This window comes from Falco punctatus (assembly GCF_963210335.1).
Source record: "Falco punctatus genome assembly, chromosome: 4".
NCBI lineage: Eukaryota > Metazoa > Chordata > Aves > Falconiformes > Falconidae > Falco > Falco punctatus.
Window position 1 is genome coordinate 106879041 of NC_137583.1, and position 144179 is coordinate 107023219.

The window sequence follows — 144179 nt, forward strand, 5'->3', positions numbered from 1 at the left end:
CCTCTAGCAGAAAACTCTGTTATTGTCATGAATATCTTAAGTGTAATCGTTTTTCTTTTAATTAACATTCTAAAGAGAAGAGGAAGTTGGAAATCCAGATAAATCTGTTATGAGTCAATTAAGAAGCCATGATTAGCATATGCAATCAAGATGGGTGCAGCAAGATTTCATGGAAGAGTTCATGAGGAAGCAACCAGGATGTACCATTTGCATGGGCAACCTCCTTGGTTTGTGTTCTTCTCAACCTCAGTATTGTTGACTTGACTCAGTGCATGAATATTTCCAAGCAGTAGCAAACCACGATTTCATTTTCCTGCTTGCATGGATACAACTTACCATAACATGCGGTTTTAAAAAAGACAAATCATATGAACTATGACAAGCAGTAGTGTTCCTTTTCTTTCTTCTGCAGATACCCTTTTTAATAACATCTCTTTCTAAACCCCTTTTGTTAAAATCTCATCAGTAGATACTGCAGACTGTCCTACTCTTCCTTGATCAGGTAGATGATATGGAGTACCCCTCAAGGACTGAAGTGGGATACTTCACACATAGGTCACCTGAGTCATGGAAGCTTTTATCAGGGTGTGACTGATTAGTGGAACATAATACAAGGAGTTGATGAACTCACATCAGTTACTATCGGATGAGCCTTTATACTCTTAAAACCAATACCAAATTTCAAGGGAATGCAGCTTTTTTTTTTTTTTTTTTTTTTGGTAGTAAAAAAAATACTGAGCTTTATGGGTACAAAGCCTGAAATCTTTAACATTTTTGAGCCTTCTTAATTTTTTGAACTATTTTATTCTATTATATTCTAAACTCAGGTCACCATGGAGAATCTTGCAAGTCCACTATCCATGGTGTACCTTTTCTGCAAATAAACCGTAGGCATGAGTTTCCTGGGGTGAAAAGCTAGTGTTTTCTGTTTTCCTAACTTCATATTTGACAGGAGAAGAACTGAAGGCTTTTAGAATATGTTACTCAATGGAAATAAAAATAATTTAATATATACCTGTGATCTCAGTTGTCCTGAAAAAAGCTGTCCATGGCGCTGCAGAACAATACAAATTTAGCACAGCTGCTGAAGGACAGTCCCTACTGAAATAATTTCCAACATATGGCATGATTTTTCTTAGATCTACAGATTGAGGGAGTTTGATGAAAACTGAACAATCATTCATAAATCCTAAGCCTCAGTTACCATGGTTCATGGGAAGCCGTACACCTAATGCCAGTTAAAAAGATCATTTGTTTTGTTATGGCTAGATCAAGTGTCGAGAACATGAAGAAATAAAAACCCCTGAATTTCAGCCACCAAAGATAATGCTGTGTTAGGAGAAGCTCATGTCTGCTTTTGCTGAACTTCATATTCACCAGTTACAGTAGGCTTTGCACAACACCACTTTTCCTCATACTGACCAAGATTTATATTGATATTAGTTTAACAAAAGATGTGATCCCTTCAAATTCAGAAAAGAAAATTATACTACTTCACAAATCTACTTTCCTAATTTGAAGTTTCCTAAAACAAAAAGCAATACTGGGTTTCTGGGTGTTTTTTTTTAAACATGCGGCACAACTGGAACGGTTTCAATAAATATGAATGATGGCATAGTCCTGACGTGGCAGTAAAGACTGACCTCTGTAATCATGGCAATGCTAAGCCCTTATTTTAAGACAGAAACTTCAATGTATCGGAAGAAACACATCTACTGGACCTTTTTTTCCTCTTACTGAATCTTGCTCCATTGTATTTCTCTACATCATAATCAGTCTAAAGGGAAAAAAAGAGTAAGGAATGCTGCACATCAGAAATGCTCTACACGGACTACATTTTTAGAAGGTACAAATACATTAGAATATATCAATGTATATGAACAAATTAGGGTAGAAGGGTGTGTTTCAGAGGCTTTTCAATGTGTGCACACTATTAAAATCTGTCTGAGATCTGTTTGGAGAAAGCAACAATTATATTTCTTATTAAAGAATATGCAATTACAGCCCTCTTTACACTTCCTGCTTCCTTCAAGAATGAAGACCTGTCTGCATTGAAGATTATAAAGTCCTGCACTGTTTCACTAGGTCACCAGACTAAACAGGCCAATCCACTTTCACGGCAATTTATTCCAGATTTTCTCTTTTGGGCCAGCTTCTTTTGTAGTAAAACTGGGCCTAGCTGGAGATTTACGGCATTGTCACTGCAGGAGAGTTAGGCCCTGTAAAATTAAGTAGAATGCTGTTTAAACTTAAATACCAAAAACTTTTGTGAGGACCCTAATGTATTATTCTCATGCCTATTATCTTTGAAATCTTTGTCAAACACCGGGAAGGACGGTCTTTGGAATTGCCAGTTTTCCACAAAAGCTACCACAGCCATAGCTGGTGCAGTTTACGTACTAAACCATTATTTTAGTCCCTTTTTGTTTATGGTATTTGTCTGTCATCAGAAAAACCAGAAAGTCTACAGTTCAGATTTCTCAGGATCGTAAATGGTTTGATTAAACTACAGATGTTAATTAAGACCCAAATCTGTATCTTCATGCATAGCCAGAATAACCAGCTTGTTAGCTAGGGAAAGCCCATGATATTTAGAATATTCCTTATTGTAGGATGCAGATCACAAGTGGAAGGGTTCCAGGGCAGCTTTGTAACCTCCTCTTCAGTTGTATCAAGCAGGTTTGGGGAAGGAAACATCCATGGGACAGTCTGTCTGAACTGTGCCCATACATCCTGCATGTGGCAAAAGCAGTCAGTCACACCACGGCAGGGGAAATCTGCACTGGACTGCTGGCACGTTGTTACCTTTTTGGAGGAATACATTGTCCCTTGATTTTGGAAGTCTAAAAATAGGTAAAATGAATTTAATTTTAAAGGAGAAATAAGCATCTTTGAATTTCACTATACTTTTCCTAAAACAGGTCAAAATTTTAGTATGTATTTTCATTTTAATTTAGTTAAATTCCATAAAAATATAATTCCAACCTTGTATCTCACAGGACTCAAATCAATATGAGTGTCTAGCCATGCTACCATTACAGCTTCTAGTGGGAAACACACTGAGAATTTTCATTATAAATAATATGCAATCCAACAGTTTTCCTGTGCTGTCCTTTGTGATACAAAATAAAAATGGACTAGAAACTCTACTGAAAAGAGCAGTTGTGAGCAGATACTAAGTACTGGTGTTAATACGAAATCACCTGTTATGAATAAAGATACTGATTTATATGCTTTATGGCCTAATCCTATAAAGGATTCTGGCACTCCAAAAACCTTTGGTGCTCCACCATTGAACTTTTTGGCCCATGGTCCCCCACCAGGTATTCAGCATCATGTTTTACAAGTGCGACTTCCTGTGTTGTACATGGAGGCACCTGGGTGGCCTGGACAGCATGCCTTGACCTCGACATAAGATGACTGGAGTTAACCAGGGAAAAAATGAGGTTTATCCCATACCTAAAATCCTGCCTCCCTTTAAAGCCAGGGCTTTACCTGAGGGTTACCTCTAAAGACAGGGCTCTATCCAGGGCTGTCCTGAGAGATGCCTCCATCCACTCAGCATCTACACCTTGATTCTTTTTATGAAAATAGGTTCCTGTGATCTTTCCTTCAAAACTTATGTTTTATTAAAACATAGCTGGAGGAGAAGCCAGCTTCCCATCTCCCTCAATATAACGACTCTGTGATTAGAGCACTCAGGCAATCATGGGATTCATCTCTCATGCCCTGAAAGGCCCCAATTCACAACTCCTCTCACCCCAGGGAGGGCTCTGACCATCAGGCTGATGGTTATTTTAGAAAAGGCTGTCTCGACCCTTCTGCTGAAACAGTGCCCTTGAGCACAAACAAATTCAAGATTCCTTAGATCATAATCTAATGTTTAGGTTATTCCCAGGGCTGGGGCACACACCGAGTTTTCTTGGGATTATTTCTGTCTTCGCTCTGTTAAATTGTTGCAGAATACACACAACACCCCCCTCAAAAATGTCCTGGGAGTAGGTGCCATCATTCCCATTGTGACCCTGCTGCACTTTGTCAAGGAACCAGTCTGTGGCACGCTCCAGGAATGGCCAGGAGGTCAAGACAACCGGGACACTTGGGTGGAGGAATGTCACAGTCCTGGGGTCCAGAGGACTTGCGCATGAGCTCAGGAGTCCCAGGTGGAAAAGGAATTAATCCAAGGCATGAATCATGAGAGGCAAACGTAGTTCTTTGAGGTTTAGGCAACTGCTCGGCAGAGGTTTTTGGAATCACACCTGTTTTTTCACATGCTTGAATTCTACCCAAGCCCCACTCTTCACACCATCCAGACCCTCTTATTGACCAAAATGCAAGTACTGACAGAGACATCTTTGCGCTCACCAAAATATATTTTTATTTATGAAAAGAAAACAACCAACCAGCAGCAGTTAGTGAGGACACTTAACGTTGAAAATATTGAGTTGTTACCTTCACAGCATAATCCTTGTCATAGCTCAGCTGACAGATTGATTATTCAAAGTGTGGTGCACCTATGGCTGGGAATCATATTGCAGGGCTTAGGGCTTTAAACTAAAACTGCCCTGTCTGTCGATAAACCCCGAAGGAAGAATTGTGCTAAATCCTGTTTTCACTTCACAATATTCCTAAGGTGAAAATATAATTTTGCGTAAGTAAAATGTTTGGTTTGACATTGTGACTAATGTCTTGCACTCCATACAGAAGCATTAGTAGAAGGCCTTACTAACTAGATATGGTAAACTACAGACCAAAGACACATTGCTTTAAAACTTCCTTATTCTGGGCATGTTCTGCAGAGGCTTTTACAAAATCTCTACACTTCTAATAACAAGAGGTACTTGTGTCTGTAAGCAACTCAGTGGTGAGGTGGTTATATTCTCTCTATATGTAATAGCAGGAAAAGCCTTTCCACTGCACTTAGCAGGAATACAAGAAAAAAAGGTGATTTTCTCTTATTTCTTGTTTACATAAGCCCATTTACTAAGATCTAGTGGCACACCTTGTAACTCCTAGTTAGGTATTCAGAATAGCAACATGACTATAAGTTAAATATAATTTGTGAAATATATGCCATATTTGATAAAAAATGCATGTAGTCAGAATCATATGATGATTTTAATTTGCATAGATGTAAAACCTGAATTTATTATACACAACCTATATTTGTGAAAGTAGACAGTCACCTGGTTTCTCTTCACTGGTTTAATCTGGCAGTCCCTCACTAGAGGCAACAGAATTTTTAAAAGCAGCCAAGGCGAACCAGACACCAAGAGGAAGGAGAAAAGCAGAACAGACAATGTGCAGGAAAAGTGGTTCACACAAATAATAAAACAACTCCTTCAATCCTTTCAAAAGTTATGAATTTAGACTGAAAGAAGATGGAGAGGGCAGTCAGGCAAAAGAGAAGTGAGCCTGATGTCACTGATGAACCTGCAACAAGTTGATTTTCTCTTCCGTAAAGCAGATGTTTTAAGGAAACGTAAAGGGTGCAGTTTACAATTTTAGGTAATCAAAAGATGCCCTGCAACAGAGATGTGGAGCAGAAAATAGTTGTCACCTTGGAGAGAAGCTGAATGGACTGAGGTACTGTGTAGCATCAGGGCCTGTAAACATGAACCTTTAATGAATGACTGGAAGAAACTTAAGCCAGTGTGGAGACAGACAGATGAATTCGTTACTATTGACATGATGCACATTTCAGTCAACGCATTTTCAGGAAAAACATTCAGGTAGTGAGGTGGCATAGGCCTAAGCTCAGGAGATTGGTGTCTAACCAACAAAGAGTAGAATAATCAAAAGACTACAGAAATGCAGTGAAAGTAGCAGCCACATTCAGAAAAAGTTATCTGAGTGTCTTCCACTGAGCCACCATTATGGTACCACTGTGGTAATGGCCACTTGCACTTAAAACATGCACACAAAGCCTCGTTGTAGTCGTTCAGCGCCATTTTCATCTGACAGATAACACTAATACCTGTTGGAATATAGTTATTCAAACCAAGTCTTAACATTTCATCAAGGTGCTGAGACAGCTCTGTGTAGACCGTGCTGGTAAGCAGGTTTTTTTGCTATGTTTCACAAGTACTAACATAAAAATAGATTACAAAACTTAGGCTGCTGTTTTTATATGTTAAGAGGGAAAAAAAGACACGAATGTTATTTTCAGTTTCTGATGTGCTTAGCTTAAAGCAAACCATGAAGAAGGCAAGCAATCATAAGAAGTGGTGGCATGTACTGTTTTTCACTGCTACAGCATTAGCCATATACAAGCTGGAAATAAACCATACTTGGTTAGATACATATTACTTGAGAATGACATAAGCGTTCTGAGCGTTACTGAAAGCTCTGCTGGCCATCTGTAATTTCAGGCAGAAGATGGTCTACTCTATCAACCATGGGTCAACATAACTCTCAAGTATGCACACGTCCACGCAGCATTTCTTCTTAATAATGAACATTTCATTTCAAGCCCCAGCTAATATCAGATACAGAAAAAAACCTCCACAGGTATTTATCTGGTTCCTGGATTTATGTGGGTGCTTTTAACCCCACTCCACTCCTCGCTCCACTTCCCACCCCTCTCTACTCCTGTCTAAAGATAAAGATATTTACATGTCTGAAAGGAACTGGAAAGCATCTGTGATATTTCCCAGAGGATCTGATAGCTCTTCTCACACAAAGGCGTATTTCCACATCTCTATGTCACAGCAGCACTTCAGTAAGGGGCACCTCAGGAAGGGCCTCTGACAGTTTCAATTAGCAGAACCACAACTTTCACTACCTCACTTGAAAGAGAAAGATTTGAACAGAACTATTTTCAGTTAATATTGTCGTTCACTTGAATTGGCTATGTCTGTAGTCCTTCTAGGATGGGTCATCCATAAGATGGTTCCTGGATAAATGTACTTTTACAAGTTGTGCAAATCCCTAAAACTCATAGCACTTTGAAATCATGTGGATTTCTGGTGTTCCTTGGCAGGCTCTAATCCACAAATTCATGAGTGGCTCACTGTGATTCATATGGCACTTTCATTTTTGGCAGGTAATGCTAATGGTATTGGAGAATGACTATTTGAATAAGATTTGCACCCACTTCCCTCAAATCAGGACTCTAAAAATGCTCAAAATGGAGCTGTCAGCATAAATACATAAAAAAATATGTGAACATTTATTCTGTATAGGGTTTTGACTGTACAATTCCAGCCATCAGGGATGAGCAGGATGAGCAGGACTTTCTGTAGTTCCTGTAGAAGGTTGGGCAAGCAAGCATCTGAGGGTGGACATTGCGGAAGAGGAAGTATCTACGTGTCAGTAATAGGAAATTTATATTGTACACCTGCTTTTTAGGCATGCCACCTGCGCTCAGTCATACCATAACATCGCTTTGATGACATGCCACAGCTACAAGACCAGCAATATACATCTTGTTTCATTGATCTGAGTGACACAGCTTGGTAAAACTCTCTGCTTAATGGTATCAATCATAACTCTCAGCCGCAGTATATGGTTGCCCCGTACGTTTTTCAGTGTTTAGACCCATGCTAAGTATTTTGCTACCGAAAGCACTGAAGGAGCATGATGGTGAAAACAGAAGCACACGAAGTAAGCAACAGCACCTTATCTATACTAATGATGGACTGCTCATTATATTTTGTTGGCCTGGAACTACATAACATCCAGCAAACACTGTTTACAGTAACCTAATAATGAGCAATTCTGTTCCTGTTACAGCTCACAATCTCATATTAAATGTTTCTTGTTTCCAAAGTAAATGGCCCTATGTAGTTGAAAGGTATCACCACACTTTTAAAAAAGCTGGATAAATCTCATCTTTAGGAAAGGAAATGTGATCTAAAAAAAGGGATGTGTATTTTGACTAATATACAAAACTGACGAAAAGTAAGGTTTATGTTACTTTTTTTTTTTTTTTAAGAAGCCTTTTCCATATTGAACTTGAGCATCTTTAAGAGGGAGCTTGGTCTAAATTCAGTTCCAGTCCTGGATCTACTCTTAAATCCATGTGTGGCCTCAGGCAAATGTGTTAATTTTCCTGTTTCAGTTTCCCTGCCTTTAAAGTGGGAATAAAATGTGACTAACACAAATAGCTTAGCTGCAATTTATGAGAATGAGTAACTTGATTATTAGATTTCTGAGACATGAAACATGATTATTATTAGGACTTACTGACCAGCTAGTCAGAAGATACAAATAAAGGAGATGGGTCTTTGACAACAGAAGGATGCTGGTGAGTCAGTCAGTCAGTCTCAGTGCTATGTGAGGAGGCAGCTCTAGGGTGCGGATAGTTGGACCTATAAAAGTGAGAATGCCCCGTTTGTACTGACTTTCTGTTTATTGCCCTGTGGTACCTAAAGACCATAAAAAGCTAAGTCCTCTCTGAGAAATGAACAGGTCCAAAGCGCTACAACAAATCATCTGCAGGCAAATAATTTTTTATCTGTATAAGAGAGCTCGATGTTATTTTCTAGTGGAAATGCCACAATTGATTAAAGACTTAGCATTTCTATTTAAAATGAGAGTAGTGGATGATACATTTTAAAGGGAGAAAAAGTCAGAGGCCTGATAACATGGAGATAATGGGGTAAATTAATTTCTGGTGTTGCTGCAGTAATTCGGTACTCAACATATGGGGTCCAAATTTACACCACCGTATATAGTATAAATAGGAGTGCCTGTTAATAACTATAACAAAAATACTCTCCCCACTGGCAAGGTCAATATTATTAATTGTTATTCCTATTATTAACCTTTGGGCTTGTGTATCCTCCACGGATTAATGATTATTCAATAACTGTGCTACAAGGTTGCACTTTCTAAAAGCAATTAGTGGAAGGGCGTACCACTGGTTAACTAGGAAAAGCACTGAGGTATGGACCTCATGGTCTTGGTCCTGTTTCCCAGACATGCAAAGGCACCTGCAGGAATAGTACCTGTCAGTTCCCAGAGCTGAATGAGGAAATCTGCCTCAAATCAAGGCAAACAAAACCCGGAGATTGGGCTGACATCCAGGGTCCCCTCTTCTCAGTCTCCTAGGGAGCGAAACAGCCTCAGGTTTCGGGGAAAGCTGCGCTCCATCGCCAGGTTCACTCTCCGGGAACTCCACTTCCATACCCTGTACCGGCGAGGATGGGAAAGGGCTTAAAAACAAAAGAGGAGAGAACAAGTCCCTCCCCAAGGAGAAGTTAACACGAATAAAGGCAATTCTCAGCCCGCGTTACTGCGGAGCACGTGGTGCCACCGGCGCGCGAGCCGCGGGTGATGCGCGGTGGGACACGGCCCCGCCGGGGCAGCGGCGGGCGGCGACCCCCGGGGATGCCGCCCTCGCCCCGGGCATCCCCGTCCCGCCGAGGCCGCCGGCGCGGTCGCGGAGCTTCGGCCTCAGCCGCCTCTAATGGCCGGCGGCCGCGGGGCGCTGCCCGCCCGAGCGGGGCCCGCGCCGGGGCGCAGGGAGCAGCGGGGGCGGGGGGCAGGTGTGGACATAAAGGAGCGGGGGAAGGATGCGGGGAGGGGGCCCGCGGGGCAGCGGGGAGGGGGCCGGGGGCGCCGTGCCCGGGGAATGCAACGCGAGGGCGGAGGAGGGCTCAGGCCCCTCTCGCAGGGCAGGGGGGGCGGCAGGGGGGGCGCGCACACGCACACACCCCCACCCCGGCAGTGCCACCAAGTCAGCCCCACCGCCACGCGGGGCCGGGGGCCGGCAGCGGGCGGGGACGACGCGCACACACACACACGCACACACACACACACGCACACACACAGGCGCACACGCAGCCGCCGCTCGGGGTGTGTGTGTGTGTGCGTGTGTCCCGCAGCCCCCCGCCGCCGCGCAGGCGGGAGGCAGCAGGCGCGGAGCAGGCGGCGGCGCCCCCCCCCCGCCCCCCCCGCGGCCTCCGCCGCCGCGCTGCCCCGACGGCACCGCCGCCCCCTCCCCGGGGGCAGCGCGCACCTCCCCGCCCGAAAGGGCCGTGCGCGGCAGCGGGCGGGGGGGGCGCAGACACACACACACGCACACGCACACGCACACACACAGAGACAGGCACACGCACACGCACACGGCCAGCCAGCGGCAGGGCTGCCCCACGCCGGTACCTTGCTGCCCGGGTGTTTTCCGTCCGGGCTCCTCCTTGCTGAGGCAGCTCGGGAGCGGAGCCGAGCGGGCGGGTGTGTGTGTGTCTGTGTGTGTCTGTGTGTGTGTGCGAGAGCGAGCGAGAGCGAGAGAGACTCTCCCCCCTCCCCCTCCCCCTCCTCCTCCTCGCTCTCCTTCCTTTAAACGCCCACTCCTGATGGGTGAAAAGACAACTTGAACTTCAGTGCAATTAACTTCGCCGGCGCCTCGGAAGCCGGAGGTGTCGCCGGCCTCGCCCGCCGCGCTCCCATGAGTGAGTCGGTCCCGCTCCTTCGGCGTCGCTCCTCGGGGACGGGGGGGGGACGGGGCCGTGCCGGGGGCACCCGCCGCCGTGATTTACCGCGGCCGGCGGTGCCGACCCGGGCGGGCGGGGGGGAGGCGCGGGGCGGGGGGCTCCGCTCGGCGCTGCCGCTGCCGGAGCCTCCCGGCCGCCACGGGCTCACACCTGCCGCCGCGCCGCGGGCGGCCGCCGGCCCCGCTCCGCTCCCCTGCCCGCCGCCTCGCCCGCCGCCGACGCGGGGGGGAGCGGGGGGAGCGGGGGCCGGGGGAGAGCCGAAACCCCGGAAAGTTTGGCAAACTTCTTCCCCGGCCCCGCGCGCCTCCCGGCAGCGGCGGGCGCGGGGCGGCGGGGCGGCAGCACCCCCGACGGCGGGGGGCGCGGGGCGAAGCGGCGGCTCGGGGCGGGTGCGGGAAGGGGGTCGCGGGGTGGCGCTTCCGCGGCGGGGGGCGCGGGGGCTGCGCGGGCGGGCGCGGATCGCCCCGCCGGGGGCGCGCCCGTGGCGGTGGGTGGCACGTCCCCCCCGGCCGCCTGCGGCACGACCCGCCGCTGCCGCGGGGAGCGGTGCCAGGAACTCGCCTCTGTGCTCCGGGATTTTATTTGTGATTTTTCCGCTCCGTCTCCACACCCGCCGCCCGAGGTTTTCCTCAAACCGCCGTCCTTTTGTCGCCGGCTGCGGCGGCTGCCCGGGGGAGCGCTCCTGACAGGCACCTGCCCGGGCCGGAGTTTCCCTCCGCCAGCCTCGGGCTTCCCGGACCGCGAGAGAAACTTCGCTAAAACCAAGTTGGATGCGACACTTCGCACCAGCTCCTGAGCTGCGATGAGTTTAAGCTGAGGCAGGCTCTCCGCGGGCTGCAGCCGGTCCCACCGAGCGCAGCGCTTCTGTGAGAAGAATTCACAAATTCAGACGCAGAGACTCCCGGGCGTACGAGCCCGTAGTGCCCCTTTCCCTCCGGTCCCTGCTACTTGGGTGGGAGTTAGCGGCCGTCCCTTACTTCTACTTTATATTATTTCGGCACAGTGCATTCATATATTTGTCTGCTGTAGTCTGCTGGCAAACATTAGCATTCAAGCTTACATTTTTGACAAATGTGCAGACAGGAATAGCATGAATAGGCATCTTAAATATTAACAACCTAAGCATCTGTTGTGAAACAAATTTAATATATTTACTCTGTTTTTCTCACATTGTTAGAAAAGGTTACAATAAGTGTAAAATTTCAGCTGTAGTTAGCACAAGGAATGCTTGGATATTTCACTATCTCTTCAAGCATTTAACACAATCACCAGATAGAAATGTGTCAAATCAGGCGCACTATTCAAAAACAACTTGAAACAGTAAGCGTAAAGACGTGAATGTAGGATGTTCTCTGCAATTTCTATCTTCTAATTACTGTGCAGCGCTGTTTGTAGAATTTGAGAGTGCTCTTCTCAATCCCGTATTCCTATATGCTCTTTAGCAATTTTGTACTACGCTCATTTTCTCATTCATTTTCTCTGTGAGATTGTTACTGGTATTACCTTGCTTTTCAAGTCGAAGCAATGGTTTGCACAGAAATGTCTAATAACGTGGAGTAGGTAACAAAACAAGCAGGCAGCAAGTGCAACGTGTTCATGTATAAGCATGCGTCTGAGCAGATAGCACACACACACATAATAAGGTAACAGAGGAGAAATTAAAAACACTGGCTAGTATGCTATGTGTGCCCACACTTGAATGCAAACAGCTAGTGGAAAAGAAACAACTGACTCCAAGGAATTCCTGCATCCCTGGAATAAAACTCTTCTGAGTAGGACAAGAGCACAGAAGAGTGAAGTCTCCAAAAAGACCGTAGAGTTATTTCAGGAATCAGTGCGTTCCTTCCCTTTTCCCACAAGTTCAAATATGTAATAAATAAGCCCTTTGTATGCAAAAGAGTTGACTGGAACAAAAAACATTTAAATGGAATGCTGGTTGTGCGTACACTTCGAAAAACTGGCCGTTTCCTTTTTATATTCTTTGTTCTTAATACTTCAAATAGGAAAGTAGCTCTCGCAGTTTCTCCTCTCCTGTTATTTTAGTGATACACGTGAGTCCCAACCTACTGCTGCACACTCCTGAGAAAGCACTGTGAAGGCAGGCAAGTCCATCTCTGACTCGCTGCTGGGACACGGTGCTTTGGCAGGATGAGACGCAGAGGGTCTGTCACGACAGCCCGAGCTTGTGCACGAGCAGGGCACCTTTGGGGTTTGCAGCCTAGGCCCAGCAGGTCAGCTGATGAGCACCTGCCCTCTCGCCGAGCCTCCCAAGGCAGGGCAGGCAGCACCAGCCCTGCCTGCAGCCCTGCCTGCAGCCCTGCCTGCAGCCCTGCCAGCATCCCACGGGCACCGCCACCCTCAGTCCTGCCCGCACGGCCACCCCTCCCGCGCAAAAACCTCTGCAGGGTAGGAAAGTCCTGAATAAGCACTAACTCATCCCACGTTTCGGGTTTGGGACAGGGAAGGGTTTAAATGTGTGTGACTGCCCTTTAGATGATGATCAGCTGAAGTCTGGTGTTCTTGGGGGAAAAAACCTCCAAATCTTTTAATTGTATCAACCACTCAGTTTTTGGAAGTATTGTCACCTCTTTTTATTGTCACCTGTTTTTTTACTCTAGACATCATCAGATGAATTTGAAGTCCTTCTTAAGGTTTCCAGCTGTATTTTGGGGGGAAAAATATAGGAGATTATTTTATTAATAAAATACTTTACAATATATAGAAGAAATATGTTAAAAGTAGATTTCTGGATTAGAAATGTAGGAAATAGGATTTCTGAAATGTTTCAGTCATATTTCTAGGAACTACGCTATTTTAACATAGATACTACTGAAGCATTATATTGCCTTCTTGTATATAACTGCCATTGCTCTCTCTAGGTATATTTAATATATATCCAGTGAAGCCACAAACTTTCCTTCTACAACAGTTTAAACACATCTGGAACATTTTACTTTCTTATAATTTATGTTAATAGATGTAGAGTGTATATACAATCTTCTCCGAAATCATTGCTTTTTCCAAAGGGGATTTTTTTTACTTTCAGTCAGGGAATATATTTATAAGAACAAAATAACTCAAAGTATAGGCAATTCTATATATCATTTTATTTTCTGTTATATTAGGTTGATTATATAAAGCTTTCATTTAGAGTGATGGGATGATGAAATTACAGAGGAGTGATTGGCTTTTGTTTTTTTTCAAATGGTTCAAGTGGAGGGCTGCAAAAATGAATGTTTTTGGTAAAGTTCTTTGAGTACGTAGTATTTTTCATAGAATTCTGACAAATTAATTGAATAGAAAAGCCACAAGTCTCTTCGCATGGGGGGCTATATTTTCAGGTAAAATGGAAGTTCTGCTTTTGCCATTATAAGCATCAGGATTCAGTAATCTGTTCCTCTTGTGGAATGAACACTTTCTACTTAAAGCTATCATGCACCTACTGTTTATTTACGCTGCATTAAACTGACAGCACGGCAATCAGAGGAAAAATATGACTTACTTTCCTGAAGTAAACACCAGTTTATAGGTTAGTGCATGTATTTATATTCCTGTCGCCACTAAATAATGGCTGTCTCCATTTTAATATCTACCTGTGGTGTTATCCAGGGCAGCTGGCTCTTCCCTGTTTAAAATGAGGAAAAAAGGAATGGGGGGGTGAGAAGAAGAGAAAGTTTTGTTATCATGCCACTCCAAGAGGAACCTAATAGAAAAGTGATTCGGTATTCCTTTCTGTGGCATGCAGAAGCCAGTTTTAAAGACATAGCATTCAGTTTTACTTGGTGTATTTGAATTGCATCTCAAACAGGGAAAACAGAATTCCTTAACAGTATTTGTCTATCCAAGTCACTGAAATTGTATATTCAGGCAATGGCAGATTAAGGGCAGAAGCATTTTATTAATAACTGAAAGCACATATGTGTGTGTGATGAAAAATGTTCTGCAAATCTGTCACTATGCAATCAAGTGCATTTTTTAAACTTTGGTTGTCACAAAGTTGCTACTGATTCTAAAAAAAAAAAAAAAAAAAAAAAAAAAAAAAAAAAAAAAGTAAAACAGTTTGATGGTTAAAGAGTAACTTCCAGTTCTTATTGCTTGTTTTACGGAAATTTTGCAACTTTATAAAAGTCTGTGTCAGAAAACCCTATTGATGTTACTTGTAATCTTGGACTAATGCATCTAAGTAGCTGGCTTTTGAACTGAAGATAGCTGCAGTCAGAATAGCCTACAGTTTGCAGAAAGCTTCCCTAAATTCTCCGTCAGAGGATTCCATTAATAACCTCTACCTGGGAGGCCCATTTTTTCCTCAGATTCTGAAATTATTATACTTAACATTAAGTTAGCTTGTATGTCAGTTTCCATGTGAGCAGCATCATGAACTCTCAACTGCCCCCTCATCACGACTTGTGTCACTTCAAAAAGGGTATACTATCATGTTCCCTTAAAAAATGCAGGTATTTTCCAACATTTGCCATCCTGTGGCATCTACGTTTACCACAGTTATCACCAACGCTTCATTACTTAATTGATATCCATTTTGATGCTCTGCAAATGTCGACTTCCTAATGGTTTCTGCACTGCATTGCTCTCAGTAGGTGTAAGTCATGATAGAGATTAATTTTAAAGAGATTTACCGGTACTGATCTTGTTCATGTGTTCTGCTCTGGTCCTTGTGCCCTGCACCAGCTGTAATCTACTCAATCTGCGTAATCTGGTGCAGTGTAGTAGGAACGGCATAGTAATAGTAGAGTACAGGAGTAGAGCATAGTAACACACCTCAGGGACCATCTGAATTGTAAATACCTCCTTTTAAACTTGCTGGGCCTGACTTTCCTCCCATGCACACTGGTGTATCTCTGCCGAGGTTGGTAGACTTCGTTTTTACAGTTCTTGTAAGGGATGAGCGTTAGGTGTTCAGACAGGCTGAGGGACACGCTACCACTCTGTTTATGCCAAGGTCACCTTTCAGCATTTATTTAGGACACCAGTACGCAGCGATCTCTTCGGAGCTCAATTTTCCTGTGAGACTGTGTGCATTTGTGTATGCTGGGATTAGGACAGGCTGTAAGGAGGCTCCCTCTCACCAGAGCCTGAGCTAGGTTCTCTGACCTGTGGTAAGGCATCACCGAAAACAGGTCTCCACAGCTGTAGGTTCCCAGGAGTTAACTCTCGCCAGCTTGTGCTTTTCTGTCGTGAACTGCGGGTTGGATCGGCAGAAGCATCTGCTCGCCTGCAGATGGACCTCAGTCACCCCAGCTGCACCTGGGTGCAGAACATCAGGATGGGCCACGTCCGTCTATCGGCTGTGTTGGCCTTGCGTAACTCCCAGCGACTATCTGCTCTATCTCTTTCCCTTGGCACAGTATGACATGATATGACCTGAGGAGATGAGGGAGGTGCTTTAAACCTCGAGTGCATCTCATCTTCCCAGGATCCTGCTCTGACAGGATTTATTTGGCCAGCAGCAATCATTTGTGTGTCGTCCCACTTGCTGCTCACTAGAAGAAGTGGTGGTGCACTCGGATCGTGTATGCCTGGAGGATTGTCTCGTAATCTTTTCTGGTGTCTGGACTCTTGGTTCTGGTTGAGCCCTGACAAAAATGGGTGATCTTGGGTAAAAAACTGACCGCGCCACATTTGCAATCCTTAATGCCGTAACCCTGATTTTGCAAATACCTAGCACTCACAACTTCGTATGAAAGAAAAGGAAGCTGCAGCACACAGTCCCTCTATAAATGCAGCCTCAATATGCCCCTGGCTTATTTACCCACATATAAAATTACTAACATATATATATATATGTTTCATAGAACACCGAAGGATTAAATATTTCTTTATATTTGTAACTCAATCCTAAAGCAGAAAGCATGGTACAGCACAAGTGCAAAGGATTGCTGCTCTAAACTCAAACCCACATGCAAAGGGACAACAAAGATATTTCCTTTTCAGTTACTGCGCTTAGAATATATCTCTGTTTGTAACAGCCAAGTAATCAAAAACGTTTTCAATGAACAGGAGAAAAATTCTAAATATCATACACGCCCTGTATTCCCAATTGCAATGCATTGAATAAAAGACAGACAGAGAGGAGGGGAGAGAGAGTATGTGTGTGCACAAACTCACAGAAAGACCAAAGGCAAAAAACAAAGTGGAGAGAAATTGCAGAGTGAGTTTTAAAATGTTTATAATCAAAGATTAAATTAATATTTTTGTGGAGAGCCATATTAGGAAGATTTTTAAATCATTAACACGTCTCATCATAGGTGGGCCTCCTTGATAAATGTAAGAAGTCTCAAGAATAATTAAAGGCATCTTAAAACTTAAAAAATGACAGTTTTAGCTTCTAAGAGTTCATTGTAATATAATAATACTGTATGCTTTTTGGTGTTAGTTCTGCACTAGACATTTAATTACAGTCTTTGTGAGACATGTTATCTGTATAGTAACCAGTGCATAAAAAGAATGATATATAATTTTACATACAAGCTCTTGCTTGCCAGCTTTCTTTTTAAGATTATAGATTAAGATCTCCAATCCAGAATGTTCATGTCTTCAATGAAAACAACTTAATTTTACAGAATTTTGGGGAGGAATGGGGCACAATGCAATAGTGTTTCTTCTGCTACACTTCTTTTTGCAATAATACTGAAACTGGCTTTTAGCAGGGTTGTTGTGGTTTGGGTTTTTTTCTGTGCAAGGGCCCAAACTCAGTGCTTCTTTGCTTGTTCAAAGGATAGATTTTAGAATACCAAATGAAAAAAAACACATTTAAGTTCTATATTGAGAAGTAAGATTAAAAAAATCTAAGAGTAGTTTGGTAGGTTATTCACATGTACAGCTTAGTGCTTGGAGGAAATTTGGAGCTTGCCATGTCACATATTGAATATTGTCAGAATCACATTCTGGATAATGTAAATTTATGGGGTTTGTAACTTGGTCCACACATTGCTGCAGAAAAGAGAGTGCACTTGCAAGAAAGATCAGGTGCATAAAATTAGAGGTTTTCTTTTGATACATTTGCAGATTCCTATAATTGTGCAGCTTGCGAGAAGTGCTCCTCCACATACTGAACTTCCCACAGTTCCCCGTGTTTTGCACTGCGGTCGTTGCAGGACGAGGCACAATGGAACCGCATCCAACCATTTCAGAGCAGAGCTTTTCGATCGATCATATTTATGTCCTCTTGCGGGTTCTGGTTTTCACTTCTTAACTAGCAGTAGCGTGCAGGAATGGTACAACATTGGTGTTGAGCCCTTAGTTTCGGTATGCTTTGTAAGAAAATCTCACAGGAAAATCAATCAATCAAAATCAATCTCTGTCCCATTGACTGTATTTTATTGACTTTTTCTTTTTTTCTTTTCTTCACCTGACTCACTGAATACCATAACCTTTTGTCCATTCCTGAATAATTTTTTAATGATATTTTTAAGATAAGGATGTAATAATTTCATAATAATATTTTTATATTCAAAACTTGTGATTCCACTGCTTACTTTATTGGAACTGCATGTCCTGTGAGAGACTGACTTCTGCATTGCCACTTAAAATGACAGTTAGGATACTCATAGATGTAGTTTTTATTTTCTAAGCATTCCAGAAGAATTTTATAGATACCGTGCAAGAAAATTGAACCAGTAGCATTTTTTTTGTATGTGTAGCATGATGACAGATACGCCTTAAGAAACATTATACTGTCTGATAAATTGCATTTCCAAGCTGTATTTCATATAGGTTCTGTCTCTTTAAAAATGCAGTCTCCTCTATTTGCCCTATTAATTGTTGATATGTTGCCATCCACGAGACAAAAATTAGAGCTGTAATTAAATAATCATGTGATGCTCCTTAGTGCCAGTGAGAGCAAACTCATTTTTCCAGGCCCTGATGGTCACTGATTATTGTATTACTACTGGCTTGCTTTATTTTTTTTTAATGGCTCTATATTGCTGGGTTACCTAACCACTGCCCTTCTTTTCAAAATTAAAGGAATTGAAGAACATTAAGTCACTTAATTGGCCAGTGGTCTACGGGGACACAAAGTAGTCATACCTCCTCTGCTTTTTGGTCACTCAGTTGGTTCTGCTGGGAGAACTACATCAGTGGTGTGGTTGCGTGCCATTTAATTTACACTGGTGTTTTGGCTGGGATGGATGCATATAGGGAATGCCAGGAGAATTACAAAAGGAGCAGGGTATTAAAATTCAGAAATGATTAAAATTGAAATAAAAGGATGCTGCTTCTTTGCCAGTACTCTGGCAGTCATAATGACACACACAGATTAGTTTCCACCTTCATCTTTTCCTTCTTTCTCATTTCCTCTTGTTTATTGTTGACACATTTTCCTTATGTCTCTGCTTCTCAGTGGTTTTTTTCACTGTTACATATTCCTACTTTTTCTCTTTCCTTAAGCATGGAGAAGCTTACTTAACCTTATTATAACAATAACAGAATAGGTTATTAATATTTAATATGCACATGATTAAAATTTCTCTCTTAAACATAGGTCAGCTCTATTATTAACTGACATGTTATTTTTCATTAAAAAAATTTTATTCTGCCCTTACGGTTTCTCAAACACCCTTTACTTTGGTGGTGATTTAACACATAATGTTTAGAAAACTCTGTTAGGCTAGTGAAAAAAAAGAACTTACCAGTCATGGATAATCAATTATGCATGAATTCAGATATAACAGATGGAAACTGGTGAGTTAAAGTTTCTCTTTAGCTTCGTGATTTTTTTGTTTTGTTTTTGTGACACCTGTCTCTTATGTATAGATAAACATCTAACATAGCATACTGCTTTTCAAGCATCTTTGTGTTTTTTTGCTTTTTGGGTTTGGGGTTTTTTGTTTCTTTTTGGTTTTGTTGGTGTGGCATAAACTCATTTTCCCCTGTTTATAACTTACTATTTTTAATTTGTTTGTCTGCTAGCATTTCTATACTGCCTTCCTTTTCTAGGGCTAAACTGTCCTATGATGAAGCCAGCATTTAATCTTCCAGTAAGTTACACAACATCGTTTAACCTTAAAATTGTGTCAGCATGATATTTTAAATTGTGTGAGTTCACTTCTGCCTTCAGCTGCTTATGGCCTATAGTGTTATGACATTAAAGCAACAGGGTAGACTGTGACTGTATATATATTCATATGTGCATATACACGCATTCTTGTGATTGTGATACTTAATATAGGCGTTCCCTCCAAAGGCATTAATTAAATTTCTTTCAATCATTTGACAATGAAGCAGATTGCTTTTTATTAAAAAGTTCAGTATGGACTGGGCATAATATTTCTTTTGGTCATGGAAAGATTTTCCCAGACCACAATCAAGCTGAATATACGATAACCCTTTGTGATATGCCCACAGCATCAATCGGTTGGTATTAAGAAGAGCTAAATGTGTTTTCTTCCTCTTTTTACACAGGAATCTTTAAAAGTGGTTTAAGCACAGGCTTAGGTGTGAGCTGACAGGTTTTTTTGTGTAGTTCATTCATGCCAGCGTGTTGAGGGATTCTTGTATTTGAAGGTGTCTCGTGTTTCAGAAACACAGGGGTAACTTGATTTGGACATTACTTTTCTATGACTGGGATAATTTGGAGCATATCTTCACCTGGCTCCACCCACCTTTGAAGCAGCACATTTTCCTATGTGGTGCAGAGAGATTTTCCATCTGTATACCTATAAAGAAAAATGAGTTGAGAGAACGCACCGCATCTTTTTCATGAGCAGAATATTTCAAAATTTCTCGTGAGCATCTTATTAACATTTGTGAAGAAGAAAAAAAATCTAATACAGGAAGGAGTTTGTTGTGTAACCTGCCAGAAACAAATTATATAGAAGAGATCCTAAGGAAATGAACACAGATGCTGTGAAAATAATTAGTTTCGAATGTTATTTCTTCTTTCACAGCTGAAGCTCTGCTAGGTAACTTCATGTGCGTGCCTCAGTTTCTTCTTACTCAGCTATTCTTATGTTCATGTAAAATACAAACGTTCCCCCCCAGTTTTTGTGTTTAAAACAGGAACTAATTTTTACACACTTACTCAGGCATTCCCTTCTGGTGCTTGCATGAGTATAAATGAACTATCATAAATATTAACCTCATTTTGCCCTAAAAATATTGTAATCTAGTGGGTTCCCAACTGCTGTTCTCCATCTCAGTTTGTTTCCGTTAGAGCTACTTAGCAGGATATCTAGAAATGTAGTTGTTTTAGCAAATAGATACGTTAAATACTTGAATACATTTTCGTTAATCCCCCCTTGCCCCCCTTTTGGTTTTGTTTTTTTTTTTCCTGTTCTTTGTTTTTGTTGGTTGGTTTTTTTTTTTTTTTTTAATATTGAACATTTATGGGGTACTTAGAGTAACATTTTGGAGTGACTTGGTTTTGCCTGGTGTTTGCATTTAAAGAAAGCATTCCCTGACACATGTGTAAGTGACCTTCAAGGTTAGTGACATTGTATAGATTTAGCATATAGGTTTTTATGTTAGTGCCTGTGTATTAACAGGTACTTCTTCCTGAAAAGAACTGTGAAAAACTCGTGCATTCAGTCTTCCTTATTGTGGAATCATCTGAGTTTGAGATTGGAACCAGCCCTAGAAGAAAAAGCAAATTCGGCCTAAACCACCAACTTTCAATTTGTTTTACACCAAAACCACACATTTTGCATGTATTTTATGTACAATGCATATTGACTTCTGTCAACTTTGGCTGTAATTAGATGCACAGTGTTATTTAAAAGGTTTTGAACCTTAGAAAAAGTGTAGTAGAACCTGGGCAGAGTTCTGAGTTAACAGTGAAACTGGAAACAGGACATTTCATGTGGTTTTGGGTTTCATAATGAAAGTTTGACATAGTTCAAGTCATCAATCAGTTCTAACCATTTCCTCAGACTAGAATTCTTCCATGTTTTCAATTTTTATCAGTAGATTTTATTCATACTATCAAGTAAAAGAAAAAGGTGGTTGTCCCCGCTGATTAGGTATTTCTATGTAACAAGTCACTGTGGTTTCAGCTTGACAGCATGAGCACCTAAGCTCTAGCTAATAATGCTTGAATAATCCTCTGTAGTGCTAACCACAGGGGTTCGGACTGTTTTCTACCATAATGGACAGCTTTGCTTGGGCTGTGTGAAATTCATCCTCACCCAGAACTGCTGGATGAAACTTCCGTATTCCTAAAAGCATCCTTTTTTTTTTTTTTTTTTTTTTTTTTGGACCGGGAAAGAAATGCAGTTGTTGGATGTGATGGAAGAGGATTTGGGAAAGGAAAGAGAAGCGGAATTAGTCAACAAGGTTGCAACCACTTTAGAGATAACTTGGTGTAACATTGCTTTTAACAAGTTAAAAAAATGAAACTACAGATTTATGTGTCTGGGGATCATGGCTCAGATGCTATTCAATTAATAGGGTTCCTATTCAGACACATTGCTAAAATAACCGCTTATCACTAACTCTTCTTTTAGGTAACAATTGTATGTCCATTTCATGACTAGGAGTTACCTAGCACTGTAGCGATCAGGGGTTTAACAGGAACCATTCTTTTTTTCACCTCCCCCATGTCCCATGTCCAGCGTTCCACATTAAACATCTTCACACGATAGGACTAAAAATTATACCTCTGGGGAGAAAGCCGTGAAATTAGTGAGCTGCTGAACATACACTTATGACACAGGTAACTTGGCTCATCCTAAAATGCCACTTTCCTCCTTTCTTCCAGCTGCCTAATTGCATTAAATATTATTATATAAAGTTCTATTGCGTTTTCTTTATTTGGTCTTTTTTGTGGAAGCAGTTGGCTGTAGCTACCACATGGAAATTACAAGCATGACTCATCAAGGATCTAGCCTGCTGTTATGGATGGAAGAGGATACAGTCCACAAAACACTTTTTTGGAAGTTGAAGCTTTTTATTTGAAGTAGTTCTGAAATCCATAGTCGTCAAAAATATTGGTTTATATTAAGTAATGTATAGATAATGTTTGTGGAAGTTGCAATGCACGTTCATTTAGGAAGTGAATTCAGAGTGTTCACGTACCAGGCAGAGCCTGTGCAGCTAAGTACAGAGTAAAATTTATGTGATTAACCATTAATATTCATTGGTGTGGTCTTTTGTGGGAAAGTGGACACCTGTCTATTAGAATTTCAACCAGCTAGGATTTCTCATGGCAGCCAGAGATGAAAGACTCTCTATTCTCATTAGCAGTCATGTTCGCCCTTCACTTCATCGTGCCAAACAGTCTTGTTGAGTTTTACTTCATAATTTTCTTCCAGCATTTTGCTGCTCCGTGACTCATTTGGCACGAAGGGGCAAACTGAAATGGCTGTTGGGGCCATATCAGCAAATGTATGTATTTCCTTCGGTTGTACAAGCATCTTAGTCAAAATAGACATAGAGCTATGAAAGGGACTTGTGTAAAATGGTGCAGTGGTTTGCTAAAAGTAACTTGTTTTATCCAAAACCACATTTTGCATATTCTGATTCAACTCTATTTTTAAAAAGATTCCATGATTGAAATACACTGCAGAAAACGTTTGCAGGAGTAAACGAGCCTCGTCACAGAGGCAATCAATAGGGAGATGTCTGTTTGTATATGATTTTACATATCTGCAAGCTAGCTGAGACATCCAACTACAAAATGCTGCACCATGGGACACTGTGTAGATACCTGATACTTTCCGAGGGATTTGGGGTCTGTAAACTAATGAATGCACTACATGTAGCCATATATGTAGGTTTTTCACCTCTGACGAATATGGTAAGGATAATTTACTTCACTTAATAAGCAATTAAGTGCAGTTCAATACAGCTGACTATCGTAAGTTAAATATTCATTTTACGTAACTGTTTCAGGACATCATGTGTGAGAGAACACAAACGAGCAGAAATTGCTCATGCAAAATGTGAGAGGGGACGACAGCTTGTGTGCGATGCCTTTCAGTGCTATGAATTTCATTTCATAGCACTTTTGCTTTTTGACAGGCATCCTATCCAGGCTAGGGCAGGTTGCAGTCAAAAAAATCTAGGTTGGTATGCAACTTTTGAGTTCAGCGTGGGGGATGTCACAGAATGCTGCAGTTCGCATCAGTGTGCATCGGATTCTCGGGTCGTACATAGGCTGAGATTGCCACAGGCAGGTTGGTCACAGGGTTTGAGTGGTGTGAGGCAACTATTGTTCAGGGAAAAATGGAGGGGAAGTCAGTCAGAGGCGAATGAAAAACAACTTCAGAGGTGCAGAAGTTGTAGGGCCAGGGGACTGCATCCGCACTGCAGCGGTGACTACGCTGAGGCTTGCGCGGTAGGGTGCATGCCCCTTCACACACAATTCTGTCTAACCCATGCGGCAATTAGGCGCAAGCCCATCGGGAAGCCATCCACCTTTTAGCCGTAGGTGTTTACCTTCAGGAAGCCGTGGATTGGTATTTTCATTGCTTTGCTGTCCAGCAGTTACCATTAGCCATAAATGTGCACGCATCGCCCCTCGCAGTGGGGAAAATGCATTCAAATCCCCACTGAAGTGAGTTTCCCAGCAGTCCTGCTGCCGCTGCACAGCTCTGCATCACCTCCAGCATGGGCTGGTGCTTACAAGTTGCCCGAATGGCCACAGAGTTGTCAGAAGTACGTATGTATAAAACCCAATCAGCCTGATCTCCCCAAAGAAATCTGATAAAAGAGAATACACAGCCATGCTGGTTTTGCTTTGCTGCCAGGTCATTTCTGTTTGCATTGCACAAAAGCCAAGCCTCAAGATTTGGGCCCGTATTTCCTCATTTATTTTGAACAAGGAAAGATTGGAATAGAGACCTTAGGAAGCACCGAGGCGGCCTGCCACACTGGAGAATTTGTTTTGCTTTTCAGCTACTGAGACTGCTACTCAGGAGTTAATTCACCAGGGGGTTGAAAAAACACAGTCCAACTTTTTAAGTATTTGTCTTATTTCAACACAACCTGGTGCAAAATGCATGTTCGTATCATAAACACAGTGCAACAACTTTATTAAGGATTAATAAGCTTTATTAAGCATATATTTGTCTGCTGTATGTTGACTAGAAGTTATGAAAAATGTGATGTTACTATTGCTGCGTGTTTAAATGATTGCCTGCGTATGTATCCATGACAATATCTATTCATCTTCTGTTCTTTATATATGTTTTTATTATAAATCTCTTTATTCTAGTGGAACATTTTAATATCAAAGTTGACACAGTGAAGTGCAAATTGGAATAGGACAAATGTAAAATCAGATATCTGTATCTTGAATTGATTCCAAGTAGTTTGGTATTGATAAGAGATATCTGATGGTTGTCTATACGTCAAGACGTAGCAGCCTTCAGTAATTCGTACTTTCTAGTCAAAGCAAGGGTTCCACGCTGAGCCTTCCAAGTCTGTAGTAAATACTTTGCCAGGCATAAGCGATATATGGGAATTAGATTAATCCATGTTGTAGGGAGTTTATAGGGTTTAGTACATACATGCAGTTTCAAGAAGAGAGTTATATTCCATTATCATTTATCTCAAGCATAGGAAGCATATGCATGATTATATAATTAACAGAATATTTGTTTGTCAGTGTTTGGTTAGTGTGCGTAATAATATCATTATTAGGCCTTCTGTGCTCCTGTATTATCAGATTGTTATCTCCCTGCTCCTTTAATTCACTGTCTCTGCTTTTTAGATTAATCACTTTGTTTTAATCTGGACATTTTAAGGGCTTTTTTTGACCATGAAGGGAATGGTTTATGAACACCAAAGCGAGTTATTTTAGAACAGATTTTAATCTTTTGTTGTTGTTCTTCTGTTTTTTTTTGTTATTGCCATACCCTGTAATCGCTGGTGGTTTAGTCCCAAATCTTGTTCCAAATCATATTTCTAAATATCTGCTCTAATTCTAATCAGCTCTGCATTTCTCAAATTATCTTGAACGTCCTTTTCTCCCATCACACTGCAGGCAGCATACTGCCAGCTGAAACGCTCACCCTTCACGATTCTCTTTAGTGGTCAGCCTTGCTCACTGCTCAGGTTCACTGTATCACCCTTTCCAGAGAAGGACGACAAGGGATACAATGTTGGTGTTTTCCATTGTGCCCGCAAAGTTTGAATTCAAGTAATTTAACACCGTTTTTCCTCCAAGTATTCAAACGTATTGGGAAATAATAATTCTCTTTTTCCGCGCGCACCCCCCCCCACCCCCCCTTTAGAGGGACTGAATAATAATCAGTCTTGTTGGAAAAAAGATTGGTTTCTAAATAAACAACCCACCAGACAGTTATCCCTTCATCATATGTTATGGAAGATGTCATCTACATTTTCCCTTGTTTTTCTTTGTGAGACATGTTTCTTGGTTGGTTTTCTTTTTTCCTTCTCCGCACTCTCGGTAACAGTATTAGTAACCTTTCTCAGGACATGCCACCCAGGCACAACTTTTCACGTTTCCTCTGTGCGCCACCTCCACTTGCTCCGCTGTGAATAATAGCATTATGTAACACATTCATTTTCAAGCGCCGCATTTCTTTGCTTCTGAGATTATAATCTATTTTGTGCATTGCTGAATATGATAAATATTTCATGTATTTCACCCTATTACCATTTTCTGTTTCCTGCATGCCCTGTACGCTGTTTGTGCTCATTTTGGTAAACGTCAGCTTGTTTCTTTACCTAGCCTCAATGCAATCCTCTTCTTTTATAGTGATATGCGTGTAGCGATGATTTTGCTCTTCATAGATTTATTGATTCACCTTTTCTTTGTTCAGAGGCCACACTGTTTTGTGTATTAAAGAACCAGTATTAGCCTCCTCACTTGCCTACTCTTGCTGCTGCTTCAAGTTTGTGTGTGCAGTTCGGTATGGGGGGGTGTGTGTGTATTTGGGTTTTGTTGGTGGTTTGTTTATTTTTTTAAAAAGTTACTATCCCAAATATTTTCGTTACCTATCTGTGCAATAATTCACGTTTCCTTTGGTCGCTGACGCAACTTTCCTTTTCGACGTAGCATATTCAAACACTGTTCATTTTATCAATAAAGAAGTTTAATTTTTTGCTTATCTCGTAGCTTGTACAAACTTGTTGCTTTCAAGTTTGTCTAGTTGGGTTACTTTTTCCCCCCCCAAGTGCATGACGGGAAAAAGTCATGTCTGTCTGGCACTTATTTATTCTGTCAATACGTTTGCACCTTCCAGCGTTCCCCTTCCAGAGGCGGCTGTCGGTCCCGCTCCGCAGAGGCGACACGGGGTCCGCCCCGTAGCGTCCCGCGGCGCGGCGGGCCCGCAGCACCTCACCGCAGGAGCACGGAGCGACTTACTGCGCCCACCGCGGGGTGCGCGGCCGCACGACGTGGTCAGCCCCGGCGCCCCCCGCCTCACCCCGCCGGGGCTGGCGGCCGGTGCCCTGCGCGGAACGGGGGCTGCGCCGCCCGGCCCCCGCCGCCGCCCGGCAGCGCGCCCTGTGCTGCGCCTTCCCCTCCGCGCTGCCAGGGGCGGGCGGCCCTCGCCCCCCAGGCGGCCCGGGGCTGCCCCCGCGGCGCGCCGCGCCCCCACCTGCGGCAGCGCGGGGCCGAGCGCCCCGGGCCCCCCCGCCGGCCCCGGCGCGGACACCGGCCGGGCAACGCGCCGCCTCCGCCGTGCACCTGCCCGCCGCGGCACGGCCCGCGCAGTCTCTGCGCCGAGGGGCGGGGGTTGCGCGGGCGCGGCGCGCTCGGCACGCCGGCAGGATATTGTTCAGCCTTCACCCCCGCCCCTCCTCCTCCTCCTCCTCCTCCTCCCCCCCCCTCCCCCTTTCCCCTCGCCACCCCCCCGGTCCCCCTCACTCCGCGCTGCCGCCGGCTCGCCCCCTCCGCCGCAGGCCCCATCTGCCATGTGCGTGCGTGCGCGCAGGGGGCGCGCGGCCGGCGCGGGGCGCGCGGAGCGGCGGGCATTGTGCGCGGCGCAGCCAGGGCCGCCTCACCCGCACCCAGCTGGCTGCAAATTCGTGCGCGCCCGGAAGCCGCACGCCCTCTTCCCCCGGCCCCCCCGCGCACCTACCGGCGGCGGCCGCCCCCCCGGCCCGGCGCCCCCTCCCCGCGCCTTCTTGCGGTCCCCCTTGCCACCTCTCCTCTCCCGACCCCCCCGCTTCCCCCCCCCCCCCCCCCCGCTCCGCCGACCTCCCCTCCCCCCCCGCCTCTCTCCTTCACCACCTCCTCCTCCTCCTCCTCCTCTGCCACTTTCTCTCTCTCTCCCAGGACGCGTCGGATGATCCGGGGCCGCCGGGGAAGGGCTCCGGGCAGCAGCAGGGAGGCTGCGTCCTCCTCCCGTCTCGGGCTGTAAAAAAAAAAAAAAAAAAAAAAAAAAAAAAAAAAAAGCCGGTGGCCTCGGTGTTATTTTGTATTAAAATGAGGAGGAGGAAGAAGAAGCAGCGGCAGCGGCAGCAGCGGCAGCGAGCGGTAGCGGAGAGGAGGAGAGGAGGCTGTGAGCAGGGGACGGCGGCGGCAGCAGCAGGAGGAGGAGGAGTAGTGATGAGTCAAGTAATAATTTAATGGGGACAGAAACAGAGAGAGAGGGAGAGAGCGAGAGGAGGGGGGGAGAGAGCAGAGCAAGGCAGCTCCGTCCGGGGACACACACACACACACACACACACACACACACACACGTATATCCATGTAACATCCAGCAACAACCACCAAACCGGCCTAAATAACAACCATACTCGGCCAGCCAGGGGAAACGAGAATTAAAAAAAAAAAAAAAAAAAGACAAAAAAACAAAGCCTACCATTATTATTCTTTTTCAATTATTATTGGGTTTTTGCTGGCTTGGTTTTTGTTGTTGTTGGCTTTTTGCAACCTTTCTATTTTGTATTTTTTACCCCTTCTTGTGAGCAACTCTTCTCGGAGTTCCCAGATTTTCCTTTTTTTTTTTTTTTTTTTTTTTTCTTCTTTGCAGAAGCAGAACCAGTTTTTTGTGTTTTGGTGGGTTTTTTTATTTGTTTGGGGTTTTTTGTTTTTTAATAGAGAGGTTTGGGATATTTTTTTTTTTTTTTCATTATAATTTCTCCCGGTTTTGGACTCGGAGGGAGTGAAACCTCGTCACTTTTTGTAGTGGTGGTGGTGTGCCTTGTTGTGTGTGTTTCCTTCCTCCCCTCTGTTCTTTTTCTCTCTCCCCTCCTCTCTCGCTCCCTTTCTCCCCCCTCACTCGCACAACAGCCCCCGGTAAATGAGAGGAGACAGGTCCTCTCTGCCTTTTTCCCCCCCCCCCCCTCCCCTCCCCGGACCGCAAAGGCGAGATTAAAAGTGGCATTTTAGTGCCTTTTCCTGCAGTTTTCTCTGCACTTTTTTTTTTTTTTTTTTTTTTTTAATCTTCAGTAGCGATCTCTGGGGCTGAGGTTTCCGCAGAAAGTTTGGGGGCTGTTACGGTGTGTATTTTTGCGGAGGGGGAGGGGAGCGGGCGCCTTCTGTGTGTGCAGCTCCTCTGGGTGCCTATTGGAGAATAATAGTGTAAGTGACAACCTAGAAGTAGACTTTCTGCTCTTCACACTGGATAGAAAAGCTGCCTTTTTTTTTATTTTTATTTTTTTTTTCTTAACACCCCCCTTTCTCACTTGCTTTTGTACGCATTGGTTTTATTTTTGAAAGGATAGCTAGACTTAATTCACCCTCCACCTCCATTTAAACCTGCTACTTTATTTTATTATTATTATTATTTATTATTGTTATGAATTCCTTGTTTTGAGCGTTACACTTGTCTGATCAATTTGATCTTCAGCTCCTTCCGTTGCTAAACCTCGAAAACTGGCTTTCTCAAAAGACATTTAATCTGTATTTTTTGTCCATTGCCGGTTTTGCTCATGGCTACTCTGTTTCTCGCTATCTATTTTTGCCCCTCCCCGCCTAGAGGAAAATAGCAACAAGAAAAAAAAGAAAAAATAAGGGGATATTAGGGGAAGTAGTCCTCAGGTCTGCTGCCCCCCCTCTCCCCCCCCTCCAAAAAGGGGGGGACCTAGAAAACATCAGTCTTGAACTTCTTCCTCTTCAAGAACCCGGGCTGCAAAGGAAACCTCCTTTGTTTTTGTTATTTATATGCTGTCAAGTTTTGAAGTGGTGAGTTTCGGGTCGGTTTTGCTAATTTCACTCAGAAAACTGCAGTGTTTCTGTTTCTAGATAAGTACTTTGCTTCTTTGTCTCTTTAAAAGGTCACAGGGAAAGCTTGGCCTGGATTGTGAGAGCCATATGGAACGGATAAGTGCGGAGCCTCTCTCAAATGTGATTATGGGTTTTTATGGGGGAGGGAGGGAGGGAAGAGGAGGGGAAAGGCATGGGGAGGGGGCTGATTCAGGAGGAGAGAAAGAAATAATATAATACCGGTGGCGTTACGTCGCGACAAAAGGAGATACCGCACCGACTCTCATTCAGAAATTGCGCGGTGTGCCCGTACGTGTGTACGCTGTCTCTGGGAAACTGTGCCTTGAAATTGTGCTCTTCTCTCAATGCCTGTGATGAAAACTTGTAGTTGTGAGAGATGCCTAAACGCGAAACCCAGGGAAACTCTTGGCCTGGAACCGGCGGAGATGATAGTTCCCTCTCTGCAACCCTCTCCCTGGGCAGGCCACGCTGGTTGTTGCTCATCACTATTCCAAACTGAGGTTTCAGTGAACTTTAGCCTTGGGCATGGAGTTTAAATGAGTAAATTAGGTGTTTTATGTGCATGTAATTTTGCTTTGTAACATAAAGCTTTTTACAAGATGACTAAGCGGTGAAAGGATGCCGATGGGTGGGTATTCTCGGGCCAAGCGAAAATGACCCATTTGATGTTTTGGTTGTAGTCAGTGCATTAACTTAACTGCGTTCTATCACTTTTATTCACTGTACATGATGTAGTGCGATTCTGACTCATGATGACTAGATACTTTTTGTAGCAAAGAATCTCAGTGCCTTAGAGTACTTCTGAAGTTGCCAAAAGTGATAAGGATTTTCTTGTTTGAGGCATTTTTGTTTGGTTTGGTTTTACTCTTCCCCCCGCTCCCCCTTTTTTCCTCTTTTTTGTTAACATTCTTATTCTTGAGAGAGGCCAGTCTCGGAAAAGCAGCTTTATAGCGTGTTAGCATCGTCAGAAACATCGGAAGATGTTAATGATTTGAATCTGTAATTCTTTGCTTAGGCTGCAGTTAACACAGTAAACAACGAAAAAAAAATCTTTTCGAAAAGTGGCTAAAATAGGCACGTTTACTGTTATTGAGACACACAACCTAAAACAGGTGGGGGATCAAGATGAATGGTAAACCTTAGCCTGTCACCTTACAGCATAAGGGAAAATGATTTTCTGAACTTCAGCTATTCAGTGGCATTCTTGAGGTTGCTTGTAAATGTTCGGATTAATATATTACCTCTTTCTTCACCATATCGGGGAAAAGCAGCGTGATATTCAAACAAGAAAAAAATAGTTTACAGAATTGTCATTGGCATATATACCGATGACAGAGAAATATATTAAAAAAAAACCTAAGATGTGTAGGCTTTAATAGCTTTGCTATGAAATGTCAGAAAATGTATTGAATTACTAGGCAACTGAAAGAAAGTAGCAATTATCAGATTCGCACCAGTCTTTCTAAATGTGACTTCCCCAGTATTAGTATTTTTACTTGCTAATGTAAATATTAGTTCATAAACTTATGTCTAGTCACCTGTCCTTAGTCATTATATTATATACATAACATAATTGCCAGTGTAGTCACACCTTTCTCAGTTAGAGAAAGTAGGATGAAACAGTATTGAGGAATGAAATCATAACCAGAAAGATGTCTCAGTTCTCAGCAACAGATATTTTTTTTGGGGGTGTGTGTGGTGTGTGTGTTTGTTTGTTTGGGTTTTTTAGTATAATTAGCAAAACAGATTCTGATGAGAGACAAAAATCCTCTAAACTTAATCCATTATGTTCTAGGCTTGGGAGATTTTTAGTGATTTAACTGGAATCATTATTCATGGACGGAGGTTTAAAAAGTTTATAAAAAGGGTAATATAAGCATGCTAACATATAGCTTTCCTTAATTTGCTATTGAAAATACTGCTGGATTTTGGTTTCAAATAGCTGTGCCAACACGTAAGCGATCATCCCCCAGGTTTGGTTGGTATTTTTTTTTTTTAAATATATTTAAGGGCTTCAAAAGTGCTGTAGAAATTGTGGGTTTTTTCCCAGCATTATGTTTTGTGAGATGCTATCTGCTCTTCTCAATTATTTTTTTTAATTCAATACATCACTCCATTTAACACTTAAAGCTTAACATCTGAAAAATTTCACAGACATATTTTTAACTTTGCAAAGTTGATAAACTCTTTGTATAGCATTGGTTAGGAAACTCAAAAGCAACCATATCCCGCCACTGGTTTCCGAAGTTAAATTATCCTCTAACTTCTATTTTTAAGGGGGGGGGGGGGGGGGGGGGGGGAGAAGGAATTGTAAATGAACAATTTCCTACATCTCTGATAAATCTGTTGCTCCCTCAACTAAAGTTTTAACAGTCTCTCTATTGCTGTGCATCCATTTTTTTTAATCAAATAGATTGAGAAATATCTCACTAGAATCTTTTTCTTTCTCTCTCTTCCTCTTAACATATTAAAACCACCCGGGATTAATAACAGACCTTTCTGTGAGATTTGTAACAATAGCTGTGTTGGAGCACATACCTTGACAATCATCATTGTTTAGATGAGTCTTAGTCTCTCTCAGATTTAATAGAGTATCTCTGAAGATTATTTTTTTTTTAAAGGGTACTCTAGTTGGCTTTTAAGAAATAATTCCACCCGATTATGATGCGATCTCTCTGTAAACTGGGGTATGAGGTCATTTTTGGAGAGTAAGTTTGTTTCTTTTAAAAAAGGCATCTTCTTTCCAGTTAAAATAGTTATTTATTCTTCTTTGTGAGCTTATGATACATATATATATATCTCTGTACATGTGCAGGCTGTATACGTATACATATGCGCACACGTGTACAACATATATTTTTTTTTTTGAATCATGGCAGGTGATCTTTAGAGGCGGGACTGAGTATGGATCATTTGAACGAGGCAACTCAGGGGAAAGAACATTCAGAAATGTCTAACAATGTAAGCGATCCGAAGGGTCCACCAGCCAAAATTGCGCGCTTGGAACAGAATGGGAGCCCATTAGGAAGAGGAAGACTTGGAAGTACAGGAACTAAAATGCAAGGAGTGCCTTTAAAACACTCTGGACACCTGATGAAAACTAATATTAGAAAAGGTAACACTTTTGATAATTCTGCATTGGAGAAATATGGATGATAATATTTTTGGGGGAAAAGCATACTTTTGCAGACTCTACTTCATTTATATTTCAGGATTAAATCTCCATTCTAAAATACTATATATTCCCAACTCTGATATAAATCACATTTGGGAAATGTAAGCTTCATGCTTGGGTGGAGCATCTTGCTTTACAGGGTGGAGTCTGATTTTTGTTAAGGTAAAGGCTAGCTGCCCTGATTAAAGCAAATTCCTACATTGAAATAGAAGTAATGTAATGCATTAATTCTTTGAGTAGGTGTTGGGCTAGGAAACGCAAAAATATCTAAGAGTAAATACCGAACCCCCAAAACAAATTCTCGCCTTCCCTCTTAATGATGGTCCAAGCTTGGAAGGGCAGTAGTATTTCCATAACAGTTGCAAGTTGATTTAAAGGAGGGAGTGTAAATCTTTAGGTATCACATTGGAAAAGTCATTTATGATGTCAATCTTTGCAGTTTATTTTCTTAAGTACAATTCATTATTGAACAATGAACAACTTGGGTGTCATATTTTTCAGTGGCTGGTTTGCTGTAATTAGACATTTACACAAGGAAAAGGCACATTTAGAATCATTGATGTTTATATATGGATGGCTTTTGTTTGCACTGAAAATACTTTTAATGGATGATTATCTATAAATTTTGCTTCTCAAAATGTGTAAGTCTTTTTGACCATGTCCTGCAGGCTTGCTAATTTAAATCAAAATACGCTGCAAGTAATTTGGCATTTGTTTTAAAACAGCCTCTACTTTCCTTAGTATAATCGGTGTATGTTTATAGTCCAGATTTTTCTTGCATTTGCTAAGCAAAGTGCAAAATGCAACCAAGACTATTAAATGCACAAAGTTAGAAGGCAGAGGAATTTCATTGTGTCTGATGCATAACATTTATCGTACAATCATTTATTTTTTCCTTGGTTTGGTGAAAACAAAGAATATATTGATCCTGAAATGAACAGACACAGCAGTCCGTATTGTTAGATCTTTATCTATTAAAAATGGAAAAACAGCACTTCAGCAAATTCTTTGGCCTCTGCTCATGATTACCCTATTTATTGATTGTTTGCCAAGAATGTATGCATCTTAAGAAAGCCAGGGTAAGAGCATTAAAAATATAATTTATTATGGCTTTTCAAGCAGAGTGCATTAACATTGTACAGTGAAGCAGTGGGGCTATATAAAAAGGACTTTCTGACGCCTGCAAACATATAAGTTCCATAAATTCCTAAATAGGAGATTTCAGCTGTCTCTGGTATTATGTGATATTTGCACAGCAAACTTTAATGCCAGGACAGTTTTAGACAAGGATTCTACAGACTTCACTGCTCCTTATGGCAGACGTGCTGTTTACACAGACTCGTAAACCTTCAGCAAAAGCTCTAACACTGCCTTCAGGTTTAAATCATTCTGTATTTTTAGCAGCAAGCACTGACCAATGCTCTCCCCTTTAATACTAGAAGGTTATGAAGTTGCTGCACTTGGAAGTCTTGCCAAGTACTAGCAGGAGTGATCAGCCAGCTGAGATTGTGCTCTCCTGTATAACATTTTTCACATTAACAGAAGGACACTAGTGACAGTTTGCTAAAAGATTTAGTGGCTTGATTTGTAGTCAGATGATACCTGTGTCGCACTACCAGGATCCACCTCTGATAATCTACGCTGTACATCACAATTTGGCCAGAACGTTCTCCCGTGTTGTTTAAAGTACCACATTTTCCAGAATGCTGCAACTCAAGAGACTGTGTCCCTGGCAAAAAGTGTGCTGATATGCAGCTAAGTACCTGTGCGTTGCTAGTTTTGTGTCTGATCATGGCTTAATTTGTAGGAACTGATAAGGGGAAAAACAAATAAGCTTTAGCTGTTTTTGAGTGTATCTGCACTGTTTGTTAAAATGAAGCTTTGTTTACACTTCATCTTCAGGTATTAACTGTGAAACTACTTAAGAATTTTGAACCCTTACTCTGAGTCAGATGGTAGTAGGTCAAACATCAATTGTGAGAGCCTGGAAGGGGGGGGGGGGGGGGGGGAAACACCCGCACCACCTTTTTGCAGATGAAGCGTGTGTGTGCTTTAGAAAGCTCTCCACAGCTTAATTAAAACCAATGAAGAAATCGCCAATTTGCATGTACTGTTTTTGCTTTGGTCTTCTCTCCCTTCCTGACCAGGCTCACTTAGGTTTTGAAAAAACAGGACAAAAAAAAAAAAAAAAAAGCTCCTTCCTGCACTACATAAATATTGGCAAGCTTTTAGTCTTGTCTTTCATGCTGAGCCTATTGGGCAAACTGGAGTGAGTTTGTGAGCTTTTCCAAGCAAGCCTGAAGGGGTTTGTTTGCCAGGGATTGACTCTCTGGTGAACAGATGTAGTTTAAATATACGTGCTTAAGAGGTATCTTTTTTTATCGTGATTTTTCGCTATACATTAGAGCACAAGTCAACAGTCTCGGTCTTAAAGCATTTATCTGTTGTCAAGAGTAAATCTTCTTTTCAGACTACAGCACGTCTGGTGCACCTTAGCAGGTTAGGAGGTTTCCGTAAGTCCAGAGGGCAGTGGTTATAGAGGCATTAACATTGTAGGACTAATTGGAGTTCCTGGGTGCCCTGTTAAAATAACCCTTGTCATCATTTATGCTAAAGATGATACCCCTCTGGCAGGCTGCCATAAGACAGTTCTGTACATCTGCTTTTAACCCTTTTGCTTTCCATCATTAAGAGATCCTAACCTGTGCTGCTGGAGCCAGTGAGACAGGACCGGGGCCTAAAACGGCGGGTCCGAGGTCATCGTGTCATCGGTGTCCGGCTGGGAGGCTGGGAGGGGTTTTCACAAGGTCTAGGAATCTGATTGCTGGGAGAGACTTTGTCCCCAAAACAACTCAAGTCATTTGTTACTTCTCTGTCTGTTGTCAAAAGGGAGGGGAAAAAAATGAAAACAACAACTAAAAAAAAAAGGCAAAAGGAAAGGAAAAAGGTTATTTGCTTAATATTCTGTGCAACATAGGGAAGGGTTTGTCGTGTGATGCTACAAAACTGGAAATTAGTAATTACTTTCAGGCATATCAAAATAGCAGTGGATACCAGAAAGTGGAATGTAAAGGGCAGGAGGCAACAACAGCAGCAGCAACAACAACAAAAAAAGCGTGAACTGCAGGTACGCTTCTTAAAATGGCATTGAAATCATGATTTGATTCTTAAAGATGCGAGTGAAAGTAGTGCTCAAGTGCACTCAGTGAATGAAGCACGAATTAGTGTTAACTTTTGCCTTGTTTCCTTGTGTACTCTTTTCAGAGTGAATGTATGACACACAAGGTGATTTGTTGTTGATGTTGAAGGCAATTAAATATTTTTGGCAGGGCTAAGAAAGTTTTAATGTTAACGCACAAAATTATGTAGCTGGTACTAAAATGGCTTACAGTGAAGACATCTGCAGTATGTATTTAGGTTCTCATGCTGCCTGCTACTCACAACAAATCAGGCAGGACAGAGAGAATCAACTTCTCTTCAGTCAACCTTGTTATTTCTATAGAAGGTAATTCTTTAAATCTCTATCTGATCAAGCGAGATAAATTGGCATTTCTGCTTTTCAGAGATGTATGTTTTGTAGAACTTTCTGTTTTTTAGGGAGGGTGAGGGGAAAGGACTTGGGGAATATGTTTATCAAATATTTGTGATGATTCTTGATGCTTCCTGTGCCTGTTCGTACAGGTTTTATTTACATAATGCTGTATAGACCCACCTACTCTACTATAACTCAAGTTTAATACGTTAAATTTAATTTTTTTTTTATAGGAAGTATGCTTCCAGTTTTCTGTGTAGTGGAACATTATGAAAATGCCATTGAATATGATTCAAAGGAGGAGCATGCAGAATTTGTGTTGGTGAGGAAGGATATGCTTTTCAACCAACTGATTGAAATGGCATTGCTATCACTTGGATATTCTCACAGCTCTGCTGCCCAAGCAAAAGGTAAATAAGATTATGAAATTGTACGATGAATTATGTTTTTTGTGTGGTCTTGGGGGAGGGGCAGGATTTCCTTCAGGAATGTGATGCAGGTTTTACTACTTAAACTTCTTGCAGATTCTATCTCTGATTTCTTTTTTCCTTAATGTATTTTGTTTAGTTAGTACATGTTTTGTTCATGGGGAATGTGGAGGTAAATTCTTTTTCTTTGGTTGGGTGTTTTTTTTGGTGTTTTTTTTTTTTTTGTGTTTTTGTTTAAAGAAAAAAAAAGACTTTGACTGAATCATTAGTATGCTTATTGACCTTAATAATCTGCTCCACTGAGGATCCACAAGGAAGTGTAAAGCATATTTGAGCAGATGGACTGTTGAGAGTCAACTTGCATTTATGACTGAATATCCAGCTCTGTTTCTTGTATTTTGTTCCTGATGATTTTATAGACTGCAAAGTTGTGGGGTTTTTATGTACACAGTCCTTGCATTGCAAAATCCTTTCTAATTTATTAAGAGGGATGCTAACTATTATATCGTGTCCTGTTGAATTCATGGGAACTTAGGAAAATACACTTATATACATATTAAAAATCTCTACTGTAATGCATTTGTATAATTTCATAATATAGATAACACATATCCTTGGTAGTGTGTGGGTGGGGGTTTTGGGTGGTGGTGGTCTTTTGTTTTGCCGGATTTAAGAGGCTAGAAACAAAGGTGGTGATCTTGTTAAAGTCAGAGATTTCTTTTGCCCCTAGGAATTAACAGGTAAATTACTTTTTTCAATTTTTCCTGTCTTTCTTGCCCACTCCCCCTCCTGTCAAAAAACAAAAATCCCACAGGGCTTATCCAGGTTGGGAAGTGGAATCCAGTTCCACTCTCCTATGTGACAGATGCCCCTGATGCTACAGTAGCAGACATGCTGCAAGATGTGTATCATGTGGTCACACTGAAAATCCAGTTACACAGGTAAGCTGCATACCAGTTCTGGGACGTGAACTGTTACTTGTCTGCTCTTACTGTTAATATTGCTTGTATTTAATTCCCACTGTGCTGTCTGCTCAAAGCACAAAGGCTTATCTAAATTCCTTTTTAGTTACTCTAATTCTTCTTTAACTTACAGTATACTATTGCAGGAAACTTTTATAGCTCTGATACATAGATTTTCTTTGGATATCTCATTAAAACTATATTGCATTTTAGTCAATTAAATGATGCATTACAAGAAGGCATTTTACATAAAGTTTACTTAAGAGAAAAATATTTTTGCATATCATGAACAGTACCATCTGTGTGCATTTTGTAAAAGAATGACTTGCTCACACTTATTGTTGCTATCTAGGTTCTTAAATTTCATGGTAACAAAAAAGAAAAAAATGGTTAATATATTAATGCTTTTCATGATCAGTCGTGAGAAAGCATTACACCTTAAATTGTTTTACCAAGCGCATCAGAGCAGGAAGGTAGAAGTAACATGAAAAAATAGTCGCCACATGCAGCTGATGTATAATTCATGCATCAATACAGCAGATGTGTTGTATAAAGTAATTAACTAATCGGAACAATCAGGAGACCGAGAGCAATCTCCAGATGCATCTGCTTGATGCGCAAAATGAAATCTGTCTGTCTTAAAGGAATGTTCTGCAGCAGGATGCAATCTTGTAATAATCCCTTTTCTAATCTGTGTTTCAAATAGTTGCCCTAAACTAGAAGACTTGCCTCCTGAACAATGGTCTCACACAACAGTAAGAAATGCTCTGAAGGACTTACTGAAGGATATGAACCAGAGTTCATTGGCCAAGGAATGTCCCCTTTCACAGGTACTTAGCATAACATGTAATAAATAATAAAGCACTATAGGCAACGCTGATGTGAGATTTGAGATTTCTACAGACTGTAGCAAGTAGTACCCGTGGAGTGAATCTGCCAAAAATGCAAATTCATTTGACCACTTCGTGATCTTTATAAATATGCCTGATTCATTTTGAACGTAGTCTTACAATGTTTCCCATGGGGAGTCGTGAAAGGTTGTTTACACCACACTAAAATTGTCTCACAGCAAACTGGATTTTAACTGGTTTTTGTCTTCAGTCTTTGAACTGCTTTGATGCAACTACTTTTTTCAAGCACATGTGTTCAAGATGTTAAAAGGCTCTTTACTTACTGCTGTCAAAAGTACTATTGAGTCTGAATGCTTGTTAGATAACCTACAGTAGTTTTAAATGCTAATTCATAAAATGAGACAGTCTTCGGCATGCTATATGAGCAGGGAATAAAGAATAAAGCTCTTTGGATGATGTGCTGTTGTTGCAAACAACCAAAGGAAAATCAGTCATTTATTAGTTCTAATCAAAATATACCTAAACAAAAATGAAACATCAATTTATACATTGCTAAAAATTGAACTGATGCTTTCCTCGAGTCCTAGTTTTATTGTTCTTTTTGTCATTCTTTTGTGAAATAACTGTGAAGGCGCAACTTGTTTTTTCTATGCAGTACTGTGTCCAGTGATGGCTGTGGTGGGAACATCATATTTATTTTTACCTTTTAAATTTTAAAATGCATTTTGTTGTGGTGCAGTGGAGACAAATCCAGTATACAAATAAATTATGCTAGTTGCAGGGAGGGGGAAAAGGAAATTAAGGAAGTCTTGGGATTTTTATGGGAATTTTATTTTGTTTGCTCAGAATATTGGAGTCTTTGTCTCTGAAAGACTTCAGTTAATCTATAGAGGACTACTCTCTTTGTCTTTCCAGTGGATATATTAGCAGGTTGTTTTCCCATCACTTTTTTTTCCCCTTATGGCTAGACTGTTTTCAGTGATGTGGCTCCAATATAGGAAGTTTTGAAGTGGAAATAATCAAAATTATCTTCACTGGTTGCAAACCATTCCAGTAATAGGTCTGCAAAGTTATCTTGTACATACCTACTATAAAAGCATGTGAGGTTTTGCACTGCTGGCTTATGGAGGCTGCAGGTAATTTGGGATTTTTCTCCGTTTTAATCTAATAGTGCTGTGTTTTAATTGATACTGATAGAAAGCAAGTAAATTCTATCGAGATGGGATATTTAATTTCTATTTGGACATTTTTTTTCATGTAGCAGCTTCTGTATATATGTAGGTGATGCAGTGGTAAAGCAGAAAAAAGTTTTTAAAAGGAATACTTCACTAGAGACAGTATTATGGTACTGGAGACAATTCAATAATTACACTCTTTTAAAAAGTTGATTTTTAAACTATACTGCATCTTTATATAATAATTTTAATGGACAGAAAGCATCTTGCCTAATCACAGCTCTTGAAGTTAGCACTTGAGATGACCAAAACCCCAGATTACAGAACTCTCATTTGGGGCTGTTTATTTACTGTTTTGCACTTCTTTATTTGTAAAACTATATATTTAAAGCTGTGAGCTTCTTTCTGTTGTTAAAAGCATGCTTATTACTTTTGTCATCTCTGTCTCCACTGGCACTGCAGTAGTTGGGTTGCAAGAATGTAAATAGCTTCTGCTTTTCTTCTTTCTTTAAAGACCAAATCACATTAAGCTTAAAATACATTTATTTATTCTTAACTTTTAGAAGAACAAGCTGTTACAGCGGTTGATCGAGAGCCCATCAGTCTAAATCTTCCCATTTCCCTCCGGGAGCTTGAGGGAGGACGCGTTGATCTGACTGTGTCCTTTTCACATGACTAAACTGATCTGCGTGCTTCCCGTATTTGCCTAAATAACTCATCGTATATTTCTCCTATGGAAGGGACACCGATTTAAGAGTGTCTGCGTTCTATTAAATGTATTAAAGTTTGTGAATTGCCCTGCAGTGGCGTGCTGCAGCGACAGAGGTGAGAAGTAAGGGCAAGGCAGAGGTCAGGAGGCAATGCTTCCTTTGAAGGTCCATCAAAATGCCAGCATGGGAGAGATCTTCTGAGAGCAGAGAAGTGGTGTCTCCTGTTATGTACTTCATGGGCATAGGTAATGCCATGTGAAGTGCTTCATCACGAATGCAAACTAATGCAATGACACCGTACCATAACTTATTAACACTGTTATGGATATCATTTATTAACCACATGATGAGATGACTCAAATTGAGAATGAGAGTAGTTATCGTTTTCTGTCACTGTCGTTAGCAGTACTCTATTTGGTGTAGATATGGAAGGATTTGTTACAAAGTATTCAAGTTGCTGTGCTCAATGCATGGCATTTCTGAAGCCCCGTCTACGCTCAGAAAACTGAGAACCATCATCCTTAAAATTTACTGTATTTTCATAATTAGTCTTGCATTTTGTGTATTAAAAAATTACTCAAGTTTATTCAGAATACTGACATTCTACGTACTCCAAAAAAACCCCAAGCAAACTATTTTTTGTAGTGCACATATATTTAATAGCTTGAAAATATGTGAGCAAACAAACTTTGAGATCCAGTTTGTCTTTATTATAGGATCTGGAAAACTTAACAGCATCATCTACCGAAGTTTGTTTTGGTTTTGGGTTTGTTTTTTTTTTTTTTTGGTCATAGTTTTTTTACCATTTGCTTTCTTGTCGAACTAAAACCTTGAAAGTGTACAGGATTAAACTCTTCATGCCTTCCTTGCTAAAGCACCACTGTGAATCTTGCTTTCATTAGGAGAGTTGAATACATACTCTCTTTTGAAGCTACTGTAATTGTCTTGCTCTGTGACTTCTGTGGTCACCCCTGAAGGCCAGGTTTATTGCTCAGTGTATGAGCCTGCATCACAGGGAATCCCTGTCAACATGACTTGGAGTGCTCGGCACAGACTGGATCAAATACATGGCTCTGAATTGCCATGGAATTGCAGGCATCTGTCTAGAGGTTTAGTCTCACATTTTTGCTAACAAGCAGGCAAGGTAAAAGGACGCTGCAAACTTTGTATGGACAAGCCAAGCCTGTTCTGAATTATGCGCTGCAGTATGTATTTTCATTCTTTACCTTGGGTTTGCAGATTTTATTGCTAGAGACTAGCAGCATACGCAGATGCCAGGTGAAAGACTTTTCGCATTTGATTCGCATGACTCGCTTCATTTCTGCTTCCTCTCCAGACCTCTTTTGATGGGGAAAGCAACTTGGAATTTAATCTGAGGCTCAATTTTGGGCCATCTTGTGCATTCCATTAAATTGGTGCATCTTGCGAGTGGCCTAGATCTCATTTCCCTCCTGTTTTGGCTCTTCAGTCTCCAAAGGGTTGTGAAGAAATTGTTCTACCATCAATGCTTATTTCCAGCCCCTTGCACGGAAGCTCTACTCTACTCCAGTCTGTTGGGAGCTGCTCTAAAGTGATCAGGCAGGCAGGCTGGCCTGTTGCATTTATTTGTGTAATGTTAGTTCTTTCATGCCTCTACTTGACCTTAGTCCTAGCATTTTCATACTTCACTTCCATAGTTGTGTTCTGTTTTCTTTTTTAGCACAGAAGTCTCTTATTACTTCCACAGTTGAAATAACTGAAATACTACTGACAGTGTTTATGCTGATATGAATAGTTTTTGTTTTGTTTTGTCCCTATTGTATTATTCTCTCTCTCTATATATATATATAGTTAGATAAGTTGTTATGAGGGAGAGGAGAGCAACATGGGCTATTGGCCTGAGAAAAGGCTGGAAATTCTTTTGATAATTCTGGAGCAAACTCACTGTGTGCTTTTGAACATTTAGATGTACCCCTTATCTTGAGTTCCTGTAACCTTTTCCTTGAAAGGAAGATAAGAAGTCACCTACCAAACGAAGAGATCATACAGATTAATTAGTATCTGGGCGCTGCTTTGAAAATATGGCAGTGATCAAATGACATTGACTTTTCTACTAGTATTATCTCACCTGATTTTTTTTTTATTTTCTACAAAAAGATGCTCTAAACGATTGTCATCAGTATTCACAAACAGGCACTTTATCAAAACACTGCAAAAGCACTTCTGAAGCAAGGGATCCTTTTGCTTCTCTCCTAGTATCCTGGAATGCGAAGGGTTTTTTTTGCTGTGTTTTTTTTTTTCTTGTTGTTTGTGGAATTTAGGGTTTTTTTTTCCTTTGGTCATCCTTTGAAACTGCTTGCGTCTAGCCTGACTGTCAGGGCAACCAATAGTCAGTGCGTTACAGATGAGAAATTCCAGGCCTTGATGTATAGTAGAATCTCAAATCTCATGACTTGTTATTTTTTAAAATATTTTGTAGGGGACATGCAAGATTTCTGTGGAATATATCCAAAGAATGCGATACTTGCACAGTCATTTACAGATATCACATTACTGTTTTAATTTTTTTGAAGATATTTGTGTGCACCCCCACCCCCCCATGTCTTTAATGTCTTTTACATAATTTCGCTCTTGATGATGAGGGAATGGTGTTTTCTCAGTTAGAGGAATATACGCTTGCATTCCATGAGATGTATGCACGCACAGAAACAAGTGCTGGTATGATACCGAAGTCTGAATAGTTTTGCACTTGTGATAAATATAGCCATCCTGACTGCATTTTGATCAAACTTCTGTGCTGTAGTGAATAATTGCCTGTGTCTGACACGGGCATGCTATAGATCATATACTTCCCTTTTTCTTCAGATAACCTGCCCTGAGTTTGCGTGCTGTTTTATGCAGATGTTGTGCAGATTTTATGTGATCTGGCAGAGACACCAGACAGAAAGCCTGCTCAGAACATCAGTGTTTCTCAGTTCACCTGATCCGAAGGCACCTGGCCGTCATAGCAAATAAGCAGTGCAACAGAAATCCGCACGCGCCTCCTCGCTGCTCTTCTGACCCGCCCCCCCTCCCCCCCCGAAACCCAAACAAAAAAAGTTGCATTTGCTAAAATTAAAATTTCCAGACCTATAAATAACCAAGGAATGAGCTATTAAGAGTTGCCAAAATACATGCTTTTTATGAGCCATTTTTAACCGATGCTTTACAAAAATGAAAGGTGTTTTTTGCCCTCCCCTTTCAACCTTACCTGCCCAGACCTGAGATCAAGTCCCTTGGATTTCTTTGTTCCTTCTCATTCTCTTCTCTCCTCTTCTCCTCCTCCCCTCCCCCAATAATTAATAACCTAAGCAAGGAATGCAGCTCCTTTTCTACTTTAGAAGTTACTGTACCTCAGATTTTAAAGTTGTCATTAATTATTTCAAGGAAGTAAATCCTTGAGGGCCTGGGCTCAGGTTTTGGCAGGTGGGGCCTTTCAACCCACCCCTCAGTTGCTTGAGAGGATTCACTCTGATGTCTCTTCAAGCTGACGTGTATCTGGATTTGTAAAACATTTTTAATTGACTATTAAAATTTGTGCCTATGTTTTTTAGCCATCCAGATAGAATGGGCAGTACTGAGCCTATTGTTGATGGGACAGGGAAGATGAAATACGTGTGTTGGTAGAGTGGTGTGAGGACATTGGCAGGATACTCGGCCTTTCAATCACTTGATCTTTTGATCATTGATTTATGTTCTTTAGATGACCTAAACTCTCTGTGTTAAAGCTCTAGCTGTCTGTCTGCAGCTGTTTTATCTGAGCAGTGCCCTGTTAAAAGAGAAAAAACATAGCTATTTTCTTCTGCCTCTTCATTAGAATTAACTATAATGAGGGTGCCCCACTTATGGGGCCTGGACTTGCTGTGGGGAGGAGGGGAATATACCTTGTTTCTCAAATAAATGCAGTTTCTGACTTCAGAGGACTCTGCAGCATCAGTGTGTTCCTTAGTATCCGCGCTGCGTGAGGCCTTGTTTCTGCTTCTGAAAAAGTGAGGAGTCCAATAGAGGGGTTGTGCTAGTAGTGTATTTTGTTTTGGTTTTTATTTCTTTTACACTCCTGAAGTCAGCTGTATGAGGATGTAAGTAGCTGTCTTCTGCCAGGCTGTCCTGTGAACAAAGTACAAAATTCATGTGTTTCTAAGAGAGTAACATTTTTGGAACTGTGCTCCCCACTTTGTGTGCTAACCACTTGGGGTTGTATCTCAGCAATTTTGAGAACTGTGTCATGTGAATGATTATCTGTATCATATGGACTTCGAGTTTTAGGGAAGTGATGGAACAAAAAAGGAACAGGGCCCATTATCTTCTGATACATTTTGCTTCTGAAACGTGCACGTGTTGTAGAACTGAGCCCTACTCGACTCAGTGGTCCTGAGAATGTTCTATAGAATAACTCGCTTTTTAAATATTTGTGATGATGTTCTGCTTTATATATATATAAAAAACCCCTATGCGCTGCTTTTTTTATTTTTACGTTCAGTGGGTTAAGAAACAGTCAAGTAATGCACTGCTACAGAAATCTGCATTCATTCATTCATGTTTCTTGCATACTTCTTAACGCAATCATGGCCAAGTGCAAACACTGATTTTTTTTTTTTTCCCCATAACTTTATTAGAGGGTTAACAAGCCACTCCTCCAGTGTCCTTTAAAGCAAGATTGCGAATAAGTCTCTTTTTTTTTTTTTTTCTTTCCCCTTCTTATTGGCAAATTGTTGGCTGTAGAGTACTGCACAAGTATAAACAACATGAGAGATCCTTTAACATAACATGAGAGAGCCTTTAGTCGCTTTGCTCCCTAGCTTTGGATCTCATTGCCAATTGAAGTAAGGAAAGCTCTGGCTGTTGGGACTTTTAAATCTAGACTTAAAAGTTATTTGTTCTGTTTAGCATTTTTAAAATTATTCTATTAGGAATTGTATGTGCTTCAGTTTTAATTTTAACTCATAATGATTGTAAAGCACCCTGGGATGCTTGCACGAAGGGCGCTACAGAAACCCAAGATTGTATTGTACTGTGTTGTAATGTATTGTATTATTACATGGTGCTGGAGTTGGACCACGGACAATTCATAGAGAAAGCGTTTGAATACTTAGCTAAAGATAAGGAGTGCGTGTGTGTGGGGGTACTGTCTCTTCTTGCTTCTTTTTCCCCTTTTCTGTCAGTTATTTTATTAAACTAAATTAACATGGCAGTTATTCCCTACGAAATGCCAGCATAATTTACTGCTGCAGAGGGGCTCAAAATGTAAACCAGATGATAAACTAAAAATAAAAAAGTCCACATTAAGATTTAATTGCACTTCCCTTTCTATATTACGTTCTTATGTAAAATACATTACAAAACAGTACTTTCTTTATCACTTCCTTCACTTTTAACTGAATTTCATTAACAATAAAGAAATATATTGTCTCTGTTTCAGTAATGTCACTTGACAGTTAATCCCTTAACTTGATGTACATGTCTTTAAGATATTTTTTTTTTCTTTTATAAAGAACATGATAGCACTGACTGGAGCCAAGTATTGCACAATCATGTGATTTGCAAGTTTCCCAGCTCACAGCTTTGCCAGTGCAGGTCAATTCACACCTGCCACACTTATGCCATTCTGGTCCTCATGTTGCTTTTCCTCAGTGATTGTCAGAGGTAGAGAGACTTGTGTGTGCGGCTCCTTCCTTCCCCCCTCCCTCCTCACTCCAAATGTGTGGTAAACCTTGTGCATTGGAAGTGTCTGCTCAGGAATTAAATGGAGTTTAATTTCTGTCCATTAGGAAGCTGCTATCCACATCGCCAATTAAGCCTTCTATTTAAAGGGCGAGGAGATATGTATGTCTACATCTTAATCACTGCTGCGACTGGTTTGCAGAGACCTTCCCTGACTGGTTCATTTATTGCTAGCAGTGGTGGGAGGCACGGAGATCAGCATGGTTATAAAACCTACCAAAAGCTGAGCAAATGCTGTAGGTGCAGTAGCGTCACTGTCAGCAGACTTAAAGCTGAGGTACGCCTGTGTTAGGGGATGCAAGGGTGTAGGCTTAAAGATGTGTTGGGAGAAAATTACTTGAATTGGTAATAATTTTTTACCTGACGGGAATGAAAGCAAAGGAGGACCCACTTATTGAGAGGCAATGCTAAGAGAGCAGCAACCCTCGCCTTGTCAGACCAGACTCATTGCGTGTCTTCACTCTAATCATAACTTAGAAGGGAGATGTGTTTTTTAAACAGGCTCTGAGCAAAACTCTCAGAGCTTGTTCCCTCCCCAATGCTTTCCCTCCCCCCCCCTTCTTTTTTAATTAACAATTAGATTCTTCCTTTTTATTTCCAAGAAACATGGTAAGAGAACCTAACGTGAGGGTGAGCTTTGTCTGTCTTTCCTTGGACACTTCTTTAAGAACAGTACAAATACTATCAGATTCCTCTGGTGCTTTGCAGCAGCAATCAGAGGACAGGTTTTTCAGGACAGCAGCAACCTCAGACCTGCCTTACTGCAAGCCGTGGAACAAACTACTCAAAAGGGAAAGTTCTGTTCCCCAGGGGTGGGAACAGATGAAAGGTTCTCCTCATATACACCGGTCTCTTAATTATTTTTATTTTTTAAGTACTAAGACTTCCTACACTGAGAGTTGCAGTTCTTTTGTAAGCTTGTGCCAGAAGAGGGGGAAAACTGCGCTAAAGCATAACCTGTGCCTGACTGTGCCGCCTTTCCAAAGGATTTGATACTTTTTAGTGAACTCATGGAGATGGGTGGGTTTCATAATGATGAAAAACTGAAGCACGCGTGAAGGGCCTAAGTGTCAATGGCCTTTCTAGAGTTGAGGAAGGGATTTCAGTTCCCTAAGTTTATGTAGTGTGTTTGTATTTGAATCAGTATATCTAGACTTTTTCAGAATTGTGGGGGGTTGTATGTATACACACACACACACACATATATGTACTTGCCAGCTAGTATGTCCCCAAGCTCTTAAAGCTCTGTTCCTTATTCTGAACTTCTTGTAAGAAGGAGCTTTGTGTACTAGACCTAATCGAGCTACATTTTTTAGATTTATTATATTTCAATATAAAGGGTAACTAAGAAAAAAAATTAATAAATAGACCCTGAAAGTGCCTGTGCGTATTCCTCATGAAAAGCTAGCAGGAATATTTCTGTTCTGTGATAATTTCATAGAGACTTGCATCTTTTTATGAATTCTTCAGAACATCTATACTTTTGACAAACTCTTGTCAGTGAAAGGCAGCAACACAGAGGTGAAACTAGTATCTTGGCTAACATAGCTGCTTAAAATGTCACTTTCATATGATTTTACTTAGCAGAAGTTAAGAATCCATAGCAAATTTCATAGTGTAACTCATTTGTCTCCTGACAAATTTTTACGTTTTTCTCGGGACAGAATGTAGTTTGTTTGTGTGCTTTTAGCAGCATAAATATCCTCACAGCATTTGGGTCTATGTGGTTAAGAATAATCAGATGTACAGGTGGCTCATAAAGAGGCACATGGCCTGGAACAATAAATCTGACACTTAACCATTTAAACAAAGGATAGGCAAGGGTTGTTACATTTGGCACTAGAGGGGTATTTAAGCAAGCAATCAGAGGCCTGAGAGAGGTACTGTCTAGGAGCAGAAATCAATGAAGTTCAAACTAAAAACTAGTCATACATGAAAAAATAAAATAAAATAAAAAAGGTACCTATCTAGTGAAAGAGATTACCATGGGATGTGGTGAAAGATCCAGCACAAGAAATCTTCAGATCAATATCAGATGTTTGCTCTATCTCAGCCACAGGTAACTTGGCCAAATTTAGAAATTCCTAGATAAGCTTCTAGGGTCTCTTTTATATAGAGTCCAAACAGATGCTCAAAATGGTCCCATTTGGCTTTAAAAATCTGCAAAAACTTGTGTAGAAAAAGGAAAAGAGATCAAGGAAAAAGCTTATCCTGAACGCCAAAAGAAATTCTGCAAGACAACTGTTAGTGCTACTGAGTCTGATGACTTCTTGTCTGGACATTGTGCCTTAGGGCTCAACTTGATGCCAGACATCTGATGCTTTGCCTAGCAGAACAGTGGAATCCGAGAAGAGACATGCTGAAAATCATGTCCTATTTCCCAGCAAGGAAGTCTTTTTTAACGTGGTGGATAATGCTAAGCAATTTTGAAGAGTCTTTAACAGAAACTGTAGTTAAAACAACCATTGCGGCTGGTTAAAGATAGAACAATTATCAACATCTCCATCAGCAGAATGTATATACTTCATTTTTTTGGAAGAGGTTTCTGTGCCTACAGCTGAATGTAATGCATTAATAGAGCTAAAATGTCCCCTTATCACACACAACATTTGCATGAGGATAGCATTTGGAAGCACGTGCATTAGGATTAGCATTTCCAGATAGGAAACAAGTCAGAAGCACTCTGACCTGGCTGGAACAGAGTAGTTGGAAATAAAAGCAATCCACCCAAGAGGAAGGCTGAAGTACCTCTTACTCTGGATTTTTACTGGATCAGTCTGTGAGATCTCCAAGGCCCCACCTACCCCATTCCTGTACGTGAAATGCTGGTTTGCCCTGTACGCGTCCATTGCGCATGATCTGGATTGTCCTTCTGGGCTCCAGCTTCCCATACTCTCGTTCCCTGCGTCCTAAGGAGAGGAGGTGAATGTAGGCACGCAGGCTTCATGTGGCATTGCCACATGAACAGGAACAGCAGCAACCTGGCAAGGGGCTGAGGACCCTGTCTCCACATTGTGGCAGTGAGAAGGAGTGATGGAACTTACCCTGTGGACTTGAAGTCCAGCCATGGTTGGAGCAGAGCTTCTGGGTTTGGCTTCATCTAGCAGAAATTCTGCCTGTACGCCCCAAGATAGCTTTGTGATGGGCACCGAAGTAGGAGCAATGGGGAGAGCCCTCGAAAATGTGCATTCCTAATTCAAGCTAAAAGAGCAGTCCAAAGCAATCTACTTCACAAGTTTTTTTCAAGCAGATTCCTGCTGAAATGGATAGTGCTTTCCTTACCCATGGAGCTCTAAGGTTTCGGAGCTCTTCTGGCAAAGGCACTTGCAGAATCAAAATCTTAGAGTGCAGTAATTCACCCCTCAAAATATAGGACCATTTTCATTCCATAAAGTAAACCAAGAATTAACTTACTAAATACTGATTATTTTGCAGTTTATATTTCATCCAGGTTGATTTTAGGAAGGATTTACCCAGGACTTTTAGTACTAAGTACCTGCCATTTACAAATAGCATGCAATAAAAATCAGGATTCTTAAAAAGATCCATGTCGGACACCTGCCAATGAAGACGAAAATGTGTTACGTGTCCTTATCTTACATAGGTTGAGGTTGTGATTTCTTTTTTTTTTTTTTTTTTTTTAAAGTCTAAGGCACTATGCCATAAAGCTTGTAAAGCAGTTATGAAGTTCTTTAAATCTGTATTAACATTTCCCTCCTACCTATCTTTCTCTCTTTTAGACTTTTAACCTTTGTAGATATAAGACTAGTATCTTGGGAAGCAGCTTACTTGAGCTTTATTTATATCTGTCAGTGGGAGATGCTTGGAAAACATTGGGAGAATGCTGCTCTGTCATGCAGCAACCGGGAATTTACATTACAAAATGGTAAAAATAATCAGTGCAAGAATCAGTTCCTTCAGATGCTGAATCCTCATTTCTGGTTTTCAAAATCTTCTTGTGTGTGGGTATATTTCTGTACGAATATAAATAAATGTTCATAGATGTATATTTTATCTGGGTTCTTTTGGTTTTATATCTTCCCTCATTACATTCAATGTAGCTTTGTTTACATTAATACATACATTTATAATACTTAAAGACAACATAAGGCAGAAAAGGAGGAGGAGATAATTTAGGCTTTACAAGGTTAGGAGAAAGGAGGAAAGACATGCTTGTGTATTGGAAGAAAAGCTTGTACCATCATTTTAAATCTGCCTTTAGGTGATTTTAACTTACATGACCAGCATTTGCAATGCAGAACCTTACTTTGCCTGACTCTGGCAGCAGTATGGAGGTCAGATAACCATCCAAGTGCAATGCCAAAGGCATAAAAAAAAGTTTTTTCCTCTCTGTTCCTCTGTGGGTTTTTCCCTTTCCTACGTGTTTATAGGGCATATGACAACAAATTCCCTTGCATTACTTGCTGTAGTTCAAGGTAATAGACCAAGGAATTTAACATAATTCTTCATACTCAATTAAACTGTCCGTTTCGTGATTCCTTATCCAAAAAACAGCTAGTGGCAGGGTATGTTTGGTCTGCTTTTATTCGGAGTGGCAGATGATAATTCTCTGCCATACCAGAACACTAGGAACAACATTTTGCCCTGGTTGGGTTTTTGCAGTACGTGGGTTGGTGTAGGCTCTGGCAGGCTAAAATCTTTTGATTTGGGGATAATCTTGTGTTATCCGGTTGGGGCTTGAATGTTCCCTTCTCATTTGAAAAATGTTAACGTAGAGCCTCCTGAGAAATAAGCGCTCCTAAGTGTTCAGCTTGTATTAAAACTGATGCTTGTGATTTCCACGCAAACAAAAGCCAGTGATAGTGGCTAGGATAGGGGAAACAAAGTTCCTCTGTCCTTTGTGAAAAGATCCCTCCCCCCCCTGCCCAATCTTTAAGTTCTGTTCTGTTCTGCAACTTTATCACTATTCAAACTAGGTCTGGGGACAAAAGCCTTGTAGCTTGTCTCTCTTCTTTTTTTTTTTTTTTTTTCCTTTTCCTTAAGGGTTGCAGCATTGGAACATGCTACCCTGTTGATGTCTAGGGATGTAAAGTAGAGGATTTATGAAAGAGAAAATAGAATAGAGCCTTAAAAGTTTGGCCTTAAAAAATGGAGCCAGTAGTTTGACAGATTGTTCAGTAAATGTTCGTTTTATTGAGAATTATAAAAAAGGTGCTTAACGCCTCTGTGCCATTAATATAATACATTAAAAGGTTACTGTCAAGATTAGTGCTTCAGCTCTGAAAATTGACTGTAGGGTTTATGGGCAGCACTGTTCATACTCTGCTTGGAAGATGAGGTGTCTTCTACTTACCACTTGACAAAACCATTATGTTGTTACAAGGCTTTATACTGAAAAACTTGACAAATAGTAAAACATAAATAAAATCTCATTTGAAAAGCTGGAGAATAGTTGCTGTCTGTCTTATAGCCAGATTTAGCAGATGCGGGTTTGAATGTAAAACAGTTGTGAAAATAGCCAGTGTCAAACTAGTGCAAAATTAAACTTGTGGGGTGTTCTGTTTTCAGTGTCTGTTATTGTTGAAGTACTCCATTTCAAAAGCATGCATTCCTTCCTACAGAAAAAAAATCAGATTCCTTAGTTGAAATTAATTAGCATTCAGAAACCAGATAGCATGTTTTTGGGTATTCATGAGATCTCTGTTTGAAAAAATGTTTTTAACTTGTAGAAATGTGTTGCAACACACAGATGGGAAGAAAAAGAAAAAAAAAAATCTCTTTAGCAAGCACTGTGTATAAAAGGAATATTACATTTTGCACGCTCCTGATTACCCTGTGTAAACAGTTTTTGACATCTGTCTTTATAGTTTTCGAGGAGAGGAAGACTTTGTTAAAAGAACCATTTTTATACAGCAGTCACCATTTCAGTCTTGCTTTACCTGTATTATGAAAGCAGATGGTCTGCATGTCTTTTGAATATTTATAACTATCAAAAACAATCTCTTGCTATTCACCCTTAGGCTTATGAGATGTCAGGGCTGTTCTGGTTGAAAAAAAATCATCTTGGGTGTTTACAGAAAGAGGATTACATTAAGCTGAAATGACTATACATTTTCCAGTTTAATATTTGTCCATCAGCTGTTTAATCGTATTTAGATAATTGTGTAAATAAGTTGTTGCAGCCCTTGCCCCTTCCACTGAGCAGGCTTGAAGCTTTAAACACCGATGAATGAGCTGCAAAAAAGCTCGGATTTTTTTTTTCCTAGTTAAACAACCTGGAAGGCCTAAAGAAGTTTTGGTTACAATGCTCCTTTTGAAGGAAATGTTTCATTTGCAGAGGAATCCCCGATATCTAATTCAGCCGAGTTGTTTTAGGAAGCTGCTGTGTCTGTTACTCTCTGCTAAGTCTGCTAGCACGTATTTGTTCTGTGTAAATACTGCAGCCCAACTACCCCTTCATGAGGCATGAAAACAACCTCATTCTGCCCATATGAAAATAATTTTAAGGTTATTTAGGGGAAGTTTTGGGACTGTGGGGGTTAAAAGCTTTTTTGACTGGAAGCTGAGCAATCACTGATAACAGATTTTGCTGTGGTTGGTTGATTTGGCAGAAAAGCATGAACAGTTTTGGTTTAGATGATTGAATTAACCTGATTAACATTGTTTTTGTTGTTTTGCAAAAAGGACAACAGTATACTTTTAGCGATGATCGAACAATACTTCACCTGGTTGGAGAGCAGTGTTAGAGGCAATGACTCAGAAATGCCTCCCTTGTAGCACCTGCAGCGGTGGCTGCAGCAACCAGCCGGCACGAAAGGCTCGGTCCTGCCCGTGTCTTGCAGGATGCACCTTGCATGAGATTCTGCTGCAATGTGAAGGGTCCTGCCATTTTAGTGGGGTTTATTTGATGGGCACTTGAAAAGAGTTCTGGTTAAGGTTTAAGGTATTTCCCCAGGGAGTTCCCCAACTTCTTTGAGAGATGATGGTGTCTGATTTTCAAATCTCGGGTATTCAGTCTTGCTGAGAGACTGGGATTTGGTTCAAACTACGCTGGGTGAACCTCAGCTGAACTTCAGAACGAATTCTACCCCTACCTCCACACAGTTTTTGGATGCCTAATTATAATTAACTTATTTGGCTAAAAAAAGAGCACTTGGGCTGCAGCAGATGGTATCATTCCAGAATAGTGGGATTTCTGTGAAGGTGGCACCATTTCAGATGAGATCTCCTGGTTTTCAGAACAGGACTACAAGTGATGTGGTTGCGGGGGTGGGGATGGAGAGGGGGTAAAGAGGGAAATTTGGGATCTGGAAATCTCACAGCTTTCAAGGATAAACTTCTAGGAGATACGTTATGACTGCAGATCTGTGACCAGTTTTTGCCTTCTATCAATTTTCTTTGCGACGTGTGAAAAAGAAATCAGATTATGAGTGATGAATGTGATGCATTTGAGTATTTGTATGATATATCAATATTCATCATCCTTGTCCATGGGAAGCGTCTGCCTCTGTGCCTTACAGATAAGGAATGCCTATATACAGTAGTACCTGAATATGATGTGCCTCAAATATAATAATTTTCGTTTTGATTATTGATAAGTATAAGCCAAGACATGGGGAGCTCCTCACATGTCATGACCCGGGAAATAAGAAAAACTTCAATATGCCTCCAGTCTAGATCGTGGTTCTCTGAGACCACTAACTCACAGGGCTGATCTTCAGTTTTAGGCCCTAAACATAGTGGGCATTCATATATGTAGATTGCCATTAAAACATATAGGAATTCTACAGCAATAGGAATTTCATAGGAATTTCTATAGCAAAGTGCATCTTGCTGCACTGATGTGACTGCAGGTTTGATGACAATAAATAAAGCATAGAAACAATGAAATTCAATGTTGTCATGTTATTTTCTGAGTTAACAAGGTAGTAATATTTTATCTGGCTTGTAAAATTTTGCCTTCAGTGAATTAGTAAATAAATCATTGATTCCTCCTGATGAGGATTCTTAGTGTAGGTAATATCACTTGAATGTTTGCATGAAGTGTTCTTGAAGAAAAAGCAGGATAATTTTCATTTTTAAATATGTTGATAATTTCTGTGGGGTTTATTTTATCTACTTTGAAGAGCTGGAGTAAAACCCCAATCTTAGCCATCAGAGCCTGAAGTTCATGTTGTGTCAAAGCAGCTAAAATTCCTACCAGTGTTATTTTTACACACCAGTCCCCTATCTGGTTGTAAAATAAAGTAACTGCATTAAATTTATTCCTGAAGAAGCAGGGGATGTCACAAACTGCCATGTCATTGGCATATCTTCTTTGTAAAATGACATGGAAGAGAGGACTAGGAAACCCTAGAGAAACATCTTCATCAATAATAGGTAATTTACTAAAATTATTACTAATATACATGTTTTCATACTTCCTAATGTTATTTGGGCAGGAGAAGGTACCTGAAAGGGGCAGAGAAAAATAGAGGAAACCACCTGGAAGTCTAAATGACGTCCACAAAATATGCACAAGCTCATATGGGATGGTGGCCCATTACATGTGCAGTTCCCCATTTTGCACATGCGGATCTGCAGGTTTTGCTTATACAGTAACTGTGCATTCACAGAATTTACCTGTTCAGATTCACGAGACTTTTTAAATCATGTCTTAATGTAACATGTGCCATTAAAATGGTTTAATCTTTAAAAGGGCTTAAACAATAATTTTGGAAGTATTAGACATTAATGATACTGGTGTTATATTGGAAATTGAAATTGGGTTCAGCTGAGCTTGGTTCAGGTCATTCAGGCTAGAGTTGCAGTAGTCTATTAGGATTTCATTCTCCTTTTATACCACTGACAAAAGGCTTCAAGCTAATTTCAGAAATGCCAGATTAATATCAAGGAATGGTAAGAATTTTGGTGATTCAGAGAAACATTAAAATAGCTGCCTGGTGAGTAGAGGGTGTCCACGTTTGACATAAATAATACTGCTTCACTCTAGCAGTTCTAAGCCTCCACAAATAGCTTGTTACTGAGTAATATGTTAGAAAATGGTTTAGTGAGCTTCACTAAGATCAGTAATCCAGGTACTTTTACTCAGAAGCTGAACTAGCCTTATAAAAGAAGACTTATAGTAATATTTATTGCATTTTTATTCCCAACTTTTTCTTCCAGTGGTTATTGCAGTTTGTGTAACAAAGGGTTGATGCTATACATCGATTTTACAACAGCACATAGCTAAATGTTACATGCTGAATAGTGAAGAAACATAATAATCAGGGCTTTGTCCTCTTGACTGTCATTGTTTTCTCAATACGCTGGACAATTCCTGTAGTTAAGCTAAAAGTGACTACTTTCCACATAGAAATTGAAAGGGTGGCAAAGTTCAGTCTATTGAAATTATATTTGCTAATTTTGTTGTTCATACATCATATACTGAGTATAATTTTCAAGTTGAAGCATTATCTCATTTTTGCAAGGCTTAGTCTTAATTGATTTTGTAAAAGAATGTACTGGAACTGAAAGTTTTATGCATTGTAAATTCCACTATTTTAAAATTGGTCAAAACTGAGCAGAAGGTAAATTTCTCACTGTAGCTATCTGATATCTCGAGAACCTTTGAGAAAAAATTGTTTCTATCATCCTTTGGTCTATTTTACAGCTAATACTCAGTTACAGAATTAGACCTGACAATAAGTGCTTTTCATAAGCCTGTTTCTGCGAATCACTTAAAGTACCCTGTTTAGGAAAAGCAAGTCTGGGTTCATTTTGGGTTGATACATACATATTTTATTCTACTATAAGCTCCCTTATTTTATCCTGCAAATAGTTTGTTCAGATTAACATGCATCCTATGATTTTCTGGGGTCCACCCTGTGATAGGTGGCACAAAGGGAATGGGCACGGGTAACTTGGGGCATTGCTTTCATATTTGGAGTCAGTGCAGGATTTGTATGCCTGTAAACTTGTGTGGGTATGTGAAAGGTCAGTCAAGTTTAAAAGCAGAAATAGCACAAACAAAATGCACTTTCAAGATTAGCGTCTTCCGTCCGGAGCCCATCCCATTGCCTGATATTTCTTGGTCGATAACTTTGTTCTTCCCTTAGTGCATCTGCTTTTTTTTTTTTTTTGCTCCCATTTACAATATACCTTGGTTAGGGTTTATGCTCAATTATGCTCAAAGTTTTTTAAAAAGCTTTGGACGATAGGATTAAAAATGCAATATGGTTCTCAAACTCTAAAAATATAATGGTTTCAACAATTGAAATAATTTGTGCTTTGACTTGTACTGCTCTGTATTACAGATTTTTTTTCTTCTCCCCTTTTCACACAGAGTATGATTTCTTCCATTGTGAACAGCACTTACTATGCAAATGTCTCAGCAGCAAAATGTCAGGAATTTGGAAGGTGGTATAAACATTTCAAGAAGGCAAAAGATATGATGGGTAAGCAGAAAAAAAAAAAAAAAAAAAGAAAAAAAAGCCGTGATGGTGGATACATACCATTATGTGTCACGTTGAGGTCTGTCACAGTCATATAAGAAGCCAGGTCCCTTCACGATAAGTTTAGGATGCTTTTGATGATTAGATGTAGAAAGTACATATATAGTGAAAGAATTCATTTAAATAAATATTTGCTATTGAAACAGCCAAACTGACTTGAGTTGCCAGAGATGTGAAGCTGTCATTCTGTAAATCTAGAGATCTTCTACCACCCAGAATAATTGTTTAAAAAACCTGTTCCTGGAACTGTGATGGACTGATTTTTTTTAATGTGTGTATTTTTTTCTTGCGCTGGCTAATGTATATTTAAAGAAATAGGCTTTTATAACTATCACTGCCTTCCAAGAAGAATGCTATAATTTTATAAATTCTTATCTTTCTCTAACTTTGGGGCCATTTTCAATTCATTTTAAGAAATAGATGTTGTAACAGTTGTTTGCTTGTTGTAGTAAGCACAAGGAAAATAATGGAGAAAAAAAAATCCATCAGTGGGACATACTAATTCTGTAATACTTTTTGTCTTTCTGCGTTGTCCGTTTTTAAAACTATTTCTTAAACCTGTTAACACAGTTTTGAACATTTTATGTCAGAAAATTTCTATGTAGTTTTCAACAGAATGAAGAAATGGTACCTCAGTTTGGATTGAATTTTGAGCTTGACTTAGCTTTCCGTATTTGAAGCAAAATCATTCATCTACCAAAACTGGTTCCTTGCCTTTTATAGCTTAAGGCTGTAATGAAGACAATGCATCACTTTTGTGATAATTGCTTGAATTACTATTCCAAGTGAATGGCCCACTTGGGTTGATCTCTACTTCCCGCTAGTGAAAAAAAGGCAGCTTCTTTCCTTATCTGCTTTGTACCTTCTGTGCAACACCAAACCCTTCCTCTGACACCACCGAGGTCAGTGGTAAGGCTTCACTTGGTTTTGGGTGGTTCCTGTGCGAGGAGCAGATTGCCTGCATGGGAGGGTGAACCTTTCCGCAGCAGCCTCTCCCACCTCCATTGCAGCAGCGCTCCTGCATGGGGCAACCCCTGCAAAAATTTCCTTACATGACCTGCCAGGACAGGTTCACCATCCATTCATGAGGGGACAATGAAGCCAATGCATAGGAACCATACATACATGTGTGTGTGTGTGTCTGTTCCTGTGTATCCTAATGCTTGGGGGGAGAGGCACCATTGCCCCCAATGCCACGTGGGTGAGGAGCATCGGGTGCTCTGCTGGGGGGCTGGTCCAGGCTAAGGACACCAGACCACTGTGCAGAACTACTGGCTTGCTTTTTGGTTTTTAGATTTCTGCCCATGATAGGAGTGAGGGGGAAGGCAGGGCTGCAGGTGGGAATCCAGGTGCCGATATCTTCTTCCAGCGCTCATTCCTGTGGAGGAAAGGGTGGTTTTACACAGAATGACTGTTAGTGGAGATCATAATTACTATGAAAAGCTCAGACACTGCCTTTTTTTAAGAAATATGCTTTACGCTTTACTAGCATAAGAAAAAAATTGCTACGACACTTTTGTGAAGATACTGGCGTTTTGGTTTTTAAATAAACCATGTTTTCTTAAGGCTATTTCCAGACCAGCATTGCTAAAGCTCTAGAACTGAGATTGTTTAAAATGAAAAAGTGACATACATTGATAAAAAGGAGACTCCTTTACATCAGCCTGGAGTTATTTTATATTGTCTTATCGTGCACAAGAGGGGAGCTGGAAAAACTCTTGTAGTTTAAAAAACTGTGTTGTTAATTAAAAAGGAGGGTGTGTCAAGGCAGATGAGTTAATATAAGAAAAAAAATTCAACCATGTTGCAAGTCACTGAAAAAACCCATGCATACATGGTTGCAAGATAAAGCAGCCCATCTGTGTAATTTACATAAATTATACTAGTTCCTAGCAGTCCCATACAATTGATGCAGCATCTAGAAATTAGCAGAGCATGGGGAGGTCCACACCCCAGCCTGCTTGTTACAGATTTCAAGTGGCTGGGGACTGCAGATGTCATGGCAGGGACACCATGGGAGGAACAAAACCAGTCACCAGGGGCTTCTCTCTCTGGTCAGGGTGTGCTTTCCCGTAACAGCCCTCCTTACCCTTTGTGCAGATGCACTTGCCTTTTCACCTGCATCTTCTGCAGCACACAGAGTGGTTTCTCATGTCATGTCTTTGCCCCTTCTCTAGTTGCTTACCACCTTGTCTGAAGTCCCTGCATCCCTTGCTGCAGGGATGTGCTCTGCAGCCGTGCGCTTGCCGTTTGGTTGCGTTGCACCTTGGCAAAGCTTATGGGAAGTTACTCCTTTGCTGTACGTGGCTTCCAGCATGTGACTTTTGCCTCTGATGTTCTGTTGGTTCCTTCGAGGGCCCAGTGAAGATGATGGGCACTCAGTTTTTTGTTTTTTTTTGTTTTTTTTTTTTTTTTTTTTTTGTTAAGAAAATATTTACTACGCCATTATTTGTAGGTAAATTTTGAAGGCAAATAGCCGCAACAGTGATGTTATGGGCCTGCTGATCTAGGCTGAAAGTTCACTAAGCTTGATCCCGAATGTGTGCCATTTGATATGTGTTTATTTTTATTAGAATGTCTTGCAAGGAGTGTGAAGTTTGTGATTTTCAGTCTTATGCTAGCTTTTTTGATGTTTCTTTTCCACCGTAGTTGAGATGGATAGCCTTTCTGAACTATCCCAGCAAGGTGCCAACCATGTCAACTTTGGTCAACAGCCAGTCCCAGGGAACACAGCCGAACAGCCTCCATCCCCTGTTCAGCTTTCTCATGGTAGTCAACCATCAGTCCGGACCCCGCTTCCAAACCTGCACCCTGGACTTGTATCTACTCCCATTAGCCCTCAGCTGGTAAATCAGCAGTTGGTAATGGCCCAGTTGCTGAACCAGCAGTATGCAGTGAACAGACTTCTAGCCCAGCAGTCCTTAAACCAACAGTACTTGAACCACCCTCCTCCTGTCAGTAGATCCATGAACAAGCCGTTGGAGCAGCAGGTCTCAACAAACACAGAGGTGTCTTCCGAAATCTACCAGTGGGTCCGTGACGAACTGAAACGAGCAGGAATCTCACAGGCAGTATTTGCACGTGTGGCTTTTAATCGAACTCAGGTCAGTCATCTTTTTCCTTACTTTTTTAGAATCCAAGATTCCCTTTCTTTCTCTCTCTATTTAGTCATTATCACCTTTTATGTCTCTCTCCTCATTTCTGCCTTGTCACTTAGCTCCTGTGAAGGAACCGCGTTTCCTTGCAGGACCAGTGTCCATGTTGATACAGTACAGAAATCTTCAGTGATTGGTTTGTGGAAATACCTGCTGTTCTTACAGACACCTTCGTTCCTCTCCAGTTGTGATGGTTTATGAATAGCTGAGTCTTCTCTGGCAAGGATATGAGCAGCTCTGTGCAGAACCATTCACAAAGTCACCCAACAGATTGCCTTTTGTGTTGCAAAGGTATACGCGTATTGACCACATGCATGCACTGAACAACCTGTCTTCTTTCACAGGTGTATGGAGACGGTCTTTTATTCTTGTTTCCATTTCTTTTTAGTATTTTCTAGTGAAAGTCTTAATAACATCTTCTCGGGCTTCTGAAAAGATTAAAAATTAAAAGCTTTATTTTTAGATCATCTACTTTTTTCATGTATTTTTGTAGTTTGTTGCAAAAAACAGTAGTTGCTGAGATTGCTGATGTCCACGTCAGAACATATACTTCAGCTCTTCAATGCAGAAAAAGCTAGCCCTAGCAAAGCTGATAAGTAACACTAAAATGTGTTATTTTTTACACCTGTTTTAGAAGCTAACCCTGTTATAATTTATTCTGCTCTATGAATTTAACTTAATGCCATGTTGCATGGAATTTAATCAAGCAGAAATTATGGAAGAAATTACAGTATATCCAATGCAAATAATAAGATCTCAAAATTTTTGTATTCTGTTTTAACAGAAAATAAAATAGCAGTTTTGTAAATAGAAAATATTTTAAAAAGACATTGGTAAGTTTGCTTTAGATTCCACATTTTTAAACCTAATGAACAAGTATTAGTCCATGGTAGAATATAGTAAAAATATCATAATTTGGGCTTCTCTTGCAATGTTGATGTTTCTCCCTTCATACCTTAGAAAATAAAAATTCTGGTTCAAATGCATTGATGCCAGATTTGAATAAGCATGTCATTTATAATTGTTCTGAATTATTATTGCCTTAAAATTTTTTACATCCTCCTCTAGCTAGAAGAAAGTAAAGTCATTGTCTGAATTTTCTGTAGAGCTCTGTGTGTTTGTGTCTTTCCTTTTAACAGCAGAGGAGGTTTTCAAGATCTGGGTCTTTCGTACCAAATTTCTTGGGATACATGAACTCATGCAAGGATTACTTAAGTAAGTTAGGTCCAGGCAGTACCATTTGTAATATTTACAAGTAAGTGACATAGAGTTTTGTTTAATACAATGTTTAATATTTTAACTGTTGATACTATAAAGTACTGAAGTAATAGTAGTAGCTTCAAGTTGCAATGGCTTGCAGCTGCCATCTTACCTGGACAAAAATCCAAGCAAATAATTCAGAAAATAAATAGTTTACTATATATTTAGTTCTTTTTCAGATATGCCTAAAATCACCTTGTTTTCTTTGCACTTTCTTCCCCCTCCAAAGTAATTTGTTCAGTTTTTGTCAGCTAGTTTTGCATGCAACTTTTGGTCTATCATTTGTGCATGAGCAGTATTTGTTACCTGAAATACAAGGATGATTGATTCTGACTGGACATTGAATTTATGTGATGCAATATGAGAGGATGCTTTTGAGATGTGATAAATGCAGCTATAGAACCAGATTTCTAATGCAAATACTGATTTTTGCTTACTATATATTTTTCTTACTACAAATGTTACTAAATATTTGGTTGAAGTTCAATTCATCCACAGATGTTGTGGTTAACCAGCTTGGTAAAACATGTTCAAAGTGACCCAAAACTGTGAGGAAACCCCAAAATGAACGTTGAAAACAAATCGCCTGAAGAGATGCGACATATACCTATAATATATTTTGGCAATTGTCAACCAGATCTACTTGAAAAAAGACAGGGTAGTATGCCTATATCCTACAAATAGTCTTAGCTAGTCAAATAGTATTTGCAGTTAGCTACATAAGACTTTCCAGTATTTGTTATATATTGTGGCAAACGTAGGGAACCGAAAGGAAAAATACTAGGAGCCTAGACAATATTAGCCTCAGTGTTGCCAAGAAATATCTCAGCATACTTTTCATATGAAGCAAAGCCCCACTGAAATCCAGAGTTTGTTGTAGGCACATTTCACCTTTGCAGAACTGAAAATTGTTAATTTTACCCATGGTAGCAGCTAATGTCCAAGTATAAACGTAGGCAGAGATACTTGTGATTCTCATATGAAAACATTTACATTTGTTCTGCTTGCTGTACTTTGGAATTCATCACAGCTTATTTAAGGATATGTCACATTTAACTAAAACTAGGGCAGTGCTTTAATAACCAATGCTATTTACATGTTATTTTCTAATATTGATGTAATATCTTTTTTTTTTTTTTTTTTGTCTAGAGCAAGTGAAAATGCTTGTTTAAATTCATCTGCTGTTTTCTGAGATACAAAGCTAACTCAGGCTTACAACTGACATTTTTGAAACTGTCATAAGCATATTTGAGCCGTGTCCAGGGAGCATATCATGCCATCAGTTTCTAAAGGCAGAAGATCTCACTGAAATTGGTTAGGAGTTCTGTGCAAAAAAACCCTGATGTTGAGATATGGTCTCAGATGCGGGGAGAGATTCGCTTTCAGTGTAAAAGTTAAGGAAGGAAGTGAACTATAAGAGTAATCTAGCTTAATATTTTGGCAATAAAAATGGACTTTGGTGTAATTGGTTGAAGGTGTTGGCACTTCTTTTTTACAGACTTGTGTTCTGCAGTATGAATACAGAATTTGCTGGAATTTTTGTGTGGGAAGGGGAGTTCTACCAGCTTAGTGTAGTAGTTCAACTTGGTAATTGAACACTTGGCTCTGATTTTCAAAAATTTTTGATTTGGGGGCAAAAATGTCAACTAGAAATATTTCTACTTCTTCCTAGCTCAAAGGAAAGAATTTAGTAAAATTACTTCTGAAAACTAAGGTGTCTTTTATTGTTAAATAATTATCATCTATTTATGAGGTAGAGCCCCCCCACCCCCCACCCCCCCTCAGAAAATTGAAAGGATGTCTTTAATATCTTCTTGGATAACTTCAACAGCAACCCTTAACTTCAGAATGGTAGTTTCAAAAATGTGTAGTTCTCAGGAATGTGCCTCGCAAAGTTTAATCAAAGAAGGGTCCGGATAGCTCTAACTTGAAAGAAAATTAACATATATACAGACACAATAGAACAGTTGTTGTAGGGAGCAGAAGCAGTTTCAGAGGGTGGAGCACCTCTCCACACGTGAAATTTCACAGCTTGCTGACTGCAGAGAAGCAGATTGAATCCTGTTAGCACCTCTTAGTAGTGCACCATGGAAGTTTGTCGAGTCAGGATTTGTACTAGCAGGTCTGAGTTTCACCTCAAGCATGGCTACCAAATGTGTCTTTCAGTCTCTTTGTTTGCTAGGGTAAATTGAGCTGCTTTTGTTTCAGCTGCCGTTCGACCAAATTAATAAACATTTCTTCCAGCTGATGCCAGTGCACTGTGCAGACACCTCTGCTTTCTTGAAATGGCAAGTTCAGTATTTCCCTGCACTTTGCTGGGCAGAAAATGGCATTTTTTCTGATGGCGCAGCCACGAGGTGATGGCACGGATGCATGGGGGCAGCTCGCCAAGGCGCAGTGCCCCACCGTCTCTGCCACAGCCTCCCGTCAGCAGTCAGGCTCAGACTGCCCCTGCAAATTTGCAGTCAAACTGGGAGGTTGCCTACTCTGTTTTGTTCTTCTTTTGGTGTTTTGTGCAGCTGAACCACCTTCGGAGCCCTAAACAAATAAACAAACTCCTCTACCCATTTCTGTCCTGTGTTTGTCAATGTAAACACGAGTCAGGAAACGCAAAGCTTTGGCTTCCCCCACGCAAGGCTGACATTTGACTTGAAGGTGTAGCTTAACCTGGCGCAGGGCAGGGTGACGTGTATGTACTGCGCGAGCAAGGAATCGTGTTAGTCATGGTTGTGGTTGGAACCGTAACTCGGGGCTGCCTGGCTGTTTGTGTACACTTTCAACCGTAACATTTGCTGCATGGACTCGGGTGCTGCCGTATGGAGATGACCTCTCAGCTCCATCTTCGCAAAAGGAGGGGGAGTGCTTTTTGCTGCTTTTGCCATCTCTGACTATTGTAATTTTTCTTCTTCCCACTTGTGATAGTTTTTCATCTCAAGGTTTTTGAGTACTTCTCAGTGTTTCTGCCAGATACCTTTTCTCTCCCCCTCCTTTCTACTTCACCCCCATGCTGCTTTAAAATATTAGCTGCCAGAATTCATTGCCTTCCGTTCATGCATAATGCCTTTTCTCATATGTGGAAACTTCTGTGTATTTAGGACTGTGCTTGTGCAAATTCAGGGCAATTGCTATTTCAAGGGAGAATGCTTGGATGCAAGAAACAGCTCCGTGCAATTTTAAAACAAAATCTAAGTTTACACAAACCACCTTCCCAGGCACTTTTATTTTTTTTTTCCTTCCACTTTGTCTTTGGCACACTTTATTTTCCAGTAAAATGAAAAATGAAGATGGATTATTCAAAATTGATAACAGTAATGGACCATCATGTAATGTTTTATTGAATTTGAGTTCTGTAAATTATGTGGTAGAGAGAAATTTGCCTGCTTAAGTATAACAGAAATTGCCACTGTATTCATATAATTCTTCGTAGTGTAATTTAAGAAAAAGCACACTATCCATATCACTATTGAATAAAAGGTAAAAAGGTGCTATTACACTATCATGACAGCTCTCCTCTTGCTACTAAGCGACATAGATAAATGTGTCTGCTTATAACTTACTTGGCAGGGATCCAGGCTTGTGGGTGGAGCTTGCGAATAATCTTCCACCTGGACATGGGATGGGAGCATCCTGCGATGGAGAGGGATAGTGTTCAGGGATGTTCTGCATGTTTCAGGGAGTTTGGGGCACATTGCATTTTTCTTCTGCGAGCTTTGAAGATCTATCAGGCTGATAAAATCTACTCGAATCAGTGATTACATTCAAAGAGGAGACAAACTGGGGGCCAGACAAGCAGTGGTTTTGTTCATATTGGCAGACACTTTCATTTATCTCCATCTTTAAAGAATTCATAATTAGCTTTTGAAAGCCCTGATAATATTTATTGAACATTTTTGTGCAATTAGTAATGAATTATACTTGTGATGACATGGAAACTTCCTTTTTTTGATGGGACCTGGTAACATTTTAAAAAAATATATTTCCAGTGCAAAAAGAATACAAGGGAGGAACACTGAGGAGGACTCTGAGCCTAACAGTGTTTATAATTTATGCAAAACAGCATTTAACTTTTATGTGACCTGAGGTACAATATCGGGAGATCACACCAAGAATTACATCTTGGCAAACCAGTTCCAGCCTGGTAAAACAAATGGTGAATCTCTGCACATCAGCATGGGACAGGATGCAAGAGCTGATATTCTCTTTCTAGGATTTTCCCATTTTACATCATCTAATGATCTTTAGCTGAAGTTTTATGCTTAGAAAATTGAGGCAGTAGCAATGAAGTAATATCTGAAGCAGGCAAACTGTATTGTAAGACTTTGCCTGCACCTGGTACAACACTTTATTTTTCATGTTATTTCCTCACGTATTCTGACCTTTAGTTTCAAAGCTCCTAGAAGCAAACACCTCCTCCTTGCCTTCTCCCTGCTCTCTCATCTCCCCTCCTCGCTCTGCATTCCTGTGCTCTGCTCCCAGCTCATGCAAAGAGTCATGGAAGTGATGGGGGAAGGAGAGGGGAATGAATACTTAATGGCATTTAATCACCAAGAGGTGTCCTGCAGCAATGGTTACACTGACAAACGCTGGAAAAATACAAAACCCGTTTTTCTTTGTTTACTTATTTCACTGAGACGGGGAAAGTTACACAAGAAAACCAGCCTTTTCTGCTTTTTTTAGCTGCCTGCTATGTGGCAAAGGCTTATATGAGCAAATATTTTTTATTATGGGCTAAAGTATTTTTCAAGGACGTTGACTGTGGCCGGCAGTGGGCTGGCTGCTGGTAAAGTGTCTCCTTTTCTGCCAATGATCAGTCCAGCTGAGTTTAGTTTTTCTTTCTTCTTTTTAATCCTGACGATGTTTTTTTCAGCACAGTACCAGTCAGAAATCAGGTGTTACAACTACCTGAAAGGAGGTTTTAGCGAGGTGGGTGTGGGCCTCTTCTCCCAAATAACAAGCGATAGGACAAGAGGAAACGGCCTCAAGTTGTGCCAGGAGAGGTTTAAATTGGATATTAGTAAAAATTTCTTCACCGAAAAGGGTTGTCAAGGATTGGAACAGGCTGCCCAGGGAAGTGGTTGAGTCACTATCTCTGGAGGTATTTACAAGACGTGTTGATGTGGCACTGCAGGACGTGGTTTAGTGGTGGACTTGGCAGTGCTGGGTTAGCGGCTGGACTCACCTTAAAGGGCTGTTCCAACCTAAACGATTCTGTTCCATTTACTGTATACATCCTGTGCTTTGCAGACAGCTTCGCCTTGTCTCCATGGCACAAAATCATTTCTTGCCTCCCTTGGAGGATGGGTTGTGTAACCCTAACACTGGCAAAACAATGGTAACTGTGGATTTGAGTACTTAGAAGTAGAAGCAAATGGTAGATGAGAATTTGATTCCCATATTTGCTAATAAGTGAATTTACTATTAGAATAACCATTAAGAAAAATTTTAAAACTTATACTCCTCCCAGATGCCACTTTTTCTGTAACTTGTTTATTTACCTTCTGAGTAGTTTCTGCCTGGATACCAGAAAATACGAGGGATGAAGAATAGCGCTAAGGAAGTATCTTCCAGGATTATTTTATTTTTTTAATCCTTCTTCATCTTATTTTTCCTGCTTAGTGCTGGAAAGACTGTTTGTGTTTTCCATCTCATTTCCCTCTTAGTTAGGCAGGCACAGAGAGGTCTTTGAGGACCACAGTGGCCCCAGTGTGGTGACTGACACCTCCATTCTCACTGCCCAGGAGGGATGGAGGGGCGACAGGGCAAATGCAGAGTTCAGAGCGATACTGGGTGGGCTCTGACCCTGCCTAAGCGTGGCTGCCTGAGAGCAGCGGCTTTGCAGCACCTTTGTAAGGGGCTTTTGCCTGATAGGATAGGACCTTTGAGAAAGGTGACAACTCCTATAGGTGCTGTGAGCATCCGACTTCCCTGCAGAAGAGGCTGATGCATGGGCTGTAGCTTTCTGTTGCACTCCCTTAGGAATGGTATCTTCAGTCAGGATTGCCTCTCATAGTTTTAGCTTTTTCATTGCCTGTCTCCCTCCCTCCATTCACCCCTCCATTATCCCAAATAACTTGCAACAGTTCTTTAGGAAAAGAAACACCGGGTTGTCTTATTTCTTTAAAACCACATCCTTGTTCCCTTGTTACAGAAGCAATAAAAGCCTCTTAAACCAACCCTCTCCTTGTCCCAGCATGGCAACAGCATTTATTCCAAAAAGAAGTTAGCATTTCCTTTTGCAAAAGTTAATTTATCACCACCTTGTTACTTCAGCACAGTAGAGCATTTTGTACGCCTGACGTATTTAAAAGGAGAATTTGGCAGCGGGGAGGTTTCAAGAACCTGTTGACATTAAAGTTGTAGTTGCACTCACAGGTTCATAAGGTGTCCCAGACCGCCAGGCACGCTCCATTGCTGAGGTCTGAGGTGAAATGACTGTGTGGGAAGCCTGGTGTGGTCTGTGCAGGCTGTGGCGGTGTGCTGTCGTCTGCAGCCTGCCCGTCTCTGGCTTGCTGCTGCAGATGCCCTCTCTGCTGTTTCTCTCTCGTTTCCCAGTGCTTGTTTTTATCTGTGGTTGCTGGACTCTGAAAGTGGTCAAAGGACAACAGAGGTAAATGGATGCAGGAAGCAGGACCTGCACAGCAGGTGCTCAAATAAATAGCCCAGATGATGGACTAGGTGAGGATTAGGTTGTGCTAGTGAGAAGAGGAGGGTAGGAGGAGGGTGGGAGGAAGAGGAAGGTGAAGGAGGGGGAGTGTCCAACACCGAGTTTCCTCACTTGTTAAACTCCAATATACAACTCTCAGAACAAAACGCTGACTTCTAAAAATTATGGGCCGGAGTTAGTTAAGCACTACTTTAGGAAAGTTACAAGTTTATCATCTCAGATTAGTTGTGAAATATCACTTCCTTTCAAAGAGCTGTTCAAGTTGCTAGAAATATGGAAAGCCATATTTTTTTAGGTTGGCTATGCGTTTTGTCTGAGAACGCCCCAGTGTCAGGCCTCTGGACTATCTGTATTTCACTTATTCTGAACGTCTTGTGATTGTCTGTCGACTGTGAAAGATTTCGTGGCAAGTTAAGCCGGTCAAAAGAAGGAGACCTATTAGACAGGTTCAGTTTATGTAAAGCAGATGCTTAATAAAATTAAGGGTACAATTGAGGCTGTCTTCTCTGCTACCTAAAATGCCATTAATATATTCCTATGTGGAGTGGATGGTGCATTTACCGCTCTCGTTCTCAGCCCAATGGAAGGAAGAAAGAGGACTGGTTGGCAGTGGCTTTGCAGACCACAGCTTCACAGGCGCTCACCTCCGCTAACTCTCCAGCATATTTTTTCTTTCCCTCCCTACAGGGCTTGCTCTCAGAAATCCTCCGAAAGGAAGAGGATCCCAAGACTGCCTCGCAGTCCTTACTGGTAAACCTTCGGGCTATGCAGAACTTCTTGCAGCTGCCAGAAGCTGAACGAGATCGCATTTACCAGGACGAAAGGGAAAGGAGCTTGAACGCAGCCTCTGCAATGGGCCCTGCACCTCTCATAAGCACACCACCTAGCCGGCCTCCACAAGTAAACCACTCTTCTGTCTTTGAGATTTGCTTGTTGCGTTTTCTCACTGTCCTGCTGGGTGATACCTTTCTTAAAAAGAGGAAAGCTTTTACTGTTGCGTTTTTTAAACGCTCGCAGGATCGTTGTTTGCAGTGCATATCGCAAATTAAATTTAGGAAATATAATGGATGATAGTAGCAGTTTATTACTACCGATCTTCTAGTTTTAAGATAAATTCTATCCATTATGGCCCCTACAGAGGTTATTTTTTTTTGCTCATTTTACCAAGATATGAGCTTTACTGGGCCTGGAAGATGCTGGCTTTTAGCCGTTTTCCCCCCCTGTAATTCTCAGGTGTTGTTTTTAGTGTTAGAGGTTGAAACAGGGATTTTGAAGGATTTGGACGACTAAACTGAGTGGGAATGAAAGCAGAAGTAAGAGTACATCGTAATGCCTTAAAAATTATCTTCCGGAAAATGAACAGGTAAAACTAAAGGGATGGAGTTAAGAAGACTCCATCCCAAAATTCTGGGCACACTTTCACCAAGTTGAGCTACTAACAACTGGATAACATAACAGACTTGCTATATCCATCGCTCTGCAAGATTTGGATATGTTCATTAAAGCTTCATTTTGTATTTGTTCAAATGAAACTCCCGGTGATTTCTGTAAAATCTAGTGGGACTACTGGTTTCATTCTCCCAAAATTATAAAGTTTGATAGAGTGGGATCCAAAAGGATCTGTGTGATGTGTCTGTCAGAGGAAACTGATGCTAGTTTTAGGGTACACGAGGAATACAGGTGTGAGTCATAGGAATGCATAGGATTTCCATGAGGAAGAAACACTTGTGAATGAAACACTCCAGAAAACTATCTTTTTCTGAAATACTCTGCATTGGTGTAGCTCAAAGTTGTACCTATGCAAGGACAAAACAAACTGATCTGCAGGTATGTGGGAATCATGCTGTATACACAGTCCAGATTTGCTGTACAAAGCAAGGTCTTGGGATTGTGGGAATTTTGTGATGGTTGAGTATATTAACACAGGTTTTTGCTAACCAGGCTTAGGCTTGTGCCTATGACTATATGCCACACCCGTTCTGAATCCTATAAATTCCTCGAGATTATTTTCCTGATTTTCTTACAGCTAATGGATACTAAAGACCACACTAAAGTAAGAAATAACAAAATCATAGGAAAAGGGAGGGTAGAAGATCACTTTGACCTGATGCAGTACTTTTCACAAGAACAGAAAAAAAATATAGCAGAAAGAACAGACTGTGCTAATGGTCTAGTTTTTTTATCAGCTGAGTTTAGTCTGTGAAATATTCTGTAGATACTCTTCAAGATAAAGGATGAGAATCTATTTACATAGTAATGCTTTAGTGGGAAACGGTTAAATATAGATAACTGTGTTTAAAATAACATTTGAGTTTGTTTTAATATCTGTACCTGCTCCCACAGCCCAGGTAATTCAGAGCAAAGGCTAACCCTTCTTCTTAACTTACCTCGTTCTGCCAAGGTAATGTCTCACTCTGTCTCAAGTGGTCTTGGGCAATTTCACAGCTAAAGAACAGAGTTAATTACAGGACCTTCCTGAAGGATGTCAAGTCAGAGGTAGTCCTTGTATTGGTTTTAATTCACACTTTAAACTATAAATCCCTTGCAGCCAGAATGAAAGTGAGACTTAGGGGTTTTCTTAACTGACAAAACGTACTGTAAGTCCAAATGTAGGGGTCGGGTCGGGGGGGATCTATCTGTCTCTACTGTGGTCTTGTTCATAATCACATTTCATTTTTTTAGTGGGAGTCAGGAGTATAGTTAACCTAATTGTGACAGTTCAAAGTGGAAACAGCATATGGTTTTGTTTTGATCCTTTTCAAAAGGAAAACAGGTTAATAAGGAAACCTTACAGACTAATACTTGAGGTTTACAGAACAAAACAGTTATTTTTCTAGTTGTTACGTTATTCTCTGTAACTTATCAAAAGATACGCACTTTACCTAGTAGATGGACTGAGGATGTAGAAACCTCTGAGTTGGAATTCTGTGTGACCTTTTTATACGTTGCTAGAATTTCCCACATATCAAGACATGAAGTACTTACCACCTGCTACTAAGTGTTCAGGGCCCTAAGTTTGAAAATGGAAATATCTGTGTAACAGAAGCACAATACTTAATGCTAGAAATAAGGATGAATTTATTCTACATGTTGAGCTGGCAAGTATAACTTGAAAAATTGTACCAGAAATAAATTATAGTCAGGATACTGCAAAATTATTAATGCAAACTACTACTCTGATACTCCGTCAAATGTCCACAGTTTATTCAATATTGGATACTAAGGAAATAAAACTACTAGTGTCCTTACTACTAAATTTATTACAAGCAATTATTTAAAGGTCACTATACAGGAGTACAGTATAATATTTTTTTAGCTTAGCTGTGAGCTTCTTGGATAACTATTGAAAGGGAAAACAGACCGTTTATCCTGACAACAGAATTTATACAAGAGCCAACATATTTAATGTTAAATCTTTAGGCCAGTGTAACATTCGAAACAATTAAACTACGAAACCATGAAAAATGGGAGCTAATATGCCACACATGAAGGTTTATTTTGCAATTGCAAGTTATCAGTTTCGGAAGGATGTGAAAATAAACATCCTGAAAAGGATCTATTTTGCATTTTTGTGTTGCCAACTGGTGCCCAGACAGTAGAGCAGACTTAACCATTTAGCAGCTGAGCTTGTTCTGTGTGAATTTTGCATACTGTTGCATGCAAAAACAGAAAGCGGGACCTTGGGGGTCTGAGAGGATAGTAAGAACTCACCAAGCATAAACCCTGGTGCCTGAGTTAGAAGGAACTGTGTTGAGTTTATCTCATTTTTACAGCATTCTTACTAGTTGCTACTTGAGCTAATGTATCTGGATTATTTCCAATTCTTTTTTGAAATCCTTTAAGAAGCTCTTTGTCCCCCTTACTTCTCCCTTTCTCTCTGACTTAAAACAAAAAAGCAAATTCTTACTTTTTTTTTTTAAATTGAAATCGTTAGCCTCTAATGCATACGCTTTTGGGATACATGTATAGCCCTCTACGCTGGTCAAGTTGTAAAAGCCAGCTACTATCTTCCACACTGGCAGACTGAGCCTGAGGAGACAGTGCACGCAAGAATTTTTCCTTGGACCTTGTTCATCTTGCTATCTCCTGGGGCAGAAGCCTGTCTGTCAGGCTTTTCCCTGGGGCACTGGAGTTCCTAAACTTTAGCATATCCATCAGGTAGGTACTTCGTGGAGCCATAGTTTAACCTCTCCAACCTAGAAGGAAGAAAAAAAGGTCCTTTATTGTTCTTCCTTCCTTTAACTTTTTTTCTTTTCCCTCTTCAACACCTCCGTGTTGCAGCTCACGCCCCAGAGGTCCTTTCTGGGTATCCCTAAGTAAAGTTCAGAGAATGAGTCAGTCACATGTTGTGTGAGAGCGAGAGGATGTGGGGATACTTTAGAGGATGCTGAGTGTGGAGCTATGTTCAGGGTGGATGGAATTTCCCAAGGAGGTGTTAGGGATGGCCTCTTCCTCACATTGGGGCAGTTCGGGGTGTGGGGGAAAGAGGACTCTGCCCTCCTTAATACAGCTTGAAGGGTAGATGGAGACAGGTGACCAAGTCACAGATTTTCTTTTCCAAAATATTCTAGTTAAAGCTTGTTAGCCATCCTGTAGTCATGAACACTTCCTTCTCAGGGCAAGTAGTCTCTATTTCAGCAAAACTTAGTAATAAATCCTTCTTGCTACCCATATTTCCCAAAGAAAATTTGTGCGAACTCTTGGGGCCCATCATCATCCTGTGTAAAAAGAGTACGTGTCACGTCAAGAGGAGAATATAATTTTAACAAGGCAGTGTTTTAAGAAGTATCCATAAATCTTGCGTGAGTCATGGTTCAGGGTAATCAATTGACAAAAACCTTCATTTTCATAAATATAATCCTGGCCTCCCTCTGACTACAGATAAATTACAGTTCCGTGGTGGTAAAATAATTTCAGCTTGGGTCCCAGAGATAGGATGTCACTATTGAAAGACTGGGCTTGAGAAGAACACTGCTCTGCTGGTGGTTGAGGACCAGTGAACCCCCATAGCAAGCACCTCTGGATATCACCAACTGCCGTGAAACCTGGCGGCGGAACCCTGGAGTTCAGCCACATGCACATACCATACGTCACCACCAGCAAAATTTTTAATTTTAAGTGTTCAAAATTTGAGATTTAGGTTGGTAGTCTTTGTGCCAAGTTGCATTCTAATGAAAGTAAAACCGAACGAAATAATAAATGCAACCCTCTCAGCCCCCTGTGAAAACCACCATGGAGGAGAGTTAATGGAAACCCTGACACTTAACTATAACTGCACTTCCAGGCGCCACTGTAATAATGGAGTAGTAAACCTTGTCCTGATAAAAGCTATTCTGAAAGCAACAGCATTTATTGTACCTCCTGTGCTATTTGCAGAGCAGAACTGAAAAGTAGTTTGTTTTGCCTGGAATGAACTACTTTATGAATTTTAATGTACAATGTAATATTAAAAGCTAAACCAGGATTAAAGAAGATTTTTGTTCCCAAGCTAAAACAGTACTTATGAGAATGTGTTGAAAAGATTTTTTTGTTTCAGTTTTGAGGGGGAAGAAACGAACTTCCATGTTTGCGAAAACCTCCTCAGATGGGTTATTCCTTCTATAACCTTTGTTTTGGAAAATTGAATTAATCCAGAACTTCTTGCTACTGTAATCAGTCTTATTTGATGAAAATATATGTCTGGGCAGGTTGGGAGGGGATGGATGTGGTTTGGGTTTTTTCAAATATTTTTAAAAGACCAAATTGATCAGTGATAGGAAGATGGCCAAACAAATTTCTCATTCTCAGTGTGTTACATTTGTAAAATAATGCTCCCCTGTTCAGTTAATGTTTGCAAAATCTGGTTACCGTAAAAAAATTTAGCTGATCTGTGGTTTCGTTCCTAAACAGAAAATGTGGCTGTAAGCGTGGGTGGGGTGGGAGGTTCTGCTTAAGTGTGGATGAGATGAGAGATTATGTTTTGTTTTGTTTTTCTCTCCAAAATGAATACTTTTTCCACCTCCTCTCCCAAGTCCTGAAGTTGTACCATTGAGGGCTTTTTTGTTTTCTGTTGGGTTTTTTTGAGGAGGAGGGTGTTTTTTCAACCCAGCTTCAAACAGCCTCTGTCTTGAACTCAATTCTAAATTCAACACAACAAGCTAGATGCTTGCTATGTATAAATTATGAAACAGTTTTATGTATGGATATTCTCCAAGAGGTTAATTAGCATTATTGCATGGAATTCATCAGACCAGAGCAGACCAATGGTCCATCGACTCCAGCCAGAGTCTATACCTGATCTTTGAAAAGAAATTATTAAGAGGTGGGGGAAGAATTTTTTATACTTGGCCAATGATGTAAATTGGAAAGGGAGAGGGTATGGTTGTGGACAACAACCTTTAATAATCCCCAAACTCATCATTTTATAGTTTTAAGATTTTTATTCTCCCAAAGCTCTTTGTGCTAATATGGCTTCTTGATGCAGATGTTACTTTTTTTCTGTTGTTCACTTCCTAACTCACTATTAACAGAAGGCAATAGACATTTTTTAGTTTGTGTGTTTGTTTTAACTTCAGTGACGTATTAGATGCGGTTGAATTTGTTGTACCCGTACAGAGATAGATGTGATTTGCCAACCAGAATGAGGATCTTCAGTAATTCCACTGGGTTAAATGCATCTCTGTATTAAATAGGGCATTGAAAAGTGTGGACCAAAATGCACAGTTTGAATTATGTCTCCAACATGGTGTGTGAGTCTTGGGTTTTGATGATCTGGGTGTTCACAGGTCAGTTAAGTGGTCTATGAAGTCCTGCTACCGTGTGAAGCTGTCTTGTGAAGCTGAGTAGCAATCAAAAAGGCAGTGTGCTTACAGAAAAAAAGATGTTGAGATCAGGATCACAAGAGCAAAGTGTTTCCTTCCCAAAAGATACCGTGGACTTGTGTAGGCTGGCTGAATACCTTCATCTTCTCATCTTCCCCTCAGGGCCCTCAAAGATTAGTTACCAGTTAGAAATATTTCTTTGGGAAGAACTGAAATAACTTTGCCAAAATTTAAACCCGAGGTCCAAGAAGGTGTGTTGGCAAAGCCATCAATTTTCATTTTCTAATTTAGCTTAGCCTGAGTTTTAGATGCAAGCAGAGGAGGCTGTCTCCAGTTGTATATTTAACATCCCCATTGGTTGTCAGTTATCTTTTAGTGAGTCCTTTAAGGTTATAAAATTGCCATGGAATTCCTAATTTTCAAATGATTTCACTGTATGATGTTCAGGAGATGCACCTGCTCTTGCGGCCCCATGCTGATTTGCCCAGTGTGAGGCATGTGTTTGCCTGCTCTGCAGTGGGAAGAAGGGAGGTTCATGGTGCTGCTGCTCACGCTGCCTGCTGCCAGGTGTCTCAAATGTTTCGGAGCAGCTGTTGGCCCCGGCTTGGCCATCCTTTGCTGCGGCGTTGTCTGTAAAATGTCACACTGCAGAAAAGGAAATGCCTCGCTCTCCAGGTTGTGGTTTCAAAGTACCAGTTGTTTTCAGATGAAAGCAAATCACGCGGCAAACTGTGTGCCACATTTTCTTCAGTTCCCTTTTTATTCAGGACTCCTGTTTTCAGGCACCAGAAAGTGCTAATGCCTGCCAGAAGGAGGCAGGTGGAAGTGTACGTGGATGCCTTGTCCTTGCTGGGGTTTCGCCCCTTGCAGCCTATGGGCATGTCCTAGCACAACTCCCCAAAAGCCTGATAGACAAACCAGGCTCAGCTAAAGTGGCATGCACTCCCCGTTTCTGGGCTAAATTATTTTATCTTAAAAGCAGTATGGAGGATAGTTAACACAAATTGAGTGTGACATTTCTAGGAAAAAATGGGCCGATGATTTGCCTAAGTACGTATCTCATCCAAAACCTTTGACTCTCATATCGTGAGAGCTGTGACATGTGAAAGCTCATAGAGAGTGAGATTGGCAAGTGAGTTATCATGTTGTCATGATTTCCCTTTGAACCTCAAAGGACTTCAGAGCACAGGAAAATGCTGACTTGCACTGGATTAAACTGATAGTGAAAGTGTGGGTTTAGGCACCTCCTTAAGAGTAGGGTGAATCACCCCTGGAAGCGCCAGGCTCTGTCCATTAAATTGAGGGGCAGCCTGAATGACTAACTTCAGACTAGACATGTAACTTCTGAACGGCTAAATTCAGCTCTCAACAGCCTCAGCATGAACCAGTAGGTTTGAATTGGAATCTAAAGGTTTGATTTTGCATCATCATCTTGTAGGTTCTTGGCAGAAATACAGTCCGTCTTTTCTTCTAGTCCGCTTTAGGATTAGTGCTCCATTAGGTTCGCTGTTCTTGGGCAAACTTTACAAGAGTAGCTGCTAAAGAAAGTCGTTATCCTTAACTATTGAGAATATTGTAGGATAAGCTGAGTACTTGCTGATTTTTTGTACCTCTCAACTGATATTGCAGAAACTGCACTAAAACCCATTACTTCCATCATTTTCAGAGGATGGAGGAAAGGATAGTCTTCTGAATATCATGTTACTACTGATGCATTTTTTGTTGCTTTCCTTAATGCTGCAGATGCAGCACGGAGGTGGTAGTATAATCATTCTGTTTCGTTTTCATGTTATCTTCTTTTAACCTGGACTGCAAGAGGAATAAATACTAGATTTACGTAAGTGAAATGCAACTAGAATTGATTTAAGAAAGCCCTATCTTGATTTCGTGACTGGGTGGTTAAAATACATATTATTCTAAATTATTGTTTTCTTAAAAACAGCTTGAGTATTAAACTGATAAGATAATATTTAAAAGTTAAATCTAAAGCCACAACTTTTCTACGTTATCATGCATTTGAGAGTACTGGACATAAGGCATGAATCAAGATATATCTGTCATGTCTCTATTTCGTTAGAGATTCTTTTATGCTGCGCTTACATTTTTCACTTAATTTGCGTGGGGCAAAGAAATCGTGTAAAGGTTCACAAGTCTCTACAAGACTCTTTGACAGGTTTCCACCTGATTTGTTTTATGTTGTTGGAATTCGCAGCGGTCAGTTAATGATAACTCCTATTGCAGATGCACTCACCTGTTAAAATATGCTGAATTTTCTTGTTTCCCAGTTGCCTGAACCATGGATAACTTATAATAATGTTAAGTCTCTGAAAAACTGAAAGAATATCGAAGCAAGATTGAATAAAAGGAATAAAATGGAAAGGGAACTACTTGGGGAAGGAAAAGGAGGAAAATAACTTTTTTATAATGAAAAATGTCTCATAAAATATATTTTCTAGGTCAAAACTGCTACTATCGCCACAGAGAGGAATGGAAAAACAGAAAGTAATTCCATGAACATTAATGCTTCCATTTATGATGAGATTCAGCAGGAAATGAAGAGAGCTAAGGTGTCTCAAGCGCTGTTTGCAAAGGTTGCGGCAACCAAAAGCCAGGTAAAGTTTCCGGGCGCAGCGGTCTCCCTGTGCGGTGTGATGATGTCCTCCCCCGGTTTTGCTCTGTTTCTGTGTGCGTTATAACGAGCAGCTGGCTTAGCACACTAGCCCGTTACCACACCTCAGAGCTCCCTGCTGAGTCAAAGGTAACCTCTGGGTACCCTTGACCAGGCAGGGTTGAGAAGCGGCTTCCCGAGATGCATCCTTCCTTCCCTCTTCCCCGCCAGTGAGATGCCTTCGCTGTGCACCTGTGGGTCTTGCGCAGCTCAGAAAGCATCAGTCATCAGTTCTTAGCTGGCGTGGATGTGGCAAAAGCTGTGGGTGAGCTATGTATCGATGCCGAATTAATCTCGAGCCTTTGGTGTCTTGCAATTACATGAGCTGCAAGAGGGAATGCTGGTGGTGTTTTTTGCAGTGAGTCTGTGCATGGCAGGTGGGGCAGCATCGTCCATGCCAAACCCCCCAAAAATACTCAACAAATTACAGTTATACTGAGTTACAGCTGAGAAAACACGTGTGATCTTTGTGGAATACGATGGCTGCTTGGTTACTTGCATGTGTGCATACATATACATCGTGTATTCAGTTTTAAGCCCTTGTTCTGTGGTTTCCTATTCTGTTTTCTTCAACGGAAGAATTTCTGTCAAGTTTAGTGGTGAGAGAGGGAAATCAGCAAGCACTTGTTGGGTGTGATTATTGTAAGTGACATGTCTTCTGAGAAAGATCACCAGAGTTTAGAAAAGCATTGATTTAAATGGGAAGGCACTCAAGAAGGAAGGGAAAAAACTGAGAGAAAAATGGGAAAGACTAGAACCACCGTTATACCAACACTTAAAGAAATGGTAAAGGCACCAACGCTTGCAGTGTTGAATTTTCTCATTAGATTAAAAGTTAAATCCACTTAATCACTATTCCTTTACTTTTCTAAAATTACTTCATAGAAAAATACAGCATCTTCCAGGGGAAGCTGATAGCTATCACCTACATCAATGTTTCTTGGGCTGTCAGCATTTTAGTGCTGGCTTTCTTTTTAACTTTTGACTTCTGCGTTGCTCATGTTTTGGAGTTTACTCTACTTCACTGTACAGAAAGGATGTTTTTTCTTAAGTTATATGCTGTAAGGAGCATTTAAAGAGATATTTTGGAAATGTTATATCAAAATGATTAAACTCAAGCTGTGGACTGTAAAAATTATAGCTTTATAGGCCACATGCCTGCCTACCCTTCAATCACTGTCAAAGTGATAATTTCTACAATAATATGTTTCTTTTATTGTGGGATTCTAAACACCAAGTGCTGTTTAAACATTAAACTGAATTGTTTATGTTAGTGCTGTACTCAGTGTGTCATACATCAGGCCACTATAATCTCCCATGGAATGTAAAAATTCTGTCATGAATCATGGCTTGTATATCAGAAATTACTGTAATTTTGATTGGAAATTACAGGGCTCTTAAAACGTTTCTAATTATGATAGAATGTTACAGCAGCTTCCAACCTGTGTGCTCCTCAGATGTCTTTATTTACATGTCAAGACTTGGGGTTAGAGAACTGTCCGTTTTTTACAGCTTCCCTTTCCCATTGCAGTTCTCCGCAAAACTAAGGTATGAAGCCAATCTATTGGTCCATATAATTTTGATCTGATGTGATTTCTGTGATGGTATGTTTATTTTAGTGTGTAGTCTTAAAATTTCCAGGTGTGACAGCTCTTCCAATGCTGACTTTGAAAGGGACAAGTAATCAAAGTGAAGCACAAAAGCTTCCAGAGGATGTGGTGCAGTTGTTTTAGAGTCTTGGATGAAATGTAGATTCTTTTACAAACTTTGCTACCAAGTATAGAAAACAAACACCACCGAACGTGGTTCTTTTCCCTGTTACTGTGGAGATTATGCCTGTTATCTGGGAGGTTATTTTTCTCCTCAATTTAGGCAACGCAATGTTGATTTATGTGTTAAGCAAGTTTTCAGGTCTGTAGTTAACCAAAGTGCCGTTTGTAGTAGACAGCTGCTTCACAGAAGTAACCTCTTAGGTAAATTGGATGTGTTGGGTCTTCTTTAACCAGACGACTAGTCAGCTGATTAATAAGATTTAAATATATAACCAAGCCATGTATATTAAAGGGGATGCCTGTATTGTAAAAAATTCTTCATTGGAGCTTGTCAGTGGTACAGAGAAATATTTCTTGGGGAAAAGAAGTCTCCCTTGCATAAAAAAGAGGTTTGTTCAAACATACTCTTCAAGAGAACCTCTCTTGAGAGAGGTCCATTGTTGGTTGTTGTGGTTTTTTAAATAATTTGTGGGGATATTGCTTTCTTGCTCAGAACTGGAAATCCTGGGATAATCACTTCTAGTTATAGTGAAAAGTTAGGAGGATACATATTAGAAAATGATGCATTGGTTAACAGTTTTGTTTTCAAATCACTAAAATTGAACGTTGCTGCTCTTATCTTATTTTGGGTATAAAAACTTGATTAAGTCCTGAGTGTAATCTGGAGTTACGGTATAAAACAGCGTGTGACCTAAAACAGCTCTGCCAGTGGACAAAAATAGTTGTTTGCTGGAGAGCCTTTTTGTTACTTTTTTTTTTTTTTTTTTTTTTTTAAAGGATCTGATTTGGGTCAACATTAGATTGGGTATCTAAGCAGCCAGCATCTGCAAGGTGGCTGGGCTTGCCTGAGCCAGGAGACTGCAGATAATGTTCTGCTGACTCGAGCACTTTGTACAGAAGAGCTATTAAACGATGCAGTACACAAGTTTCTCTTTAGGTAGCGTCGAGGTAAAAAGCTGAGCATCTTCCCTTGGGCTGCGTTAGTGCCGTTGGCAAGAGTTACCTGGTGGGCGGAGGACCTCATACAGACCTGGTGCTGGACAGAGCAGCTGGCTGCCGGGGCTGGGTGCAGCGCAGGTCATAGCGCAGGGCGAGGAAGGGGTGATGGGAGCAGGAAGAGGTTGCAGTGACGTTAGGGCGATCGTGCTCTGCCTTAGGTGAGCGACAATTTGCAGGCTTGTAGTTTAATGGTGCACTTTGCTGGTGGCTTGTTGGCTCTTCCGAAGAAAAGGGACTGTTTGGTACAGAGGTTTGAACATGTTTGGGGACTTAGTTAAACGATACCTTCAAATGCTGAATTCTTTCCCTGTAAAAGAATGTATGCATTCTGTATGTTCTTAAAGTGTCTGTGTTTTTAAAGGTTCGATATATTATCTGCAGAATAAATTAAAATTCTGTTAAATTCAAAATATACACTTTAAAAGTTACTATGGCTATACTAAGGAGCTAAGGAAGATATTCTAATTCAAATTGCTTGAATACATCTTATCTTTGGGGAGATTTAGAACTGTAATGGGCAAAACACCTAATGTCAGTATTTAAAATCTTATGGTTTTATTGCAAGTTGTCCGCCTAATAGGCCTACATATTTTTTTTTTGTTAGATTATGTTGAAAAGACAGCTTTAGAAAAATGCGTGCAAAAGGAAGACAGAAAGGTTTACCAAGTGCTTTGTGTCTGCTCCCAGGTTGTTGGTTTTCAGTCGTAGAATGGCAATACTAACAATATTGTTTACTAAAATTCAATCAGCACACCTGAGTAAGTCAAAATGAAAAGAATCCACAGATCTATAAATTTCTGTGGTATACATTACTTTTACATTTTAATCATATTGGGGTTTTATTACATTTATAACGTGACAGTCCGATTCAAGTAATTACGAAAGCACATTCTTAATTTTGTTATTTCAAAAAAAAAAAAGTTGATTTGTATAATGATCATTAAGGCACCATGGTTCAGTAACTGTGCATTGGTTACAATGTTTTCATGTGGGAGCCAGGGACGGGTTTTTTTCTTGATGGTGACAGATGCTGAAATCTAATTTTATTCCATAAAAAAAGACAAACAAACAAACAAAAAAACCCCCCAAACTTAAGAGCCCCAAGAGATAAGGCAAGTAGAGACTTGTAGTGTTATCTGTACGTTTGTTCTGTTTTGAGGAGTTACGTTTGTGTTACCAGCTTACCCTGAGAAGCTGTGGCCTTGCACATGCTGGTGTGAAGCAGGGAAGAAAGCAAAACTTTGCTGAAAATCAGCTTACGTTGCTAAAGTTCTCTTAAATGTAAGAAATTACAGTTTGCAAACACTGAAGTAATACCAACTTCTGTACCTCTGAGAGTCCCGTGCACTACAGTGTAAGGCTGTTAGCCTGCATTGTTATACCTAAATAAGTTTATAGTAGAATAAATAGGTAAAATTGATACTTTTCTGCAGCACCAGTCCCACCAACCGCTGTGTGTGTGACCGGGTAGGTGCTGAACACCCTCCTTTCTCACCGAATGCGAATGCCTGTACGTTGAAGGCAAGACACTTGGCTCTCACAGAATCATACTCTGATTTTAACTTCAGGATAAAACTAATGAAGTACTGCCCGTACCTCCAGAAACCTCACCTAATTACAGAGAGTTTTGACCCATTACTTCTGAGCTGTGGCATCGTGTTGCCTAGTTTCCAGTCCTCCTTGTCCCGTTCATTCACTTTGGTTAGGCATTTAGCCCCTTGGAAATGGGTAGTTTCGCATGCAAAGCATGGAGGTGAAAATCACTGCTTTAGACCATGCTCGAGACTCCATCCTAAGCCATCAGGCAAGTATTTTGTGCAGTTGGTATTTTATTAGAAAGTGTTTGACTTTATGCCTTAGTATGCACCTGGAGCGTCCTCCTCCGAAAGTCTGCCTGGGGAGGCACGAGGCAGAGCATCTACCGCTCCTGAGTAGATGGGAAGGAGTTAAATGGGAAGGGAATGCTAAACATTGGCACTAAAATTGCTTTTGGCATGCAAATACCATGCTTTTCCTGACATAAATATTTTCAGAATAGGCCATTAGAGTTCAGGTATATAAAACCCTGCTTTTACTGGAAATTTTAATGTTGTAGTAAACCCAGAGATTTATAGTAAAAAATTGATGTCTGTTATCTCACTTTTATCTTTTTAACCAGCAGTTTTATAAATGCTATATCTTTGATCTGGCTTTTTCCATCTAGAGACTAAGCTATATACTCTATTAGGAAAGTCATTTTTAAACAGCTTCCCACACTGAACAAGCACGGTATTGTGGATCTGGCACGAAGATGTTACATGCCATTACTGCAGATATAGAACAACCTATTCAACTGTTTTTCCAGCTGGGGGAAAAGAAACCTTTTTATCACCAGGAGTAACCCTCTGGTAACAATGTGGCTTTAAGAGGGGGGTCTTGAAATTCATTTCCAAAGCTGTTTCCTCAGGGCGCTGCACCTCAGGCTGCCCCAGCGGGGTCCAGGCTGGGGGGCAGGAGGGGGCTCGACTGTTCAACTGTCACCCTGCGTCTCTGTCAAGTCTTTGTCCGCCTTTGTCTCCCAGAGCAGCTGAGTCACTTCCTGGGTTTAAATCTTGGCTTCAAAACCTTCGTTCCCCCTCCTTTGGTGTACAATGGATGCTCTGTGGAGCGGGGAGGGACACTGCACGGGGAGACACGAGGTGGAAACGAAACGTGCTCTGAGGTCTGCTGTTGTTGCACAGGTCAACCTGGAAATATACCCCTTGCCCTGGTGGGAAGGCAAGATGCAGGAGTTAGAAAACATTAGCTGCAGAAGTACACCACACAACAGCCTCTTTTTTATTATTTTACTTTAATTTTTATTTATTTATTTTACCTTGTTTTATTTTCTTTTCCTCCCCCCTCCACTACGCGGGGGTGATTGCTCTGGCAGTTGAAGAGGTGCCATGAGCAGCAGGAGTCAGGATGGGATCGGGTGTCAGTGGGGATGGGAGAGGAAGAGTGTGAACTGAGAAAGCAAGACGGGCTTTGCGTGTGATCAAGAATGGCCCCATAAAGCGGCTTGTCATTCAGTGAAACTGTGAAATTTGGCAGATCTGTTTCTTTCACAAAATACTGTGTTGCAGAGTCATAGTGTGTTCTGTCTCACCCGGGGCAGAGGCAGAGATGTTGGGGTTTTTATTGCAGGAACAAAATGAATGCTCAGAGCGCTCCAGGTCCTTCCTCTGCCCCATGTCTTAATTTCTTTCATCATATCTCTTCTCAGAAGTAAAGGTTAAAACCTCAGGAAATTTCCTTAGGAAGTTTTTCAAATTAATTCTCAGAAAGGGGGTAGAAAAATTGAGTTCAGTTATCTCACTTATTGCTCAGTCTGAGTAGACTTGGAGAAGGGCTGGTCTTGATCCTGGCCACATCCCACATTATTAGTATGACCTTGGTGGAGTGGGTTGACTTCAGGGAGTTTTGGGTTCCCTCTAGTATAAAGTAGACAGCAACTTCTTGAGTCAACAAAGATGCGCTGAAGAGAAATCTTAAAATCTCTGAGGTGGTTCGTATCTGTGCAATTGCCCATGGAAATCTGCATAGAGGGGGGGAAAAAAAAAGCATTAAAAAATAGTTCAAGCCAAAGAAAAAGGTACAGAATGGAAAATCCTTAAGTGGTAAGAGGATTATACTGACCTCTTCAAACAGCTCCTTGGGGCCAGGCAGCCCTTTCGACACGTAAGGCAAAGGATGGATTTGTTGACACACTGATGACAAAGTGTGCTTCCTGAGCATGCTTCTCGCATGGGGTCAGGGTGGCTCCAGCCTGAGGTTCCCAGCCAGGTGGGTGGCAGCGGAGCGGTTCGGGCGCTGCTCACAATCCGCATAGAGGCTGTTAAAAGAACTGGTAGCGGCTTCAGAAAACTGAGCCCTGAGGAGGACTTCCCTGGAGGGATGTGATGCACACCTGCCCTGTGTTGGTCAGGAGTTAATCCTTAACGTCCTCATGGCCTCAGCCTGCTGTGCGTCTTGGAGAGGTGCTGGGGCTGGGACTGCTGAGCACCTGGCAGGATGCAGCCCTGCAGGTGGCCAGAAGCAGCAAAGGGGGGTTCTTGGTTGCATGATTTTTGTCTGCTGGGAGGAGAACGAGCGTGTGGGAGAAGCAAGGAGAAGTACAAGTTTAAGTCATTGAATGTACAAATGAAAAAAGAGAGCCAAGTAGAGAAAGCTCTTTACAAAATACAAAATTCTGTTAAAGCAGCAAGACGGCTCAACATAAGGAATGTTTGGTACATGTTATTGAAACTGAAAAATCAGAGTATGGAATGAATTATAATTTAGCATAATCCATAATTTTACAGTTTTCATTTTGAATTATTTATCTTATATGATTTGATTAAAGATAAAACTGGCTGACAAGATCTTGAACATCTCTGCATATCTTAATGACAAATTAAAAAAGTCCTTGTTATAACTTCACCATTTAAATTTTTTTATTTGTTTTGTTTCTATATAGCTCCTTTTTATTTTTAAAGCCTATTTCAGATACGCATTGTGTACACGCATTCTATAACCCATCAGGCTTCAGTGTTGCCTCAGTACCTCTGATTCAGTAAATCAGATCATAGGCAGCATGCTGTCATATAATAAGGTGTCTGATCCTTATTACCAGTTTGTTGATGCACAGACTCCTTCAAATTGACCATTGCAACACATGGTTTCCCCTGAAACTAGCTGTGATAATTAGCGTGGCTCTAATGAGACAGAATGTCACTGATCTTGTGCTGAACTGTCGAGTATCGACGCTACGGATGGGAACTGTCAAAGCTTGCCATCTGTGACAGAGCTTGGCATATTCCATTTGCAAGGTAGAGCATGCTCAATAGACTGTTTTTAAACAAATGGTCCATTTCTTGATTAGGGCTCTGTGTTCTGTTACCGTGGAAGACTTTATATCATAGTTAAACTTTTTTCTTTTTCTTTTTCTTTTTTTTTTTTTTCTCCTTTTTTTTTTCCTGGGGTAAGCTTGTTAGGAAATGAAAATGTTACTAATTCTCAAACTGGTGCCTTCAATCTTCTGTTAGCATTTGGGGGAGAGGTGGGGGGGGAGCTGATCACATAGGTATTCTCCTTCCTTCCCCCGGTTACTCTAAAGTAGTTCTTCTAAGGCTAGCACTTCCACAAGGCTTCTACCTGATTTATTTTTTTTTTAAGCAGCAAGGGATAGGGATGGTGTGGTTTTGAAGGATAGGGAACAAAAATTAAAAAGTCTTAGATGACACGCAGCAGGAGCACGTGCGCCTGGGATGAAAGGTAGAATGGGTCAGAAGAGTTGGGCGCCCAGGCTCCTGAGACCAGCCCTGCAAAATGCCGTGCAAAAAGTCCAGTGCTGCTTATCATTCCAAAATATGCTTTGTTGCTTTTTATTTCCTCCTTCTCTGGCAGACCACACAGGGCTTGTTCTGAAGAACATTTTCACTAATCTGATCAGGCAGCCAAATACGCCGGGAAAACTGCTTTAATGATCCCACTAATTACCTCAAGTCAATATGAACTGTATTATTAGACTGAGGGAAAATATTCCATTAGGTCTCCCCCTTGGGAGTTTCTCCGCTTTGTGATGTCACCGAAGCCTTCGCCCTCTCGCTTGTAATTAATTTTATTTACACACGCAGGCACGCACAAGGTCACACCTGCACAACCGGAGCTGGCCAGGGAGCTAGTGGCACTCAGGCTTAATCAGATCTGTCATAATTACCATTCTGCATGTTTCTGACACACGCTGTGAAATATTTCAATTTAACTGCCGCTACCAGCACAACCAGATGTAGTGTGAGTGTGGCTGCATTGGAAATATTATTCCTCAGGATAAACTCTCTCCTCCTCCTTTTTCCTCCCACCCCCTCTCCCTTTTACAGCTAATGTGGCACAGAAGCTGATGTATCCTGTAAATCTTGAATGCAGCGCTAGATTGATAACAGCAGATTAGACAGTTTAACCACAAACAGCTTGTTCATTTTTCACAAATGAAAACCACATGTGGTGTAACTAAAATTTCAGGCGCTTTTTTTTTTTCCACCCCCCCCTCCTCTTTGGTTGTTGTTTCCTTTTGTGTGTGCATGTGTGTGTGCGCATGTTAAGGTCTGCCTTTCGCTGTAAAAGAGTGAAATGAAAGAGTAAACATATAGGGGGAAAGAGACGCTACCGTCTTTGGAGTTTATTTCTCCATGACCTTTATTAAAAACCTTCCTTGCTTTGGCAAAGAAATCCAATATCGCACAGGGGTTTTGTCTCTCTCTCTGCGACTTTCCAGTCTCTGGGTTTTATGCCCGCTTATTAAAGGAGTCATCCTACTGTGCTGTTTTTCAAAATAACATGCCAGCAAACACCTCACTTTAAGAAGAGCTTCTAACCAAAAATGTAGTCTTCACTGCTACCTGAATTTAGTAGAAATAACATTTTCTGCCAAAGTTTTTCACCACGGATTTTGTCTCTCTGCTAACTCTTCCCTCTACTTCTTCCTTCAGGGAAAAGATTCTTTTTAGAAAAGAATCCTCAAAGTGTCTAGAATTTTGGCAAATGGAAAATATAATTTTTTTATTAAACCATTCCATTATTTCTTATGAAAACAGATTATTGTTAGTTTTCAGAAAACTAAATGTTGTCTGTAAATTGTCTTGCTTTTTTTGTAAATCCATTTTTTTAGTTAAATTGTTCAGCTTTCCCTAATTAAGCAGCCTTCAATACTTAGTGAGGGGGTTTTTTGAAACCATCTACTCTTTAGTAGATCACTGTTGGCTACTTTTCCTACACAGAGAAAAAATTAATGCAATTTTAATAGAAAGCTTTAATTATAAGGTTCTAAAACAATTCTTACAGCAAGGAAAAAAATGTAAGTGTGCAGAATGCAATTGAGCAGATTCCCCAAAAGCTGTTGCAGGTATTGTCAGGCGAGAGGAGTGGTGCAGTGCATCTGATAGAAATTCATCAAATCTAATCTGTAATAAGGCTTCCAGAGGAGGTTTTAAAAAAAAAAAAGTAGCTTTAGTAAGAGATTGTTCTATCCATTGCCAGTGATTTGTGATGCAGTAGCAATATCAAAAGCGCAGGAGACTGTAAGACTCAATGTTCAATGTCAGTCTAAGAAAGTAAGATCGTTTTTGAAAGTCACTGAAGGCACAGCTTGTAGGAGAAAATTTGGCTACAGACTGCTGAATTTGGCCCCAGAGACTGCTGCAGAAAGGGTTAACGAGCGATGCTCATACCACTTCCCCAGCAGTTACTGACTGCATTACTAATCCAGCTGGGCTGGAGTAGGTTGGCGTAGGTGTGCCATTAGTGTCACTTGTGGCATGGCAGTGCCACCTCTGTACTGACTCCCCTGGGGTCCTCATGGACCTCGAGCAAAGGGGAAATCTCGTCCTGGGGGTGCAGCAGAAGCCCCGGAGGTGCTATGGCTGCAGGTACCTCAAAAACGAGTCTGGAGTAAGGTGAAGAGCAGGGCAGGGAGGGCTCGTGGTGGAAGAGATATTGCTGAAATGGACCGTCAGGGTTCTTGCAAGGGTCCAGAAATCTAGCTCTTTGCAAAACTATTTGAAACATGTCATATAGTCAGGAAGCACTGGGTTGCCAAAATAAAAAAAAAGCATGGCACCCTCTCCCACCTCCTTCGAATCTTTTATTTTTAGGTTTTCTTTCTTAGGTAGAGGTGTTTTCATTCCTTCGCTCCAGATGCGTGAATCAGCTCTTCCCCAGGCAGCACCTGCTGTCTGCCTGACTAGAGGTGCTGTTTCTGGCAGGATGGATTTTCTTAATCTCTCTTCCCGCTTTCTGGATCCTCACCTTCTGTTTTGTTCTCTTCTCGCCACCTTCGCTAATCCCTCTCGTTACAGTGCTCCTCTTAGCCTTCCTTTGACTTTTCCCCACCCTGTTCCTCTCCTGTACCCACCATCCACTCTCTCCACCTGCTTCTTTCTCCGCTCCCACTGCTGTCTCCCACCTTCTGGCATCCAGTGCCACCCCGGGTGCACCCCGCACACGGTCACTTTGCAGAAGTGACCCTTGGTAAGAGGGCGCAGCGTGGGCACCCCGTGCCCTGGGGCTTTGCTGCGTGGTGGGGAGCCGGGGGCTGGTCACCACTGGTCACCAGCGCTGCCGGCTTCGTGGGTGGAATATCATTCCGTTCCCCACGTGGCAACATGGATTTAGCTGGGGGAGGAGCTGGGTTCTTGGTTTCTCAGGTTGCTTGTGCCTGCTGTGGACAGATCGCCCGTTCGGGAGGCTTTTGAAGATTGAGTATATCAGTGTTTTAACATGGAAACTAAAGCACTATTTAAAAAAAAAAAAAAAAAAGAGGGGGGGGTTGGCGGGGTGGGGTGGGGGAGTTTGAGTGAGCTGTATGAGAGTTAATGATGTACAGAAATGGAAACAAAGCTGTAGTGGCAGAGCCGAGGAGGAGGAGGCTGAGGAGGCAGTGAGCAGCCCCGGGGTTCCCGGCAGGGGCGGGGGGGGGGGGGGGGGGGGAAGCAGGGTACCAAGCAAGCAGTGAGCTGAACCCCTAAATAAACAGGAAATGACAGAGTAAAACCCCTCCTGAAAAACCCAGAGCTGCTAAACCCATTGCCACAAAGATCAAAGGCATCTTAGGCAAACACAAATACACAGTAACCATCCGAGAAGCAGTTTGATAAAGGAGTGACCGATGGCGATTCAGGTGAAGGGTTGCTGGGCAAAGGAAGAAGTCAGAAATACAGATACGTGTTTTCTCCCATAATGTTAAACTGGAGAATTTAAAACACATTACTCCTGAAAGAATGTTACAGGATTTCTAGGTGCTAGGTGAGAAAAGATACATTGTTTTGTTCCACGTCATTTTTAATTTCATTGTTCCTGATAATTTCTCATCGTGGCCATCTCTTTATTTTCTGCAAATTTAACCTCCAAGTCAAACTTCAGATTTTTGGTTAGGAATTACACCAAACTGTTAGCATGTAACAAACAGGCTAGGGCAAACACGCAGCTAGCTAAGTGGGGGAAAACTCCTCTTTGCAACTATTTACCTAATTCCAAATCTGCCAGATTTTATCTCAAAAGACATTGTTGTTCAGTGGTCATCTCATTTTTATTCCTGTGTAGTGTCATGTTCCCTTAACTTCAGGATGGCATTTGAGAAACATAAGAAAATAGTTTTCAGGATCTTTGTAAAGTGAAGATGTTTGGACTGAGTGGACCGTAGCAGAATTCCCTGAAGTTTTGGACCCCAACTGAGCAAGATTTGCAAACATATCAGATACATCTATAGATTTACTAAGGTGACTAGGTATTATGCTGAGCCTGGTGCTTAGCATCTCTCGTATATGTAACATGCAAGAGAAAGCTCTACTTTCCATGTTTATATAGAACACAGTTATTTTTTTAAAAAAAGCTATGAAGGGCTTAAATGAGATTCTTTTTCTTTTTGCTGTGGGGCAGCCGGTTTGCTTCACCTCTGAGAAATCATTTGCTACTCTTATTTAACATGAGAGAGTTTAACTAAAGGCATTGATCCTTTTCACCTGGGCAATGGGCTGGAGGGATCAGGGCAGGAAGAAACGTGCCTCCATGCAGCGCCTGATTTAAGGGCAGGAGCTGCTGCTGAAGCTGCTGCCTGGCTTGGGCTCAGCTGGGCTGATGCTTTTCTTGGTCAGTGAGGAGAAGCCCAACAGTAAGAACTGCCCTCTCTAGGAGCTTTTTCCCTTATTGTTCCATCCTGACGGCAAACTACCTGAAAACAGTCTTGTGTTGGTTCCCACCCAGGAAGGAGAAGGCCGATCTCTCCAGCTTCCCATTTGATCCAGCTTTCCTGTTCTTTTAAGTCTATGCCCTAAGCAGCCATACCACAAGTAAGGGCATTTTAGCTTTCCAAGGGCTTCACTGCATTTATTTTCCCATGGGTGAGGAGGCACCAGTCTTTCACAGGTGTGGATTTTAAAAATATTTTTTTTAAAACTGCATTGGGTAATGAGCATTATTCATTTTCTGACTGTTTCTGTGGTTAACAAAATCTGGAGGAAAGTCAGGGAGAAGTTTCTTTCCAATTTCCTTAAGATGCCTTTCACCCTTGGCATGATCAGAGCATTAAGCGTTCTTCGGGATGAAGCTGAGAGCCACAGAAGCCAGCTGAACTGCAGGAGACAAGTTGAAAGAATTTTGTCTCAGAATGTTTAAATGTCTAATTCAAATCTATATGAAAACATATAGTTAGGCCATAAAAATGTGAAGGGATGTCTGAGAACGGATTTGAGCTGTGTGGTTTTTGGAATGATCTTGCTTGTTGGAACATCTTGTCAGCTGAACTGAATTTACAATGAAGTCCAAATATCTACGAGCCTGTGATTCCTCGGTGTGTGGTAGATCTTCCCCTGATTCAAAATGAATTCTGGAAAGAAAAAAAACATATGACAAGAAGCCATGGATTTAAATTACTCCTTCTGGGAAATTATAATATTTTTTTTAAAAAAATAAATCTAACAACTTGATATACACACATATAAGTAATTACGGAAGTGACACTTTGGCCCGATGGCCTTTTTACTGGAGGTCTTTCCCCCAAAGCAAATGTTAGATCTCTGTAAGCATTGTAATAATAAACATTTGCTGTTCACTTGTAAATTGATAGTAGTAAAAAAAAGATTTTCAAAATTGCCAGGCTTTTTCTATTAAAGACTCTTCTCTAACTAAACTGCAGATATAGCTGCCATACAAAAATCGATTGCATGTTTAAGAATAAATAAATATGGGCTATTAAGGATCGTGGCTGGATTTAGAGTTGTATTTACTTTCAAGGGAAACATTGGTATTACAGTGAAATCTCTCTACTTAAATAACAGATAAAGGGCCATATATTACCAGTCACCCTCTGTGAAACCCACTGACCCATTTTATATGCCTATACTATAAAAAGTAATGTACCAGACTAAGACTGACTTACTTAATAATTAGCAGTTGGTGTTTTTTGTTTAGTTGGTGGGGTTTGATGTGGTGGGTTTTGGTTTGTTTTTGTTTGTTTGGTTTTTTGTGTTAAGTCCATTTTTGTCACGTGTATCTCAGGTTTACGATGCCAGTTGAGTAGTGTGTGTGAAAGGACATGGAGTAGAGCAAGGCAGAAGAATAAAGCTTCATCAGCAGGTTTTTTGCTTCTGTTACTTTTCCCTCTTCTTTTTACATATGAATGTAGTTGCATTTTATGTAAGGTTTTTAAAGACATGCGTTTTAATGGTTTTGGTTAGGGATTGTGCCTATCTGTCATTGCTAGGTGATTGAAGGCAATACTGTAAAAAGGATGCATTTGAACAAGGGAAAGGAAAGATGGAAGAGGCTGAAAGCAGAGAAACCAAGCTTGGGAGAAGCTCTTCATTTAGATGTTTTAATTCCCTCTGTACTCAACTAAAAAGCAATGATGCTTAATGTTTTTAGTCAGTTTTAGAGTTAGGGGGTAGGGTGGTGGGTTTTTTTCCCATGAGTCGTTAGGACATCTCAAGTGCTTATAACACGAGGAAGTACCCACCAGTTTTGATACAGCCTTGGACCTTAATGTGTCATGTTTTTCGCCTCTTAGCCACTCGCTGTGGCTCCAGGTAGAAGGAGAGGTCTAATACAACAGACGAGGCTGTGGGAGCAGGGCCGTAGCTCTCTAGGTCATTTTGGTTCTGTACTCGTTTGCTGCTTGTCACTGAATTTTAGAGGTTGCTTTAGCAAGTTTCCTTTTCTTATTTATTTGTTTGGAAGTTTACAAGAATAGAAATATATATTTAATTTTCAAGTGTTACAAAAGAGAGAAGAAAAGGCAGAGGAAAGAATAGATGTTAAGAATCCTTTCCCCCTAAAATATCCAGATATTGGATATTTTATATCCACCAAAAGGTTCTGGTGAAACACTCTCAGTACCACTGCCAGCTGTTTGGTCATTTGTTTTTCACAACCCAGAGAAGAGGTGGAGGTAACATCCAGGCAGATGGTGTAGCTGGATAAGATTGGTTTGATATAGAATAAGGTTGGGTAAGAAATTTAAGGAAACTGCATAATCTGTTTCAGTATTCTTCAAAGGAAGTTTTTCCTGCTAGTGAAGTTTACCTTTCTTCTGAAAAGCCCTGTGAGGTTGGGGGGGGGGGGGGGGTTCAGTTTGTTTGTTTTGCTAAATCCCACCTATTATGATGGCAGATACAGATTTACTTAAAATTCACATCTGGCTTCCACTTTCAATGTTCTAGGAATGAAAGCCCGTAAAATAGATAAAGCAGAAATATCTGGAGATAAAGGACAGCTTCAGGTTTCAAACTTCCTGTGATTCAGGGGAATGCTCGAAGGCAAAGCCTGAAACTTAAGGCTGATTAGTGTAAATAAAATACTAAGGCAACCATCTTTCTGGGGACATATTTTATCACTTTAGGCCATGTCTCAAGAAGAGGCATTCATATTCTGGTATCTCTACTCATCTTCTGAAACAGGCTGAAAACCAGCTTTTGCTTCTTGAATTAAAGATACAAGTTCTGTGAGAAAAATAACAAAATCCCAAAGTACTGAACATTCACAGCAGTTTTTAAAATTACTCAAAAGTTTGTGCCTCACAGAAGTCAATGAATGCTTAAAATTATTTGCAAATGTAAGCTAAGCTGGAAAGATTTTCACTAGCAAACGTGTTGGTCAGTATAATCCACCAAGTCCGGTAGATTATTAGTTTTCCTGAAATTTTATAAAAATATCCAGTGGCCTTTCTTTTAATTGACTTCAATTCTGTGAAGCATTTAGCTGTATTCAGCTTTGCATAGGCGATAACCAGGACAATTTATGTTTTTTAGGAAAGCTAAGCCTGCAGTCAGAATAAATTTTCCTGCAGTCAGGAAATTCCAGAAGAACATTTAAGGCTAAAAAGGACCGCTGTCGTTATCTAGGCTTGTTCCTATGTCTGAACCCACAGGTATTTCACCCAGAAAGAAGGCAGATTTAAGTAATCTCAGCCTGAAAGTGAATTTGAATTAAATGCTCTGTTCTTACCCTGTGGTGGGTGTTCCCTGCTGTATTTTTCCAGATAATACAATGTAACGCAAACAACATTTCCCAGATAAATTAAAGCAGTGTCCATTGTTACTTATTTGTCGTATTCGTTTGTGCTGAACTGACATTTGTTCATTTTGCTTCTCAATGCTATATGTATGAGCTTACTGATTCAGAACTCCCTGAATTTTCGATCCTGTTGAACACTGTGGGAAATCTCAGTTGAAGGGTTTAATGCGTTTTCCAATCAATGTGTAGGGGAAATCTGGCCTTATCAATTTAAATGCTGGCGATCCTTTCATTGCATTATGGAAGAATCTTCTCTAAGCAGAGATTATTCTTAAGAACTTCATAACATTTAAAGGTTAATATGTTAGGTAAAGAACAATATCTTAAGACAAACATTTTTATTACAGGACATGAAGGGATAGTTCTGATTAAATTACACGATTATTTGAATGGGAAAGAAGACAAAGTGCATCATTTCTTGCCCTCAACTTTAATGCCTTTAATCAAATAATGACCTTCTGGAAATAGTTAATTTTAAGCATTTGGAAAGATCAATACCACTTTGCCACCAAAAAATGGCCCAGATGATGAAATTTGATGTATTTAAAGTACCATTTCACCCTTTTAACCTAGTAAATAATTTAAAATGCTTTCAGTACTCCTTTGCTACCATTATGTATCTCATTCAAACTATTATGACTTTTCCAAAAGCAACCTTTCTGTGCAATGAGCAGCTTATAAGTTTAATGCCCAAGACTAAGACTGTATGCATATACGGTGGTGGTGATGTCGGCCTTTTTTCTTTGCTTCTGTACATGGATTCTGTTTTGAAAAAAAATAATGGAAATATCTGTGATGAATGCAGGCACTTGAAACAAAAACGAGATTTGTGAAACAAGTTAGATGGCTTTTGAAGGGGGAAAAGTCAATATTTAAAGTTTAGTCCGTGAGTTCTTTTCCTTTGTTTTGTGTATAAGCTTTTGTGTTAAAGGTGAGGGATTTGGGTTGCTCAGACAATTAAGAGCCCATTTTGCCAAGTGTAATTTTATATCTGTGTTCTATAAACTGGAGTGCCTTCAGCATTGTAAATAAAAAAAAAATTGCCCTCTATTAGCATGTTTGTGGGCAGATTAAAAACAGTCTTCATTAGCATAAGTAACACTTACAGATTCTTTTAAAAGTAGAAAATTATTTGCTGAATGATAAATTGCTAGCTTTATAGTTAGTTGCTGAAAATGTGCTCATTCAAAATGCCTACTTTAGTTTGTCTACAATACTCAATTTTTTTGAGTTAGAAGTACTGTTTAATGGATTATGTACTTAGTCTTTGTTCACAGTAGATGCTGAAATGGAATTCACACTTTCTGCTAAAATGTTTGTATCAAATACCTCCCTATTTAGACTGATTTCTTTTAAGACCATATATTTTTATTATACTGTATGCCCCAGAGAATGATACAAAATAATCTTACATATGATATACCAAAGAAAAACTCTTCGTATCTTACTTGGTACTCGGAAATTTTTTGCCTTCTTAGGTTCAAATTACAGCTCTTCTCAAAAATATTGGAGCCTTTGTTAGTTATTCTGTGAGAAATCTTCATCATGTGGCAAATTATTATCACTATAACAAATTCACCAAACAAAAGATTTCAGTTGCTTCACCTTGAAGCCCTTTCTTCCCTGATGAGATGTGTGTGTTGCCGATTTGGAAAGCTTTGCCCAGAGAACATCTTTCATGATTGTAATGCTGCCCTCTTTGATCTAGTTACGGTTGGTGTTTACACCTTAAATGCAGATTTCAAATATCTTTTTTTTTTTTTTTTTTTTTTTTTTTATAAGAAAGATACCCGCATGCAAGGATAGTTTGTTTGAAACTGTATGTGAAAGAGCAGAAGATTTTATTTAGACACAGCACAGGTCAGACTGAGTAAAATAGCGTTTGGATGCATAGATAAAATGCATAGATGCTTTCTTTAAAACAAGCATGTTCATGGGTCTTGCAGAGTCTAATGTTTGGCAGTTATCCTCTTTGCGCTTTTCCTGCAATGGTTTGGCAGTTCGGCTTTCACAGGTTTTTTTCCTCTAATGTCTTATGTTTCTTCACTAAATCCGTCTCAGAAAACCAGACAGAAGACTCTTATTTATTTTAAATATCTTAGTTTTAGCATCTTTTTTTTTTTCGCCATTTTCTTGCTTACTGTAGCAAGACCTTTGCAGATGGTGGTTGGTTACTTGAAAGTGCATAACAGTATTTTCTTTGTAGCAGATGGATTTAAGACTTTTAGTTCCCAATAAATGTAGGTTTACAATACATAACTTTACAGGATTTGTGTTGTATATAACAGGTTTGAACATATTATCTCAGAATTCATCTGCATGGCATTTTCAGCTTATCCAGGGCCCATGCCAGTATTTTAAGTAATAGGGAGAGCATAGTGATTGATAGCAGCTAAAGGCGTGATTTTGAATAGAAACAAAGGTTTTAGAACAGAAGGTGTCAAATTAAACTTTGTCAGTTTGAAAAGTAGTAACATCCTGAAAGTTCTCCAAACATATTTACATGTGGCTAATGTTTATATTTTGCTTTGTACTCTCTTTATATTCAGTGTAATGTTGCCTGGCAAATTTACTGTTTTAAAATCAAGGTTGTTCCCAATGTCATTGTGGAGTTTTGGGGAGTTTGCCTTGCTGCATAGATAAATCAGCTTAATTATTTTCAGGCTGTTTTTTTTAACAACATACTATATATGCTGTATAAACTGATTGTGATCTAATCTGAGTTATAAATATTTCCTTGTTGTTTTCTCGTCCTTTTCACTTCCTGTAAGACTATAAAGACAAAAAAATACCAGTGGCCCAAGCCCTCTTTCAGAATAATTTGTTTGAATTAGACAGAAATGGCTCTAGACTCAAATGAGTATAAGAGGAGATAAATCAACTCTGGTACATTCACTTGTGAATTCAACTGCATTAACTACAGTATTCATACTTCTTTAGATCAAACAAACCCAAAACTTGCTAATTTTACAGAACTTAAAATTCACTATTAGTAAAGTCTGTATGATTACTTTTCCTAACATTTACAAAAACATTTCATACATTCTCATTTAGCTGAATTTTATGAATGAGCTTTATGTCGTATACAGAATTCTGAACCAGAAACTAAATGAAATACTTATGGGTTTGTTTCTTGTTTTGAACCAAAAAGAAAGCATATTGGTACAACGCTTTTAGTCTCTTAGCGAAGTAAGCCCCTACAGGCTCTGTTACTGCCCATTCACTATGTCATCTGAGAAAATTTGTGAGATCAGCTTTCACAAATATTTTCAAAAATAAACCATGAAGACCAAAAAATTATTTCTGACCCTTTAATTTGAGAAGAATTCTATCGGTTGTTTCCATGTTGCCCATCATATGTTTCATCAGAGTATGTCTACTCCTTTAAAAATATGATGAAGCCAATGGAAACGAGACATTTTGGTAGATCAGCAGTTTGTCCTGTGTGCTGTGTCAGAAGCATCTGATTTCAGTATCTCAAAATTGCTGCTTCCCTGAAAGGCTAACAGAGACGTGCTTCAGGTTACAATTTATCAAATCAGTTTTAGGTAAGGAGTTAAAAGTATTATTTCAGTGCAAAAGTTGATAGAAAAATACTGGAAATATGTTAGCCATCAGTAATTAATAAAAATAAGATCTGATCTAGTAAATATAGAAACAGAAAAGACAGTAAGGGGAGAATGAATTTCTAACTTAACAAAACCTGTTGTTATGAAATATGTTTAATCAGCATAAAATGTAATTGCTTAGAAATTATTTTTACTACTGGACATTTTAAAAGAGTTTCTACTCTTTTTTTTTTTTTTTTTCCCCAAAAAAATCTGTGATTGACAGGTCACCAGGCAAAATATGTGCAGCTTCTAAATGCCTGGTGCAGTTTCTTTTCCAGTCTGTCTCTATACCTTGGAGAGGTGTCATGGGAGGGGACAGGTTATCTTTTTTTTTTTTTTTACTTTCACCAAATTGCCATGATAGCCATCTCTGCTCTCTGTTTCACCACTATTAGAAAGAGGACCAACAGTTTTGATGTGAAGCAGTGCAGACTCCAGACAACCAAGGGACAATTTTTATGCTTCAGGCTGTTTGATTTTTTTTTTTTTTTTGATTGATAACTGCTTTTCAATTCAAAGATCTAGATTTATTTCTCTTCTTAATCTTCTCTCCTCCATCCCCAACAAACTACCTATGCTTTCTGATTGCACTTCTTTGTAACTCACCACAGAAAACTAATACTGCTGTTGAGCTTAATCCAGCACGTATCCCCATGGAAGCAATGTCAGCAAAGAACCACGAGCAACACGTTGATTTTGTTAGGGGCAGGCAGGGAGAGTTTGTATATGCTATCATATCCCAGGGTACTGTCTGATGGGGAGGGAGGATCCACAGACCCTTGTTACTGTTTTAAAAACATGCCATACGATTCCAGCTGGGACAGGCTGTATGTTATGTGCTCTATATGAAGACGTTTGGCTGCATTTCACAGTCAGCTTACTAAACCTTGGGGCAATAGCGGGCATCCGCCCTTAGCATGTGGTCAAGGAATGGGGTGTACTCCATCCTTGGGATGCAGCAGGACCCTTCTGCTGCCACCACTCTCTTCCCTCTCTCCTCCCTCCCTAGCACACCTAGTGAGCACCAGGCAGGTTTTGGCACCAGTTAAATTTTTGCTTTCTCAGCTCTGCTACCACCTTCTCTCTAACATTTGTCATTTTGATTATTTCTGTTTCTCAGGGGCATTTCCTCCTGTGTCATTTGTTCAGTTTTCCACTTAGATCCAAGAGAATATACTTCAAATTTTTATATACACCTCACTAAATATTTTCATATACAATATGAATGCATTAAGATTATTTGTTTACTTTCATCTCTTCCTATCGTGGTAATATTTTTACACTGCATTTATTAACTGTTAGCTAAAGAGATTAATGTCTTCAAGAAAATACATATCTATATTGTATCTATGTATCCATTGTATCTACTAGTCAACTAGTCTGCATAAACCATTTTCAACTACCAGTACATATAAAAAGGATCTAAAAGCTTCTGTACATTTATATTATTTGTTGATTCAATAAAATGTCACATTATCTTTCCTACAGCATTAAGAAATAAAATTGCATGGACCTAGTTTTGAAAACAGATCCTTGAAGCTAAAAGAAAGGAAGTGTGCATGTTTTATACATGTAATATTTTGTTTCTAAATATTAATATACCAAAAAATTGCTGCTGATACACACTGTGCTTAGCTAGAGTGTTTGCATCTTCTTTTAAAACTACCAGTGCACAATTAAGAACAAAATTGTCTATTAAATTTTAAGAAGACGTAAGAAAACAATTGTTAAATTTGCAAGATGAACTTGTATGTCTTGTTTAAAATCAGATTAGCGACCGCTGCGGTTCTCGCAGGGGATTCTGTAGCCAACTTTGTAATATGTATCCCAAACCCACGTCTGCGTCAGAGTGGGTAAGCTCTTAGGCAACGTGCTGTCCTGTGACGTGGAAATGGTATATAAAGGGTGTATCCGAAGCTGGAGGGTATCTTGCTCCAACCCCCACCCCCCCCACACTTCCCCCAAGCTCTAATAGTGTAGGTAAAACGGAGAGTTTGTTTTTTTCTGGGTCGATGAGAAAAATCCTGAAACAGATAATCCTCTATCACTTGAAATAAGTTCACCTGCAGAGGCAGCTCTACTTGTAACAGATAGGAAGGAGATACTACTTGGCTGCGTCTAGTCAAAGGATTCCTGTCTTTTGAAAGGACATTAGGGAGCTCCTCAATTGCCATGATTTGCATTAGGCAGCTGTACACTCAAGGCAGGTATTCAAAGTACTTTCTTGGTTTGAGTGGTAGTACCAAAACTTTAAAAACTGCTCAGCAAGCAACCTGCTGGCTCCTGAAACACGGTGTCAATACTCTCGGGTGGGTGTAGCCTTGCGTAAGAGCAAACAGGTGGCACAGAGAATATGCTGGTGTCAGTGACCCCCCCGTCTGCGGAGGGGAGCGTCTAAGGGATTCGGCCTTCATTGGCCGCCTCATTTCTAAGCAGGCAAAGGGCAGTGCTGTGGTGCGGGACCGACGGGAAGGTGCCTTCCGAAACGCTCGGGGTTAGCGAGGGTCCGTGACACTGCCCGGCAGCCTCCCGGCGTGTCAGGGTGTGCTTTAAGGCCAGCCTGGACAGCGGCAGCCCTTGACTGCCAGGGGAGAGCGTGAGAGAATGCAGCACCTCTAAAGTACACGTTTCACCCTCGTTTTGCCCCTCGTGAAGTGAGGAAAAAAACTAATGTTTTGCTGGTGTTATCTTCAAGGGGTGGCTCTGTGAGCTGTTACGTTGGAAAGAAGATCCCTCACCAGAGAACAGGACCCTCTGGGAGAATCTCTCCATGATCCGAAGGTTCCTCAGTCTTCCTCAGCCTGAACGCGATGCCATTTATGAACAAGAAAGCAATGCAGTTCATCACCATGGTGACAGGCCTTCCCACATTATCCATGTGCCAGCAGAACAGATTCAGGTTAGTTTACCTTGGCCAATCCCGCAGAGCGCTAAGTAAATAAAGCTTTAAACGTAGCAAAGGAAATTAGTGTTGCTTTCCTCCCGGCCAGGCTAAACGCAGGTCTCCCCGTGTGAGATAAGAGCGCGCTGCCATCCGCCGCCCGAGTTCGAAGGAGAGCGTGGGACAACCCACGGGTTTTGTTTCGGTTCGGTGGTTTTTTCACAAACGTGCGTGGACAGGCCGGGCCGCGGGCCGGGCAGGGTGAGCTGCTGTGCCGGCCGTCCCCGCGGGCAGCAGCACCGACAGGCAGAGGCATTTGGCACCCGTTGTCACACGCCTTAACCGGCGAAGCGGGAGGACCTTGTGCTGCTGCTGGAAAGCTAAGCTCAAACTCCCAACAGCAGCGGCTCGCCCCGGGTAGGCATGAAGGGAAGGGGATTCCTCATCCCGCTTGAACCCCAGTTGAGACTGGGGTGAGTCAATGTTTGTTTGTTTTTCCTTCAGAGCCCCTCTCCCACCACCCTTGGGAAAGGAGAGCATAGAGGCGCTTTCTTACCAGGCCTGCTGACCGCTGGACCTTGGCTGGGTGCTGCTCCGCAGGTGAGCTGGCACAAGGGCACTGCCAGGGAGAGAGAGGAGGGGACGCAGGACCCACGCCTGGGGGCTTGGAAACAGCCACCCTGCTCCAGGGCAGCCCCGGGGGGCTGCACCCCCCCTTGGCTCGCACACGGCTGGCTGCTTTGCTGAGTCTTGCAGCTCAGGTCAGCAGTGCGGACTGCCGTCTCGCTGGGCTGGGGGCTCTGATCCTTTCTCAGGAAAGACCTTGAAGTCAACCCATTAACTGTTCCCTCTTAAAGGGCAGCTATTACCCTCTGCTTTCCCAACCTCAGCTGAGACCCGGCGTATCGCTTGTATTACCTATACAGAAAAATATTTACAAAGCTAGGAAGTGTAGAGTTATCTCGCAGCCAGAAACAACACGTGTGTATATTAAAGATAAAGCAAACTGAATAAGACAATCCCTTAGGATATCAAGTACTAAAATAATTGTGAAAGTCTGGAAACTTGCTGTTTGATTTAGCAAAAAGAGAGAGAAAGATCTATATTAAGTAATAAAACAGCACTTGTTTGAAAATGTACATTGTTTTTAATAAAATCACTTCTTAAGGGGATAAAAGGAGAAGCTTATGCACAGTATAAACATTCAGCCACTATGCCATTTACTTAGATTTGCTTGCCTTGTTGATAAAAGTTGTGTGTTTGATCTCACAATATTATTCACATAAGCAGTTGCATTGTAATCTCTTAATATGACTTGTAAGAGTAAGGACTGGGAGATTGGACCTGAGTTTTGTCTCTGCTCTTCTACGTGGTAATTGTTGTAGGTGCATAAATACGTGGCTAAGACCCAAGTTTTCACACTGTATATACAAAGCCTCCAGTCTTGTAACAGTTTAATGTGCTGGGAGTAGTCTTGAATCTCTTTGGGACTGAAGCCTTGAACGGGACTGCTCACTGACCGTAAGACACGAAAGGATGTGAATAGGGATGAGGCAAGCGCCCTAACTCCGCTAGTATTTGTGTCAGGTCTTACAAGAAGAAGATCACTTCAAACAGTGGCTTCTAAACCAGGTATTGAGACCTATGCAAAGCCTTCCACAACCACAACTGGCACTGCAAAGTGGACAGAATTGTAATTCCTCTGATATTTATACTATTCATACAGGATTTTGTGCTTCTTAGGGTCTGCATGTGAGCTGCAACTCGAAGCTTGGAAAGCACTACCAATACAAAAAAAAAAAAAAACCAACAAACTGTTGAGGGGAGGCTCGCAGAGGGAAATGAAATGTAGTGATAGCGACTGCTTGTTTTGCTGCTGCTGTTTTTTAATAATAACTGGTGGTTTGTACCATATGACAAGAAATTTGCTGATCCAAACTATCTTACTAACCAGTGCTTCCTGTGCTGTGAAGCAAAAGATTTGTCAACAAAAACAGGAGCTGATAAATTTACTTTTGATTTTAAACATGATCTTACAGTGTACTGTACTCTGGTGGTAACCGAGAAAAAAACATTTCTGTCCCTAGGGCTCAGTGCCTCACCTTTTAAGAATGTTTCTGAATCCATGCTTGCAAAACTTCATTTTAAGCTCTTGTTAATAATTTACATCATGATTTGCTTTATCTTATTCTTCTGATGTGCACACTGGCTCATTTTTATTGCCTGAGTTTTTGGAATGCAGCATGTTCCCTTCTAATAATAATAGTGGAACTTATTTAGAGCTTTGCATCTTAGTGCTTTATAAATATTAAGTAAATAATACCCAGCACAAATACAGAAGCAGGTAAATTTGTTTGTTCCCCGTTTATACATTGGGATACTTGAACGCTGGCAAGACAGGCCCTCTCCAAGACCATGGGTGAGAGGGGTCAGAGCCAGAAGAGAAAGTACAGATCTCCTGCCTCCAGATCCCTTTGTCCTTGCCACGGCTGGGTTTGGCAGCGTGACGTTAGGCACTTCCAGCTAACGCGTTCTGTCGTAACGTTTACAAGTTTGACAAGACTTCAGTGCATGTTAAGGGTCAGATAGCAGTGGGATATTTCCGCACTTAGCTAAAATGCTCTCCTTCTCCCCGATCCCCTCAGTCCCTTAGTCTAGCTATTGCTAGAGATTTGCAGCCCTTGGTTTTGGGCAGCAGCTGCTGCTGCTGGCAGAGCTCCTGTACGTTTGCCCTCATCTGGCACTTTTCTCACTTTGCCCTTGCTACAGTTCTGGCTAAGCTGGTCAAGTTAATCCTATACTATATCATCTACTTAGCGTTTTGTCTTGTCTGCACTTGACTCGTGGAGTATGTTCATTAAAATTTGTCAGCTAAACCTCACCGATGTCACGTCATTGGTGCTTTCAGTCAGACAAAGCCAGAGTGTTCCTTCTTCCTCTCGGTCTGTATCCCACCATCCCTTTATCCCCATCTCTGCTCACACACATGCAGACACGTGAGGTATACGGAGAATTGCTAACTCGTATTTTAATTCTGGTTCAGCAATAATGGGCCTTTTTTTTCCCCCCTCTTTTTTTTTCTTTATGTTCTTTAAACTTACTAAGCCTTTGTTTATAGCTTTGCAATTTACCTCCCCTCCCCGCCCCCCGGATTTTCTTGGTAACACAAAAAGTAAGTAAGAATACACGTACAAAAAAAATGTTGTGCTTTGTCTTGCAGCAGCAGCAACAGCAACAACAACAGCAGCAACAGCAACAGCAACCAGGTCCCAGACTACCCCCAAGGCAACCGACAGTAGCATCACCAGCTGAATCTGAGGATGAAAATCGTCAGAAACCCCGACCGCGAACAAAGATTTCTGTTGAAGCCCTAGGGATCCTACAGAGTTTCATACAAGATGTAGGCCTGTATCCAGATGAAGAAGCAATCCAGACTCTCTCCGCTCAGCTTGACCTGCCCAAGTACACCATTATCAAGTTCTTTCAGAACCAGCGATATTATCTCAAGCATCATGGGAAGCTGAAGGACAATTCTGGTTTGGAGGTGGATGTTGCAGAGTATAAGGAAGAAGAGTTGCTCAAGGATTTAGAAGACAGCATCCAAGACAAAAATGCAAACACGCTTTTTTCAGTTAAACTAGAAGAAGAGTTATCGGTAGAAGGGAACACAGAGATTAATGCTGAATTGAAAGACTGATCTAAAAGTATTATTTTCTTTCAACAGTGCCACTGGTATTTACTAATGAAATGAAAATTCCATCTTGTGTTCTGTCAAAAACCTTTATTATTCATTGTTTGGCCAATGAATCTTCCAAAACTTGCACAAAAGTTGAAAAAAGGATAATGCAGACTGCACTAGATGTTTTACTCTCTTTTACAAACTGCTTCGCAGCAACAGATGAAGCGTTGAGGATTGTTTGATATTAATTTGTGTTCACTGGATACACTGTGAGTGTACCCAATAAGCATGATACCAGTGATTTTGATTCTGGAGCCTTCAGACAAGCATTACAACTTTTGTGATTTACTGTTTTTCGTTTCTGTTTTGTTCTTGTTTTTCAATTATTACTGTAGCACTCCACACTTGATCTTTGGAAACTCACATTTATTTAAAAAAATAAAATAAAAAGAGTTTGTTACTCTTGTTCTATTGTATGTTACAAAAGAACTATAGACTGTGGAATGCAGTTTAAAGATAACATATGCCAACAAATGCCTTGTATTATATGGCACTGCCGTAATTCAGATTTGTTTTCTTTTGGAAGTAAAGGTCACTGTATTTTTTTTTTCCATTCTCATTGTTACATGGTTTTAAAGAAAATGAAAAAGAAAATGTGAAACACAATTTAGTCCTCATTATTTATTTGTAGATCCTGCAGCATCATGTTGTAATTAATTTTTTTGGAAGTTTCCGTTAAATGTAATATTGCTTCTCTTGTTATCATACTGATTTTTTTTTCTATTTATAAATGTATTTTGATGGGCAGTAAAACAAAGTGTCTTAAAAGTTTTAAATAGAGAAAATGTGCTTTACACAGTTGCCTATAAAAAGTGCTCTATGTTATCCAAGCAATTCATACTATAAGCTTCACTCTTATTGTTGTATGCAATTTTTACTATCATGCAAATAAGCTTAGGTAAATAAAACTAATAGATCACCTTAGAAACTTATGCAATTAATGTGAAAATAATTGATGTTTGCAATGTGTCTTCCTTTGGTTTACAATCAATTTTAAAGCTACAGCTGTATAAATTTTCTGTATAAAGGTGTATTTCTTTTTTATGAGTTTATTGCTATGAAAACACCAGTTATTTTGTTACAGCTGGCTGTTTTTATAAGTGTATCACAATTTTCTTTATGCAGAAATGTTCTGACTAGGAGTGGTTATTGACTGTAACTACACAATTAAAATTGTTTGTATGGTATGATATGGCAGGGTTTGTCTGCGTGTGTGTGTATCTGGGAGGAATAACTTGTTCTTAGTGCACATTGTACCTTCTTGCCACCACTTTGAAGACAACATTTCAGTTGTTCTTCTTTAAAATCACAGGCAGATTTTTTTAATGACCTTCTTAAAATTTGAATTTAGATAACATACTTCAAAAAGGAACACAGTTTGGTTATGAAAATCATAACCTGTCTTTTCTTGGTTTAAAAACTTGCCTGCCCAACAGAGATAGCAGGTTATTATTGAGTCAAAAGGCTATCAGGCATAAACATATTTACAGTTCCTGGCAGTAATGCACTTATAATGGATACAGCTGGTTTTATTTTACACTAGAATTATGCTAACACTATTCCTTGCACTAATGTATAAACATTAAAAAAAACCCATTAATAATCATAAAGTAAATAGGAAAGATGGGCTTTGCACATAGTGGTCCTCTTCTAAGCAAGATTATTTTTAATGATCACTAATAAGGTTCTTGATAAAGCCATAATAATTGGTGAGGTCTGAATTTATGCAGGGCTCATCTCTAGGCTAAAGAGAAGTCTGCGGTGGAAAGCTGTGGAGTGCACACTGTTCTCTTCTCCTGGAGGAGAAACAACTTACACCCAGTGTGATTCGGGATTCGATTCTTCTAAAATGACTAAAAGTCTGCAAAACTCAAGATGAGTTTCAAAGGCACAAATGACTCTTAGGTTGCAGCCAATTTCTAATTTTAGGTCCGTTAAGGTCTTTAGGAAAATACAATTTGGTCACCGAAGCAGGTTTTCATTCTACACATTCAAAACTGCTGCAGGCTGCCTAGGTCCTCCCTCAGCACCCTTGGGGTTCATTGAGCAGCTCCCAGCTGTGGCACCTTTTGGCTGCTCCAGGGACTGTTGGGGCTGCACCATGATTTGGGCTTGGGATCCAGTCCAGCTGAAAGAAAAGAGCCTTAGGAGGGACCAGGGATGTGTAATTTGGTGTTTCATTCCAAGGAAAACTGTCAAACTATACCCTTGCATAAGGGATGTGTAGTAGCTACAAAGCTATTGATGGTCCAAAGCCATGCTGGTTGCAAAAGGGAAAAACCTAAGCCTAGTCCAGGGAAGCCACTGTGGTCACCGTTGGATTTCTGCACTTATTTCAAATGGGATCATTGCTCTGTACAGCCACACAGCTGCTCGGAGCCATTCACAGCCGTGGGACAGGATGAAATGTAGCCCAGGCAATGCACGCTGATTTGATGCAGGACGATGCCACTGGCACCCTTGGGGTGGCTGCAGTGCCAAGTGACCATTGCAATAGGACTGCCTAAGGAAAAACAAAACAAAACAAAACAAACACTTTTAAACTAATATGTGTACATATGCTGGGCAGAAAGGAAAGTGAAGGAAAGATTTTTCTGGAATATAGCTCTCCACGCTAAAAGCTAATACTCCTAATACCAGAAACAGGGCAACAAGTCCAGCACCCTACAAAAACATAAGAAGAAATGTTTATAAAATTGTCTTTTCCATTTTGAAAGCAATTTCCTTTTCTTTTATCCTTTTAAGTTTTATGGGTGCTGAAGTAGAGGCCATGTGCTCTTGCAGATGGTTATTATAGCTGTTTCTTTTCCATTATCTTCGTTTTTCTTTCTCCTAGCATAGCTGAGGTTATCTTCCAAGTAGTTCAGCCTCTGTAGTCACATATTACCTGCACGGAGGGTTGAATCAGTGCATTTTTGTGTCCCAGTGGGAGGGCTCTGAGTACAGTCTTTTAACTTGGCCTAAGTGACCAAAAGCACTTTTGTTAAATCTTTAGCAGCATTTTCAAAGGTGCTATGGGTATTAAGGATCCCAACTTTATCTGGATGCGAGTGATTTATACTGTTAAGAGTTAAGCTACTGCAAGCATATGCCACCTTGACTCATGGACTGGCTAGGCTACCTAGAAAATTACCTTATGTCCTTTTCTGTTCCTGTTTCTCACCATCTGGTGTAATCCTACAAAAATAAAATAAAATAAAATAAAACAACAGCCCAAAAAACCCCTTTTCTATTTCTGCAAAGATTAAGAAACCAGACTGAACTTCTGTAATGAAGAACACAAATTCAGACACCCAAACACTATTAGTTGGGAAGTTGTTAGTAAAACTCACCAAGTAGGACTTCACTGAGCATGTCTAAAATGAGTATTTCGTTTATACTTGGGGAAGTATGGGGAAAGAATATTGCTTACTAGGAATAAAATATAAGCTGCAAAGCAAGCCAAACGCCTAAAAAAGAGGGAACTGAGTGCTGAGTGGGAATGGCAGGACTTAGTTTTTGCTATAAAACTGAAGTATTTACCGTGTTTTATGGTGTTTACCATAAAAAGTGGAGTATTTTTACTCCCTGCTGATTCCCATTAATCTATATTTAACTAACAAGATTTATGTGTATATGCTAGAGACCCCAGTGTGTGTTTTTCAAGCCTGAAAGAAAACCAAAGAGGCCCCAGATTCCAAGAAGTCCATGGCTTGGGGACAGTCTCAAGCCCCGGTCACACATACAAAGGTTGCTAATCATTATAAAGACTCCCTACCCTACAATGCAGGATTTCAGATTTGTGTTCTGTATAGCTACTATAAATTGGTCAGATGATGCAGAAAAAAAATGTGCTGGTTTTAAGGTAAATTATTCCACTTAGTTTTTCTTCTTTACGTTGGGAAGGTGCAGCAAATGAAGAAAGAAGGGAAAATTCCCCCAAACCAGTGATTTTGTTTCAGTGATTTACTGAGTCAGTACTTCAGTTGTGTGCTGGGAAAGCACCAAATATTGCTAAGTTTGTTTGCCAAAGCGAATGCCCCATATGTTGAGCAGTATAAATTAGATACTACAGAAGATCTGCTTGAGCACCAAGTATTAGCAGTTCTGCTTAACTTACTGAACTTGTGCTTTGGTGTCAGGTATATTGCAGAGACCAAAGGTATTTTGATTTTTACATAACAATTTATATCGTGCTTTGAGTAACAGTCCCATAGCGAAGCAGGGATAGAAATATCCTCCCAGGCCTTTTCTTGCACACAGATGTAATTTTATTTTTGGTCCCTTCACAGTGCCTTGTGTCCACACAGTCTTTTACTACAACAAATGAGCTAATAATTCAAACTGCAATAAGTGATCCTCCTTGGAGCAGGAGTAGCACTACTTGGCAGCGAGTTTGTTTGCTTTCAGGTTCATACAGGAGCCTGCCTGCCTGCTCTGCTGCTGGCACTCCTCCCACTACCCCACACCACATTGTTTTGCATTGGCCTGGCCTAGGCGCCTTCCTGCTCTGGGTCATCGTGCCCAAATGTCACCTGCCCTGGTTACATGCCCGGTTACATGCCAGCACCACTTAGGCGTGTGTGCCACAGTTTAATACAAGGCAGCAAGGACTGTATCTATCTGATGTCACCTACCCTTTATCACCACCACTCATGCTGTGAGCCCTGCAGAGTCGCTAGAATAGGCCACTTGCATTGGAAAGGGAGTGACAACTGCAGCAAATCCACCAGCAGGCAAGAAGTTTCTGAACTGACGGAGCCGAGGGGGCTAGGGGACATGCATCTCAGATTAGAGCAGGAAAAGGGAAGAGGAAGGTGGCAGAGAAAGGTGGAGCGTCAGTAAAACCACAGTAGCTACCCTGGCATGGAGGAACGGGCTCTTTTTGCAAGCCATGCTACAGTGGTACCCGGAAAATACTTCAAGGTACTACCTTGGAAAATGCTCCTGACCTGAAGTGTACAATGGTCTCCAGTCAGGGGATTTGCCTCGGAAGGCACTTTCTAGGGTAACACAAGAGCCTCCTCAGGTGTCTGTGGCAAAAGAGGTTCGCTAGCAGTTTGTCCTCTGATACTGCCCCTGTGTGTGGGACACACAGGAGTCTTTCCATCAGCTGCAGACTGACAGCAACCGTGGCAGATGCAGTTAAGACTCTCTTTCCAGATTACTTGCTTACCCACACAATGTGCTAAAGCAACACCCAGGCTGTAAACCCTCTCATTTTCCTCAAGGATCACATCCAACCACAAGCAGTATGTTTGCAGCCTCAAGCCTACTTATCTGAGCTGTCTCCTACAGCCCTGCTCCTCCTTGGACCAGATGGGCCATGGGAGTTACAAACAAGTAAAATCAAATGTGTTGTATGGCCCAGATGTTTATCATAGTGCAAGAGAACAGAAAAACATGACCTCTGTGAGTGTATAGACTTATATAAGCACACACAGTTCTGAAGTTTTGGAGCAAGTTGCCCCAAGAGGCTTCAGAGAGAGATTTCATACTGCAATAATCATCTTAAAGCATCAGTTGCAATTACTTGAAATTGTTGGGACCAGAAAAATTCATGCAGAGTCCTGCTAACTTTGCAGGGGACTTTGTCCCAGAACAGAATTTAAAGCAAAGAGCACTCTCTTTCGTTATTCACATTACAAAATAAACAGCCTTTGCAGGACCAGCCTTACAGACGATGCTGCACTTCCACATCCACGTTACGCCTCCTGGTAACTAGCAGCAATGCCCACAGCTGTCCACCCCTTCTTGCTGCATCTTCAGGGGACTCCTCTGCACGTAGCATGCCCCAAGATGGCTTAACTCTCCTTTACTCTGCCATTCAACCTAAACACAGCCTTTCATCCACAGACAAGGTTTTTACCCGGGAAAAGCAAATTAGAAAATAACTTACCTCAGAACAAACCATGGCAGGGAAAGGTAAACGAGGATGTCCTTTCACAGGTGATTCTTTATCGTTACCAGCATGACAGCTTGGATTGCAAAATAAGTACAGGTGTTGTTGTTGGCTTGCCTTAGTAGGCAAAATGCTAATCCCAGCCTAGTAATATCAAGTGAGAGACTGAAGGAGACAGAAAAGGAGGAAAGGTGAGAAGAAATACCCAGATAAAAACTTATTGTGGGTAGCTACGCCTAGAGATGACTAAAGAATTGCAAGACTAGTTTAAATTGAAGGGGATCTGAGTTAGCCACCAGGAAAAACAAAGTGAAGAGCACTTTTGTGGTTCACATACTGGATGTCCTGCAAAAATGCAGGAGTAAACACAGTAACGGAGTTATTTCAGAGGAAAGATTAAATAGAGAAGGCTTGCAAAACATAGAAGGCTTGCAAAAAGGCAGTGGCAGCTTGCTTCTTTAGCAAGTACCTGCAAAATTGTAAGTGGTGCATGGAAGGTGAGTAGAGAAAGAAAATGCAAAATTTCTAACAAAACTAGAGGCAATCTTTGATATTATCAACCAGCAGGATTAAAAACAGCAAAAAGGAGCCAGTTTTCTGCACATTCAACTGCCGAACTCACTGCTGTACACACCCCTTCATACCAAGAGCACAAACGGCTTACAAAAGGTTCAAAGAATCTGCGAAAGCAAAGGGTTGATCTGACCTCATTTTAAAGAGGCCAAGGCCTGCTTTCCACTCGGCAGTGCCGGACAGCATGTGAAGATTACACTGTACTGGTTTTTTGCTGTGACCCAATGATGGTATCCATATGGACAGTGTCCAGCATCCAGCCAGGGACATGGTTGCTTTGAGTCGTCCATATTCACAAGTGAGACGAATTTGAGTGGACTGAAATTTGTACTGTGTTCCTGGTCAGGTATGCTAAATGCAATTTGTGTACTTTATTCCTATCTTGATCTTAGCCAGATTTTAGAACAACTTATCTAAATAATTTCATTGAGGAGTATGTCACTTCATATTTACAAAACATTCACTCCCACACATGCCAACATAAAAAATTATACCCAAATCATTTTGGCCATTGCCATGGTACCAGTGCAGGCACTATTCACGACTATGCTCTGGTTGCAGCAGGAGTAAAGTAAGGCTCCTTGGACCCTGTTTGCCTAAAAACTGGGCCATTTTTTATCATGTGGTACCACCTCTCTTTCAGCGTTCCCTGACCACATCCCACTTCTTTCAGGTTTAGCTGACCTGTTCCTGTCTTTTCTTTAAAAGCCCACTGGGAAGGTTCACAGCAGGGAAAGATATGTAAGGGCTTCCAGGATGATTGGAAAAAAAAATATGGATGTATATATTTGCATCATCCCCTCATGAGACATCACTCCCAAGCTTTTTAGGGTGCATTACAGGATGGCTGGGAGAAGAGTCACAGGAATGTGCTGGTTTGATCCCAGGTCTCCTGCAGTTATCGCTGGGCTTTCTGCAACACACTCTGGGGACTCACAAGCAGAGGGGTGGTCACTGTAGCTGGGGATGCCACCCCAAGGTGCCACATAGCACATGAGCATGACACTGCTTGCGAGCACACTGTTGGACAAAAAAAGCACCGTGGGTAAGCAGATCAAAGCAATGTGATTGCATTTCACGTTTGATACAGCTCATTCCTGAAGCCAGGGTGAATAGCCTAATCCAATGTATCATTCCTGTGCAGGCAGACCCTCGGGCTGGCATCGTGTCCCGTGGAGCACTGCTCCAGCGTGCAGCATCTGCCACCATCTGCCCTAGGGCTTGGCTTCAGATTGCCCTCCTCCTTTCCACCTCCTTTTGGGAGATGCACAAACTTTGAAGGCCAAAACTCAGGCTGTTTCAGGCCCTTCAGGGCATTTATTCCCCTGCCACTTCCTGTACTACTTGATCTTTGATCCACACTCCTGACCTTTAGAAATTCAAAGGGGTAGCTTTCCAGTGATTTAGCTTCAGTTTTGCTTGCTCTTATTTTTGCATATATAAGTCTACCTGCTTACCCATTGTCTCCCCTGTTTAATCAATACGTCAGCTGTTGATCACAACCGCTGCCAGACAAGCTAGTAGATGGGACAATTATTCTCACAAGGACTTCTAAGTCCAGACTTTTAAACCTACCGGGTCCAGCACAGAGCAGCTGCGAGAGCTCTGAGTAGCAGCTGCCCTTTTTCTACTGCAGCTGCTGAGCCGCTCTCCTGACGGTCTCCGTCTACTTTGCTAAGGCAAGGGGAAAAACTACTTTCTTTTCTAGACAGCACGGTATAAAACCTTAACTCATGGCTGCTCGAAGAAAGGAAGTGAAACACCACAGGCAACTCCCACCCAGTGTGGTCATGACATAGAGTGGCCTGGGGCAGCTCTACCTTGCACCCAGCCAGCGAATGAGTAAAAGGCAGAGACACAACAGGAATGGTCTTTCTGCCTCTTAGTTTTCACACCTCAGCTTGTTATTAAAGAGGCATTGGGGCAGATATACCTACAACCTAAAGATATCTGGAGCCGTCTCAGACTTGGGATCCTCCAGCTCCTGGCTTCCAACTTACCTGCTGAGCAAAGATCTATGGCAGGCTCTTTCAAACCTGCCTCCTGAACTTCACTGGCTGCCTTGGGGCGTGTCTTCACCAAACCCACTGGAATAATGTCAAGAAGAAAAACAAAAGAGCAAATGTGCCAAATGTCATAAATATTTTCCTACTGAGGAGGATCCAGTGATTTGATACCAACTTTCACCCTTTCTAAGACGCACTCTTGGCCACTGGACTGTACCTCTTCACTTCACTCCCCGAGGATAAGATTGTGTTTGGGCAAAAAAATACGTGTGGCCAAAACATTGGCTCAGCCATGGGAGCCCTCTATTCTGCTGTGACCCCACAGAGGTCAGAGGCCACCAAGCAAAACTTGAAAGAGTCTTTGTTGCTCTGACTTATGGTAGGAGCTGCCATTATATTCACCAGATACTGAGACTGGGCCTAAAAGTACTCGATTTAAGGCCACCACTCTTTGGTTTTGCTGCAAGTACTGCTCATCAGTAGCAAACCATCTGTACCACCATAGTTTAGGGCTATGAAGTTATAGCTGCAAAGTGTTGCTGCTGCTGCTAGTAAGAAGTTCTATGCAACATGCAAGATGAGCAGCTGTAACTGCAGTTTTCTGCCTGTCTACGTGGTCTTTTATACACTTCTCCAGCACTGTGGTCTCACAAATAGGCTGGAGGCCATTCCCGACATCACGGAAATTCCCTCCTCCTGCTGATTTCTTCTTCCTGGCCTCTGCCAGAGCCTGGCTCATTGAGGGAAAGCAAAACACAAAGATAATTCATATCCGCACCCCGAGTCCTTTCACAACACCTGACTGTGAGCTATAGGGCTGCCTATGGGGGCAGGAAATTGTTTCAGCGCACCAGAACAGCATCAGAAACAAGTGAGGAACAGCACAGGGGGGAAACGTGAACAGGAAGGATTGCCTGGAGACTGAAAAAATGGAAGAAATAATAATGAGAGGAAGGAAAAAGGGAAATAAAAGACAAATAGATAGCTGAACGATACACTAATGGCAGTAAAATGTCCCACCCTTCATCTATACGCACGTTATTCCAGTATCTCCTCCCATGTCTCACAAATATTTGCCAGGTTTTCTCTCAGGGGTAGAAACCAAATAGAAGCTATTTACTCCCCAGTGAAGAGAGTGTTTTAAACTTTGATGGACTTGGATTCTTTTCTCTTTTATTATTAGTCTTCCTTTTGGGCTTATAGGCATGATGTTTATCTCATCTACTCATGGGAAGAGGGGGAGGAATGGGTAGGCTTGACTTGTGCTAACTGTTGGCAACAGTTGTTTAATGTTTGCAACATGCACCCAAGTATCATGAGACTGAGTAAAATATAAATAAATATGCTCTTTGGAAACCCCATACATCTTTATGGCCTATGATACCTTCAAATCATGGAAAAACACATGTTTGTTTGTTTGTTTTTTTAAAAAAGATTTTGGTAGCAATGTTACCTCCCATTGCTGTAAACAAGGTCAGGAGGCCAAAATTAGTCTATCCTATTTTGCACAAAATAGTCAACAACTTAAGATGTTTTTGCAATAATCAGAAAATTATTGACCGGTGTCAACACCCCCTTTCTGATAAACTGTTGAAATGTTAATATTCTTGGCAAAATTGTTTTTGCTCTAATTACTGTATCCATCTGCTCTATAAGATTGATTATACTGTGAGAATGTTTGTTCTCTTGTCTCCTGCAATGATGGGCCTCTCCTTGGCGCAGAAATAGTCCTGCCTCATCTTTACACAGAGACGAATGTGCAACAGAAATCAAACCAACGCTCAGCCCCAGTGAAGCAGAATAAAAATTCCTTGAAGGATTGAATACAATAGATATTAACTGGCTCTTGGAGGGACCATCCCTTGGAAAACCATTGCCCTGGCCCGGATGAAAGTAGCTGGCCTTCATCCAGCGCAGGATATCAGTGACCAGGAAGGCCACAAAAACCTGGAAGCCCACAAATGCTGGCATATCAGCAGGGTTAGTGATTCAGCTGAGGAGAAGTTTGGCTAGTTGGCGACACCGGGCCCCCTTTGCAGCAGCTCCTTGGCAATGAGCAGCCGAGTTGTCCAAGGAGCAAAACGTTTCCTTCCTACCTTCCACCAGCACCTGCAAAGGCTAATGTTATCTGGATTGGACTGGTTGTTTTTGGAGCCAACGTATAATATACATGCTATCTGTGGCATGTGCCAGTAAAGATCCAGTATAAAGTGATTTCTGGTATGAATCATTATTAAAGCTCATTAGAACAAAACAAAACACAACAAAAATCCCATACATTTTCTTATGAAAAAAAAATAATCAGTGGAAAAAAAAGTTTTAGTAGAAAAAGGTCTGGAAGAAATTCAAAATTACATTTCATTTTGAAGTGGTATTTCAAAATGCATGCACAAAAGTCATGCAAACTAAAAAAAATATTTATTTTCTTTAGGCATTCTTGCATAACAGCTGAACTTTTTCATTGGAAAATGATGCTTTCCTCACAGATACAAAATCAAATTCATCAAAAGCATTTATTTCAGAAATATAATTTTCAGTTAAAAAAAAAAAAAAAAAGCAGCTATTCCTTTCCAGATACTGAACTGCGTAGTCGTGTCTAAAGCATTCAAAAGCCACTGAGACTCAGGCTGAGATTGCTTTCAGGTTTTTCATTTTAAAAAAGATTTAGGGTCTTTGTAAAAATCTTCCAAGTTCTTGACTCCATAGGGTGCACTCAGCGCATATGCTTATCCTTACAGAAAGAAGCTTAAAGGCTGGAAACTTCCAAAAAGGAAAAAAGACTTTGTAGATGTTGAAGAGATGGGTTTTTCACAGTTTTAAATTCATAACATATGACTACATAAAACTTTTCCTGAACTGTAATGCAGTCTAAAGAGCATCTGCTGGATATTCATTTGCACCTTCATGTCAACCCTTCATTTGTGCCAGCAGGGAGTATTAAGTTGTCCTTAGCTATAATACAGGCTGCTTCCAGTGCCTCAGCTAACGTACCATGCAAGAACACTTTCTGAGTTTAAGAAAGAAGGGGGAGAAGACTAACAAAAATATTGTTACTAGATTTATTGGAGAGAGAGTGGGAGAATGAGGTTTTTAAGAGAATTCCTCCTCAGAAAAAGGTTTTGTACGCCCGTTTCCTTAGTGTGCTATTACACTACCTAGTGATTTATTTTTTTTTTTACACCTGAGAAAAGTTTCAGTGGGGAGAGTGTGACTGTAGTCCAGCCTCAACATAACGCCTCTCCTTATCTTCTTCTTGGCTTACCTTCTCCTCCCATTTCTCACAGCAGTTCCCAACCTTGAGAGCCATCAACATGCCATATTGCTGCTGCCGTTGCTCAGAGCAGCAGAAATGCAGGAGGACATTCTATAGATGAAATGTAGTAGAAGTTTCTGCAAACTTCTTGCAGACTTCTTGCTTCAAATAGACCTTCTCAGGCCTGGGCATCAAGCACCCGAGGCAAACAATCTGCCAGCACTCCCACAAGGCCCTCGTGTCCTTGTGCCTGGTGACCGCCATTCAAAGGACTTTCCACCTAGAAAAGTGTAGCCAAAGCTATCGCCAAAGTCAGGGAGTGACAAGACCCCTTTCAAAATGAGCAAAGTTGTAGCTAGGTACCTGGGAGATGTAAGCCTGGGGTAACGCTTGCTGAAATCAGTAGGGTTTTCCAATCAGATTTTGAGCTGACAACTACTTTTAAATTCTCTTTCAAATTCTTTTTCAAGCTGTTTTTCATTGTACATTGGTTCAGTCATACCAGCCCTAAGAGGCCAGACGGGATTCTAGAAAACATCACAGGAAATACATCACAGAAAAAAAAATGTCAGCGTAAAGATCTTTAAATCTCAGAAAGGAGAAGGATCGGAAGTTACAATCTTCACCTAGGACAAATACAAATCCCAGGAAAAAGCACTGACATCAGTGAAGACTCCATTCTCCAAAAATTGCCACTGGGAAATCCAGAAGTCCAAAGAGAAATTAGGGTTTTTCTAAACATCGACTACTACGGTTCCAATTTGTGCAGGGACCTGAGCCCCTTCTCATTGTCCCCTGCACAAAATACGTGGAGGAGTGCAGTGACCGAGTGAGGCTTGGTAACCTCCTGCCTGCCCGCAGGCTCACACCGACATCCCGACTCTGTCCTGCACTGGAGGGCCATTTTACAAGCTGCCTGTACAGGCGCACTGGATGTAGCACAGTTTTATTTTTAAATGAAATCTTTGATTATGGAGAACAAACCCATGGCTAGGGATGCATGCTACAGAACCGCAGGGTCTGTGGGGGACCGTGCTTATCGCAGCAAAATCGCCTTCTCAACTGTTCAGCATTGCTGCCGTGTCATGTTACAGTAATAACTGCAGATGAAGAGCTTTTAATTCATTGATAAAAGCAGAAGGCTGGAGTAGCTGGCTAGCTGTAATGAAGCTTATTATTCTGCAGCTAATTTGCCGATTATATTAGAGTTTTATTTCTGAGCACTTGTACCAGAAGACAGCATTATCAACACAACATCTAAACATAGAAGGTCCTGGGAAGAATGTTAATGAGCTATCACCTACCTCTGCAAAGGTCCATGTTATTAATAGTGAGTATCCTAAGTATAGATCAAAAACTGTCCCTGGAGAGTGTGCAACCTGTGTAAAATATGATTACTCATTTGGAACATAACCAGAAAGTAACGGTTAAGTCATGTCTCGTTTAAAAGATTGTGGTTTCTTTAATGATGGTAAGTGGACAAGGGCTCAGATGAAGCACCCTGGCCTGGCAGTGGGATTCCCACACACTCTTAGCAGCCGCAGCCGCAGGCTGGAGCCTGATCCTGGGACAAAAGCTGCTCATGAAGGAGCACTCTGTTTCTGCCTATCCTCTACCTCCTTTAACTCTCCAACTTCCTATTTTCATTGTCTAGAGGCCAGGAGCCCCTGAAGACTACTGAAACATGAGATCTGCTCCTTCCTCCTACCCCTGCCACTGAGATCCCCCAAAAGCCTGAAAGAGGATACGGGCACATCTCTTTCTGTGCCAGGGAATAAAAGCAATGTCATGATAGACACATGGGTAAAGAGGAATCAAGGGTATGACATCTGGGTACCCACCCATCACCAAGATCCAAGCGGACCTTCAGTTAATCACATGCCCTGGCATCTTCCTGGAAATATTGAGAATGGCGTTTGTTTTTCCTAAAACTCCTTCAAAATTTCAATGGGAAAAGGAATTTTTCATGTCCTCTTGCTTTCCTCTCGCTGGTTTCCTGCCATTCCCAGACACAGTTTCAGCTCCTTCTAGGTACTCATGAGAACACAGCATCATGCTAAAACAGTGTCTCCTTGGACCCCCTGGCAGGAAAAAACACCACCACTGACCTTCCTTGTGCCTTAGGAGTGAGGAAGAGCAAGCATTGCTTTAGATGTTTGGAAATTTTGTAAATATGTCTACTTATTGCTAAGCTTATAAAAAAGTCATATCTCGAGTTAGTCTTTGGCAGGTTCAAGCTAGACCAAAGCACAGCAGAGATTGCTGTAGGATATACTTTGGTTTTGTATGTAACAACACCGTAGTTCAGAGAGGTTATTTATCCTAATCCACAGAAGCCCATAATTGCTTTGCAAGCTCACTGTCTGTTCAAGGGAATTACAAGCCTGAGTTTCTCTACTGTGTTGTGTCCAGTCAGAAAAATTGTTCTTCTACTACTAAGAAGGGAAAAAGGAGAAAATGCAACAAAAGTCTTGTTTTCTTGAAAACACGACACAAAGTGCTCAGCAGCAGGTACAGCAGGTTCTTTTTCCTATTCATTAAAATATTACTGTTGAAAAACTTGCTTTCATTTCCAAGTGGCAGTGTCCTCTGGTTGTTAAAATCAGTTTAAAACTGCAGTTCATGACTGATTTGTAAAAATACTAATTGCTGAGATATTAATGTTAAACTGCTATAGCTGACATCAGATAAACATCTGCTGTCCCCAGAGATGAAGCTGTGGCAGGCCAGGGGGTGAGCATGGTTTATCCTGTGGGATTGCCAGCCCACCAGCTAGCCCAGAAGGGCTGTGGAAAAGGGGTGGCATGGCCGTGGAGGGGACACCCTTATCTTTGCAGTCTCCCAGCTGGCCTTTGCCATGCTAGGAGACACCTGGAGTTGGGAGCAAGACTAAAGAGAGCTTCCAGCCTAGACACATGGGTCATGAGATTTACTTTAATCTGACCCTTGCTTTTTTTCCAAAAAGGGACATTTGGGGGTCAGTTCCACTCTAAACTGTGCTGTCTGTGCTCCAGCACATGCTGATTAGCCATGAAACACCAGGCTGCCAAGCGCAGCAGGCACACTGCATGCCAAGCAGCTTTCCAGGGCAATGCCTGAGCTGCATCAGCCCCAATCCCACGGCACGGTGCAGAGTTCCTGCATCCCAGGACATGACAGTGCTCACACACCTGCAAGACGGAGAGGCTTACCTCTGCAGGTGGTGAGGGGGGCTAACATACGGGATACACAGCCTTTGCAGAAGGGACAAAAATGGCCTGCAAAACAGTTGAGGAGATGGACAGCAATGGCAAATTCCTCTCGCCGAGCAAATGTCAATGCACCAGCACAATCTCCTCTGCGTACAGGATATTTTGTCTATTAGAGACCAATCCACGTAGCCACAGGCAATCTAGACTCCTTAGGGAAACAGAAGGTTGCCTGCTTAGACTTATTAGGATGGTAAATGGCTGAGCAGCTGGATGAACAGGCAAAAATAAACTACCTGATTTTCTTCCAAGTGCTATACAGAAACCATCCCCATTTCTCTTCAGTCCTCTTAGCTTTGCAAGGCCAAAGGGATTTAGATGCTTAACATTCGGGACTTAGAAATCCAAATCATCAAAATGCAAACAGGCAGCTTTGAAGATCTGTGTCTTAGGAGCCACAGTCCCACTGATTTTGCATTAGACTTTCAAAAATAGAGGTACGAGGGTCCGGCAAGGTCAAGTGGAATTGCAAAGATGTTTTGAAGAAGGTCACATTGACAATGACTGGCATGTAAACAGCAATGGGGAATATAGAACTCACCCCCAAAACCTGGTAAGATCCAGGCAAATAATAACCCCCTTCCTAACAAGGTCTAATTTGGTAAGGTAAAAAAAAATCCTACTGCTCAAATCACAGAAACCTGGACAGGACAGGTCATTAGATATCTAACTGTAGGTCATCGAAGAAACTCCATTATGTCATGTGCCATTCACCCAACTGTGTCAAAGTTTTAAGTACTTATCCATGTACAATAGGACCAGCTCATGTTACTGTACAGTTAATTTTTCCATGTTTTTTTTTAATCAAAACAATGTTTCAACAAACCACTTTTTCTGGTATTGATGGCTTTGCGTACAGCTTTTCTCTAGAGCAGTTGCAAATGTTTTGGAACAGAGCATTATGTATGAATATTTGAAATAGTTTATCCTTGTAATTGTGCATTACCTTGAACTTATGTCCCACAAATTCCTTCTATATTGTGGAATCAGTCATTATTGATTCCCTTTCTTATTGTTTCAATGCTTCTTTTTTTTTTTTTTTTTTCCTTGAAAGAAATTCTACCCAGCAGTATATGCTGTAGTTTACTGTGCACCTTTATACTGGTAAGAGGTCGAGAAAGACTGCATTTGATTGTTAGTCCATCTCTGAAGTTTCTTATTCTGTAGTACTTGAGCATGGAGGCCAACATTTTCCAAGAGACACTGTGACGTTAGGCGTTTGAATCCGTATCTACACACCCGTATCTACACACGTAAATAAAGTTAGCCCTGCTTTTCAGAGGACTCTCAGATCCCATCAGTGGGAGTTTTTATGGACAGAAGACTGAATAAGCATTGCAGGATTTAATTAGTACTATTACCCAAAGGAGTGCTTTAAAGATGGCTATATCAGAGGATGCTGATATAGTTCAGCAGATAACTGTCCTTTTTTCTGTGCATAAGCTTTCAGTGATGCTTAAGAGAGAAGAATTTTCTTCCTTAAAAAATAAGTTCAGCTATGCACTGCTTGAAGTAGTGTTTATTTGATTAACATGTCACACATTAAGGTTGTCAATACTCAAAAAAAAGAAACATGGAAAACTAGAGTCAGAATAAGAAAACTGTGTCTCTTCAGAGGTATGCTTAATTGCCAACTTAGTAGAACTATCCAGGACAGTTAAAAACATCTTTAGGAGCCATATGTAGCACAAACACACACAGCTTCTCAAAAGGAACAACATAGTACAGTTGTCCATGGTCTACATGAGAGATCTCATCACACACATCCTTGAAAAAGGAGCAAGTCTGAAGTCAAAAACCACCGCAAAATTTACGACCATCTTCAGCTGGTGCCTCATCTGGTGTAAATCAGTGCAGCTCTGCTTGTCTGGATGGAGTGATGCTGATTTACACAGGCTGTATTGGACTGCTGTGCAAATGTGCTTCTTACATACCTAAAGAGAAAAAAATGTGAAAAAATAAGGAGGAGGGAAGGTTTCTAGATCTATAGCAGAAAATGAGCCAGGAAATCTGTACCTATGTTTCCTATAGGAGCACACAGGTATTTTACTGCTTAACAGCCCCAAAATAAATGACTGACATTTCAGTTTAGGAAGTGCCACAATTACATTTCAAAATATTTGTGTAACAGAATTAAATTGCATGCATATATATTCCTGTGATGGTTTGGGGCATCTGTCTTCATACAACTAATGAGTTCAGCTGGACACTATGAACTCTGCTTACACTTTTGATCTTGCTACATTCTTAGTTTTTACTGTATTATATATTTACTGGTAGTGAGGCTATGAAGCCTGATGCCTGAATGTCTGTCTGTGAATGGGTCAGGTATTACATTGCTCATAAACTGAAAAAAATAAATAATCTGAACAGGTCAGCCCTAACAAATAGTAGGATGGCTCCAGCCCAGCTTTATGTAGAATAAGGTTTGGTGCAGTGTGTTTTCTTTTCTCAGAAAAGAAGATGAAGACAAGAGATGTAGAATAGCCATTTTAAAAGAATTCACGTAAGGGTAAAGAACAAAAAAAGGATCAGAATATGTGTAGTTTCATGTTCAAGGAAAGAAATTTGAGCTTATGAAGATTATGAAGAAGTTACAAGAAGGAATCTCTTAGGGTCTGTCCCAAAAGGACATCACTTAATGTCCAAAGACCTCTTAGGAGAAAAGCAAGAAAGACTGAAAAACAGCTGAATTAATTTTGCATTGAATTCAGTATTTCTTGTTCTGGCCATAGTAGAGAAAGCTGTGCTTGAGAAACATTCTGTGAAGTGTACAGCTTATTCATTTAGGCGAGTATTTCTATTTCTTCATGAAAGGTTACACCAGACAAAAAAAACCCAGCAGAATTCTTTGGAGGAGGCACTTGGTCTTTGTGGTGAGCCCGCTGGAGGATGGGCTCTTGCAGGGGGCAGTGGCAGAGCAGGGCAGTGAGCGTCTGTGCCAGGATGAGGCAGGGACAGAGGACAGGGAAGGTAGCACCACAGGAACTGCTCACCCTATGATGCAGGGCAGGTGTCCGGGACCAAAATCTGTGCAGTGACCTGCGAAGACCAGGTATGGTCTGTGGACCCCCAGAGCTGCTTCTCTATGAGACCTCCAGCCACATTCAGAGAGGGCTTGAGCTAGTTTAAAGGCAGTCATTCTCCAACTATGCTAAATCTCACACCTTGCTGGTAGCTCAGCCAGTGGGAACATTTCTCAGTTCCTACAGATTTAGTCACTTACTCATACTCACTTCGCTCACCTCTCACATTACAGCCCTGCTTGTTCATCAGGTCTGGATTTGTCTGGATATACAAGGCAGTCTACATGCACTGCATTCTTAAGAGAAAAACAGCAAGAAAAACAGCCAACAGAAGACTACACGGAGGTTTATGCTGTCAATTTTGTCAGTCCTACTTACATTTTCAACTTCTTCTAAGTTTTTGGGAGTTGGACTAAACTGAAGCGCCTCACACGTGATGAAGTGTGGATGGCAATGGCAGTCTGGTTAATAACGAGGAAACCAATTTGAGTAGAAAGCGGTTGAATGAGGAGTCATTTGAAAAAGATCTTGCTGATTCTGGCACAAACACAGCGGTGGGGAAAACTGTAAAAGTGAAACCAGCAAGTACTGCAGCCATAACTAGTGACTGCAGCATGTGTGCATGCGTGTAAGAGACGGTTGAAAGATTTAGTAGCTAGATGGCAAGACAGGTGACACAACTTCTGATTCTGACTTATGGAAATTGATACCTCTGCTGAAGTACAACCTGTTCTCCAAATCCTGACATTAAGATGAATTGCAGCCAAACGGCAACCTCTAGCATTTGATATTTGCGAGAGTTCAAATATTGATTGCACTACTTATTAATGAGTTTCATTCATATTAAATACATGGTATGTTTGCACAGAGGAGGTGTTTTCTAGGGGAGGCATTACATGCTGTATTAAACAATGAATAATTTCTTAATCTTAAATGTGAGTAAACAGCAGGATAGTAAGTGTCACGGTTATAGGCAATTTCAGGAAGGTGCAAGTATAGCAAGTGCTCCAGCACACCTGATGAGGCAGCTCTTACTCCAAATGAAGATTTTCTTGATAGCAATCTCTATGTGAGGTGTTATGAACCAGAAATTACTGTCACAATTTATAACAGGTAAAGAGTTTGCCTTTTTAAGTTCTAAATTCCATGTTCTTTCGTTGAAACTTTGTGACTGTATTTATTATGGTAACTTTCTGTGTTGCCCTTTTAGAGCTCCTCCTACTTGAAGTATAGTTACTTCTGCAGTGTCTGGTCTTGGCTAAAACCCCACTTGCTGGTCAAGTTGCCATTTACTTTAATGAAACAGAAGATGAGGTCTTGTGTTTAGGAACTGAAACTTCAGAGCTCTCAGCACTTGCTCTTTCTTTTTGCAATTTATTTTTTACTACAGTTGCTAGGTGTTTGATTTCTGTGATCAGCTTTTGATGTAAAAGTCAATAATGGTAAGTGTGGATAAGCAGAACATCTAAGTGACAATAAAAATGGTCTCAGTTTTATATCAAAGATGCAATTTTTCTTGCACAAACGTTCTCTCAGAATACAGATCATTGCAACTGGGCTACTTGGAAAAAGTACTGTAAAACTACTGTGGAACATTTTCTTTCCTTCACAGCTAAAACCCACAAGCCTCTGTTTGCACAGGTCTCCAGGGGCCCATTCCAAGAGTCACTGAAAGAAAAGGGAACTCAGCCAACATGGACATATCTACACTGCCCTGCCAGCTTTGTGCTCCAGCTCAGACCCTCTGCCTGACCAACCTGTCTAACTCCTTGGCTAAGACAAGCCACCCTTGTGCCTGGGGAAACCTCACCCCTAGACAGGACAGAAAATCAGGCTGAGCTGAAACATCGGCCGTTACCATGCAGTTAGGCAGGTATAACTGTGTCAGACTACACAGAGGAGCAGCTCCTTCCTGAAGACAGGCACAGCTAAGAGCACAGAGTTCAACAGGGCTGATCCACTCCCTGCTGCTGTGGGAGGAAGACTATATCCTGAATATTTGTGCATAACTGAATAAACAGATAAAACTCTTCCGAAGTTTGATTGGTGATATGATTCACAGAACAAAAAGTGGACTGTTAAAGTATTTGCAGAATGCCTGTAATAATGTTGTAACATTTTAGCATTGCCATAGGCCCTCTATTTCTGTATCAAATTTCCCATCAAATACTAGCAAGTAAGATTGTTGTCAACAGGAACAGAAAGCAACTCACACCTGTGACTCGACCACTCCGTCTAGGTCTCGGACACACAAACATTAGGCTGTACCTGTAAAGTGGCAGTTCCCAACTTACATTGCTGGCTCCAGTGCAGATCCACTGAGACCCCAAACTCTTTTATAAGCTGCTTGACAGTGGTGGCAGCCTCTTAGATAGGAGCAGCATCACTTATTTTTGAGAAACAACATATGGTACTTAGAATCCAGTGGTTGCCAGCTTGTGATGTAATTAGCCATGATCCCTGAACATCTGCACTCATCAGTTAGCCTTTAAGTTGGTGATCTATTGTTCTACATCAGAATTGAGATTACTCTTTCTTTGGGCATGCTTCCTTCAAGAATGCTTAATATCTTTAGTTGAAGTTATTGGCTTCAAAACCCTGTGAGTACTCTGTAGGCAGAAATCCTATTATAGATTATCACCTCGTCACACTCAAAAAGTTCTCCTGAGACTGGAAAAAGGCAACTGCTTAGAAGGCACTGTAGGACAGTGAAGGACCACAATACATGATGGTACTGTCAAGACAGAAATACCCTTCTCAGAATAACCGTGTTTACTAAATCATATTTCTAGTCTGATATTGTCAGGCTTACTGTCGTTCATACACATTAGGTAAGTACAGTAGATTTATAATGGGGAAAATGGAGTTTAAAAAGAAGAGCTGAGAAAACAAAAATATTTCAAAATTTTGCTGCATCTTTGCATTAGGATTTTGAATTATCAAAGAGTGATAGCCTTACAAGGTAAGAAAAGAAAAATAATTTATTCAGTGATTTTTTTTTCATTTTGAATTACAAAAACAAATTAACAAAGTATTTGTGACCAATTATAACCTTGGATTACCAGATGGATTGAAAGAGACAGTAAGGCAAAAGAGAGAAACCATTAGTTAAACAAGTAATCTCATGGAAGCCATATGGGCTGTTTAGGCAATTAGGATTATTCATAGAAGAAGAGACTTAAAGAGTCTTTCAGAAAGTCCATTATCTTTGATAGCAAGGTTACATTGGGCAATGTGAACTATCTGGAAGAGAAATGATGCTGGAAGAAAAATTGAAACCAAAGAAAAAATCCCAGGAATAACAATTAAACTTGGAATAGCAAAATCAAAAAACAAATGAACTGATAAATAGTTTCGCTGGCCATAGAGGCTAGAAATTAGTATTAATTAGTTCTGGGGCAGTAGAAAGAGAAAGGGAAAAGTTGGTGTCATGAATACAGGGCATTCAGCCAGAAATCACTCAGTTTTGCTAGCTCTGTATTTCTGGTACTCTTGCACATAACTATAGGACACCTAACACGGGGCAAGGAGACTGTTAATACTTAAGATTGTCAAGCTTAGTGGAAATAACAGTCCAGCTCTTCACTAAATAGGGCTACCATGTAGTCTATATCATGTTTTCATAACACAAGTTGAAGACTTCCTCTCACGACTTCCCTGGCAGTTTCTCTGCAGGTTCTGCAAGGTAAACAACATACATTAAATTTTGCAATGAAGCTTTATTCTCAGAGTAAACATATACTTACGTGTCACCTGGAAGTTACACACTGGATAATGTACCTGAAAGATAAAAAGATGCACTCAGAACAGCCTGAAGACTTGTACGGGCTGAGCTTGCTGAACTACCAGCACAGTCAGTCCTACTGGGTTGCCCAACAGTTGTTGGGTCATTATAGGGAACTTCAAGCAGGATTATCCTCCATCGACACATTACACCACCCCTAACAGGTTTAAAGTCCTATCCTGATTCGTGGTGGAAGCTCATTATGAAGCATGAATCCTGCACACTGTCTAGTACCGAGATTAAAACCCTTCCATATGTGAAGGATGAAAACTTCTTCCTCTCTGAGAAGTTTTTCAGGAGAAGACAAGTTCCTTCAGGTGAAGAAATAGGCTGTGTAATAAGGCCCTGCAAAATGGCATTCAGCTAGAATCAGGTTAAGATAACCTCAAATGACAAGCAAGAAGAGAATGTTTATTTTCCCTGATTTGCAGTGGCTTTGCTATACTTGGCTGCAACACAAAGAATTGAGCTCTGATGAGCACTGCAAGAAGAGAAGATGATTGTTTTACCAGCTTGAAAGAGAGGGGAATCTGGGGAATTTGTTCTTATTTATATTATTACAAAGATTTTTTGGGTTTTGGCCTGGGAGTAAAAAGACCAAAGGACATTTAAAGCCTGTACTTTTTCCTGCAGCATTTTCATCAGCTGACACAAAGCTGGCCAATTTATTGCTCTGACTGACAGCAGCTGATCAAGTGTTCCCACAGCCACTATCACAGTGTGAAACATTGGGTTCAAAATGGTGATGGGTTCATTTGCTGTAATTCTAAATGGGACAGAGCCCAAAACCAGGATCCCAGCTCCCTTGAACTCGAGCTGTTCAAAATTCAGATCCATATCAAAATCTTACTGCTCAGGCCCATCGCTACTTAATTTACCAAGGCTGTTACTGGCACAGCACTTCATTCTGGCTGTCTTCACTAGCCCTCACGTGGCAGCCACAATAAATTATGCAGCTGGGAATGCAATAGCATCTGAAGTGATTGACCCGTGCAAGGATAGTGATATCACTCACATCGCTGTGATGCAGCCCCATGCCGGGCAGAGTAGCACTGCCCTCTGCCAAGGGGACTGGAGCTTGGTCCCCTGCTCTCCCGCATGCGAGTAAATCTGGCCTATTTGGCAAATGCTGCCTCCCTCCTGTTGGACAGCAATAGCGCTGGACACCATTGACTATGTCCAGATAAGATTTCCCTTAAGCAAGTCTGCTTCCACATTTCTTAAGCAGCCCTGTTATGAGCAGTGCTACAGCCCGTAGGAGGACTTCTCATGTAGGGGCTTAAGTTCCTTTGGTGAAGCCTTTGCTTTACCCTGCTTGTATACTTGCTGTAGAGCTGGATGCAGATTCAATAGCTAACGTCATCAGTATTTCTGTCTCTAAAGCAGGCAGTGTAGTGAAATGCGACTGCGACTACCTGAACCTACAGCCCAGAGGATGGCCGAGTTGGCTGAGACTCGGGAGATCCATGAAAAATACGGCAAAAGTGGATTAGAAATGGGAGCCAAAAGAGTCAGCAGAGTGTGCATCATAGCTGTTAGACATGGCATGTCCCTAAACACTGAGCAGCCCTAGACCGTTTCTTTATCCTGGCTTTTATGAGAGTGGACACCACTGCAAGGGTCCAGATGTCGTGCTGTGCTGCATGCTCTGCAGCCTGAGCTGCTCAGGAGCTGAAGCTAGCATGGGATCTCCCTGCCCTGGGACTAAACTGAGTTTCCTTCCATGGGGGCACTGCAAAGCTTCAGCAACTGCGCACACACAGGTACCGGTGGAGTTTCCAGCTGACAAAGCCCTCTGCAGCTGGGGACTCCTCTGCCCTCCTCACCATGGCCCTGCAGTTAAGTGCTCTCAGGCTGCCATTCCCGCTTCCTCAAGCATCAAAACTTTCCGAGGGACAAACTATGAGTTCCTGGCTTAGCTCCAGAGCCTACACAGAGCTGCTGGTTTACAGATAAGAAAATGACCTTCTCTCTGTCAAGGGAGTATCGGAGCAGCTGTGTTACCTGTGAGACTGGGAGCTTCTCCTCCTTCAGAGAAAAGTGCTTCACACCCTGCCCTCAGAGCAGGATACCTCCGTGCAGAGCTTCCCCAGGGACTGACACTGAACAGCATGGCCTGTGCTAATGCTTATAACTGGTTTGCACCTCGCTTTCTGTCTGAAGCATCAAGTATTCACCATGAGTGCTGAGCTACATATGGTGCAAGGTATACATTATTCCACTGGCAGCAGTTACATGACACTGTAAGTAAAATAAAGTAACAGGTAGATATATTTTTCTTGTTAATCACAAACCTAATTTTCTATTAAAATGTATGAGATGACAAAATCTCAACAAACTCTTTAAAGCTATTACTAGAGGATAAAGTATCCCACCAAAGTATTAATATTAACATCATTAAAAGAGTTTTATCAAGTGTGCCTTTATCTCCAGATTGCAAACAATAGCAGCCTGAAGGAGAGATATGCCCTTGAGTATTGTGGTATGAAAACCAACAGCAGTTTTAGAGCCACATAAAGTCTTCTTGTGGCTTCAAAATTAGGGGAAAAAACTCTTGGAGCCACAATTATAAGAAGTAATAGAGTAAATGAATCTATTTTTCATCACCTTGGGCTCTGAAAAGAAAACATTTGAGAATTATATTGATAAGAGAAAGCGCTGAGATATTCAAATGCATTTAATGTTGTTCTAATTGATTAAACTAGATCAGGAACATTTGAAAATGCATAAAGGAGCAGTTTCTGCATAAATATTCAAAATATATCTGGTTTAGAAGATAGGTGCTGCTTTGTACAACTAAGTGATACAAGATATCTTATCTTCCATAAATCCAATAATGTTTTAGAGTCCAGAAGATTAAGAGTCTTAAATTTTTAGGGTGGATTTTTCGACCAGTCTTTTGTTAACATTGCAGAACTGTCTCTCCCTCATTTGGAGAGGGAGAGCTCCTGGCAGTCCAGCACTTTAGAGAAGGGTTCTGAGAGAAGGGAACACAAGGAAAGATTTTGGTTCTACCGTGGCAACCCATGGCAGGTTTGTCCAAAAGTCTGGTGTATAGATCAAAGCCTGTGGAAGCCTGGACAAGCCTCTACTTGGGAAAAATATATCTTCTTCCTAGCATCTGATTTTCAAGAGAGATCAACAACATTTCACCCCTTAGGATAGGAGTTCAGTTTTTGAAACGTTAAGCCATTAACTCATTGATTTCAAGAGCACACTGTTTGGTATCCCTAGCTCTCAGAACCCACAACGTGTGTAGAATGGCCCGCGGTGGCCGCTGCTCCTTCCCAGGCCCTGCTGGTCCTATGCTAACAGCCCAGAAGCAATTCTTCTCCCTTTTGCTGCAATCATATATTTTTTTCTAAATCCCAGCAGTGGGTTACTTCAACAGATTTACAGAAAGTGTCTTGTGGGGAGGTAAGGATGGTCTGGGGGAGAGGACAGAGGTAACCAAAAGCCAGTCCACTGGTGGGCCTGTATCCATATCAGAATTCCCAATCTTGACAAGGTCCCTTTAAAATGTTTCTTTGTTTCATGATCATAAACTCAAAATAGTCCCCTTTGCCACATCACTGTAACAGTGCTCTGAGATGAGGAAAATACAAGAATATTGTACTGTAGATGTCTGTCTCCCAGCTGCATTGAGTGATGAGGCTCTCTCTTCCCTGTATGTTCATAAGAGGTAATTTCTTCTAGAGTCTCTCCATAAAAAACTCCTTACAGGGAGCCCACCATTAATCTTGAGCACAGTAAGTATTAGCCAACATGGTAAAAAGAACATTAAAAAAAATCTTGTCCCTAAGCTGTGGAAGCCTAAATAATGACAGTAATAGCATAATCTCACTCTCACACACAAAGTTGTTAACTGACAAAAATAGAGTTCATGTAAAGCAGAGTACACAATCAGAGCAGAAAAGCACAACTTTCTCCACTAATTCCCAAATAAATAACACCAAATATATTGCTTTTAAGTGCTTCATTTATTTTAAAGAAATACTTCTCAAAGAAGTGTTCCAATGACAGACCATGAAGAGCACTTTATAAAAGGAGATTAATTATATCCTGAAAGTTACAAGTGTCATTGAGTAAGAGGACTGCTGTATAAAATACCAATATACCATCCTACTCAGCCACCCATTCGGGCTAGGCCTGATCCTGAATTTCCAGCTGAGAACCGGAATTATTTAGCAATTATTTAGCTCAGCATAAATATTTAGAGACAGTTTCTGCTAACAAATCTTGCCTCTAGGAGTCAGGCCCATAACAATATTCTTGGCACTAGTTTTGCACATATAAATCAACCCCCTAACTTCACACCTTCCTTATTTCATTTTTACAATTTTGTAGAATACCCACTCTGGTTTATTTATGTGGTGCTGCATCTAGGATTCTCCATACAATGGCTGCTATTACATCTAATTCTGGCTACATCGCCACCATTAAAGGCGGCCCTACAGGATTAAAAAAAGGGACAAGGGAAACAGGATTCTTGGTAGCGGTGGTTCAAAAAAATATAAAAATATTTTTCTAGCTGAGGAAAGAACAGACAAACAAAGTATCATACTTCTCCCTGAGTTCTGCTCTGCTTTGCTTCCCTCTGTCTACATATAGATAGAAACCATTCGGTCAACTGATTCCCCTTGGGGACAGGCAAAGTGTAGGGGGAACTAAATCTGGTAATTTAGGTGCTTATCAAGCATGTGGACAAGGAAGGCCTGACTCCGTCTGGAGCAAGCAGAAAGCAGCTGGGGCCCAGCGGCTACCTCCTCCCTCTGAGATCTGCCTTTTCGAAAAGAAAGCCCAACGGGAACTACTCATTCCATATGAATCATGTTGTAAGGAAGCTAGTAACCAAAGAAGTCTTTCAAGCTGGGACAAAGATTTACTGCCTGGAGTGGTCCAGAGGGATCTGCTGGAGGTGAAGGTGGAGGGTCGGCAATGGATCTTGCAACCACCCTTCTTCCCTCCCACCCTCCAATGCCGAGACATGTTTGGTGGAGCAAAATTACAGCCATCCAGCTAAGGTGAGACATGAAAATATTCCCCACTACTAAAGCTCACTTTAAATGCATCATTGATGGCACAACTCTTTTTCTGTTAAGCTACACGGAAGAAAATTCCAAGGCACCCTGCAAGTTATTCCTTGTGTCTGCTGCAACTTGGACATTTTCTTCCTCTGTGGAAAAGCACCATTTCTGACAGCAAGCCCACAGTGCTCCAAAGAAAATCAAGTATTTGGTTGCTTTGTTTGTGTTGCACTTTTTAGACACAAATGGAGCATGTCACAAGTTTACTCTTGCAGTTTTCGGTGTGGGGGGTGGGGGTTGGGGGGGTGGGGCATGAAGCCTACGAAAGGAAATGACCTTTGAGGATGAGTTTACCTGCACGTGCGTGGGAAGTGTTGAACAGGCAGCAAGAACAGTGGCCCCAAGCAACAGCCCTTGGATACAGGTGATCTGCCTGTTCCTGACGTGGGAACAGCACTACCTTCCTTACCACAAAAGCAACTCATGTTTAGAAACATGACTCTTCAGGCCTTCCCAAGGTTACACAATACATTTAGGGAGAGAAAGAAGCAAAAAGGACCCCCAAGCCAGCCTCCTCTGCATGTGCTTTGTTGAAACAACTGCCTCACACTGCTATAGCTTGAACCTTGCAGTTCCAGCACACTTTAATTTGATGGAAACATGCCCCAATAAAGAGCTTACCAGTTTTCAACTATAAATGCAGAGGGAAAAGTAGCAATAGCAGCAGCACCACAGCTGAGTTCTCTATAGATGGTAAATAAATCATGGGAACAACAATCCCCAATTTCACATTAATTGTTTGGAAATCTCTACAACATCAAACATTTTGTCAAAAATCTAGAAAAAAATCAGCATGGCTCTTTTGTTGTTTTTGTTGTTGTTTTGCTTTAAAATGATTTGTTCTAAATACAGCTTAACATGCAGATGACTGGTTTGATACTAGTGTATTTCTTCAAGACAGAAAAAAACCCTGCAGTTATGGTTGTATGGGGATGTCAGCAGAGAGAGTATTTAATACAGAGATACCTGGAAGAACACTTGGATCCTGCACAGTGGATGGGGAGAGTCAAGCCTTGGGGCAGTCCAACAAATTTGCCTCTATTAGACTCAATTTGGGCAAAAGTATTTTTCAAATCAGAGTGAAATAGTCCCTCACTGAATGTAAGTCATTGGAGGCTAAAAGATAAAACAAATCTGAAGTTCTTCACAAAAGACTCAAGGAAGTTAATGACTTGCTAGATTTTTTTTTTTCCTTTGCTACTGTGACATTCAGAAAGGAAAAGTCAACCCAGACACAGTTTCTTAAGAACCACTGTCTCTGCTCATATTGCACTTTGACATACACAGCCTGATATTGCACTTGTCCTCCTTTTTTTTTTTTTTTTTTGTTTTGTTTGGCTGATTTATTTGCAATTCAAACCCATATCTAATTACTGCCCAGTAACAACATTTCCTTTTTTACAAAGCAATTGCTTTCCATATTTTTGCTTTCCATTGAATTTCAATGTTCTGGATCACTTGTCTCTATTGTTCTGTCCGAGCTACTGTTTTTCCCCACACTGAATCCCTTTATGCTGTTTTTGCCGATGCTTCTAGCCTCTCTATAGCCTATTGTAATTTTTCTATCTTCACTCAGATTTGCAACTTCTTTTGACTTTGTATCATCTGACCATGAATTACATTAGCATACTATTTCTTTCCTCTTCCAAATTTGGTGCCTAACACCAGCTCCTTTGTGTTGAAAACAAAGAAGTAGTTAAAATATAACTCTTCAACACATTGATAAAAGCTATCACAGGATTTCCCTAATTTATTCCTAGCAACTACCTGGGCAATGTTAATGGTTCACCTAAAAGGTAGGCTACTGTAGTCCAGTCCTTCTCCAATGTTTTGCAAAAGAAAACCCCTAGCAAAATAAGTAAATGAAAAAAAATCATTAATTTTCTTTACAGCTCTGACTTTTGCCCCCACTTTTGCCGTGTTACTCATTTTAACCTTTCTGGATAAATTCTTAATGCTGAAGTGGAAATAAAAAGAAAGCAAATTGCACTATAGTCTGTAGTGCTGAGTCACTGCTGTCCTCCCACTCCTTTCAGCTGTGCCTGTTCCCGATAGATGGCTTCAAAATCAGCCTCTGGGGGTTGGCAGTTGTGGGAGATGTGGCAACAGGACTTGGGGACAGGACTAGTATGGTAGTAAAGGCTTTTTCTGGGGGTGGGGGAGGTTTTCTGCAGTTATTAAGGATTCTAAAATAAACCGAATATTCTTTTCAAGTGAAGAATTCTGGCCCAATTTTCTTGCAGCGTGTAGCATTTTAGGTGTCTAGTAAAATGAGAAGGGATTGTGGGTTACTTAAATCCCAAAATAAAAATGCTGAGAACAAAGTTACTACATCTGGGAAATACTTTTTCGGAGAAACTGAGCATAAAACAAATGATTTACTAGTGATCCTTAGTGTAAGTTTCTTTTAGTGCAAGCAGCCATATTGTATTAAGGGAGCTTTTGGTATGACTGTAAGATGTGAGTTTATAACTGTGCTGAAATTGAACTGCATTTTAAATCTTTATGAGATAGTATTAAAGATTCACTGATATCAGAGTATCTACCATCTGGGCTATTCTCTAGTAGTTGGGAAATGGCTATTTCTTGGAGCCTCCAGGTCTATTTTAACCTGCCATCGGCTGTAACACCTGTTCCCCAGACCATTTTGTGGGCACTAATGTCCTTTCCTATTCTCATGGTGTTGCACAGGCAGAAATGAATGAAAGTCAGACAGCATGTTCTCCTGGAGGTTTAACATGCTCCTCAGGGCTCCTTGCTTCTACTCTAGCAGCTAATCCCAAAGTTAATGCAGCCAACCCTGCAATACCAACACTAGCGTCAGAACGTATCCTGTTAAGTAACAAAGGTGTTTAGAAAAAATATCTCTGATTAATAAAAATTTTTCCTTCACTACCAGTCTGCCTGCAAACCAGTTAGTGACATGAGCCAAGTGTGTCTTGGCTGCCCGTTGCATCCAATAATGTATGGCCCCAGTGTGGGTAGGGGACTGTAATTCACTTGCAGGACTCTGCCGATGTCAGACAGCGCCTGAGCAGTTTATGAACAGCAGCAGAGCCTTGAGAGTGAATTACGGCCCTGCATTCACTCCTAGGACATCTGTTGTTGTTCAATATAGAGTATACTTTCTGTAAATTAAAAAAAAAAAAAAAAAGCTGCGCTACTTCTTCACCCAGTCTTCGGTTTCCAAAAAATCTTACTCTTTTTTTTTTTGCACTTTATTTGAAACCAAGCAGATCCACAAGAAACCTGAGATATGTAATGGTATTTTCTTGCCACAGTCACCATTACCATTTTAATCTTCTTATTCAGGGTCATCTTTTTAAGATTATGGTAGCCTTGTAACACAGGTGAAAGGATGGTTTCTCTTTCATGTTTATGCACACATAACCATTGACTCTACAAAGTCAAATTCTAACTAAATCAGTTGCAAGTCACTGTTTGAGAATTATCAATTCTGATCAACTTTGTTGTCTTGCCAAAACTGAACGTAAAAGCCCCTTGTGATGTTGCTTTAATTCTATTTCCTCAGTAGGTTCGGTTGCGCTGGGGCAAATATGAAGTAATCTGGTGCATTTTCTTTCCTTGCCAATACAAGTGACTCAGATCCTTGGAGTTATTCCAGTTTCGCAGAATTCGACCCAGAGAAGCTAGATACAGCATGTGACATCAAAGAGGCATATGTGAAAAACTTTGTTAAATGTTCTATTTACGAACGTTTCTGGCCATGTGTCATGTTTTCTGTAGGTTTCCCCCCTCCTCCTATTTTATTACTAGGGACAATTGCCTGAAAACAGACTATTTGTTACTTAGCAAGTTCATTTGCTCCTGCTGCTTATTCCTCACTTGAAGTCACTCCTGTGATTGTGGCATCATAATTAGTTGCTCTGGAGATGATTATGATGTCACAGAGGACTGTGTGTTATATAGCTGCAAGTGATGAATAAGCAGCAGGAGCAGATGATCTCTCAAGCAATAAAGACCACGTCTTTATGAAAATATCCCTGGAAACAGAAAGGCTGAAATTCTATATTAAAGCAATGGAGTAGTTTCTAGTGTGTCAACACTTTCCACAAAATATCTTGTTTCTTGGGTTTGGTGTGGGTGTTTTGGAGGAGAGGGGTTACACCCTGCTTATCAGTGGCATGCATCACTTTAAAACTACTTTGGAAATATTTGGCCTTCACCGCTGATGGTCAATGACTCTGCCTCCCTTTCCCACCTCTCAGTCATCACAGGAAAAAGTAAATTAAGTGGGCACTGACACACAACCTAAATCCCACTGCTGTCCAGCTCTGGCAAGGAGGTCCTTGCCAAAGGGGTGTCCTGCAGGCCAGGGGAGGCAGGGTGCACACACACCGCCCTGTGCCTACAGCGGAGGCTCCCCGCTGCCTCTCACAGAAAACTGTCTCCCAACCGGCCACTTCTTGGCATGTCAATCCTCTCCTGAAATCTCCCTGCTGGCACAGTGCCCTCACCTTCGGAGCTCTTCTCAGGTCTGCTTTGGGTCCAGGAAATAGTTAATCTCTCTTCTTTCCCTTTTTTTTAGCCTGCTTTATTCTCACCTCTACCTTCTTCCCAGCTGCCTGCAATGGACAGGAGGTCAAACCAAGGAAGACCGAGTGCAGGTCACTTACATAACAATAACTTATGTAAGGCCTAAAAAAGAGGCATTTCTAAGAGACGTAGTTGAAGGTAGCATGCTACCTTGCTTTCTTCCTATTCACTTGGTTTTGACCCACCGGCATGCTAGTTACCCTCTCTAATCCTCTAAAACACAGAAGTATAATTGCCAGATAAGATCTTATCTCGATCCCACCTCCACAGCATTTTAGTCTTTCCAAATATTAAAGCTAATGAATTGAGCATTCCTAAAAAAGAAGGCTTTAATTTATTGTTTAATACATTCAGTGTTGCTCTTTTTATCTGATTGGTTAATCTAACTGAATCTAGTGGGACAAAAAAATCTGCTTGGCGCCACAAAATGCAAGAGAATGCTTTTCCTACTCTGACTACAAAGCTTGCTGCTTAATTGTACAAATATTTGTGGGTTTGGCTAAGGTGAGCACTAATTTGTTATTTTAGCAAAAAGCTTCATATAATTTAGAATGTGCTAAGAAAATATTCACTGCCTTTTTGCAAACAGCAGTGTGCTAAATGTTTAAGAGAAACTACCATGCTCCTGAAAGGACTTTGCAAGTAGATGCTTGCAAAAAAAAAAACCAAACAAAAAAAAAAAAAAACCCAAAAAACCAACCAACCAAAAAAACCCAACAAAAACCAACCAAAAAAAAACCCAACAAAATTTTCAGTGGTTATTTTCTGGAATGTTGAAAAATACAGCTTGCAAGAACCTGCCTTGTGGGCAAACATTCTCACTATGTTTCTCGTTATTTATTTTAATTAGTGTTTTGGGCTTTTTTAACCTCTGATGAGGGATTTTGTTTCAGAGGGCTTTGCCCTTCTAGTCTTCAAGAAGACAAGAGTCTGCTGCTGCAAAAATAAGAAGGTGGTGATTGAGGATCTGCACAGTCCTGTTGCCAGGCAAATGGGGACCCCCTGAATTCAGATAAATACCCCTGGCCCTTGAGGAAGGGAATTTTAATAAATCTCAGCTTCATCCTGATTCCAGACCGTGCTGTAAGTGATCATTTACAGCAATGCTTGGTGAGATCAATAGCTGCATTCGGGGTGGGTTCCTCGGGAGCATTCCCGCGGCCGGCAGGGTGGCCCCAGTAGCAGGGCCGCTGCTGAAGAGCAGCGTGAGTGGAGGGAGGCGGCGGGGCCACGGCGTGCCGAGCAGGCATGTCCTCCCACTCGCCTGCATCAAGTCATGGAGTTGCAACCCATCTGCCAGAATGCTTTTTGGCAGCCGCAAGGGGCCTCTAGGGAATTCTCCCTGAAACGTTTAAACCCTGGCAATAAACTCCAGACCCAGAAATCTAAGAAAACCCATGGCCTGGGTGCACATGGAGCACTCTTGGGTTTTTTTATTTTTTTTTCCCCCTCACAGACGGTGAGTGGATTTAAACAGCAGAATGTCTATTAAAAAGAAGAGAGGAACAAAAAATAGAAGGAAAATAGGAGCATGTTAATAATCCCCTATGGCTAACTACCAGTCTCCAGAGCATGCTGGCTGTAGTCCAAGCCTTCCCTCAGCAAGGATGAGTGACAGCACGGGTGACAAGTCGCCGCTTTCCTCCCCCAGCCCACTGACCCCTGTGGAGGTGTAACATTTCCACAGCTATCACAGCTCTGGGTGTCAGGCTTCACTGCCTCAGCCCAGAAACCCAAAATGGGTCATGATCCCATTGCTCACCTCCACTATGGCCGCTCACTTTCTTTGCTGCCTGTGGCTCTCACCACAGGGTCCGTGACACAGCGCTGTGCTGCCAGCATGTCCTCTGCCAGCATGTCCTCCACCAGGCATTTGCCCTCGTTAATGCCATCCTCCACTTTATGGCTTTAACCCCCACGAGCTCGGTTTCAGGGCGGCCTTCGCCTCCCTGCTCCCCAAAGTGGCACACGTGGCATCAGGCTGTGGTGGCATCTCCTGGGGACTCTGGGGGAGCCAAGTTGCCCAAGCTTTTCATGGAGCCACCCCTACCCTTACTGTGAGCTTTAACAGAAATAACCTACCTGGAGATTAAATTCATTGTCCTTTCCTTTTCAAGTCTCCAAGAAGCACTGAAAGAGCACTCCCACCCCCAGGGCCTCTGGGCTTTTTCTGAAGCTCTTCGCCAGAAGCTGCTGCCTTCCTGTCGGCCTCAGGACCCTCCTTTCCACGGTGGTGGTTTTGTCTGTCTGTTTGCTTCCTTTTGCCAAAAGCAGATAAAATACAAATCAATTTCTTTCTTGAGGGACAAAAAAGAAAGCCGAGATTATCAGAAACTGTCACAGCTCCAGCGCCACGTTCATTGTGGCCCATGTCAGCCATATTCAGAAGGAAATCGGAGGTTAAGCCTTTAGCCGGATGAGGGAAGCTGCTGAAAACCCGAGCGTGAAGGAGACATTGCTAATGCCTCTGTGTGGGGCTGGGGGGAAAGCAGAGTCCATGCATTGCTTCCTGGCCTTACAAGTGGCTTTCTGCCCAGCTCAGCAGCAATGTTTTGAGTTAAGCAATGGCTGGTTTATATGGAAACATATAAACCCTGCTGAAAAGGACATGGAGAGAAAGAGCTGGCAGATAAAGCAGCAAGAGAGCGGTTGAGAATGACAAACCTCTTCATGGGGTGAGACAGTCACGGGTCAGCTTCATGTCTAGAGCTGCACCCTTTGCCGTTGCTCACCTCCCGGTTCATACCTATGTGCCTGGCGACTGTCTGTACCCTACAGATGTGTGGATGTGCCTGCAAACCCTTCAAAACCATCACCGACCTGGAATCACAGCAGGGATGACTGCTGCCCTCCATGCAGTAACCTGTACAGCTGTACAGATGGCTTTGAAATCTGTCTGTTCACTAATTAGTATTTTTCTTGGGTCATGACAAGATGTACAACCTTAAATAAATGCCCTCTCTTCAAGAAAAGTTGGGTTTTTTTGTTGCATGAAAGGAAACAGTGCAAAACAAGGAGAAAGCAGGTCTTGCTGATCCCCACAACTGGTATTTTACCTCCTGGAGGACATTGTAACTGCTGAGACTGCGGAAGTATTATCTTGTTTTCAGAGAGCTGTCTGATGAGGAATTCAGTACTGTAGCTGTGGCACGGCACGAGACACGTGGTTGGGATGTAAAAAAGTGAAAAATAGGGCCTGAAGAGCTAGAGTGTCTGTGATGAAGCTCCTCCTTCAGCAAAATGGGAAGTGTTAAAGCTCTGAATATCAATCAGCACTTCCCACAGGCAGTGGGATTCACTGGCAGGATCCGCCAGTGTCTCTGAGATATTGAAGCCTTTCCTGAAATTAAAATTGTGACCAACTAGAGGCAGAGCAAATTACTAAGGTAATCAAAAATGAGTGACATTACTCTTTTAAAACAAATCTACAAAGTGAAATTCACTGTAGGATGCATGAAAACTCCATCAGTTCTGCGTTTTATGTAAACGATCCCCCCAAACACTTGCAAATCACAGAAAATTGTAAAAATGCACCACAGAGCTCAAGTTTACAATTCAATAATAATAGTGTACAGGATAATAATAATAATGTAATAGCAATAATAATAAACATCCATTGCTTTATTACAACTACAGATTGTCTCTGATTGAAAGTCATTAAAAACGTATGTAAAAATCTGGAGAAAGAAAGTAGGTTTTGCTGTAGTTGTTTATGTAGCTTCTCTGAAGGAAATCAGTGGAGAGAGGGGAGGAACAACAGGAAAACCCCAAAATAATAAACAAACCATTTTTAAGACATCTTATAAAACTCCTGAGATTCAATTGTAAGGGCATTCTCCTAGAAAGATGACAGCAATTAGCTTCCTGCAAAGAACAAGAGAAAAACAGGGACACTCTCCTGCAGTTCAAAATACTAGTTGTAATTTTCAGTCTTCCCTTTTCTCTGCCCTCAAGAAGCTCAGATTAAGCAAGTGGTGTGCACTACCAGGTACCACCAGAGGAAAAGGTACACAAATAATCCAGTCTTGGATACTAGTAGCACAGACTAAAGCCCCATGGTCATTAAAAGGACATTTCAAATATAGGTTTTGCTTGTGCTTCACATGGATACCCTTGTTCAGGGTCTCTCTGGAGCAGATCGGAGCCTGCAGGCTCCTGAACACCTTTAAGGGATTATTGCAGGTGCTGAGGGAAGCCCTTAGAGAAATTAAGACAGATCAGTGGATTGCAAAGTTTACTGGAGTTGGTGTTCAGCAAAAGGAGACACTGAAGCACTTACCCAAGCTACCATGGTATTGCTCCTGCAAGTCCTCCCTCCCTGTAGCCAGTGTAGTTGGAAGAGTTTCTGCTTATGTCCGTGCTGCTAGCTGAGCAAGATGATAGATGGCATGCCAGAACACAACCTCTGCCACAGCCAGATGAGTGGTGGCTTCATTCTGGCTGGCTGTCCTACGCTAGCAGTAGGGGGACTCATTCCCTTCCTCCTCATGTTCTTCCTCTTGAATTTTTCTTATCATTTGCAGATAATCCCCAGGTTTAGAGGTAGGAGAGACTTGTTCCTGCATCCTGTCAATTTTCCTTCCAAGAAAAGGTCGCCCCTTGTGATGAAGTTCCCAGCAGAGCTTGCGTTTTCCCAATGCAACAGGTTAGACACTATGTGGGGAAAAGAGCTTAGCAATTGTCACTGAAACGGTAACAATAACAGAAGGGACGCATGGAAAAGCAACTGATTCGGGATATCAAGCACATGAACAGCTCTTTACCCTCAATCCCATGAACTCCTGCTTCTCATATAAACAAGGCACAAGTGAGAACCAGAGGACACCAACAGATGTGGATCATCTGGAACTTAAAATAGGAAGTATATTTTGAACGCAAAGATATTTACAAGATATATTTTCCAATTTATAGTCCATCACTATTTTACATATGCAAAACAATGAACATTTCTCTTAGGCAACTATTCTACAGCTCAGTACAGACAGAAAGAATTTTTTCAAATACTCAGCTTTGGTTTTCCATTGCCTATAATTAACCCAGGATTCTTAGCTATACCCTAATTATACCCCAGGTATATAATTAATACCCTAGGTAGTAGTCTAAAATAATCCTCTCCATCCTTGCTGTCTGCACCCATCTAATTCTCCTGGGAAGAAAAGATGTTAATAAAATAGATGAACTGTTGTCATTTTTTTCCCCAAGCTTTAATAGAAAAGACAGAGGACAGCTGAAGGGCAAATAGAGATTCTTACTAATTCTAGTGGGTTTTTTTACACAGCTCTTAGCTTTTTCTCCAGGCTTTTTTAAGCTGTAGGTCCTTTTCTTCCAATTCTCATTGCCTTCAATATGAGTTATTGAACTTACTCTGGTGTTTATACCACAACTTTCCAAAATATATTGTGAAAAATAACATTTACCCTTTGGACAACATTCTTACAGATGCTGCTCATAGCTAGAGAGACACCATACGAACCATTCACTTCTGCCCTCTGAATCTCAAGGAGGGGTGAGTGGATAATGCCTTTTTCATCCTGAATGTGCTACAGTCCAGTATGTGGAGTAACTTTTCTTCAGGAGAAAGCCTTTTGCCCCTCTTTTGTCAGCCAGAAGTTATCTACCGCTGTAAATAGGGAGAAGTCAGGGGTACAGCCTGAAAGCTGTAAATAGGGAGAAGTTGGGGGTGCAGGCTGAAATCGTGCCCTGTGAAAGTAGATGGGTGAAAACCTCTTTTGTTCTTTTTTTTTTTTTTTCCACTTGATCAATCAGCTCTTTAAGGTATGACATTAACACATCAATCAGTTCCCAGAACTGCTTGTGAAACAATCATTTACTTTTGACCAGTCTCAATGATATCTTATCTAGACTAGGTCACATAGTCCATCAAACATATAACTTAAAATAATGGTAACGGTAATTTGGAACTGGCAAATGCAATGTTACAAAAGGTTAAATTTAAATTTCCCTGGGGTCAAAGGTATTTAAGGATAATCTAGGCAATGGCTTGAAATACAGCATAGTTAGCTACCAGATGAAAATTATTTTTCTTGCAGCAATTACCATGGTAGTCCCAGAAGGGGTTTGTTATGTTAAAACAGCACTGAGACTCTGGAACTGTTCACAGGCAGGTTTTTTAGGCTTCTTTGGAGGGCCTGCTGTTTGCTTTTGTTGGCAAGCATGACCTGTATGTTTATTTTATTCCTTCCTTCTTCACATGGTGAATTTTGTTCTCTGCATGTATGAGAGGATTACAAGCAGGAGATGTTAAAGTTTCTGTTTACCTACAAGGCATGTACAAACAGAGGGCCTGATCCATACCCCATTATCATCAGTGGAAAGTTGAGTCCATCATCTCTGAAAGCCTAGCTTCATCTTTCAAGGTGCCCAAGCACAAATATGTGTTCTTCAAGCACCAAGTTTGAAAATTTGAAAAATATTATTTATGAAAAAAAAAAAGAGGAAACAATCTGTCTTTTCTTTAATTTCTCTCTACGTGGTGGGTTGGGTTTTTTTAAGAGCAACTTTCTGTTTGACGGAACTTGAGTTTTAAAGTTACATGTCACCAAAGGTTATGCCACAGGTCTGGCTGGAGACCAGTTTTCCCTGGAAGGATCTATGAAGTGAACTTTCAGTGATTCCTAACAGAGTGCAAGACAATTTTCTGACCCATTCACCCTGCTGTGGTGTGTACTGCTCATAATATGTTTATTTTAGTGAATATAAAGAACGTAAAATAATGTCAGTATCTCATTTGCCAAGAAAAGAAGAGAGAGAAGACCATAGAACAATGGGATCAGCCCAACAGCAAGGGTGGGTAAAGTACAGTATATCATACATACTATACATCATGGAAATAAGTCTTCACATGGTGCATAGGCGACCACATCACAATCCTCTCTGGGGAGTCAGCAGGAGGTAAACAGCCAAACAGCCTTTGTATGACATAAGCACATCCTGTAAAGAGCATATATAGATGGTGAATCTTTCTAAAAACTGATACTTAGCATGCTAAGCAAACAAACAAGCAGCTGAATACATGTAAATTAGATGAATGACTTGGGTATAAGAGACAGGAACCTCATAAGTCAAATGATTCCCAGCTTCCAGAAGGATTTGCATATAGCGTAAGGAGAGACCTTCTGCAGATGTAGGTTTGCTAGCAGGGTGTGTGCCTGGGGAGCTGCATCTTTGTGGGACTGAATGATTGGAAGAACAAATTAATAGACCAGAAAAAAAAAAAATCTGCTTTCCGATCTTCAAAATGCAAGTGCCTGGCTGCAATGTTTCCATTTTCTTGCCCTGTCTGTTAGTAGCTCTAAGAAGGAGGGCAATTCCTGTGGTCTGGACAGTGGAACAGGGTGCAGTCCCTCAATCAGTCCTTACCTCTGTTGCCCATTTATAAAACAAGCAAAACAATCCCAAGTTTTCTGCAAGGTCTTCAGAGTAAGAATTGCCCCTAATGTTTGTCAGCACAACGCCTAGCACACTAGACAGTGTGGCTTGCCTGCTATGAGACTGTTCTCCAGACAAAAATAATAACCTTTAGGAAGAGAGCTCTTTCACTGCACTTTTCAGAGAGTACTGAGTTGTAGCCTGTTCATGCTGAGTCAAAAACATGCACTTTTCTTCCATATTCATCACTGTGCTATTTGGAAGGCTCAAGGACATGAAGCGAACTTTCAGCTGAGAAGATGTTAACAGAATGTATACATGGAAATCAGTGTTTCTGTCTCCATCTGTTTCTTTGGTCTCAAAAAACACAAGTGCCTCTGTAGCACAGTCAGTACAGTGACAACTTCTGGGCCCAGTGGGCAGACATTTTTCACATCCTTTTTTTCAGTGAGACTGCCAATGGTAAAACCTTGTCACTGCCATTTGTAATGCACTTTTATTTTATCACATCAAGATAAAATTGTTTCAGCCCACTGCCCAGCACTTGCCACCATGATTACTGATCTGAAGCAAAGCTCTGAAGCATACAGGAAACTGGGGAGAGAGCCTGCAAACTGAAACAAAACATTAGATTAGGAGCAGATTAGAGTTCTAACACAACTTACTGAGCTAGACGTTATGACCCCAGTCATTTGGTTTTTCACACCCTCATTTGATAATTAGGACAGATAACACAGCTCCAGTGTGGATGCAGAAGGAGGGAGGGAATATTGAGATGGATGTACAGCTATTAGGGTATCACTGCGTTGTGCCAATCACCAAATAACCTTGTCTCCCTCCTCCTGTAAATCAGTGTCTGTTACAAAGAAAAGTCCGTATCTGAAAACTAACTTACTAGTGTCTGACTTTTCTACAGGGCATTCTTTGGACGCCTGGAAGCAACCTTCCTAAACTGAGTAAATCCCTCCTTACTCCTCTGTCCGAGCTGATTTGCATTGCTGAGGAGGTCTTTCAGATACTTGAATACAGAGTCTCCCCATGATGCTGAGATGTTGTCTGTCTGGGCTATCTCCCACGGACACAGTGCCATCCCTACCATGCAGAAGGCCTGATAACGGTGGGAAATTGAGTTTGGTTTACACCAGGCTTGATTTTTTCCTAGACTTGCCGTTGTTACAATTTAGGTCAACTTCAAACTTTCTCTAAGTTGTCATAAAAACCATCTGGGACTGAAGCTGTGGAGTCAAGTTAGCAGTAACATCACTGCCGATCACCTCTATTCTGCCGAGGTATCACTCACAGGGCGAACAGAGGAGCCAGAGTGGACATGCAGTTTATTATCAGACATGGTAGCTGAAGAACAGTTTATAACTTATCAAGTGGCTTCTGCACAATCCTTTGATCTGTGTTACCCACTCTATTGTTAACACCTGTGCAATGCTCAGTAAAACACTCCCACAAGCCCTTTTTGGTATCTCCAACGTGCAGTCTGTTATATTTCCTGTTGATGATGCAGTACATAACTCATTTAGAGGGACATGTGAAGTGTTCATGAATGACAAATTAAGATTTAGTTCAAACATCCCTGATGGGGTCTTGGTACGTTTACCAGGTTTATAGATCTGTTTCCTGGGAATGTACCTTATAAAGTTGCATTTGTGGGTTGTTTATTCAATGAAAAAAGTGATCCATTATGTTTTTGTCACAGTTTTAGACGTGAATGGAGGGTAGGGAAATAATTGCAGTAAATAGCTCTTCTTTCCGATTTTCACAAGAGTGAAAGTTGAAGTATAACAAATGGAATAATCTGTTCAGGATTGCAAGCCAAAGAAAAAAAAAAACACATACTCAAGTGCATTTAATTCTCTCTTACTTCTTCCATCTTGGGAAGTTGGAGGAAAAAAATTTTCTAAAAATCTTTGGTTGATAAAATGTAGTATGGGAAAATAGAACATAAAATTTTAAATATAGAAAAATTAGTTTTATTTTTAGTTATTCCAGGGGTTGTGATTGGCAGCGGAGTGGAAAAATTAAAAGAATGCTTCCCCCCAGCCACCCTGTTTTTACTCCCAGAAAGTGTCTGAACTTCCTGTTGCTGTGATACCTGTGATACCAGAGGTTTAATGTATAACCTTAGTATACATATAACCTTAGTATAGTTATTAGATTGTAATCAAGAGTCCCTATTAGCGAAATTATT

The 144179-nt window shown here is 41.1% G+C and overlaps 1 protein-coding gene and 1 long non-coding RNA gene across 9 annotated transcripts; one reads left to right on the top strand and one right to left on the bottom strand.

The window, feature by feature from the left end:
* Positions 1-5204: 5204 nt before the first annotated feature.
* Positions 5205-10253, bottom strand: LOC308063444. Of its 3 annotated transcripts, none has more exons than XR_013927960.1 (3): positions 10108-10253; positions 6616-9133; positions 5205-5524 (listed from the first exon to the last, which is right to left on the bottom strand). It is a non-coding gene; the product is annotated as an uncharacterized lncRNA (long non-coding RNA). The 3 variants fall into 3 exon arrangements; XR_013927961.1 differs by having other exon boundaries at positions 5205-8312; positions 8952-9133; positions 10108-10251; XR_013927962.1 differs by having other exon boundaries at positions 5205-9133; positions 10108-10251.
* Positions 10254-10259: 6 nt separating this feature from the next.
* SATB1 (SATB homeobox 1) lies at positions 10260-104370 on the top strand. Of its 6 annotated transcripts, XM_080386427.1 has the most exons (13): positions 28827-29496; positions 29589-29658; positions 32418-32653; positions 36479-36655; positions 37488-37614; positions 38342-38465; positions 56396-56507; positions 59214-59668; positions 68331-68543; positions 76900-77055; positions 99251-99454; positions 99941-100036; positions 102657-104370. In XM_080386427.1, the coding sequence occupies exons 3-13, from the start codon at positions 32443-32445 to the stop codon at positions 103131-103133; spliced, it is 2352 nt and encodes a 783-aa protein (XP_080242553.1). In that variant the 5' UTR covers positions 28827-29496; positions 29589-29658; positions 32418-32442; the 3' UTR covers positions 103134-104370. The 6 variants fall into 6 exon arrangements, with proteins under 6 accessions (XP_080242551.1, XP_080242556.1, XP_080242555.1 ...); XM_080386425.1 differs by lacking the exons at positions 28827-29496; positions 29589-29658 and adding an exon at positions 10260-10397; XM_080386426.1 differs by lacking the exon at positions 29589-29658.
* The last annotated feature ends 39809 nt before the right edge of the window (positions 104371-144179 follow it).

Bases quoted from the DNA above. Each gene is read 5' to 3' on its own strand.
- SATB1 (XM_080386425.1), top strand. From the start codon at position 32,443: ATGGATCATTTGAACGAGGCAACTCAGGGGAAAGAACATTCAGAAATG. The intron at 32,654-36,478 runs GTAACACTTTTG...TTTTTTTTATAG, and splicing joins GAAAACTAATATTAGAAAAG to GAAGTATGCTTCCAGTTTTC. The intron at 77,056-99,250 runs GTAAAGTTTCCG...GTTATCTTCAAG, and splicing joins TTGCGGCAACCAAAAGCCAG to GGGTGGCTCTGTGAGCTGTT.